The following is a 141,147-nucleotide window of genomic DNA, read 5'->3' on the forward strand; positions in this document are numbered from 1 at the left end:
CATTTGAATACCCCCCGCCTCTCACTTCCGTACACCAATCGGAAGCCAGCCTTCGCCGGTCTGGCCAATCAGAGCGCGCTTGCCCGCCCACGTGCCCCCTCTCCGCCCAGCAACAGGCTCGCCGGCGGGGCGGGGCTCAGCGAATCGCCTGGTGAATAATCCATGAGGGGGCGTGTCATAGGGCGGGAGGCCCCGCCCGCCCCAGCGCGGAGGGGGAGACGGTCCCAAGATGGCGGCGCTGCAGGCGGAGCGCGGGTACGGGTTGTCCTGCGGGCGGCTCGGCCGGGGCACCCGCGTCTCCGTCTTCCACGTCAAGCTGACGGACAGCGCGGTGCGAGCCTTCGAGGGCTACCAGGGCTGCAAGGTACCGCGGGGCCGGCCGGCCGGGGGGCGCAGCTGGGTATGGGGGGGGCCGCCTGGATATGAGGGGGGCCGCCTGGATATGAGGGGGGCGCCCGGGGGGGCTGTGGGGTGCAGCTGGATATGAGGGGGGCGCCCGGGGGGGCTGTGGGGTGCAGCTGGGTATGGGGGGGCCGGCCTGGGGTGGGGGGCAGGCTCCTGGGCGTAGAGGACAGTGGAGTGAGGCAGAGTCTCCCCCCTGGGGTCTCGGGGATCTGACCCCATTCTCCGCCCAGGCAGGGGAGGCAGTGGGAGGACAGGCGAGGGTAGACTGTGCCCCCCCCCCGCCCCGCAAGTCCCAGGGATTGTGGGACTGCTTCCCAGGTCCTGCGCTGGTGGTGTTGAGGTTCCTGGTCTAAGGGGAGCTGGATGGGGGGGATCCAGGAGGTGCCCATTCCTGCAAAGGTATCTTCTGTGGGGATGTGCCCCCCCCATCCCAGCCCATGGGGCTTCTGCCCCAGCTCCCCTCGCCTAGGGGCCTGGATCCCCCTTGTATGCTGTAAGGAGCGGCAGGGGGCACTGGGCTTGGCGTCAGGTCTGGCATAGGGCTTAGGTAGGGTCAAGTAGAGAGAAGATGTTATTGAGGCACCTTGCACACCGCTTTGGTGGTTGTTGGGGGGGTGTGTGTGTGCTGACTGGACAGGTAGGAATCTGGGGTGGTGGGGCTTGGGTCACCTCCATCCAGAAAGGGTTCAAATCCTGGGCTCCCTACCAAGAGCCAGTGATGGGATTTATACTGTGAACTTTCAGACACTGTCCTCCCTCTCTTGGGCTGGGGGCTGTACCCCTCAGGTTACATAGGTGAAGTTTCAATCTGAAAATACCCAGAATTTACACACACCCACCCACACAGCAGTGAGGCAGAGATCTGTGTTGTACTGAGGGGTTCAGCACCCCAACAATTCAGGGGGTTTTAATCCTTACATATCACAGGGTGATAAGGAAGGGGTGAATCAGAATGTCCTCAATTGGAAAGAGCCCAGATTCCACCCTGGAGGAGCATTCAAGAGAAACACTTCCCAGGAAGGAAGAGGCTACAGCTTTCACTCACTGTTGGATGTTTAACACTGTTGGGTAAAATGGGGAATTTCCTTCTCCTGTCCCTGTCATTGCTGCTGCTGTTCTCGCTAAAAGCTCTGATTTGTCAGCTTCCCCTTCCAGGCAGGCAGATGCCTTGCTCTGACCATAGACAAGGGTTCTGTGTGCTCTAGAGCAGACTGTTAATTGCTGGAGGTGAGAAGGGAGCTAGCTTTTCTCTTTCTCTTCATCATTGAGGCTGTATTTTGATATCTTTAAAATTTCCAGGAAGGCTATTGTCAAGATGTTTCCTCAAATTGCACTCAGCTAGCTTATTAGCTACTGTGTAAATAAATACAAATGGAAACACTGGGCATCGTTTACTAGGCTGTCTCTAGAATTAATTTAAAATATACTTTTTTTCTTTGTTCTTATGCAGTCCACATTTTTCTGTCTTCACCTTGCAGGTAGGTGGTAAAAGATGGGACTCTAACCTGTTTGTTAGAAACATCCTGCTTGCCAGTGTCTGTAGAATAAACCATATGTTGTCACAACACTATTTTTAATTTAGGGTGTTGGTTACACCACAGAAGTGAGTTGGGCAATCTCTGCATGAGGGTTAAAGGTAATTACAGTCCCAGGGTTTATCAACTTAACATTGGTAACAGCAATTTATATTTTAATGAGTGTTTATCAGCTTTGTGAAAGGTCAGCAGTGACGAGTGAAGGAAACATTAGGCCTCTAATAGTGCAGTAGCTTTTCTCCAAAATTAGTCTGTCAAGGAAAGTGGTTTTTTGGTGGGGAGGGGGTGGGAAGGAAGGATTTTAGGCAGCTGTGTTAAATATTTTGGGAAACTAGTTTGAGTGCTTGTCACACATGAATAGGGTTGCTTATTTTCTAAATGAAGTGTGGTTTCTATCATTGTTTGGTAGCCAAGGGCTACTAATGGACTTTGCTTTCTGCTCCCCATCTGAAAGAGAGAGACAGTTGGGCTTGTCTGCTACTAATGGTTAAATTGGTAGAAAAGGATGAGAGTTCACTAGTTTGTGTAATAAATAACCTGACAATTTGTGGGCTATTAAACACTTACGTTGTTTCTGTGTTTGTTCTATAAACAGTTTCTCTAGCTTGTTGAACTTGTCGTCTTCCTCTGAAATGTGCTGTGCCAAGAAGCCGTCGTACTGCTCTTTCAGTATATGTGAAGGCTAGTCTTTAATTTCATTTGGGCTTGTAGAAGGTAAATGGAAGGATCTTGCAAAGGGTTTGTCCTCGTCTTTTTGAGTTTAAATCTGGTGTAACTGACTGCAGTATTGCTCTAGCTCTTATCCAAGAAAATGTAAAAATCCAATTCTGTTTATTACCTGAAGTCAGATCTGTTTGGAGTCTGACCTGTCCATATCCCTGTATAGTATGTTAGTGTGAATCCTGTGGCCAGTCTCTGGAATTCTGCCAAAACAGTCAAGATAACAAAGTTATCTCCAGTTACTTTCTGAGTTTGCTCTTTGATTTTTGTAACGCATGTGTTGAGTGTATAGTCCATAAGTGAACAGCCAAAAGGAGTATTTGCCATCAGCTTTTGATTTTTCCCTTCCCCTTGCATGCTTGATAATAGCTTGCACCACTGGCAGATAACCTAGGCAAAGCTAATTTCTGTTCAGTGACTTGGCTTCTAGTTAGAAGCCTCTGAGCAGCTTATTGGACTTCTCCCTCCTAGTTGGGTCTTTGTTGATATATGGTAAGTCATTTTTGGCCCAAGCCACTCTTCCATGTGTTGTTGTACCATTTTCGTTGATTTAGGAGTAATTGAAATATTATTTATAGATAGAGGGTATAAAACTCCTTTTGGAGAAGGGCGAATTACATTTTTAAAATTGTCCATGACCCAAGTGCATAAAGTTAGGGTCATATACTCACCTTGATCCACAATGGATCTCCCATTGAGGTGGGCATGAAGATCAAGGATATGTTGTGACTCTTGTGTAGTAACAAAAATTGTAGCAATGCTATGTTCAGCATCATTGGGGGGAAGAGGAGAATGCACTTCTAGGACCACTATTATTTCTGCCGTTTGTCTGATCCTTTGCCCATGTAATTACCCTCATGATTGTGGACTTTTGAAAACTAGATGTACAGTTGCACAGCTTAAGTTTGACTCTCTGATTCTGTGTTGTCATTCTGTTTGAGCTAATAACCACGGAGATAAAATGGGGCAATATTTCACATCTTAGCCGGAAACAGCTCTGTCTGCAATCCAAGGAAGATGGCTGTGTGTCAGCTTTGCTTTACTCCATCTCCACTATTGGCATATGCATATGTTCTGCTTGGCAGTCACCTTGTGCATCAGGCAGGACACAGCTGCCAGCTTTCTCCTGCCTCCTGTTCCTTCTGGTCAGCCAACAATTCCCATGACTCTCCTGAGACGGTCAGTTCAAGACACCATTGATGCACTTCCTATTTTTCTGTTTGGTTAGCCTGGGTCCTGAACATTGTACAGTACTAGTGTTGACCCATTTCCTAATTCAGGACCAAAGATATGCTCTTAATCCATTCACCACCCTTTTCAAATGTGGCAGAGCCACCCTTTCCCCTTGTACATGACATAAGCCTGTTGTACAACTGAAAACCATAGTACAGGATACTCCCAGTTAGCTGAATAGCATGGGGGGCTGGGATTTTATTCAGATAAATTGAGAGGGCAGGAGCCATTCAGTATTGGAGTGGCCTGGAACAATGACTCCTCCTCTGAACCCTAGCCCAGAGTCTCTGCTGTGCCCCACTCACTCACTTCTGTCACAGCAGCCTGCAGAGGGCTCCCTGTGTTGCCACAGGACTGGTAACACCCCATCCCTGCAGGGGCAAGGTTTGGGACTGAGCAAAGACCTCCAGCCAGGACTCTGCTCTGCCCCATCAGGACTACAGCCTTCCCTGCACCTTGTGCTTACAGGGATCAGGTGTCACTGGCCCTGCTGCAGTGCAGGGAACTCTCTGCAACTTGGCTGTCACAGCCTCATGTCAGTGGGGCCACAGAGGGCTCCCTGCACTGCTGCAGGACCCTGCCCGGCAGGGGGCTTGGTCATCCTCCATGCAGTTCTAACCGGGGGGGGGGGGGGGTGTCTCAGCTCTATTATCTGAACCTCCACATTATTCAATCCCTTCGTTTTCCTGCAGTGTACGATACATGGGAGACAAGGAAGAGATTCAGATAATGCGGTGGTACAGATAATAGAGTTTTGGCTAAATGGGCATATACTGTACTAAAATGCTTATACATGACATGTCAGGCTTAAATGTCACGTAGCAACTGGCAAGGTTCTACATCCTGTGGTGGGGTGGGTGAGGGTATGTGGGTAGCATTAAGGCTGATGATGGAACCTCTAATTGTGACTCTCCTAAGGCTCTAGCCTGTAGTTCTTTAAAACTGCAGCTTCACGGTTTAAAGGGCAATATGCTGTGGATGTTTAGAATTAATGTATGTGCTTTCTGTATTACATCTGCTATCAGACTTTCTCCTTTATTTGTGAAGATTGTAGTGATTATGAAATTCAGGAGCTGTGAGTATGGCAAGTGGAGACGATGCAAGCTTCTGTCGCTGCTCCTCAGTCCTAGCCTGCAGGCACTCCTCCACCCCTACTTTTCCATTGTGCCTCTCTTGAGCTGAGGCCACCAGATGAGCCAGACTAGTGAATTTTGGGTTGTGGACTGCCGAAGGGTATCGCCCCTCCGCAGCACGCTCTAGTCTTTTGACTTTAATCCTGGAACTTTGGTCTGTTGATGACATGTGAATCTTCCAGCTTTGGGAGTGAGGTACTGCTCCTGTGCCAGTTGCACTCTTGTTTTTATTTTCAGTCAAATGCCCATTAATTTCTCAGTGGTAAAGTGAAAGCTACCAAAGCAGATGCTGAGTGTAAGAGATCTGGTTCATTTGCACATCAAGTTATTTTACAGCATGCATGGCCACACAGAGTTTTCTTTTTGTTGTCTTGTGGGAAATCAAAAATGAGGCCTTTAATTTTCAGCACGGACTGTTCAAAGGGATGCACATGTCTCGATGCTTGTTGAGAGCATATAGCTTTTTCATCAAAACCCATTACATTATCTTAAAGCTTTTTGCATAATTACTCCTTCTCTGTAATCTGTCTCTTCTCCTACCTCATTAGTTAACTGATGCCTTCAGTCCATCAAAATTGAAGCATTTATGACATCACTAACATGGGATTATGACGTTGCTAAGTGAATCAGTCAGGAGGAGGTTGGTTAGAAAAGGAAACTCGTCTGTTTGCACATACACCCCTTGATGATCAGCAGTGATGGGGCAGGATATACCAAACTTTACTGGTCTGTTAAAACTTCCATTAAAGATTTTTTTTTTTAATCTTGACCTGAATGTGCTGCCTTCCATTTCAAGAAAGGGGACAGACAGAGGTTTGAGGTATGTTTTGGCTGTTTCCTTTCAGTTATTTAGGGTAGCTTTTCTCCCAACCATATATCATTTAGATCTGCTCAAATTATAGATTTATTTCTCTACTCTTCAAATTGCATGGGAAGGAATTGTCTATAATTTACATCTAAAGTGACGTACAGTTGCTATGGGATTCAGTGGCAGATTATAAACCTATTATGTGCTTTTTTGTACTGCTGGTAGCTGACTGAAAACTAGGGCTACTTGGTGATATGCCAGTGAAAAGTAGAGAGAACGATATTTTGTCAGGCTATCACTGAAAATAGTAGCAAGAGGAAATCGTATTTGAAAAGTGCTATAGCAAGCTTATGCCTTAAAGAAGGCACACCATTAATTTGAAAATCACAATTCTGTCTTGAAATATTTTATCTATATATTGTAACAAGTAACTCCGAGAGCAAGTAACACTGAAAGATTAGTGCCCAGTTCTTCATCTGCAGATAGGTCTTAAATCCTGCAAGGTGCTGAGTATTGTGGCACAAATCCAGCAGCTGGATTAAGGCCACTGTGTTCAGCGTCTTGCAAGAAGAAACTCATGCTTATTTCCACCGTTTCCATTGCGTGATCAGTTAACTTCTATATTGCAAATCTCTTATAAACATCAGCAGGGGAACAGAAAAAACATTTTTAAATTCCTTACAAAATACTTTTAAACTTCAGACTATTTGAAGTATGTGTTATCAAACTCTGGCCGTTCAAAATTAGACTTAAGAAAACCCTGTTTGATAGCATCCTTTCAAGACGAGCACTGCGCGCTATTACAAGGTGTATATTCTACGTGGCTTGTATGCTTGCAGTATAAACTAACCTTCGAGCCCGGCCTATTAATGGGTGACCCTCAAACACATGTGTCTCAATCACTTTGAAATGTGTTTTCTTATTTTTTTTTACTTTATTGTAATGCTCCCTGGCAGAGAGACTGCTGCTGTTCTGTCGCAGTCACTCACTCACATAGTAAAGGCTTTTGTCCTGCTAGCAGAGCGATTCTTTGTTACCAACAGGGGAGGAGAGAGTCTTAAAGCCCCCAAAAAACAAAACCTAAAATTTGAGAGCTCAGTGTAGAAAAATGGAGGCTGGTCAGTTGTGTTTTATTTCCTCAATAATTTGCACAGTCCCCACTGTGTGCTCTGTGGCAGGGTGAGTTTGTAAAGTATCTCTAAATCTGTTTGTGCATGTTATAAAGTGAGAAGGGAGAGACAGTACATGCATTACCGTAATACCAACTTCTGCCAAATAATCCCTGAAAGAGGAATACATTTTGGTTGATTTAATGGTTTGCAAATAATGCATAAAAGGAGACACTGGGATGCATAGAGTTGCTTTGCAAGAGTAGGTAAAGTTTGGAGCTACACCAGCTATTTTAAGGCTCTATATAGAGTAGTCAGACTTGTACGTGCAATTGTAAGGATGTCAGGGATTGTTTTTTTGGTGTGAGGGAAGAGGGGTTCTCCTTAGTCTAGCATCAGCAGTAATTTCAAGAGCATTAACAACTTTCTGCTTACTCCAGAAATGTTAAGGATAATGACGCTTTTATGAACATCATCCTAACAAAAGGAACCAGATTGACATCCCCCAGACTAGCATCCTCTTGCGCACAGAGCAGGCACAGAATAGACAGCAGTAAAGCCAGTTTTCCCCAACCAGCATGCCTAAACCCTTACCTGGACACATCATGCAGAGAAGGGAGCTTAGATTTTGTAGGAGAAATAACTTTCTGTGGTAGCATTAATGTTGCTTAGAGTATCCCACGCATTAAGGCAGTCTTTGCACATTGTAGTAACTTAGTGTTGCGTGTTGACTGATCTTTAAGAATTTTGGTATAATAAACGGGATGACACCATTCTTCGCAGCTCTTGTCCTAACCTGATAGTTTGTTTTGAGTTCTAGTGCTGAAGTGAAAAGGGAAACGTTAAAAATCCAATGCATTTTGCATTGCCCTAGTGAATAGTCAGGGTTTAGAAAAAACACTGCTGTGTACACTTAGTCTCTCCTTTCTTTGTTTTGGACGGATGCCTTTTTAATTTAAAGAAACCAGATTTGTTTAACTTTGAAAATTGGTCACTGCATATGAATATGACTTTATTTGGCATCCCACCTCCACCCATTTTGAGGCTTCTCTGATCTAGCTACAGTCTGGTGGCTTCTGTTAACCTCAGACGTGCCGCCCCCCTTCCCCTCCACAATCTATACAGCAAAGCCACTTGGCCTTTGTTATCTAGGAGAGAATTTCATGCAGTTTGGACTGTAGCAACAAACTTCAAGTACTTGATGCTAAAGGGCAGCTCCTTGTCTGACAAGGTGATGTTCCAGCTTATCAGCAGCCATGTGTGGCCTCTTTTCATGTGCCCAGCCTACAGCCATCCCTGGGCCCTTTCGTACGGAGAAAAGATAAAACCGTTTCTGATGCATTCGCCTCTTGGACCAACTGGAGTAGAGAAAAGGGGTGGATCAAGTGACTTGAGAGATGTGGTCTGAGGATAGGACTGTGAACCAAGGATTCCTGAGTTCTACTTCTCCTTGAACCTTTGCTACAGATTATGCTATTTATTTAAAGGTAGAGACTGATGTCCCCTTTTTAGATCGATGCAGCTCCATGTGACAGATTAGCGGGTACTACAGAACACTCTAAAACATTTCAGTCATTTCCTATATCTGTTTACTGGTGAAGTCTGATTATTACCACATCCCTTTTAAAAAAAGTTATTCTTTGGAGTGCTGGTTAAGAGCTTTCAAACCCCAAATTCTAGTTCAGTAATGTTTGGATGACATGCCCCTCCTTTGATTAGAGAGAAATCATTTTCTGATACTTACAGCACAGTAAGAAGAGTTTAGTATGGACTAATTAATAGTGTGTAGCAAGAATAAGAATGTTGCACACAACCCTAGCAAAGGATACCAGTAGGGATGGAAGAAATACTGGCTTAATCTACATGGTGTAGATCCTTTGGGCATAAAATCTCCCAATACCCTAAGTGGAAGAAGCTTTCATCTTGATCTTTATATTCCTGCTAGCAGAGGGCCTGCCATTATATGATGGGCTGCATTCAGGAGCTTATGTGCCAGTTGTGGTTATTAGAATCATATTCCACATTTCAGTGCGTAGACTCTGTATGATTTTTGTTGCTGTACCTTTCCAGCTCCTCGGCACAGTTTTAAATTATTGTTGACTCATAGTCACTGTGAAAAAATCAAATAGTCTCTCTGATTTTTTCCACCCCCCCACCCCCAAAAAAGAGAGCAGGGGAACAAGGGAATTGACAAAACTTCACTTGTGTAACCTGTTAGCCACTGACTTTGGCTTTGCTGAGGAAAAACTCACTTGGGCAAGTTGTGTCAAGTAAACCTACTCTGAAAGCACTTTGAAATCTGCAATGGCCTGGAAGTCATACCACTTGGTCACAAGATGACAGGTGTGAGCAAAGATCACAAATTCTTGATTGGTTCAGTGGGACAAATATCTTTCAGTGAATGAGGTGGATATGAATTTTATTATAAGTGTTTAAAAAAAATACCCAAGGGAAATTAGAGACTCAAATTTAATCTTTCTAAAACTAAAAATAACACTGAGTCTGACTTAAATGCACAAAAGCAAGAAAAGTCCTACTTGAGAATCGTGTAAAGCAGCTTTTTAATTTGAGTCAGAACTGCGCTAGTCCATTTTCAACCAGGAACTTCCTTGCATTTGTGGGTTTGTAAGGTCTTTAATATTTCAGCAAACAAATTCTCAGTGGACTTCTTTCCATTGCCTTCAATGGGAGCAAGATTTGGTGCCATCCCTTGAATCTGTGAATTCGTCTTTAAAAGAGATGGACTGCTGTTATAACTTGAGTGATTTGTACCTAAATCATACTTGACTTACTACTGTGAATAGTCCTACTGAATATAAAGAATAGAAGTAAGATTTTTTTTATCATTAACTCTGACTGGCAAATGGAGCACTGTCTTGATTTGGACTGAAAACAAATTAATCCCATGTGTGAAGCTGTGGTTACCTGGCTTGATGAAAGCTGCATCCATTGAAGAACCTATCTACAGGGAAAGAATGAACCTGGAAAAATATCCACAAATATGGTTAAAGTTCAGAAACATCCTCAGTCTGATGAAATAACTATACTAGGACTTTCTGTGTAGAATGTAAATTAGATCTCACTACTGGAACTAATACAGACTAGTTGGACTTGATTTTGAAAAGAAAATAACCCATGATACCCACAGGGAGAAACTAAAAGGTTGCACATTTAAACTGGTAAAAGGAAATAGTATTGTTCATAACGCATTTTATGGCAGCGAGTTTCATAATTATAGCGGGATTCACAAAGGGTTATGCATATGTCTGGCTAATAAGAAAGTTCCATTACATGAGATAGGATAAGAATATAAGGATATAAACTTGTGATTCGAGACATGAGAGACATAAATTGACAGGAATTAGAAAGAAACTTTCTCCAGCACATCTGTCCAAATTTTTTTTTATTAAAATTTGGTAGACCTAACTGGTTTAAGTGCGTAATCAGAGAATTAACTCAATTTAATAAAATCACTACAAATGACATGTCATAAGCAGTGTAAAAATGCTTACTCTGTAAGATAGTAACATCCTTTTAAATAGAGAACTCCAGTAATATTACTGTATAATGTTTATCTAACCAAAAGCTCACTGCTGTAATGATTATTGTATTGTCTCTGATACTTACATGGCTAGGATTTATAAAGCTGTTAAAACTTCCCAAATAAAGACATAAGTGAAGGGGGAGAGGGGAGGAAAGAAAGAAAGAAAAGCTTCCTCTTTAGTCAGATTATTCCATAATCTTTTTCATTATGGGGTTTCTTGAACCTTCCTTATAAACATCTGGTTCTGGCCATTGTTAACCAGGAATGCTGGACCAAATGGACCATTCATTTGATCTCACATCACTGTTCCCATATTCCTAATATGTTTTAAGAAGAGATCCGAAAAACAAATTGTCAGTTGAACTTTCAAGGGGTTTTAATGGGGTACTTACAATCTTGGTAAATCCCAAATCCTGATTTATACTTTTTTATCCTTTAAAACAGAAATCTTATTAATCTAGTCTCCCACCTCCTCCACATTGAAAAGCCCCTGATAAGTGTTTCAGTACTTTATTTTAAAGGGACGTTACTCTCAATCTCATCTAGACTTTCGTGAGCTAGTCCTTGCCCTCTGCCTTCCCCACTCTACTCCTGCCCTGGGAGTTACATTATGTGGGATGGACTGTTAGCATCCTGTCCCCATTTCATGGGCAGCCATTCAGTAAGAAGGGGAATCCCTGCCTGTCTGTGGGAATGCAACCTTTCTCTGTTAGACCCCCAGTGTATGGTCTAAGTGGCGTCTGTTCTGCTTTCTGTCGCTCATTCAGGATTTGGGAGTGGGGGATGCTTCCTGTATTGCCACAGCAGTTGCCTGCAGCTGCAGTGATGGAGCCCTGTGGGCTGCCTTTTGTGATGCCATATCAGAAGTTGGGGCTTGTTTCTAGTTTTGAGGTTAAAAGTTTCTGGGTGACCCTTATTGTCGCAGAAAACAACAAAACCCTTAAGTTTTAGTTTGACTCCATAAGAAACAGTTACTAATCCTGACTTTCACTGTATTGAAAAGTGAGAGTGAGAGCAATGTCCTAAGTGGGAGTGAGTGGGAAATCAGTGCAGGCAAGTGACCCTACAATAACAAACCAGTATGTGCAGCTCAGAGTTTAGAAGCAGGTCTGCAATAACAAACCTGGTGTGCTGGAACAAAAATAAGTTTACTAAGGAAGTTGGCTTTTGTTTTCAAGTTTCCAAAGGATTATTGTTGTCAAAGGGTTAGTAGTGAGGATAGTTATATAACATTTATGAAAGTAAATGGGATATCCTTTTAAATCTGCTTGAAATCTGAATTTTAATTTGTGTAACAGTGGCGATTAGGAATTTGTTGCAACTTTTTTACTAGGGGCATGATTCGTAAGTCCTAGAAGAATAAAACAAGAACTTTGTTGTAACTGAGCACACACTACTGATGCCATTTTTAAATAGTGCACAACTGATCTCTACATCAAGATCAACGAAAATGTTTATTTTGTAATTCCTAAAGCTGAAAAGTCTTAACTCCCACTTACCAGGAAGAGTTACTGCTGATATTTTGCTGTGTATAGACTGGTGGTTAAGGTTTATTTGTACGGCCTTCCAATTGATACTCTGCAACCCTTTGCAATGTAGAGAAACCCACTGTGGTAGTACCTACCTGTCTAGAGATTAAACTGCATCTTTCACATATGCAATTGTGGAGCCAATGCATCCAGTCCAGTATTGAGAAGCTTTTTTTAAAATTTAATTTTAAAATAAAGCTTGGATGAACTGACAGCAAAGAAACTGTATCTAACCTCAAATGAGCTCAGATATCTCAGCCATTTGTTTTCTTAAAAGAATCCACTATCATTCCAATTACCATTTATTTTGAGGCTAAAAATTCTGATCACATAACTGAGTGAAGGTTCAATAGCCATACTATGGTTTTCGTATGTGCATTAAACGACTCACTCTGCTCAGTGAAAGAGATTCTGTGTCTGCTAGGCTGTAAAAGTCTCTCGAGGACATTTAAGCTTGTACCACTGCAAGGTTTGATGCAGGGATGTGGTTTTTTGCTGTTTAGTTAGCAGAGGTAGTATATTTTTACTGTTCTTATCTTAGACTTTTGATGCTCACTTTTGGAATCCCTTGTAACCATTAACGTCCACAGACTGCCTGGTGGGGAACAGAGCAACATCTGATTTTAAGGGCAGATTTCTTTAATTTAGAAGTTTTTCTTCTACTGTTTGTCAGTTTATTTTTGGAATGGATTATGTTACTAATCAACCCGGCAGTGCAAATAAAAATGTAGTTAGAACAGTGCTAGTTTTGTGTGTTCTCATCCAGAAGGTCTATTGAGGGGAAGGGAGAGCCTTACTTTACTCAACAGAGGCCTTTCCAGCCAATTAAGTGTTAGTAGGCAGGAAGGAGTCCAGCAGCACAGAGAGATGGTGGTTTTATCTTGTCAGCAGCACACAGTAATTGGAATGGGGAGGGAAAGATGGTTAGGCAGATGAAATCATTGTGAAGTTAATTTGTCTGCTTTGCATAACATAGTCAACTTTGATGGAAACAACCCAGTATCATTCCAGTGGAAGTGTTGAGTGTTTGCAATGACTCTATTTCTCGTTAATCTGCAAGGAAGAACTAGTGGTTTCCCTGAATTTCTGTGACTCAGAAGAGCCCTGATGGAGTATAACTGTGCTCTTCAGTTCATGTTGTGTTTGATGTTTACTAAGACTCAAAGCACCTTGACCTAGCTGGCGATGCTGTTTGAAAGCATGGTGGAAGCTAAGTTTAGACTCTTGGCTTCCTTTCTTATGGTTGGGATGGATTGTAGGGGGGTGGTGGGATTTCTTCAGGATTTCCTTGATTCTTGTTCCTCTACTGAGGGTCGTGTGCTTTGCATTGCAGCCTACTTTCATCTCCATGTTGCTTCAACTGTACAGCCTAATTATTTAAGAAAGATAAAAGTAGCAATAAGATCTAGATGCCCACAGCAGTAAAACCAAGAAAACCAGTTCTGGCTGTTTGTCCCAGGCTCAGCAGTGCATGTGGTGAGGCATGTGCCATGGTTGGACAGTTGGGAATGTTAAGGTCCATCTGAACTCTCAATTGCATTGCTGTAGTCCCCCCTGCAACAAAAGGAGTACAAATTATGAGCAGGTAAGGATCACAGTGACACTTCTGTCAGCCAGCTAAGATCATTCTGTGGGCAAGCAGTCATCTGAAAGAACCTTGTATTTTGGTTAGCGTATTCTAAAACAAATGAGGTGTTTTCTTTACCCTACTTGGAGGCTTGGAATTACCATATTTTCGTTAAAAGAATACAGAGGAAAAAACCCTCTTTAAAATTCCATCTTGGTGTGGTGTTTAATATCCATTAACTGACAGTCAATGGAATTACAATCACTAATGTTTACTTTGTGTAATAAGTATGATGTTGAGAATGGTGTACAGAACTGGTGTCATTGCTACCCTTCGGTTAGATTATCACTTGCTGTATATAGTATATACTTGCTGGTCTACTGGCTAAACTTTCTTTTGTAGAAACTAACTGCCAGAACTTCAGTGTAGTAGTTTCTGGAGCCTGGAAGAGAGCCTGGAACTTCGTTTTTAGTACAAAGGTCATTTTAAAGCCAGACAGATTTCAGGTCAGTGACCTACAACTTCATGGGGGTTACAAATGGCCACTAACTGCCTGTAGTTGGAGGGACTGTAATAGATTGCATTTCTGAGTGAGAGTACAAGGAGTCCTTGGACTTACAACGCCCAGCTTAAGTCGGACGCCACTAATGACACTTTCCAATTGACTGCTTGTTTTGCCCTTACGATGCTCGATCTGCATAAAGTTTGCTTGCAATCACTTCTTGGGTTATACTGGTATGGAGCTGGAAGGGGTTGCTTCTGATTGGTTTTGAGGCAGCAGCGTAGCTTGTTGCCAGGTAGGGTTGCTGCATGTTTTTGATTGGCTCCCAGTCCCGGGCTCAGCCAGTCAGAAAGCTTGAACAGTGATTGGCTGAGGCTCAGCATGTTTGCCATTCTCCCTGGCTTTCTGAGCCTGCGTTGCCAGCATTCGGAGCAGCACATGTGCCTCGATATGTTCGTTAGAATGCTGCTTACAAAATACAGTGCACAGTAAATACACGGATGTTGCAACGTGGGTCATCTATAATTTACTTAGTACAAAAATCTGGGTTATTGTGGTATCAAGCCTTGGTTCAGGAACCAACCCCCCCCATACCATTGATTCCTATGGGAAAAGCGGTTTCGACTTCCTCAGAATTGCATTGTAACAAACTTACAGGAGTTGCAAGTCAACAGCATGCATGTTACCAGATTGTGTCAATCTGTCTGTGGAAAAATACGTAAAATTCACTTGTATAAAAGGCTTTGTTACTACTTGGCTGTTTGTCGTGACTCTGTGTATAAATGAAGCACTGGTATTTGACAGTAAAAACTGTTGTTCACAATGGTCACTAACCCTTTTCTAAAAACAGATTATTTAAAAAGCTTTCTATCACATTTTAGACCTTGTGAGCTGTAGGGAGGATCCTTTTCACAGTAGTTCTTAATGCTTTATTAATGCTTAATCTTTAAAAAGGAATTCCTTACTTGTATTTCTGAAAATATCTTGTAATAAAAGTGAACATTTTAAAGTTAAAATAATCAAAGACAAAGTTAACTTTGGCAATTCACTCAGTTTAGATAATGAAGAGTTCTGGTTTTCACATACTACTGCAATACTGCAATTTTTGACTGCTCACTTTTCAGGGGATTATTTCAATCCAAACTATATATGCCTTTTTTTTTTTTTTTTGGAAGGTTTAAAACAATATAAACCACTTCCCAAAAACATTAGATCATCTCTGATATTTTTGATTTTTGTAAAACTGCTTTTCTACTAACTTAAATTTGATACCTAAACTGCCTGACTGTTTTCCTTTAACAAGATTAAAAACTGTGGATGTTCTAAATTATGAGTGTGTATTTATTTCAACCAATTCTGCCTGTTTAAAAGCAACCCCTCAAATGAATGATTTGATATTAGGTTAACAATAACCCAACTGGTACATGTATGCTGTGACGGGGGGTGACAGTGTTAGGTCAGTGTAGTGACTTCTCTTTTACACGTTCAGTTTATAGATTGTTTACATTTTGCTTCTCATTTTTCAAATGTTTAGCATTATGCTGTTTTCTTCAAGCTCTATAGAATAGACACGCTTAAGGGGAATATTACCAGCTGACACTTATTCTGGTGCAGTTGTCACATGTTAAACTTCAAGTAATAATGTGAATTTGAGTATAAAGCTAATACAAATATTTTAATAAAGGAATGGAACTTTTATAAGCAAAACATTTTGTCAAGTCTTCTGAAAATGACCTTACGCTCAATATCTGAACTGTCATTGGTATCATAGGTGTTGGGGCTCTGAACTGACTTCTTAACTTGTCTTGGGTGCAAGTGGAATTCAGCGAGGGTGGAATCTTGATGTCTGTAGTGTAATGGGTGAGGAGAACTCAAAACTGCAATTTTGAGAAACTCTTGCACTTTAAATGCCTTATTTCCCAGGGAATTTAGTCTGTATTTTGAACGTTTTTAGTGTTTTCTATTGAATCAGGCCTGAAAGTCCATTCTCGCTGGTTTCTGTGTGGAAAACTTACTTGCAACGGCCTGTTGTTGGGTTGTGTTTATGTAACTTTTGTATAGGACGTGCTACCTTATCGCCTATATTGGACTCCAAAATGGCAGGCTGAAATGGCTATGTTGGAGTATCTGTGCTGTGAACCCTCCCTCAGTTTTCTCCAATGTTTTTTCAACTTTTCAGTTTTTCTTTCTAGCTTTCCAAGGGCTCAGTGTTCTCTTCTCGAACTCCATTACAAGTGGATTTTTACCAGAGCAGTCTCAAATTTTTTACATTCTTCCATTGTTGTAGGGTTCTACCAGCCTTAGTTGGTTGTCTTCCCTTTATTAGTTTACAGCTGAAAATGTTTTGTAACTTGCCTGGTTTTTGCCTACTATGCAAAGCACTAGTAGGCTAGTACAACTGTTCAGCCTTTTAGAACTAGTTGATTAAAGGGCCATCGGTAACTAAATTTTCAGAGGTGAGGTTGACTACCTATTGTTACACTAATGGAAAGAAATGATTTTTCTCCATTTTTTGCTTTGTTTCCTTTGTACATTTGATAGGAGTTTGTGTATAGTCAATTCTTTCCCTTGTATAGTCAACCCTTGGTGAGCCTTTCACTTAAAAACAAATAGTTTAAAAATTAGTAAAATAACTGTAAATACTCAAATTGGAAAGGGAGCAAAAAGGGCAGATGTATTACTTGGGGTTATTTAAACTACTTTTTTAAATGACTAGACTTCAACTTGATGGGGTCCCTTCAAAATCTTTTTTTTTTTTTTTTTTTAAATAAACGCTGTTGGTGAAAAGGTGCTTGAGGGCTCAGTGAAACCCACTAGGTAGTGTTAAAAGGAAAGGACAATGATGCTCGTATGCACACATCCATTTTGGCAGTAATTGCCCGGCTAGCAACAAATGCTTAGTTGTGGAAAAATAATCAGCTTCTTTGACATGACAGTGATAACCAGAAATAACCATTTAGAACTGTCAAGAGCTCCAGAATGACAGTGGATTTTAGATTTTTCCCATTTCTGGTATTACTCTAAAGATACTGATTAACTTCCAGCTTTCCTTTGAGGATTTGAGTGCTTGGCAGATATTAATAAATTAAGCTTTACAGCACCCCTGTGTGTCACATAAGTTGTTAGCCATCTTTTACAGAAAGAAATGGGAGCACAGCGGTAAAGTGGCTTCACAAGGTCATGCAAGCCTGTGGCAGGAGGAGAAATGGAACCATGGTCCTGACTCCAAATCCTGTGCTCTGGCCACTTGATAAAACTTCCTCAGCATAAGTACTTTATTTTTTTGAAGATGTTTTATGATGGAATAACTTGGTTATTGTGCTAATTTATATATATATTCTCTCACTTTTTCTTGGAGTGGGCGAGAAGGGGAGTGGTGTAAAGTTGTGGAAGAAACAGACTTCCATAGGACAATTTTTTGCTACATGTGGGAAAGCATCTCTTTCTTTTCACAGTCCAGGATTTTGTACAGTACAAAGATTGAAGCCAAAATAAACAGGGAGCATAAATAAACAGTCTGTAATATTAAGCAGGGCCTGTATTTGATACGGTTCAGCATGGAAAAGATTTCTTTGAACTACTTTACTATTGAAATGGAGAGAAGCAGTGGTGACCTTTTTTTTAAACTAATGTCAAAGTTCATTAGTTTTGGCCGAAGCATTTCAAACAAAAGCCAATAGGGAAAGGATGGAAGGTTGACTGGGTCAGTCACCATTCTTGTTCAGTTTGTATGAGGAAATTTGCCATAAAACTCTCAGTAGCTCTTGATTTGGGGAAATGTGGTATAGAAGACAAAGGGCTTGTTTTTCTTTCGGCAGATGCACGTAACGTGTATTAACTGTAGTTGCACTTCCATACTGTATTTATATGGCACTATATACAGGAGACACTTCTGTCCCCTCTGGAGTGGAACATGGCAGCTGTTTAACCATGCATTACAACACTAAACAAAAGTTTGGAACAGGAACTCAGGAAGAATACCATAACAAGTTGAGGAAAGGGATTTTTAAGCAGGGTATAAATGATCAGAGCCATAAGTTAATACCCCTAGTGAAAAATGCTATGTAATTTCCATTGTCCACAAATGGCCAGGAGTTCTGATTACTTTCAGAAGACAAGTAAATGTGATTTTAAAAATAAACCAGGAATAATTAGTCTAAAATGTTTATTTTGGAAAGGTTAATTGGTGAAGAGTATTGTGAAAGATGCCTTGCTTTTCCAGTCTGTGTGGGAAATCCCTCACCACCTCTAAACTATCTAGGAACCTAGCTCACTAATGAATTATGTATAGTTTAAAATTTTCAGTGTACTTCAGACAGTTCTTAACTCTTCTCTCTTTTCTTCCTGGCCACATCTCGTTTGTTTCCCTCATGAGAGGTGATCGCATCTCAAGCGTCTAGTAAGTAGTTCAGGAAAGCTCTTCTCTCTTGGAGGGAGTACAGAAGCCTGATCTCAAACTGCCTCAGGGAAATGGCTTTTAAAATATTAATATAATGAAGTTTAACTGTATAGTTAACTGATAATACTGATTTTGGATCTCAAACTGCTTAAAATCTGTAGGGGAAAAATAGCAACTCTATTCACCTTTTAACGGGGTTGGGAATTTTGGAATATTCAGTTTCCTTCTACTGTATTTTTCATTCCTTTCCTAATTTAACAAGATCTGATAATGCCAATAAAATACTTCTGCAGAAAAGCCAGTGTTGCATCAAAGAGATTTTCTAGGGAGTTTTGAGTGTGAATGTCTTCATGGGAATCTTGCCAGAACTGAGATTTCTGTAAACTAACTTTCAATTCAAAGGAGACTTCCTGAACTTTTATATACAGTGAGCTGCATCATTTGAGCTTCTTGAGAGATAATGTTAGTAATTATAACCTTAACACCATTGAACAATTATAACATTTTTTTCTAAATTGCTAGGTACACTTTACTGGTGTGAAAGTTTTTCTGCCTTGTTGCTTAAGAACTCTACCCTTTGGTTTTAGAAGCAAAAATCACAAAAGGAAAGATCTGTTTTGTTGGTACACACTTTGAAAATGCAGTCATTTCACCTTTTGTCCCTATCCTATTTTTGAGCTGCAGAGCAATCTTGAAATCTGCTGGTGATTCTACCAACAGAACTATGCTAGAGGGTACATGGTTGTGCTTTGCGATATAGAGGTGCTGGCCTTTAGAGCTGGCCTAAATTCTGACTTAGTCTTTCTAAAACATTTTCCCCTTCATAAGCAAATCACTAGATTTCTGCTATTTTTGTAAGAAATGGGTTTAGGGAACTGTTGCATTAATGCAGAATGGATTTTTCCTAGAGTTGTATTATATCATCCTTTACAAGCAAATAAGTGTAGAACTTTTTTATTTCTATTTTCTACTTCTATTTCTTGACTGTGAATTTGCCAGCACAGCATAATACTCTCAAGCTCTCTGGGAAATAGTGTTTCAACTTGTTTTATACTCTCCTGGTATTGGCTTTTATTGCTGCTAGTCTGAGAGTTTTAAGAACTGTCTTGTCAATATAAACAGAGCGGGAGAAGAAGAACCCCCCTTGAATAGCCATGTTTAACAGGCGTTCCCATTGTGGATGGGAGTGGTTTCAAATGCTCTCACTAACAGTAACTTACATCAATGTAGCAGGCTGCTGGGCTGTTCCGAATGATCACACTATATCAAGAATTGTTGGGTGCGGCTTGATCCTCTGAGGTGCAAGGCCATTCAGCTCCATTGGATGGTGGTAAGACTCGTGAGCACTTGAGGTTTGGCCTACTATTTTCTGGCAAATAAAACATTAAGGAGCCTAACTTTGCTTCCATAGTCAGTGGGAGTTTTGTCAGTGAGTTCAGAGAAAGACTGTGGATAAGTATATTTTCCCCAGCTAGTCACCTCCAGACGACTTAATTCTTTTGTGGCACTCTGAATTTTAGCATGGCAAGGTGAGAGTTCTTGATTGCCATTTGTCACGGAGTCCCTGGGCGATGCTCTGGAACTGCTCCCCACAAAGCCAGTCAGGACTCTGGGGAAGTCTCCTTTCTGTGAGCAGACTGTCTGCAGGACACACAGCTTCCACCTTCCTGGGTCTGACCTCAGAGCATTCAGCATCCTCTCTGCCCCTCCATGCGCTTCCCACAGTGAGTCCGGCCAGGCGGGGTCCTGGGGAAGCCAGAGGGTCCTGCCCCCCAACTCCACAGTCAGTCGTAACTCTCAGCCAGCCAGTAAAACAGAGGTTTATTAGACGACAGGAACATGGTCTAAACCAGAGCTTGTAGGTGCAGAGAACAGGACCCCTCAGCTGGGTCCATTTTGGGGGGCAGTGAGCTAGACAGCCATGTCTGCCCTTCACTCCATGTCCCCAACCAGCCCCAACTGAAACTCTCTCCAGCCCCTCCTCCTCTGGGCTTTGTCCCTTTCCGGGCCAGGAGGTCACCTGATTCCTTTGTTCTCCAACCCTTTAGCTCTCACCTTGCAGGGGGGAAGGGCCAGGCCATCAGTTGCCGGAAAACAGGGTGTTGGCCATTCTGTGTCCAGACCCCTGCACGTACCTGCCCTCTAGGGCTCTGCAACGATCATACACCCTTATCCCACCACCTAGATAACTTAAGAACTGCATAGGGGAAACTGAGGCACCCCCACAATATTCAGAGGAAACATTAAGAACAGTCCCGCTTCGTCACGTTGATTGCCATTCCTCTGGGTGGATTTATTCAGGATGACCACCCAAAAAAACCAACCAAACAAAAACGGAGTTCCACAAACCTTATTGGAATGGTTTTAATTAGTAAATATTATCAGGAGCTCTCTTATGGTGAGGCTTATTTTTCATCCATGGTAAAGATGACAGAAATATTCAGAACGTGAGTGAACAAAACAATTAAATATAAATTAAACTGTAGCAATAAGGCCTTCCTGCATTAAATAAAAAGCAATTACATCGTGATAAAGTAGTAGTTGTCCAAAGGTAAAACAGTGACATGTTCCAGAGTTTTCTTTTTCTACAAGCTACTGAATCCTTTCAGTTCAGGTATTTTCTGCCTTCAGTAAAAACTGTATAGGTGAGTAGAAATTAAGTCTAGTCACTGTTTAGCCAAAATCACAACTGAGATGAAGATAATACTTAGATATGTTATTGTAAGGACAATGGCTCTAATTTTTGAACTCTTAACATAAGAACTTTGTTTCTGAAAGTATCAGAATGCAACTTGTAAGCATACTGGTGGGCTTCTTCTGCAATGCATGCAGCTTACCCTGGAAATTGTCATTCCTGTCTAATAAGATTACATTTAAAATGGCACAGTAAAGTTTTCCATTATTAACCTAGTTTCAAATTCCAGTGGGCTGAAATCCTGACACTCTCTGGGGGGAAAAACAAAGAAAAAACAATCTCTCAAACTCCTGCATATTTTTAGGGGGTTGTGTGTGACCAATTAGCTATTTTCTTATTGATGTTTAGGATGGTAACTTGAATTAATAGTAGGCAAATGGCCATTTTATTAAGCTGTCATATATTGTGTAGATATAGAATGCTAAACAGGTGTGAAATATTGTGGCCAAAGTTTCCAAACTTGGGAGCCTAACCACATACCCTGATTTTTCATCGGCACTGAGGACCGGTAGCTGTCATTGACTTCAATGGGAATGGTGGGTGTTTGGTGTTCGGGTTACGAGACTAATTGCACCTGGTGTTCTCTTGGAGTGCACCCCATAGGTTTCAGGCCTCTAGACCAGGGGTTCTTAACCCTTTTCTTTCTGAGTCTGTCCCCCCCCCACATGCTATAAAAACGCCACAGCTAGACCACCTGTGCCACAACTGTTTTTCTGCATATAAAAGCCAGGGCCAGTGTTAGGGAGTAGCAAGCAGGGCAATTGTCTGGGGCCCTATACCACAGAGGACCCCACAAAGTTAAGTTGCTCAGGCTTTGGCTTCAGCCTTAGGTGACGGGGCCCCAGGCTCCAGCCCTGCTTGGTGGAGCTTTGGCTTTCTGTCCTGGGCTGCAGTGGCCCTGCTTGGCGGCCCGCCTAAAACCTGCTCATGGCCCCCCCCAAAGGAGCCTCTGGTTGAGAACTACTGCTGTATACATCATGACTCAAGGTGGAATCATGATTCTCCCATTCTCAAATCACCCTTGAACTGCAGTCCCCTGGTATTAACCATGATTACTGCAGCAGGCCTGACTTGACTGCAGGCACTGAAGATCTGTTCCCTCCAGGAGCAATGACAATGGCATCCAGTGACCCAACAGTTGTCTTACAGCATTTATTTTGAACAAAAACATTTGACAGACTGCAAACAATAAACCAGTCTCTCTGCATGCCTGCCTTTTCCAAAGGCTTCCCATTCTCTGGATGTTTGGGAAGAGACAGCTCTTTCAGACTCCTCCACAGCTTCTCTGTCAACCTGTCCCCCTGATGGTTGACCTCTCCTCTCCCGAGAAGGACTTTTTAACTGTTAAGTGTTTGTGATCATTGGGTTTCTAGCTTGGCAAAAGAAGGCTTGCATCTTCATGGGAGACATGATGTAGAATCTTCAGAGCTAATAGTTTCCCATGTTGTCTTGTAATTGCCCTCAAGTTTCTGCTCAGAGGTTGCTTATCTGGATCCATTGTGTTGCTTCCCTGTTTGTTTTTCTCACAGCTCCCTAATAAGCTAGATAATACGTTTATCCAGAAAGTATTGTTGTATATTGGGTTATAATTTCTTGTCACTGACCAGGTCACACATAGCGTACATAAAATCTTAATCTCTGTATTAGATTACATAGCAATTCCACATCCATCACACTTGGCACTTGTGAAAATCCATTGGTTTAGTAAGTGTCTAATCTCGGGCACTATTTTAGTTTACTTGCTTAATCTTTAGCATGTGCTAAAGTCACATCCCATTTATTTTGAAAAATGTTTCTGTAAGGAATTGAACTTCTTTTGCATTTCTCCTTCTGAAAACACCCCTGAACTGTACTTACTGTGTGCAGCGTTTTTGTTGGAAGACTGTATCTTGTTTTTTCTTAATGTCTTAGCTTTTTGGTTGCAAGCAACGTTTACTCTAAGTCCCCGGATTTTAACTGGGTGTTCAGTGAGTTGATTTCATTACCAAAGGCGCCTTTCACAATATTTGTCGTCTGGTGCTAAAAAGAGGTTCAGAATATCACATCTCGTGTCTCAGAGGCATCTGTTCTCTTGGGTGTCTTATTTTTGTACATCCAGTGTAAGTAAAAACACAGTATGGCTCTGCAGCGAGGTGAAAATTCTCTCAAGAACAAGAGCCTTTAGTGAAGTGAAGTTACACCAGCACTGAAGTTGAAATTTAAAAGTTTTCACTGTGCTTAAAGGGAAGGTTTATGTAATTTAAAACCATTCTGTAAACAAATCATAGTAATGTTTCATTCAAATATTAATGACCAGTGTTAGAGCTCTTATTTAAAACCCTCTTATCAAACAGGAATACTAAGGAGCTTAAATGACTGAATTGTTAATTTGCCTCCAGTGGACCTCCTCCATATCAGACAGATGGGGGTTATGCAAACCTGCTGCCTCTGCCCTATAGTTTTGTCTCCCCAGCAGTCAGCTGTAGGGCTTTTCTGAGGGAAATTCCAAGTTTTATTTTAAATTTCTGATAGCAGTTGGGGCTCAGTGTCTGTCAATCTTAGTGGTGTTCCAGGACTGCATTTTCCTTTTGGGGAGATTGCCCTCTCAGCGTTGCTTCTCCTTCTGAGGCATTTGAAGCAGCTGCTGTCCCTACAAGCTTCAAGGAAAGAGGTAGGCCAAGAGCCAGAGGTGGTCTCTGGCTTCACCCCCTTATCAAGTCTTTCACTGGAGCTGTGCAGACACGAGGCAGGCAGGGTTGGAGAAACTGCCTCAAGGGGTAAGCAGCTTCATGAGAGGAGTGATAATGGAAGGGCAGCCTGCCAGATGGAAGATTGTGCCTAAGTCCCTAGAGCCCGCTTTAGCAGCCACACTTTGGACTGCAGAGCTCAGGTGCCTCCTTCCCTATGCATGATCTTGGAACCTCATTCTGTTCCTTACAGAACTATCCGGATGGAATCTCTCTAAGAGGTATCCTCATGCTATCAAAGTAGACTTCCTGATAGTGATCTCCAGTCAGACAAGTTTTGAAATTAGGAGCTTTCTGAAATGAGACGCCTAGTGTTGTACTTTTAATTAAGACAAGCCGATCTCCCAGATGTTTCAGCATTCATTCCCAAAGTAAATTCGAGAAATATTCTTCCTTCTGATAAGTGTCAAAGTCTGCACCTTTGGAGCACTGACAGTCTAAGGGAAGAGAAGTACATTCTCCTGTACTGAGACCTGCTAGGTGTCCGTCAGTACATAAATTTACCAAGAATCTGTCAGTCATCTAGTCTTCGGCCAAAGCCATACTTTTGGTAGAAGTCTTCTCCATGCCTTAGTACCCAGATGAAGATGGAGGATATATAAAATACCTTATTTAGATGCCTGTATTTAAGGATAAACCTGCTTCCCACCCTGGAGGCACAGGGTGTGAAGATCCATTTTTATTTTTATTGATCTGTGGACCACAGAATGATGAAGAATAGGAACACTTATCTATACTTACCTGAAAATGGCCTCTCCAAGTAATAAGGTTCTTGCCCAGGAGATACCGATCATCCCAAATAGAGATGAGAACTGATGTCCAGAGACTTGGGTTTGTTTCAGTAGTGGGAATTTCCCATGGTCTGCATTAGGAAAAATCATACTCTTTCCTCAAAGTGTATTGAATACAATCTGTAATTTAGGAGAATAGAATGGAATTATCTTGGCTATGGAATCTATCTCAACTGGTGGGGAGCTTCAGTGCCAGAGTGTTTCCCTGCTGCTGGTGAGTGACAGGTCTGGTTGTGCCCCAAGTTGCAAGCAGGCTGAAGTACCCATTGTACTGGATCTGTGGACTTTATTATGTGAAGAAAGGAAGCTTTCAAGTAAGCACAGATAATTTTTCCTATTCTGCAAACATTTACGCGTGTGAATAATTTAACTCATATGAGTAGTCCTGTTGACTCATGTGGTACTAGTGTAGTTTTTCTTGTTTAGTTGGTGATCTGTCTGGTGATAAGCTCTCACCTGTACATAAGTGCTTCACCAAAACTTGTAGATGTTTATTGCAGCATTCCAATATTGCAAAATTCAAGAGGACCATTTTAAAATCAGCCTTTGTCCTAACTCAGAACATAAGAATGGCCGTCCTGGGTCAGACCAAAGGTCCATCTAGCCCAGTAGCCTGTCTTCTGACACTGGCCAGTGCCAGGTGTCCAAGAGGGAATGAACAGAACAGGTAATCATCAAGTGATTCATCCCCTGTCGCTCATTCCCAGCTTCTGGCAAACTCCTGTGCATATGGCTAAATTAGTACTTGGGAATATGATGAGGCTAATAGCTACGTGGCTCTGGGAAGAAGGATAAAGGAGTTTGAGGTATAAGTGGTGGTCTTTTCCTTCCATGGGGAGGATGGACAAGGCCTGGGTAGAGACTGTCAAATTGTGGAAGTCAATGAATGGCTACACAGGTGGTGTCGGAGAGAAGGCTTTGGATTCTTTGACCATGGGATGGTGTTCCAAGATGGAGGAGTGCTAGGCAGAGATGGGCTCCACCTAACGAAGAGAGGGAAGAGCATCTTCGCAAGCAGGCTGGCTAACCTAGTGAGGAGGGCTTTAAATTAGGTTCACCGGGGAAAGGAGACCAAAGCCCTGAGGTAAGTGGGATACCTGGAGGAAGCAGGAGCGCGCGAGAGGGGAGGGCTCCTGCCTCATACTGAGAAAAAGGGACAATCAGCAGGTTTATCTCAAGTGCCTATATACAAATGCAAGAAGCCTGAGAAACAAGCAGGGAGAACTGGGAGTCCTGGCACAGTCAAGGAATTATGATGTGATTGGAATAACACTTGGTGGGAAAACTCACATGACTGGAGTACTGTCATGGATGGATATAAACTGTTCAGGAAGGACAAGCAGGGAAGAAAAGGTGGGGGAGTTGCACTGTATGTAAGGGAGCAGTATGACTGCTCAGAGCTCAAGTATGAAACTGCAGAAAAACCTGAGTCTCTGGATTAAGTTTAGAAGTGTGAGCAACAAGGGTGATGTCATGGTGGGAGTCTGCTATAGACCACCGGACCAGGGGGATGAGGTGGACGAGGCTTTCTTCTGGCAACTCACGGAAGTTACTAGATCGCAAGCCCTGGTTCTCATGGGAGACTTCAATCACTCTGATATCTGCTGGGAGAGCAATGCAGCGGTGCACAGACAATCCAGGAAGTTTTTGAAAAGTGTAGGGGACAATTTCCTGGTGCAAGTGCTGGAGGAACCAACTAGGGGCAGAGCTCTTCTTGACCTGCTGCTCACAAACCGGGAAGAATTAGTAGGGGAAGCAAAAGTGGAGGGAAACCTGGGAGGCAGTGACCATGAGATGGTCGAGTTCAGGATCCTGACACAGCGAAGAAAGGAGAGCAGCAGAATAGGGACCCTGGACTTCAGAAAAGCAGACTTTGACTCCCTCAGGGAACTGATGGGCAGGATCCCCTGGGAGAATTACATGAGGGGGAAAGGAGTCTAGGAGAGATGGCTGTATTTTAAAGAATCCTTATTGAGGTTACGGGGACAAACCATCCCAATGTGTAGAAAGAATAGTAAATATGGCAGGTGACCTGCTTGGCTTAACAGTGAAATCCTTGCTGATCTTCAGCACAAAAAAGCTTACAAGAAGTGGAAGATTGGACAAATGACAGGGAAGAGTATAAAAGTATTGCTCGGGCATGCAGGAGTGAAATCAGGAAGGCCAAGTCACATCTGGAGTTGCAGCTAGTAAGAGATGTTAAGAGTAACAAGAAGGGTTTCTTCAGGTATGTTAGCAGCAAGAAGAAAGTCAAGGAAAGCGTGGGCCCCTTACTGAATGAGGGAGGCAACCTAGTGACAGAGGATGTGGAAAAAGCAAATGTACTCAGTGCTTTATTTTGCCTCTGTCTTCACGAACAAGTTCAGCTCCCAGACTACTGCACTGGGCAGCACAGCATGGGGAGGAGGTGACCAGCCCTCTGTGGAGAAAGAAGTGGTTCGGGACTATTTAGAAAAGCTGGACGAGCACAAGTCCATGGGGCTGGATGCGCTGCATCCAAGAGTGCTAAAGGAGTTGGCAGATGAGATTGCAGAGCCATTGGCCATTATCTTTGAAAACTCATGGCTATCGGGGGAAGTCCCGGATGACTGGAAAAAGGCTAATGTAGTGCCCATCTTTAAAAAAAGGGAAGGAGGAGGATCCTGGGAACTACAGGCCAGTCAGCCTCATCTCAGTCCCTGGAAAAATCATGGAGCAGGTCCTCAAGGAATCAATTCTGAAACACTTAGAGGGGAGGAAAGCGATCAGGAACAGTCAGCATGGATTCACCAAGAGATTAGTCAGGCATGACTTGCCAATTGCCTTCTATGATGAGATAACTGGCTCTGTGGATGAGGGGAAAGCAGTGGACTTGTTGTTCCTTGACTTTAGCAAAGGTTTTAACACTGTCTCCCACAGTATTCTTGTCAGCAAGTTAAAGAAGTATGGGCTGGATGAATGCACTATAAGGTGGGTAGAAAGCTGGCTAGATTGTTGGGCTCAGCAGGTAGTGATCAGTGGCTCCAGGTCTACTTGGCAGCCGGTATCAAGTGGAGTGCCCCAAAGGTCGGTCTTCAGGCCGGTTTTGTTCAATATCTTCATTAATGATCTGGAGGATGGTGTGGGTTGCACCCTCAGCAAGTTTGCAGATGACACTAAACTGGGAGGAGAGGTAGATACACTGGAGGGTAGGGATAGGATACAGAGGGCCCTAGACAAATGAGGGGATTGGGCCAAAAGAAATCTGAGGTTCAACAAGGCCAAGTGCAGAGTCCTGCACTTAGGACGGAAGAATCCCATGCACTGCTACAGACTAGGGACCGAATGGCTCGGCAGCAGTTCTGCAGAAAAGGACCTAGGGGTTACAGTGGACGAGAAGCTGGATATGAGTCAACAGTGTGCCCTTGTTGCCAAGAAAGCCAATGGCATTTTGGGCTGTATAAGTAGGGGCATTGCCAGCAGATCGAGGGACGTGATCGTTCCCCTCTATTCGACATTGGTGAGGCCTCATCTGGAGTACTGTGTCCGGTTTTGGGCCCCACACTACAAGAAGGATGTGGAAAAATTGGAGAGAGTCCAGCGAAGGGCAACAAAAATGATTAGGGGACTGGAACACATGACTTATGAGGAGAGGCTGAGGGAACTGGAATTGTTTAGTCTACGGAAGAGAAGAATGAGGGGGGATTTGATAGCTGTTTTCAACTACCTGAAAGGGGGTTCCAAAGAGGATGGCTCTAGACTGTTCTCAATGGTAGCTGATGACAGAACGAGGAGTAATGGTCTCAAGTTGCAGTGGGGGAGGTTTAGGTTGGATATTAGGCAAAACTTTTTCACTAGGAGGGTGGTGAAACACTGGAATGCGTTACCTAGGGAGGTGGTGGAATCTCCTTCCTTAGAAGTTTTTAAGGTCAGGCTTGACAAAGCCCTGGCTGGGATGATTTAGTTGGGGATTGGTCCTGCTTTGAGCAGGGGGTTGGACTAGATGACCTCCTGAGGTCCCTTCCAACCCTGATATTCTATGATTCTATTCATAATTGCTTTGAAGAGGGTATGGTAGTGATGAAGCTTCCACCTTCCTGTAAAGCTACAAGAGTCTTGTTCTCCCAGTCTTTGTTTGTGATGTCACAAGCTTGTTGCGGATAAAGGACTGATGATAAAGTAACTTTTAGGGCTAGGAGGATGATGGTTCTTTCACTGTCCTCCTGACTTGAAAATCTGATTACTGTCAAATTCTGTATGCATGTAGAAGGTGACTATACATATTTAAGTACATGTTTATATTTCATCTGCTGTAACATGACAGATCCATGTCATGCATCGCATGCATACAACCTGCTTAACTTGAGCTGTATGTACCATATACAACTAGAAGGACCAGACTCTTGTCCTTTCTAGAAGTTTCGGGATTATCCAGTTATACTTCAAACTAGATTTAGAAGTGATTAGGGGAAAAGTCTTGAAATACATATGTGAATCATACTACGTAACTTACATGGTAAACTCGTATGCATTTTTTTAATACAGGCAGTGGACAAGTTCACTTTTAGTAAGGGAACTGTACTGCTGGTCCTGTTTAAACATTCCATACTTAAAATACATCACATTCCTTTTTATCCGTGGTGCTGCACATTGCTATATGCTTGGCTCATTTTAATACTTTGTTTACATTAGCTCAGTGTGTGCATTATCTGAAGCTTAGTTTTAGGTTTGACTCTTTGATTCTGAAATCTCTTCGTGCCAGTGCATTCCCAATACTGACTTTGCTCTGCTTGTTGGAGTGCATTCCATTTCCTTAGATTCTTGATTGTGACACAGCTCCTCCTTCCACACATCAGGTCTGACAAGCCTCTTGTTGAAAGACACAACTCCCTTCATTGCCTGTTCATGTTTTCTATTTTCTGTATAGCTTCTGAAATTTCTTGCAAGAGTCTTGAGGCATTTTGACTCACTGAGTAATGTGACTGCAGTGGTACTGCCCACATGTTTAGTTATGCACCTGCTTAAGTGTCTTACTGGATTGGAGTCATAATGAGTAGATCCACTGTAGTTTCTAAAACAAAATACCCCTAAAACAGAACACATTTAGATTTTTATAGTAAATGCTTGGAAAAAAGTATTGGCAGTTGCTATGAGATACTTTTGTTTATAGATAACTCTGCTACCCATTTGAAGCTCAATTTGAGAGGATAAAATTGCTTGTGCAGTAACCCTTGGCTGCTAATTTTTTTGTAGCATCTTTTAAAGTGATATTCTGAGAGTACTTCATAACAATTTGGGAAACTCCTTAATAGCTTGTCAGATTTTTTTTGTGAGAAACTGAGTTGCTGTTGTTCAAAGTAAACTACTTTCCTGAATAGAAAATGAGGAGAAACAGTAGTGGGATTTAGTGCAATAACTTCGTGCATTTAGATTCCTCCCAACCAATAGGTTCAATTCCTACCACATGCTGTTAATGTTGAATATATTTCTAATTAGCTGTATTTAAGATTCACTTCAAAATTCATTTTTACATTTTCATAAACGGATAAGTGTACAAAATGGAAGCTCTGAATTCAAATTGTATAAAATGTCAAAAGGATGATTAAGATGAATACTTGCATATGTTTACCTTTGACCATAGTAACCTCACTTATGACAACATTCACAAATAATTAATAACTTTTTATTGATATTGCAGTTGAAGTTTGATCTTAAAACTTCGATCTGTGGCTGGAGAGGCTTTTTTTTAAACTGTTCTTACAAGGTCTTATGGAAGGTTAAATTTTCAGAGCTGTCCTCCATACGTTCCTTTTTCCTCTGGACTCTTTAGTCCTATTACTAGGTCTATATCAGGATAGCGTTAGTAAGACTAATCTTAATTATGCTCTATTTGTGATGGGCTGAAGCTTAAAAGTATTGTTCCAGTTTGGCTGTTCAGCAAGATTCAGAGCAATGAAACAAATTCTGGAAACTGCTGCCCAGAAGTTCAGGAATCTGATTTACTGACCTACTTTTTGTTGTACACGTAGCATAGCTTAAGATGCTTCGTGATCATGTAGCTGTTTCATCAGGATTGTTCTAAATGATGCTTTTTAACCTTTTCATTTTTCTGTGGTATAACAGTACATTTAATGATCCTTTAATTACTATCAGACTTTCTGAGGGGAAAACAGTGATTTTTAGTTTGTCTTCACAGGTGATTTTTCATGGTTCGATTTGGCAGAAGCACATGCTTTATGGGTAGCAAGCCCAGTCCTGGAGTGCAGTATGAGGATCTTGGTAAAGCAAAAGTTTTATCTGTTCAGTGGCTGAGGATCTCTTGTTCTCATACATGTTAATTATTGCCACATCAGACTGTAAATATAATTGTTGTCTCTTATAGATTGGAGGTGTCTTACACTGAGCTCCTCTCAGGCTAATTTGAAGTTCTTATTAGTGTTGTCTCTTAACCAATTTCTAACAGAATTCTAACAAAATTATAACATCACAAGAGTCAAGAGACTGAAAGCTCAACAGCAGAAAGGAGGCATATTTAAATCTTTGTTACTGTTTTTTCTTAACATCTAAATTCTGCTGCCTAATGAACACTTGGGTGAAAAGACATCTTGAGCATCAAGCATTCTGTCCCTTCAAGTAAGGTGTGAGAGCTCCCACTGTGGTTATAGAAAAGGAGTACTTGTGGCACCTTAGAGATTGACAAATTTATTTGAGCATAAGCTTTCGTGAGCTACAGCTCACTTCATCAGATGCACAAGTACTCCTTTTCTTTTTGCTAATACAGACTAACACGGCTGCTACTCTGAAACCTGTCACTGTGCTGCTTTGTGAGATATCCCCCCCCCGGAATGTCTCCAGCAAATCCTGGGAAGGCCAGACTTCATGTTCCTGATATTTCTAAGATTAAAAAAAACCCAAACCTTTCAGGCTGCCTTTATACATAAGGGGGGGGAGGGCAGTTTAAAAAAAAAAAAGTCCTTTGACAAGTTGCATTTAAAACTTGAGGTCAATTACAAAACTGTCCATTTGCAGAAAGTAGTATTCCTCTCTTTCTTAAATCCTGCCTCCAGAGGCATAGTAGTGCAGCAGTCCTGAGTGCGTCTTGCAGGAAGTTCCTACATCTCTCAAACTATTGTGCAGTGGGGAAGTAAAGTGACAACAGGTTTCCTGTAATGCAGTTCACTGTTAAGGGAAACCCAGTTATTTTCAATTGAGAATCTAAACTAAAATGAATTATCCATCTAAAGATCATATAAGGAAATGCAGTGCTGGCTTTCCAGTACAGTCTGTTTTTAACCTGGATTAGAAGAGATTATTGTATCTGGGCATGCATGAGTGAATAAACTCAAGAGCTGATCTACCTCTGGAGTTCTTTGTGAAGTGATATCCTGGTGACAGGGAAGTCCGTTGCTTGGGGGCTTGATGCCCACTATTGTCTGTTTAGGCACTGTGTGTGTGTGCACGCGTGTGTGCACGCTCACAGTACAAAACCTTTCCATTATTCTACATCTTGAACTTGATCCACAGGAGTTGTAAGTCTTAGCCCCTAAACTAACAGTTGTGTAACCATATCATGTGACTCAAGTGGGCTGGTGTTGGTGGTGGCCTTTTTAAAATCACGGGGCTACAAAAGCTGGTATCTGTTTTTTTGTTTGTGTTTTCCCTTTTTTCCAAACCTGTTAGTGCTGAAATTCTCCAAGTCAGAGCCATAGTTCTGGAAGTTTAAAATCTTTAAGTGCCTTTTTAACTCAGTATTGACACTCCGACCAAAACTTCAGTTTGAACTTTTTAATAGGAACAGAAATGACATAGTGCATCTAATTTAAGATTCTACACTACTGAGGAGATGGAATCCTCACTATACCAATACAGTTTGAGTGTGTGGTTGAGAGGCAAGGAAAACAGTATAGGTTTCTAAACTATTAATTTATGGTGGGTTAACACTTTACAATCCAAGTGAACTTTTTGGGGTAGGTACTGTCTTTTTATTCTGTGTTCGTAAAGCACCTAGCAAAATAGAGTCTTGGTCATGTCAAGGGCTTGTAGGTGCTACTACCCCTGGCTTGCAAGAAGACAGCATTTTCATAATATAAGTAATGGGTGGTAAATTTCACTTTTAAAAGCATAGGTGAGTTGACAGTATTCCAGACAATATGCCCTTCTGGATGGATGGTGCGGTCAGATTTTGGAATGTCTTGAGATAGACATCTCTATTTAGCCTGTGACCTTTTGAGAATGATAGATGCGAACTTAATTGGTGACTAGTGAACTTGAATTTTCTTCACCCACTGTTTGATGTTCCTGGAGTACGTTCCTTATAGATATTACCAGTGGGATTTGTATGCTGTGCTACTAGAACTCTTAATGAACTTTGGGACTCTGAGATGTGGATCTCTTATGATTCCTTGGCAACTAGCCTTCGGATGTTTTTGCTTTCGGTTTTTGCTGCATGTAGTTTCACTCTGCAGAAAGACTGGGATGAAGTGTTTGAAACAAAACAATAAATAGTAGATAATCAAAACTACTTTGTTCAGGACTTCAGTGGGGCACAGGTCTGCTTGTGCTGAGTAAATCATAGGATTGGAGCATAAGTCATGAGAATTACACAAATAGAATTACTTGCCTTATGTTTTTTTGGGCCTTTAGGGTATGCTCGGGTCATGTTTTCCACTTTCTCTAACAGTAAGGGCTAGTTTGTTTCTTAGCTATGGCTGGGAAGGGTGGGAACTTTTGCCTTAGGAAGCACCTAATGGAAAAGGCCATGAGGCAACAATTAAACCCAAGCTCGGGCACCCCCTGTATATTTACCTGACTCAGCAAAGACAATGCCTCCTGCCACAAGGTCCAAATCAGGAGCAGAGTCTGCTCTTGGCCGAGTCTTGTTGGGAGAGCAGAGAGCATTCTCCTAAGCATGAGGCTAAGTCTTCCTCCAAATCCACTTTGAGCAGGTCTGATCCAGCCCTGCCTAAACCAAGCACTAGCTCAGCTCAAGAGAATTTAGGACATCCTAAGTCTGAGGCACAATAAGAGCCCACAGTCTAATGTTCCATTGACACTGGATCACAATCTGGTGGTGCCCATGCCTGTGGTACCTCCCAAGTACAAACATGGGATCCGCTGGTACCGACAAAGATTGATTGAGAACGTCGATCATCCATGGTTCTATTTTTGTTTTCATTAGCCGTTGCACAGAGAGTTCTTCCCAGCATGAGAAGAGTCCTGTCTGCCTGAACCGCAGGAGCTGCAACAGAAACAGAGACCTACAGTCCTCCTGAGGACATCTTCGCTCTCCCAGACCTGGAGTCTCCTGCTCCTTTGGGCCCCTCCCTTTTGAGAGAGGTTATGATTCCACCAGGAAGCTGTCCTTTGGAAGGAGTTTGTCTTCCATTCCTTCTTCAGGCTGTGATTTTCCTCCAGTGGTACCATCAGTAGCAGCATTGTAACTGGAGTTTCTTCGAGATGTGTTGTCTAATCAATCTGTATTCCACTGTCTGCCCTCCTTCCCCTCTGCTTCAAATCTTATCTGATTCATGGTAGAGAAGGAACTGGAGAGGCAGTTGGTCTGATCTGCCCTTTATCTCCTTGGTGAGAGGCCTGAGGTGAGCCAGGGCACCAAGTGTGGACCAATGGACACCACTTTCAAAATTCTCCAACTCTGGTCATGTGGAGCACATGTGTACCCACAGTAGCATACAGATAAGGACCACACATCTCAAAGAATATCTTTGAAAGGCTTTCTTTGCAACCATAATGCCTAGAAACATCTGAAAAAATGAATGCTTATGTTCTGCAGAAACTGAATCTGGCCTGCAGGCTAGCAGTTTGAAACCTCTAGTCTAGAGCTTTTGTATTTGAAAACTTACTACCGTACATCATTGGTAACTGAGGTGCTGAGCAGGAGCAGTGAGAGCAGCAGTTAACAAATTGGAAATGGAGAGACCGGCTGTGTCTCCTGGGGAACAAGTGAGTGATGGTGTGTAAAGTGGAAGGTTCACTATTTAAATAAGTGAAATTTGGGGATCATCAGAGTGGCAGGATTATCACTGATTTTGGAGGTTGTGAAATAGAACATGCATCAAATTTGAAGTTCAAGCTGTGGGTTATTCATAATTCTGAATAGCTTGATCAGGTCTTCAGCTCTTCCTTAAAATTATGTACACCTTCTCAGAGTATAGCCCTGCTTCATTTTGGTCTAATGTTGGCTGCTAACTTGTGTTAACTGTGAGGAACTGGGAGAGAGTTGACACCTGTGAGCCTTGGTGGGAAGGATCATATTTCCTGAGTGGAATGGATGAATTAAGAAAAATGTATCTTAGTTCTCATTCAAGGTAAATGGTTAGTAGGGCTTATTGGACATCTTTCAAAAATAAAATTATACTTGAGACCATCTGCTCCCAAGCTCAATCATATATGGTGTGATAAATCTGTGCTTATGTCTAAGTCTTTGGGGACTAAATCATCTACTAAACTTGTAAGATCTCCAATTAGAGAGAAAGTGGGTGAGATAATATCTTTTAGTGGACCCAACCTCCCCCACCTAGTCTCTCTAATATCCTGGGACTGACATGGTTACAACTACACTGCGTACAAGCTCTCCAGTGTCTGACTTCTTGGCCCTCACTCTTAAGAAAAGGTGTGTTACTATAGAAAGGACCATAGCCGTGATTTAGTACAGCTTTGGTCTAATGGTGATCTTACTAGAGAGAGCACAAAATAGCCACCTCACTTTTACCATAATACAGGATGTGGCTTGGAGACACCTGTCTTATGGATCCAGGTCTATTGCTGTGGGAAGTAGCTAATAGTGTTTGTGGAAAGAGTGAAACCTTGATAACCTTTCAATCCATTTATCATTGCCTGTAGTTCCTATTTTGAGGCATCTGAAACAGTAATGAAACAGAGCAGATAACACTATGTAGTGCGTTATGTCCACTGTTTGGCATTGCGATAGACTGGGTAATGAAGAAGGGTGTTAGCAATGTGAGTAGATAGCAAATGCCTAGAAGATCTAGACTTTCCCAGTGATGTTGCACTACAGAGCATCACTGCCTTAAAGCTTCCAAGACAGATAACATGGCAAAAACAGTAGGCCAAGCATGGTTCAAAATTAGCTACACCAAAACAAACATCCTCAAAACGTAGATGTCAAGCATCATCATCACAGTAGAAGGCAAAAACAAAAAGAACAGTTCCTGGGCAGCAGCATACTAGCCAATGGAGACCTTGAGAAGGAAGTAACATTTAGATAGAAATGCATCTGAAGAAGTGGTTTTTTACCCATGAAAGCTTATGCCCAAATAAATCTTAGTCTTTAAGGTGCCACCAGGCTCCTTGTTGTTTTTTTAGATAGGAAAGGTGTCCACAGCAGTTACTAAACTCAACATGGAAATCAGAGATACTAGAAAAAAACTGAGAAATCAAAGGTATATCAGACCAAAACTGAGCATTTTCAATTCAAACATAATCTCAATGCTAACATATGGCTGTGAGAGCTGGAGATCTATCAAAACACTGGACAAAAACTAGACTCCTTCAAAAATAAGTGCCTATGAAAGATCCTTGCCATTGGATGGAAAGAATTCATCACCAACGAAGAGATCAAAGAAATCTCCAACCTCTGGGTGTAGGATGGGAAGAACAGTAGATAAACTTTCGAGGGTAGGGAAAAGTACAGTGTACAATAAAGCTAAAGCTTGTCGCCTAATTCATGAGTCTCCTTGCCCCAGAATCTTTCATAAATTATCTTTACTTTTGCAGTGGTGCAAAAGTGATTGTTGCTTGTTGGATAGGTATATTTATAAAATAAATTCTGTGATTACAAATTTGTCATGATTTGCATACAATACTTCTGAACTTCATGTGATTGCTTTTTATTCCAGCTAAGTAATTTTCCAGATTTATTTGCAGATGCTTTTAAATCTATAATTAGATACAAAAATGCAATGCTCTTATGCAATGCAGTGTTCTTTAAAATGCCTTCAAATTCAGTGTCCCCTAAATTACATTCATATGAATTTATGGACATACACTGTACAGTACATGCTGACACCAGGAACAAGAGCTGGCCAGTCTGTCTATGAACAGTGTGCTGTGGTATGCAGTGTCGTGGTACTTAAAGAATTTAGTGAACCCTGTATGAAGTGCACAAAAGAAGTTTATCATTTCACTATAAAGTTATATCCTGTCTGCAGAGTATTCAGTACAATGCAGAAAGTGAGTGCTTACCAGACGTCAAGACCACTGTTTTTCTTTAGTCATAGTGGGTACCTGACTTGGTTACATTGCTGGAAGCTATGTTAATGACTTAAATCATAATGGATGTGCAGTGAAACACCCAGTGGGTTTCATCTTGCTCTAAGCTTGTTGTTTGTCTATCTATAGACTTTTTCTATTTCAGAGGTTTTCTTTGCTAAGCCACAATAATTTGATGTCAATTGGAAAGATCCCTTATGGAATTCAATAGGGAAACTCTGCTTAATAGACTCTGAAGCTATTAACTATTTAACTGCTAGGCACGCCCTCTTACGTATGCATATTTCTGGGGTGATTAATCATTGGAGTCTCTGAAATGTCAGGATTTCCTGGATACATGGAAATACCACAGAAAGTGTTCCCCTATTGCATGCACCCAATCACATCAGAAAAGTTAAAGCAGTTCAGAGAGAAATCCTAATGGAATTCATTCCTTTTAAATGGCCATAGTCAAGGTGTATGTAACTACTTACTTTTCATCACTTGGAAGGCTGATACTGAAATCCGTCTCCCTACCAAACTGTGTTAATTATACATGCTTGCTACCCTATCAGTAGAGCATGATTGCTGGGCTATTGGCAAGTATATATTGCATTAAAATGCACTGAAATGTTTTGGGGTTTAGGAAGTGAAAAGAACCTACACAGATTACAAGCTTTCCAAACCAATTGGTAGTTATGTACATTTATTTTTCATTCTTAGTATCTTTTAAGTAATGACTTGAAGCTGATTATTCTTTAGCCTCCAGTGCCATCAAACGTTAAGGTATCAGGGAATGCAACCCCCTTTTTTTTTTTGGATAACCGTGTATCCATAATTTAAATAACTTAATTATTGAATTCAATTGATATCTGTTATAAGGAACTTTTTATAGGGTCATGACTGAACAAAAAATAATGCAACTTCCTGAAATGAAAGCAAATTAGTGTCACAAGGAAAAACCTGTTTTTTTTGTTTTTAAGTGGGCAGTCGGAAAGTGTCACAACCTCGTTGTAAGATACTGTTAACAGGAACCTGACAGTTAAGTACCTTGAAGAGTTAAGTGGAACGATAATTTACCTAAAATTCTAGATTTGAGTGGTGTAACAGATTTCCCCCTTAATCCCCTGCTAAGAATGTAGGTTTACAAACTACTTAAGCATTGCAAATATACAACCAATGTATCTGTATGTGCCTCAAATATACTGTTTCATGGTGTAAGTTAATGATTACAGGGATCAAGAAGGAATTCAATATGTGGCATTTCAAAGGTGCCAGAAGCATTATAGGGTTTTTCTTATTCCTATTAAACGTTCAATTTAAAAGATCAGTAGCAATACTTTGTCATTAGTTCACTTCAATATATATATATATATTGTAGTGTCCTTGTTAATGCAAACTGAATTATTTGAATATTTTTGGTAGTGCATGTTATGACTGAGGCTGTTTGTTTTTTCCTTGTTTTGTAGGACTCTGTTGCATTGAGACCAACAATCCAGTTTCAAGGAAACCAAGGGGTAAGTTTGTGTATGGATCTGGCTGGAAGGCTGTCCCATGGGTGTAGATACTGACTGCTTTAAAGTTAACCTATGTGGGATCTGTCCTGGGTTAAAAATGAATTAGATAAGTTCATGGAGAATAAGTCCATCAATGACGGCCAAGATGGTCCGGGATGCAACTCCATGTTCTGGGTGTCCTTAAGCCTCCAACTGCCAGAAGCTGGGACTGGAAAATGGGATGGATCACTTGAAATTTCCCTGTTCTGTTCATTCTCTCTGAAGCATCTGGCACTGGTTGCTGGCAGAAGACCAGATACTGCACAAAATGGGCCACTGGTCTGACCCAGTATGGCTGTTCTTATGCATGTATCAAAGTCTTACCTTAATGGGTGGTGTGTGTTTGGGTTTTTTTTGTTTGTTGGTTTTTTAACAAGCATTGAGTTGTGCGCACAGTGTTGTCCGAGTAAGAGCATTGGGTGTTTCTACACAAACTGTTTTTCCTTACAATTTCTCACCATTGTTTATCACTGTTGATAGCCATAGTGGGGCACATTAAAAACACCTTGCTGCCAAGAAGAATGAGGAAACCAAAAATACAAATGATACTATGTGTGATAAGTGTAGCAATTCATGGAAGCCTTGCCTATGCCCTTGGGAAACACCTCACCCAACCTGGCAGTTCTGATGCTACATTTTGAGGTGTGAATCAGAATAATGTTGGTAGACTGCATTATTAGTGCACTGTGAAATTTGGCTTGACATCTAGTCAGTCCCAAGCAACTGGGTAGCTCCTGTGTTGAGCACACCCCAAAGTTCTTCTATTCAGGAATCTTGGTTCCTTATCATTTCTCTTCCTTTTTGCTGAATTCATCAGATGTTTATGGAAGCATGAAACTGTCTTTAGTTACTGACAATGGAGGTGCTTAATTTCCATGATCTCAACTAAAAGTAACTCAACGCTTTGATACATTTTAAAGCTGTCACTTATAGATCTTTAAATACAAAAGGAGTTATTTTTAACATTGGGACTCTCAACTAGAAAAAAGAATAATTCCTCATCAATTCTGGTGCTCAGTTCTTGATGCACTCTTTTTGTATTGAAGCATTGCATGAGTCTTAGAACTGAGTCATCTTAATTATCATGTGTTGACATGCTTAGGCACAGGAAGGAGAGTTAAGAATTGAGCTGCCTTAATACTATATACCCTTCATTTTGTTTAAATTATTTCTTTTAAAGGACAATTCTACTCTGAATGGCACTGTACGTTCCCTTACTGGGTATGTCTCTGCTGCAGTTAGACGCCAGCTGACTTGGGCTAAGGGGCTATTTAATTGCGGTGTAGACATTTGGGCTTGGGCTGCAGTCCAAGCTCTAGGACCCTCCCACCTCGCAGGATCCTAAAGCCTGGGCTCCAGCCCGAGCCAAAATGTCTACACTGCACTTAAACAGCCCTTAGCCCAAATCCTGGGAGCCCAAGTCAGCCGCTACAGGGTTTTTAATTGCCATGTAGATATTCCCACTATGTCTTAACTCCAGATCAAGTTTGGTCCACTTCCAGGATGACTTTTATTCCTAATCACTGGTAGCACCAATTTACCCAGGAGTATGAAACAAGTTGTGTTCTTTCTACAAACCAGATTCTGCTCTCATTTACATTGTGTGATCCCATTGTTTTTTTGTTTGCACAGCTGTAACTGAACACTGAATATGGTCCCTGTTTTAAAACTTAGGTTTGAAAATTTTGACCTGAGTACCTAAACTTGAGCTCCTAAATTCATATTTAGTAACCTAAATGAAAAATGACCTTAGAGTGCTGAATATCTGCAGCTTTCAATGTGATTTGAGTTGAAGTAAATTGTGTCATTCTGAGTTTATACCAATGTGTTAGAATTTGGCCCTAAATAAAGATAATGAACACATGGAGCCCAAGTTGTGGGCAAAAGCTGTTTAGAACAATTTCTTCTCTAAATAGAATTAATTACAGAAACAACAGTGGCTACAGAATCAACAGTGCCTATTTAATCTGTGATTACCAAGATGGTTCTAAATACTCTGGTTTGAACATTTTATTTTTGTGACCAAGTTATAAGAACTTCTGTCAAACTAGGTAGTTCAGGTAGAAATGCAGTCCCAGCATTTAATTGAACCAAAGTTGAGAGATAGCAGGCAAAATGTGCAATCTCTCCTCCCCCCCACCCGGCGCACATGTAACAGCTCAGTAGCATTGTGCTGAAACTATTTGGAAAAGGAAACAAATATGAGTATAATATGTAGCCCAAAGGAGAGCCTTGTGATTGGCACAGAATGGGACTGTAAATTTTAAGTCAGATTTTTAAATTGCTTACGTAAAGGCAATTTCTTATCCCTTTGTTTTAAAGGGCTCCCTTTATGCCCTCAGATATAATTTGCCTGTTAAAACTGCTTTCCCTTGTTAAGGTGAGAACTTTGTCAACAGTATATTTGGCTCCTTCCCAACCCTGTTTTAACCTTAACTTTCATGAGCCAGAAAAGTATACAGATTTCTTCCTGGATTTTGTAATTGGGTTTGTACCCATGTCCAAGGCATTTTCATTTTAAATAATTTCATGCTGAATTGTTGGCTGCAGGGTTGGCCAGCAGGTTCTGGAAGCCTTCCCTGCTGCTGCCAGCTCATCCCAATGGGATGCTGATCTCTAACCCGAGCGAGTCTTTGGGATGGTGGATTGCAATGGAAGTCTCTGGCTGTCATCTTGTGGTAGTCTTAAACCTCATGCTGTCGTGATGACATGATTTACCTCTGCAATGTCGCTGAATATACAGTGCCCAGTCTCTCATGACCACTCAGTGAACTGATAGGGATAGGCTGACAGGTCTTTTCATAAAAATTCAGATAAATTCAGTGTTGATAAATGTGAAATACATGCTGGAGAGCATAATTAGAACTCACACACCTTATAGATGTATTTAACTGGATGCACACAGGAAAAGTGGGGCATTATCGTGGTCAGCTCAGTAAAGGCCTTTGTTCAACATGCAGCAGAAGTCAAAGCAAACAAAATGTTAACATGCATAGGGAATGGGTGGGAGAAGAACACACAATGCTATAATGCATCCTAAAAATAGTTTGCCTCACCTGGAATGTTCAGTCCTGGTCACTCGATCTGAAAAAAAGATGTAGCTGATTTAGAGGGGGTAGGGAAATGGGCAACAGGAATGAATATGTGGCATGGAAAATTGCTGTCATATGCAAATTGAAAAACAAGGGACTACTTCCTCTAGAGGAGATAAGAGAACACGTTTTTAAAAATACACATAATAAATGGTGTAGAGACAGGAAATGAGGAACGCCATTCTCTGGTTTAAGTTGATGTGGATCCTGTTGTAAGTACGTATGTGCCACGTGCATGTGCGATTGGATTTTTTAAGTAACTCAGTCCAGGCCATGCATGCACCCGATGTCACCTCGTGCCCCTGTATGGGGGCATAAAGGGTGGGGCGGCCAAGACCTTCCCTCCATTCCCTTTTACTACTTGTGGCAGCGAGATGGAACCTGACGAGTGTCCAACTTGCTGGTTCTTAGCTTTGGCTACATTTCTTCAAACGCTTCATAATAACATCCAGAACTCTTCTGAGTCTCTGACATGCCACTGCTGTCAACACTATCATTCCATCTGGAGTGAATGTTCAGCCAGACCCCTATGCAGGCCTTCTCAACATGGTGGATTTGAAACCTGTGGGCTTCAAGCACTACCTATCTTGTGATGGGCTAATTCCACTGAAAGATGAACACAGCAGGTGCCTCTTCTGCTTAGGAGAGTCCCACGTACTGAGCAGTTGTGCTTGCCAGTCACCTACAGTGGAATCCACATGGACATGTACTTGAAGAAAGAATGGTTACTTACCCTACAATGACTGTGGTTCTTTGAGATGTTGTCTGTGTGGATCCCACAACTCGCCCTTTATCCCCACTTTTTGAAGTCCTCAACAACATTGGCTTTGAATTACAGGGGAAGTGAGGGAAGATCGTGGCTGTCCCCCTTATGCCTTTGTATAAGCACCTGCAGTGGAATCCATACTGACTACCACATCTTGAAGAGCCAGAGGTACTGTAAGGTACCCCTCTCTTAATACAAGAACAAGGGGACCTTCAGTGAAATTAAGTGTCAAATTCAAAACCAATAAATACTTCCACACAACATAACTAACCTGTGAGGCTCATTGCCACAGGATATCACAATCCAAGAGCTTATCAGGATTCAAAAAATGATTACTGGTAACAAGAATATCTAGAGCTGTTCTGGTAAATTTAAAAAAAAAAAAAAAGAAGGAAGGAAGGGATATAAACCCTCATGTTTCAGCCAAGCTTTAACTATTGGGGGTCAGCAGGAAACTTTCCCTGGGGCAGGCTATCCTGTAGCTGTCTGAAAAGTTTCTTACAGCTTCTTCTGAAGTATGTGGGACTGGCCTTTGTTGATGGAATACTCTACTATGTGGCCACTAGTCTGTTCCTGAATGGCAATTATTACATTCCTAGTAGAAGTGGAACAGATTTATACTCAAATTTGGGGATATCTGGGGCAGTTTCCAAGAGAGAGCTTAGCTTATAAGAAGGGATCTTGTGTCTCAGTTTCACTGTCTTGGAAAATTAAGTAGAGCAAAATTACATGGTCTATTTCTTGGAAGTAAAGTTTTACCTTCTGACTTGCCATCACACAGGATTGCAGCTGAAATGAGAATTGAATTCAAACGCTGTACTTAGCTCCCTGTCTCTTTTGTGATTCTGCGGCCATGGAATTTGCTGCAGAATCCACCCCTCACCAAAGAAGCGTGCAGCAGAATCTATGCTTTCATTTTGTAAATATTACACTTCTAGCCCTTATGTGGTTGTGAGGAAAATCTTCCAAATGTGAATTAAATAGGTGTTAACAAAATCTAGTAATCCCTTCCCTGTGCAGGTGCTCACATTTCAGTGCCTTGTAGTTTCGCAATCCCACTAACTCTCCAGGCCACTAGCAAAACAGGGAAGTAAGGTATAATAGCTTTTGTAAGGTTTCAAACAAAAATAACCCCAAGCCCCTTTTTGATTTTGGGTGCTGAAGGCATGCAGAGAAGGCACCTCTTTCAGGCTTTCTTTATAGATGGTGGAATTTTTTTGAAAAATTCCATGTGAGGCAGGCACTCAGCATGGAAAATTCATGCCCCAAAAGTTAAAGATCGGCAGCTGTAAGCAACTGAAAACAAGGTCTTATAATGGGATGTGTTGGGCAGCTTTAATTCAGCGGTGCTGTCAGCCCTGCCTGCAATGAAGAAGCCCACAAGGTGCACAAATGTCCCCCTTGACTGGTCACCTTTTAAGGATCTAAATATTATTTTCACTGTAAACTTTATAATAAGAGTTAGAAGAAGTTTCCCATTCTAGCTGTTTACATTATCTTCCTTCTCCAAGGATATAGTTTCAGTGGGAAAATTCATCTGAACAACTTCAAAGTACAACTGCTCCCCTATCCTGTCCCTTTATTTAGTGAGGTTGACACTGCAGTGTTATCAACAGAACTGGAGATCAGCATTCTTAAACCTAGTGCATTTTTGGCCTGCTTGAAATAAAACCTAATTATCAATGTTATTTTTAAAGTGTAACACATTAAGGAAAAAATTAGTGTACTTTATTGGATTTTTTTGGCCACTAATTTAAAGGTTCACAGAATAGTTTTTAATAGAAACTGCTGTCAGTCATCTGTAATTGTAGCATACCCTATACATATGTTGAATGAAAAGGGAATTATGCAGCATGATTACCTCTAACATGGCCATTTAATGAGTGAAACACTGAGACCTGCACAGTTTGAGCGGCACTGAGGCATTGTGGGTAGAAAGAGGCTGTTGGCAGCCCAGAGCTGACCTCTGATTGCCTTGTTGTCAACTGTGTAATTAATTGCACTGCCAAGTAAAGGCCAAAGGTAGAGCTTTGAAGGGAGCGAGAACCAGCTCAGATGGGGCAGATAGAAGGAGCTTTGTCTTTTTTTATTGTCTTTGCTGTGTAGGACAAGAAGCTGGCATTTATGTAACCAGCTGCTTTTAAATGTAGTATTCCTATATATCAGGATAGAGCCTTGCTTTAAGGAATTAGCAGGTTAGCTTTAAGGAATTTTTGGTAAATTCTCCAATTCAAGTGGAACAGATAAGAGCTAAGATCAGTAATAAGTCCTCACATCCAAATGATCACATTCATGCTTTTTTTTTTTGGTCTATTATTTTTGGAACAAACTTATTTCCTCCTCCCCCACCTCCATTCTTCCTTTATTTCCCTCCCTCTCCTCCCCCCCCTTTGCTGCCTTTGTATGTTACCTCAGAATGCCTGTTGCTATGGAGATGATTTTGATATAACTTTTAAGGGTCACAAGTTCTGTATCTGGGACATATTTCAAAGAAAGAATATAATTTAAAGACGCAGTTTCCAGCAACACACGTTTTTAAAGGCTGAAGCATTTTTTTCCCTGTATGCCTCCATCCTGCAGAGAAGAAAATCCTGCAAATTACTTAGAAATATTTTGGCGGGGATGGGAGGGAGCAGGGGGAATGAGAGGGTGAGAAACATTTTAAGACAAATGCATCTTCTCTTACATTGGCATTAATTCTCTAGAAATGCTCTCCATGCCATATGTCCACGTTCTTTCATTAGCATGTAATGTTTGCAATAAGTACCTCAGACCACTGTCTCCCAGCTGTCCATTCATCCCCTGGAAATGCCTTTCATCTTGATCATTATTCCATAATTAAAATATTAAGGTTGGGAGACAAATCACTAGGCACAAAAAGTTCAGGTTAATAGCGAGGCATGGCAGTGGTTCTTCATTGTCTAGGGAATGCAAAGCTGAAAAGGAGGCTGTCAGGGTTGTTGGCCCGAAATGTGGCTGACAGCTCTTTCAATTATTAGTTTGAGATCAGGAGGAAAGATCTTCCAAATATGACCGTTGTCCCAGGTAGATTACATTTGGGTCCTGAAAGCTTTGACAGGTCGTCTTAATCACAAATTAGAAATTATCCTTGCTTTTGTGAGATGTGTATCTTCAAACTAGCATTGTTTTGTTAACTACTTTCTCAGTGTGTTACCATGTAATTTTTTTTATAACTTTTGGCCTTTTCAGAATGTCTGCAATAATGAAAATAGGTCATCATTGCTGTAGTGTTACTCTGCCTTAAAGCAGGTATGCAAAGGTGCTGGATCCATCACTGAAATAAGCTGCTTTGTATGATCCTCATTAAGCTACTTCAAGAGGCATATCAGTTTGTTACATTTGTATAAATATTTTTCATTATCAACACGCTTTACTTTATTGTTAATATTTCATAAAATATTCACTTTTCACTCTTTCCGTGAGACAGTTCTAAATTAGAATTCAAAAGCTTCAGGATCATAGCGTTCTCAAGGGTGACAGTTCTTGCAGTGCAAATTCTTGTGAAATGTACAAGAGTTGCTGAGGATAGTTTCTATTTCAGTAAAAGGATGTACTGAGTGGGGGGTTAGTGCTGGGTCAGATTTGCAGGTGGTGAGTGGAAAGGGGGAGCAAGGAAGAAAAAAAGTTAAGAAACTAGTTTAAATTAATTTTAAAATCTGAAGTTTCTTATGATACTTTTGTGCAGCGTTATCTTAATATTTTCACAAGGTATTTTTAAAAACCCCAAATGTGTGAATAACACCTTAATTGGAAACGTGCCATTTTTTCCACTTCTTGGTATGGACTTGCATTGGCAGTAGTGTTCTAAGTGAAACTTACATTCATCTGTGTAGCATTTTGTTTCGAATGATTTCTTGTAATAGAGAACAAAAGTCACATCTGTAAATGGGCTATTTTTAAATACCAGTGGTTACATGGTATAGTGATTACTGAACACCAGCATCGGGGCTCTTTTGAAGACTTATTATGTGGATTAGATGGCTGGATGACCTGCTGCTTCAGCTAAAAATAATTCCTAGATAACTGTCAATTTGCATTAAATCTACTTTTCAGTACTGAAACAAGCAAATTTTAACGTAAATGTTAATTGCGGATCTTGGTCACCTCAGTCTCAATTGTGTCCCTGGAGGACGCTGGCTTCGTAACTTACAGAAATTCTACAGAAGTACTAGGTTTGGGACTTGAGTAGCAATCGTCTAGTTATAGCCAAGTGTCAAATTTGTAGTAGCTCATTAATTTCTGATTTGGTTACTTCTTAGTTAGTATTGGACAAAACACTTGAAAATGTACTGTAAGGAACGGTTCCACATTGATAGGGAGATAGAAAAGGCCCACTAGACCATCTTGTCTATGTTCTGTGTATGCTGGTGTATCTAGTAGTATAAAAGGGAACTTCAACTGTGTCAAAAAGAAATTAATAGAGGATGCTTAACATTAGCGTAAACTGGACCAGGGTAAAGCCTTTGAACTGACCAGCAAGTGGGACGCCAGCAACCACTTCCTCGCCGGGGGCAGCTTCACCCGTTTCGCCGACTGGCGATTCATCCACTGTGCCCGGCTCAACTGCGTCCCGCTCAACGGAGCCGTCCGCCACAGGAACCGAGACAAGCATTGCAGGAAGTGCGGCTACTCCGAGACCCTGCCGCACATCCTGTGCAGCTGCAAGCCCCACTCCAGAGCCTGGCAGCTGCTCCACAATGCCATCCAGAACCTCCTGGTGAAAGCCATCGCACCGTGCCTGAGGGAGGTTGCCGTGAACTGTGCCATCCCCGGTACTGACAGCCAGTTGCGACCTTACGTGGTAGTCACAGATGAGGCCCAGAAAAAGATCATCCTCATCGATGTCATGGTCTCCTTTGAGAACAGGACCCTGGCCTTCTGCGAAGCCCGAGCTCGTAAGCTGGAAAAATACACCCCCTTGGCCTCCTCCTTGGGGAGGTTTAGGTTGGATATTAGGAAAAACTTTTTCACTAGGAGGGTGGTGAAACACTGGAATGCGTTGCCTAGGGAGGTGGTGGAATCTCCTTCCTTAGAAGTTTTTAAGGTCAGGCTTGACAAAGCCCTGGCTGGGATGATTTAATTGGGGATTGGTCCTGCTTTTGAGCAGGGGGTTGGACTAGATGACCTCCTGAGGTCCCTTCCAACCCTGATATTCTATGATTCTATGATACCTTGGGAGCGAAGGGCTAAAAGGTGCAGATGGATGTCCTGATCATCGGAGCCCTTGGCGCTTGGGACCCCTGCAACGAGTGTGTGCTGCGGACCTGTGGGATCGGTCGACGCTACGCATGGCTCATGTGGCACCTTATGGTCTCGGACACCATCTGATGGTCCAGGGACATCTACATCGAACACATCACCGGCCACCAACAGTATCAGGAGGTGTGAGCCAGTACGACATCGTGCATCAACTATGGGTGAGCTATAGCTCACGAAAGCTCATGCTCAAATAAATTGGTTAGTCTCTAAGGTGCCACAAGTACTCCTTTTCTTTTAACTATGGGAAAGTGTTGGGGGCTTATTCCTTCACCCACTTACTTCCCTGGTCCTTCTCGCATGAACAGAGAGCAACAATACCTGAAGTCCAAAGGTGCAAACAATTCGATGTTTATTGGGTGAACTTCCAGCAAGCATGATTCCAGTTTCCTTCCTTAGTATCCTCATTCTCAGTTCTGACACCACAGAGCCTTACACCTGTGTCTCTGTTCCCATTCCTGCCCTTAGCCAAACATGATTCCAGTTTCCTTACTCCCATTCCCTGCTCCCATTTCCCCCTTTAGCAAAACATGATTCCAATTTTCTTACCCCCATTCCCTGTTCCCATCTCACACACCCACATGCCCACCCCCAGTCACTTCCTCACTGACTACAGATTATATAGTAAAACTTGAGTTCTGCTTAACTATACCTTAACCAATCATTTTCCTGAAATTTAACTAACCAATCCTAACATATTGTAACATGATTATGTAACCAATTATATCCCACCACCTTAATTAGTTTACACCCAGCAAAATTAATTATACAGTAGACAGGAACAATCACAGAACCAGACAGAGATTATACAGACAAACAATAGCAAAGTGGGAACTATAATGACAAAACAATACAGAAGTGAGGATTTCACATCCCAGCTATTGATAAGTGAGTTCTTGCCAGACAGGATGCTATCAAACTAAGTTTCCTTTTACATTTTCTAGGCACTTCCCTTTCTCTGGAGGTGATAAGAATACAGGACAGGATTGTATTCCTAACAGCCAAATAGCACCTTATTTCAGTGTGACTAGTTTGGAATGTGAGGATGTGACTGTTTGCTTCCCAGCTTATGGCTGCCTCTGCTGCTTAGCCAAAGGCCTGAGCCTAAGCACAGGGCCACAAACTGTCACAGTAAGAGAAGGCCCTTACACTGGCAGACAGTGGTTTTGATTCTTTCTTTTATACCTCTAGAACTAGCCAAGCGATAAGAATACACCTAAATTCTTAGAATATAGGCCTTTACAGACAGGCCTGAATATCTATATCCTAACAGAAAGGGACTGAGAGACTTTTTTTCCATTGGACCATATGAACTGGAACCATAAAGTCACTGAACATTAAATCTCACCAAATGAGGGTAAATCCATCCTCATCATCGTATCCACTCATTATACTCCACACCCGAACATAGCCATTATATGGACAGCATACCCCCATATCTCAATGTCTGTACTTTGACCCATTAACCTTTTACCCCCATCAGGGAGATTGCAGATTATGTATTCCTTAAACCACCCGTTCCTAAACCAAATTTCACACCCCTTGATGATCTGTACCTTAATCCCTGATAACCAGAAACTTCTGTGCTTAAACTCTGTACCATTTTCTTTTTACTTCAACATCATCTTAATAAAATTATTAAAAGGGAACATTAACTGTGTCAAAAAGAAATTAATAGAGGACACTTAACATTTTAAATCTTCAAACATCGTCAGAGGCCAGAATTATACCCATTTTACAGATGAGGAAAGTGACAGGTTGAAACTCCTAGTCACCCATCATGTGTCTGATGGCTGAGAAGTTTCCAGCACTCAGTCCACTGCACTTTACTTTAGGGAAAGAGTTGGTGTTATATCTTGTTTCAGAGTAGCAGCTGTGTTAGCCTGTATTTGCAAAAAGAAAAGGAGGACTTGTGGCACCTTAGAGACTAACCAATTTATTTGAGCATAAGCTTTCATGAGCTACAGCTCACTTCATCAGATGCATCTATAACCAAGATGTGTTATCTTGGTACAGCACTGGTAGCTGGAATTCTACCCAATCAAGTCCAGTGAATTTACATTAAAGTATTGAATTCCTGGATTGAATAACTTGCTCACTTTTCACATTTGCAAACTGTGTGAAGTGACATCTGATGTTTACCTGCTCTTTTGGAAATGAGGAAAACCACTTCTAGTAACTAGGGGCAGGCAAGGTTTGCCAGTGTAGAAATTATACTTGTGTGGGGAGGAGCACTAGGGGCACTCATTTTGCCAAGCACTGCTCCCTGAAGCATTTCTTGCCAGACCAATTGTAAGACATAATAAGCATTGCGTTCCTAGGCTGTTAGAGCACTCTGCTATTACAGTACTTGGAGGCCAAAGCTAAGTGACTAAGCACCCAGAAAGCCGTATAGATAGATCCTACTAAATGGAGTTTATATTATTCAGCAAATGGCTACCAGTTGGACCCATGGCTGTGCTGGACATGGTAGACATGGATGTGAAATATATGCATGTATAGTGATACAAGATACAACTAGTAATTCACTTAGGGCTTGTCTGCAAGGTCAGTTAGTGCACAGGAAGCCAGGGTGTACATGCATATCGTACCAGCTTGCCATGGACTAACTCACCATATGAACACTACTCCAGCAAGTCCCCCAGTGTTCACATGGCAAGTTAGTAGTGTGGCAAATTGGTGTGCTGTTGCTTCACACTCTGGCTAGCCTTTGTACTAATTCTCTGTGTAGACCAGCCCTTATAGGCAGTCAAACTTTAAATAGTGTATGGTACAACTGAAAAATAGATTACAACGGGCATTCATTTTGCACCCTCCACTGGCAACCATCTTAATTATCAACCATTTACATTGTGGAAAGCCCTAATCCATGCTGAGCCCAGAACATACATGGAAAAGAGACAAGTAGCTCTTTCAGTTTAAAAACTAGTGCGGTAGGACTCAGGGAATTCGTTGTCCATGAGAAAATGGTACAAGTTAGGCTGATGCCAGTGTCATCTGTAGGGTTCTTTGCAGAGCACACTTAATGTTTGATTCATATAATAGCAGGGTCACTCTCCAATGTGAGCCTGAAATCCTGATTTGGAAATTATAATCTCTGAAGATAATAATCATAATTTCTAGTGGATTGTGTCGCACTGTTTAGTGCCAGATCACTAATTTTAAAAAAGCCAGCCCACACTGGTTTGAATTAAGTACTGACAACAGCAACCATGATTTGAGCATGAGTGAATGAGGGTGGACCAACTTCCTAGAGTGGGGTTTGTCAGTGTCTTCTGGTGGAGACTCCCACCCTCCCCTTGTGATTGATTGGCAGATAGTTTTCACTCCCCACCCATATCTTCATGTAGATTCAGCTCTTTTTTTTGTTTTCTTTCTTTTTTTTTTTTTTTTTTTTTTTTTGGCCCATTTCTTCTTTGCTCATTTTCTGCCTCTGTCCTGAAAGAAAATTTCATCAAGGCTACGTTTGTGGCAACTTTTCTTCTACTCTGTGGCTCCCACCTCCCTATCTTCCACTTTTATGAGCACTACATGCTACTGGGCGTGAGGAGGTCATCCTTGGGAGATCTTTGGGACCAGGTCCTGTGTTCTTGCAGCTGTACTGAGTGTTGCAAAAACTGCCTATGCTGGCTCTTGCCATTTTATTTCGAGTATCACAATACCTGGTATCTGATTAAATCCCTAGCTCCTGGAATCAAGTGATTGTGCGAGAATCTCAGCTTTCATTTAGTTTAAAAAAAAAAAAAAAACCTTCTAGTTCTTACGGTTCTGTACCAACCTGAAAATATAACCCTCGCGCACTCTGAACTCCAAAACCAGAAAGCAAATAAAAAGAATCCTGTGTTTTGGTCATGATTTTTTTTAAGCCAGTCTTCGTTTTTTGCATGTGTGTGTGTGGGGGGGGGGTCTGACTCATGATCTTTGAATGCCTGCAGTTGGCAGAGCACAAGACCAGAGAAGAAAAGCGTGTGCTAGTGAATCTTGAGCCTGCAGCCAGATACGTTAGAGCTTGGGGTGGATAAGTGGATTTCAAGGACCTGCCTGTTGCTTTACGTGCAGGAGCACGTTTGAGCCTTGTCTACACTAGCATGCTCCTTTTAAAAATCCCTAAAAGTGCCCACCTGTGGTGTAGTACCAGTGCAGCTCCCGCAGTGGTAGCAACATCAGTGGCACGGGTTTAGACCAAGCACAGGTGTTCACCAGCGTTCCTGCCACCTTATCGTCTAGACCTGCCCTGAGAAATCTCAATGGCATGGTGTCAAAACCAGCTTTGTCCACAGCAGGGCTCCCCACGCTGCCAGCTCAAGTGCTGATAAATGTAGGAAATTTTGCGGGGACAAGAGGAGCACCTTCACTCACTACTAGGAGCTCTGAAACCATTTTCCAGCTTGTCTTTCTGGAATCTGACAGAAATATTTCAAATGGCTTTGTCTAGCCTTTGATCTAGATTTAACTGGTGCATTACTTTTTGATGAGCTGCTAAGCCATGCTACCTCCAGAAAATATCTCTCATTAAAATCTAAGCTATGCTAGGAGGTTTTTGCTGGTTTAACATTACCAGTTTACTAAACTGGCAAAACTTTCCTAGTGTAGATGCAGTTACACTGATATCAAAATGTCTACAGCAGTATAACTTACTGCTGGCACCGTGACCGACGTAAGCTTATACTGCCATAAGCACTTCTGTACCCATATAACTGCCCTTACACTGCAGGCAAGTCTAGAATCTACAGCCCTAGGGTGAACCTGCTGGCCGGATAAAATCCACAGGAAGCATACCTCTTCAGAAACCTTCCCCAGATGGTTTGGAGTCCCTCTTGCTGTGGTAAACCTGAATTTAAAAAGCCAATTACTGCCTGAGATTGAATTTGCTGGTAAAAATTCATAATGCTCTTCTCCCTCATTCCGTCACTATTTCTAAATCTCACACACATCTTACCCTTCTGTGACCAAGACCAGACTGCCATTTTCTGGTACTGTATAATTGGAGAAAATAAATAAAACTAGAGAATGACTTGGGGTTGGGCTGGAGAAGGGAAGACAGAAGCAACTGTTACTGCTCATTAACTATATGAAACTGCCTTACTACTGCTCCTTTTGCTTGACTTCATTCCTGTGTTCTGTGCCGTAATTCACAAATGTTACCTGTGTTAAATGCTGAAAATGACTTTTGAGAAATACAGCACTAAGTGACCTTCTGAATGTCTTGTGTTTGTGGTAGAGCAGACTTCCCAATGATCCACTTTTTTTTTCTTTCCAAACAGCACATCACTATTCCCAGGCCCGACTGCCAAACGGAAGTGCGAACTTTCATGTTTTATCTTTCAAATATTGGCAGGGACAGCCCCCAGGGGAGTTTTGACTGTATACAGCAGTATGTATCCAGGTGAGTGGTACATCAAAAAGGAAAAGAAATCCTGTTGCTCAGAATGAGGGTTTTTTACTTACATTGTGAAGAGAAGTGAAATGTAAATGTGCCTTTAAAGTAAGTTTTTATTTTTTCAAGGAGGCTTTCCCTTTGTGGGACCTCGTGTGTGCCAAGAGTCATGCACAGAAAAATGACTACCTGTCCCAGCCACTTCCTGGATTTTTTGCAGATAGGTTCAAAGAATGCCCCTGTCCTCTTCACATTCCACATTCTTTTGTTGTTTTACAGGCTTCTTCTGTGTCTGTTAAACTTCTTTTTCTTAAAATGTCAGCTCTAGCAATGGTAGAGGTGCTAATGTTAGACTGGCCACTAATAATGCAACCCGCACACTGACTAGCCCCTCTTACAGCAGCAGATCTAGAAAACTTGGTGACTAAAATGCTGGTGGCCACTAGTGGCCTGTGCACACTAAGTATCCTGCTTCACTATAATTAATGGAGCTAAATGGTGGCAGGGAGATTTTTAGGCAAGGCCAGGGATTCCTGTTCATGTCTGACATCAGTCAGTAGCTTTGGAGACAGTTTTGCTCCAGGGGTAGATGGTGCTTGTTTGTGTTTAAAGTGTTCCTCTAAAGCTTTCAAGTGGGATTTCAAAAGTGCACAAGTTAATGGAAAAAACCCGTTGACCTCAGTGGCAGCAGAGCTAGTGAAGTACTGAGTGCTTTTTGAAAATCCCAGCCTCCACAGCCAAGTATGTATTGCTACTTTAGTTTGAAAAAACTTCTGACCAAATTCAGCCTCACTTGGGGCAGACACAGGCTAGTTGCACTGTGTGGTGATCAACAAGCATGTGCTGCCTCCCACCCCCACTCCCCCTTCCTCTCTCTCCCCGTGCCCTGTAGTGTGGATCAGGGAGAGCTCTGCCTTTAGTGAGAATTGGGCTGGGGAGGATGCACTGTGAAGGAGAACACCTTTCCATTATAGTGCACAGAGCCTTTGAAAAACATGGTTGGGAACTAAGTGACCAGTTAATGGGGCTATCAGTGAGATCCTTGGAAATTCTCTTAGGTTAATGCTTTGCAGGAGGGCTTAAGTATCTGGGCTACAATCCTTTTCTATGCCTGTAATTTCCTACCTTTCTTATCCTTAGAAAGCTGTAGTGACTTTACTGATGCTTTCCCAGTGATGAACACAGGAAAAAGTTCCTAATTCTCCAGTGGCTTGGAAAGCTCAAGCATCTACTAGTCCTGAGGTGCTTGCATCAGAGACCATTGCATTGAATTTTCCATTCTTACTATTCTCAGCTCTGTCAGTAAGAGCTTGCTGCTCAGTGGCTGCTGGAGCGTATCAAGTTTTTCTCTTGAACCCATTTTGCAGAAATCTCCTGTGGAGGAAGGATAGCCTTGTGGTTAAGGGATAGGAGTGGGAGCTGGGAGATCTGGATTCTATTCCTGGCTCTCCCACAGATTTCCTGTGTGATTTTTTCCCAGGTCATTTTAACCACATGGCAAATGAAGATGTCATCTTACAGGGATATTAGGCTTTATTCATATTTGTACGAGAATATGAGCTGCTTAGATGAAGCGTGGCCATGTGAGTGTAATTATTTCTGTAATAATTTGCTGGCAGGAGTCTGAAATAATAAACTGATTAGCTTGCTAGCCGTAGATTTTTTTTTTTTTCCCCCCCCTGCATATACAGAAAAATGTTGGTATGGTTTGTTCTATGAGGAACTGGCACTTAGCAAAAGACCATGATGTGAACAGCTGCTTTCAGGTAACTTCAGGTCTCTCTGTGGCTCACTTACTAGCCAACAGCGAAATGTATGTTAATCCTAGGAATATCTGATTATATCATTTATTTTTTACAGCAATGGTAATATCCATCTGGACTGTCTTGGAAGCATACAGGATAAAATCACTGTGTGCGCTACTGATGACTCCTACCAGAAGGCAAGGCAGAGCATGGCACAAGCTGAGGAGGAAACTCGCAGCCGAAGCGCAATAGTTATTAAACCCGGCGGGAGATATGTAGGTAAGAAGCAACTTGATTGTTGGAGCAATACCTGGTTCCCACCTAGGATGCATCTGTTAGTGTTTGTCTGGGCTATGCAAGGCTTGACTGCAAGTGGTTTGCGGGCCAAACCTGACATCACAAATCTTTCTTTTAAACAGTATCTGGTAGTGTCTGATGAGGTTCTGGTAACTTCTCTAGAGTAAAGATGCTGAATATAGCAGAGCTAGTGGTCAGATATTCAGTGACCGTTCTGTTCCTAGATGGCAGCTGAGGATTGGCCTTACAGTTTGCTTTTTGAGAGTCTTTCTTTATTTCTGTTACCGGGGACCAAATCGTACTGCTTCACAAAGTGTTTCTGTACTGGCCGAAGAAGGAAGAGATACAGGACAAATATTAGTGGGTTCCAAACTGGAGTGGGGAGGTGCTTTCCCTGGGCTCAGATCCCTATCCACTGCCATACATGAACAATTAGTGCAACCCAGAAGGCCCAGCCTCCGTTTTTCTGAGTCAGTTGGTTTTTCTTCTCCCAGCTCATGTGATCTGATGACTTGTTTCCTCACAGAGGATCCCTGTGTACAGAATGGTGAGTTGCAGAATGTAGGATTGATCTTCACTCGTAGTTTTATCAGCCAAGTGCTCAAAGCTGAGAATTAAGATAGTAATCAGGACGGAAATTCATTGATTTCCTGTACTCTAGAAAATAATTTTGTTTAACTCTTCATATTTGAAAAACCACAAGAGTAAAGGGATAGTCATCAGGCTCATGAGCAAACAGCTTCCCAGAAGAAAGGATAATAAAACTGAAGTTCTAGTAAGAATTAAAATTTTCCCTCTATAAAATGAAAATACAGCCAGCAAGTGTTGGGGTGGGGCTGGGGTTTACTGTGTAAACTAAGACTTTGGTGTCAAAATGTTTGGGGCAGGGGAGGGGGGACTGGGAGCACAGTAGTCAGGCTTGTATTCGAGGAAAGGGAAGGAAAAGGGGTCTGGGGTCCTGCTCTCCAACCTAGGGGAAAAGATGCATATTCAGAGTAGCCTCATCATATAAGATGCACGTTGCATCTGACTTGCAGGATCCTCAAGCATGTATGTGACTTGTTGACTTTATATGATCTAAGAGAGGAAGGAAAGCTGATTTTTTTAAAATTAATGTTTACAGGAGATTATAGGGGGTCAGCACTTAGGCATGTATATGTAGTGATTTCAGGCAGCTCAACCTGATTGCTATGAAGAAGTTAAATAATTTCTCATTAAGTGTGAAAATTAGAGCAGTCTGGATAAGCCTGACCCTTGAACAGAACACTTGCTGAGGTTAAAAAGGGTTTGGTTTAACATCAGGTATATTTTGTGTGTATCTCTCCACCTCTTGGTCCTAGCTGTAAATGGAAATGCCACAAACATATTTCTGGTGTTTGATTCCTGGCAAAAAACAAGCAAGCTCTAAAAACCTGACAAGTCTGTTAATGACATTTCTTATCCTATTTCTAGAAATTAGATCCTGTTAGACCTCTGACCTTCCGGTTGCTTAACAACATGTGTGGACTTTTTGGTTCTCTCCCTTTTTGTCTTCACTAACCCCACTAGTGGAACAGCCTTTATTGACTTGCATCAATTTGTGTGTAATCAGAACCCAGGAAATGATGGCTTAAAAAAATGTATGCAACCTACATTTGAGTAGACTAGACAAACATTGCACATAATCAGCAGCATCTTCCGATGACTCAGTTGAAAACATCGTTTCCTAAGCAGAGAGAACTGCTATGCTGAAATAAGATCTCCAAAAACTGTTGGAATAAATAGCTGGATTTCATTTATGTCAGATCAGTTCACTCTGTTTGCTTGAACTAAAATGGCTGTTAATTTTTTAAATGGCTTCTATAAAACTTTGCAAGATATGAAGACTTTTGCCTCTTGTTTTGGCTATCTTGTTTTCTTTTCTGTTGACTGTATTCTCTGTCATGGGGGCACATTTATGATTAGTAATAGAATCTGGCTTTTCATTAAGAAAGCTCTTGTTTTCCATATGGAAACAACCCAGGTTTTTTTAGGAGGAGGGGCAGCTGATCTTCCAGCCAACGATGCAGTTTGCCTCTGCGTCACATCCAAGGGGGGGTTTCCAGTTTAAAAAAAAAATAAATTCAGGCTTGACGTGGTAGCTGGAAAACCTGAGGCCCAGAGGGTATAATCAAAAGGAAATAGATAAAAACAAAACTCCCAAAATGGAATGGAGGAAGCTTTTCCTGGGGGATTTGAACTGAATGTTAAAATCTGTTTTACAGTTCTCAGGTGTACACAAATGCTCATTAAGAGGCTGAAAGTTATTACTTAAATGGAAATGTCACATTAAATAGTCAGTATGATAGACAACTAGACTAGCATGCACGGGTTAGAGCCCATTCATGTCCTTGTATTTGCTCTCAGGGGGAAGGCTTGTGGAACCAGACCCATAAAGTTCCTCTTGTTCTAAAAACAGAAACATCTGCTGGAGAACAGTTCAGCTGAGATCAGCAGCGGGGGAGCCTCCCATTGACCAGTTCTGCTCTTATCACTGTGTATGACAGTGCTGCTCTACATTGCAATTATGGGACTTTCCTTTTCACAGGGAAAGTCTGGCTGGACTCAGTAGGGGATGTAGAACATTGTGAAGACGATAGGACTGGTGAGCAGAGAATTGAAGTTCTACAAGTTTGTAGCTAATAATAACCATGTTCCCCATGTGTGATGACGCTGCTTTGGACTTCCAGTTACTTTTTACACGCTTGGATTAAATCTTAGGTTTCGCAGAATGTTTGTCCTGGACTTCCATTGGCCCAGGAGTATGTGTATTTGAGTCTTCCATTGTTGTCTATCAGGGCTTCGTATTGGAGTTTATTATGTACATATGCACATTGGCAAAACACTGGACTTTGCAAGGTGACTCCTGCAGTTCACTAAATTTTCATTTCCTTTTAGGCAAAAAGGTTCAGTTGCGTAAGCCTGCACCAGGAGCTTCCGATGCTGTTCCCTCTAGGAAACGGCCAACACCAGTCAACCTCGCCAGTGCAATAAAGAGAGGCAATAGTGCAATTTCTCAGAGACCCTTCAAAGATAGGGTTGTGCACTTACTGGCACTAAAGCCTTATAAGAAACCTGAACTTATTCTCAGATTGCAAAAGGATGGACTTTCTCAGCAGGACAAGGATTTGCTGGACAGCCTCCTGCAACAGGTTAGTGTCCTACCTAGATGTTTGCCTAAATCATTAAGACAAATGTGGTGTCATAATGTTGACAGATTTTGTCTTAGGCAATACTTAAACTGCAGCTTTGATGTGATCCATAGATTAATTTTCTTCAGTGGCTGTGCCTAGTAAGAATCGACTAAGGGATAGGTTGCGGTATTATACTGGCTTTGTTAGAGACACATTAGCAGCCTCTCAACATTTTCACTTTCAGGGGTTTATAATCAATTTGTATAAACTATCTACCAAATTAGGACCGCTTTAAGAGCAGACATTTTGGTCACTTCCACACTTTCAAATTGCATTGCAGTATATTGTGTATTTAATATCGAACTGTGACCTCTCCTTGCTTTTATGGCTTTATGGCAAACATTTAACACTTGAGTATGAATTGATATGAACTATGGTAGATAGGGTTCAGAGGTGTTCATAATACATGCAAAACAATAACATGTCAGTAAATTAGCGTATGCAATATTTTCTATCCAAAAGAGAATGTTCCCTGCTCACTTTGTCCCTCAGCGTCTCTCAAATCACGCCTTTACTGCTAAAGAAATGTATTAAATTGTTTAACACTGAAGATCAAGCAGCTTCTTGCTAGTCATGTTTTCATGTATACCAGATGTTAACGTCTTCAAGTTGTACCAATTCAGTAATACCAGCCTGAATACTCCAATTTTATTTGTGCTAGCTGAATGTGCTATTTGTAATAATTATCTTTATTGCTTTTATAGTATTTACCTTTTCAGAGCACATTACCAACAATTAATTAAACCTCACAACATCCCTGTCTTTTAGGTATTGGAATTGTTAACCACCATCTGTAGCTGGTGAGATTGAGACAGGTGAAATCGCTTGCCCAAGGGCATACGAGTTACTAGTCAAATTCGGATTGTAACTCTGGCATTACTGGTTCTCAATCTGGATTTTAATCCACTAGAACTACTGCCTCAATGTTCAGTACCGTTCCGAGTTTTTTAACCTCCTGAATGTCTTAATGTTGCGTAACTTCAGTGAACAGTCTCTGCTGTAATCTTTTACTAATATAGTCACAAACCTCTAGCAGGTTGCTGCTATGTCTAGTAGTCACAACACTATCAACATGATTAGGGATAACTCTGGGTTGGCTGGAAATGTATCCCTTGTAAATGTATTACCTCTCAGCAGCGGTGGTGCTCCCATCCTCAAGCAAACAGATAAGTACAGAACACAGGCTGTGTTAACTTCTTCCCCAAACGTGTCTGGGAGTCCATTCATTATGCTGTTTTAACTACACAGGACTGTGGTAGTATTAAGTGTACAGTGTAATTTCTCAAAAGGTACTACTGGGGGAATGGAGCGTGCAGGTCTCAGGAGCTGTGGTGTTCCCAGGACTTGCTGATGTGGAAAGCAATTTAAAAAAATCCTGAGAACTTTTTCTGAGTAGATTGTAAGACCTTCTGAGCAGGGCCTGTCTGTACAGTACCTGGCACACTGTTGGTGCGGCAGGGGGAAATGATCTGGGTATTGGTAGAAGATATTTTTGGGGAGTTTCTGAAGCAGAAACTGGCTTTTTGTTTCCCTTTTTTTTCTCCATATCGGACATTACCATGGGATTTTAAATGTAACATACATTGTAATTCATCTTTTGGTTGGCTCAGGATTTTGGAACATTGATAAAACTGAAAAGAAAAACGAAGTATTTGTCATATAAACTGACGATTGTATGTTTATCTCTCATCTGCAAAACATGCAGTGTTTGGTCCTTGACTAGAACTTTGTACATGAGATTGTCACATAGTGTTTCTTGTTAGCTGTCATGTTTTCTGCTCCTTCACTTTGTTTTTTATGGGGATAATTTATCGTTTTGTGAGGATAATCTAATAGCGCATTTCATTCAGTGTGCTGTCAAGATTTACAATCCATAAAGACAAACTAAAATGTAACTGCTTCTACAGAACTAGGTAAACCCTAGAAAACATGTTTTATCTCAAACTGATAGTTTTGAACATATCCAAATTTAAAGTGCAGCCTATTTTAGAGCAGGGAACTAAGAACCTATGGAATTCGAAACTTCCTTCCTCTCTTTGCCTATTTGTAAACATGACATTGCACAAGTACTTAACATCTGTACCTCAGTTTCTCTTTCTGTAAAAGTAAGCTTAGTACTTCATCCCATAAGTGAACTGTGATCCTTGACTGTTGCTTCGGAAGGTGCTTTGCAGGCCTTTGACAGGCTGTAGAGACATTTAGAGTATTTACAAAGGCATGATCCCTGGATGTGTAAGAGTCACTAATAAATGTGTATGAACCTTGCATTTTTCAGATGAGAAGGTAATTGCAGCTGAGAGTTAAAATTTCCATCTAACTGTTGAAAGATGAATTACAGTGGGGAAACCTAAGTTGTTTCCATGCTGACATGTTTCTGTTGGCTCCAACAGAGTTCCCCATTAGGCCTTGAATGGTCTCTGTGTATAGGAAATCTCTGTGGTAGGTTCTGTCAAAATGCAAAAAGCTTCCCAAGGTCATGTGCTATATTAATTACAGAATATGATTATTGGGTGAGGTGATTATTTTGTTGAGCTCTGGAGTACAAGTTATTAATGGTAGGTTTTGCTTTCTCTCCTCGTAGTAGCTGTCAACATAACCACTTCTTCTTTTCCCATGAAACTAAGCAGGTCACTTTAACTAGAAGTGTATGCCATAAAACCACATTGTGCGGACCCTGAAGTATCTAGGGAAGCATTCTTTCTCCTGCCCTTCCAGACTATTACATCTTTTCTATTTTTGATTACTCCTCTCTACAGTGGGAAACTTTGTCTACAGGCAGCTGTGAACAAAGCTGTCACCATAACAGTTTGTATATCCGTTGATATGCAGCTTCATCTTAGGTGTTGGACAGCCTTGATAAATTGTCTGCCTATTTCCAGATGTTTCCCTTAACTCATGTTGGAGCAGCCCCAGATTATTTTGTGTCCGTATTGAATGGCCATTTGTAGTCTCCTTAATTTTTGATACTTGCATCTCAGTATAATTTGATATGTACGTAATAAATTAACATTTGCTGGGGCTCCTAGGTGCTAGTAATATTGTGCTGCCACTGTACACAAAAGAGAAGACACAGTTGGATAAATAAATTGGAAGCAAATATTAATCCTGGTGCTTATTGACACCTGTGACTATAACCGGTTCACTAAATCTGTTGCAGCTTTTCATCCAGATTTTTTGAATTTTTTTATAAAAATTTGTGAAAGCCAGACTCTAATGGCTTTTCACAAATTACTTTTCTATTTCAGGTGGCAAATCTGAGTGCCAAGGACAGCACTTTTACATTGAAAGATGGTATGTACAAAGATGTACAGAAAGATTGGCCTGGCTACTCGGAAGGAGATCAGCAGTTACTGAAGAGGATACTTGTTCGGTAATTGTTCCACACTTTTTTGTGATGTCATCTGCTAGCTGGATCTCTTACTAATCTACTAACCTGGGCCTATAAATAGCGAGCCAGATCAGCTGGTGTAAATCAGGGTAGCTCAGTGAAGTCAATAGAACTACATCAGGCAGAAGATCTGGTCCATAGAGTCGTATTTGATTCTAACATGCAGCCTATTTAGTCTGCTGCTAAATTTGGCTGGTGAATGTGCTCAGGAATGTGCATCAAAACTGTATGCAGTGTGATAGACCCAGGCCAGTTGGGTACAGCAGAGTAGTAGAAGGTAGACATACTGGCTGCTGGAGAAGCAGTTTTCTGTTCCCTGACTGACCAGAGCAGGGGCTGCTCCAGGCTAGAGTGGACACCTGACTCCAGTTAGCCTGCAAAGAGTCAGTTGAAGCTGTTAGGCTAATGAGAACACCTGACTCTAAGACATCTCTGATACTGTAAAAGGGCTCACTCTGGTCAGGCTGAGGGGAGCCAGAGGAGAGGAAGTGTGGCTGAAGGGCTGGATAATGAAGACACTCTCAAGCCACTGGAAAGGGAGCCCTAAGGTAAGGGTGAAGAAGGTGTTGAGAGAGAGAAGCGGGAGAGCTGTGGGGAAGTGGCCCAGGGAACTGTAGCAACTCTGGCAGTGAAAGGTTGGCTGCCAACAGCTGCTGCCGTTAGGGTCCCTGGGCTGGAATCTGGTGAGTAGAGGGTGGGTCCGGGTTCCCCCCCACCCGGTACTACAGAAACACCTCCTGGGAGGGGAATATAAGCCCCTGTCAGGACAGGAGGCTAAACTGTTCTTGAATAAGCCCATAGGAGCAACAGAGACTGTGGGAGTTCTCTCACCAACCTCCTTGCTGGCTTATGATGAAAAGGGCTCAGTAGACTGTATCCTGGCCCTAGAGAGAGAAGGGTTCCATGGAGGGTCGCAGTGAGCCTCTGAGGCAAGCATAATCTTCCTGGAAGTGCGGCACCTATGGGACACAGTTGGAGCTCTGCCACAGCAGTCCCTCTATTAAACTTAGGAATTTCACAAGGTGCATGTCACTGTGTTCTTAACCAATGGAGACACAAGCCACGGAAAAATATGGGAGGAAAGAAAAGGCCATTCCTTAGATGGGAAGTTAATGATTGTTTAGAACTCTAACAGAATTTAGTTAGTGAGGGCAGGTGGTTCTCCATCAAATCTGGCTCTTCATTTAATCTCCCCTCTCCTTCTCTGCCTCTCCCCTTACATGTCACTTTGTTGCCTTGTTGTCCTCTGTGCACAGACTTCTGTTAGTCCCTTCTCCTGAGGACAGGTTATCCAATGATGTGACTTCCCCCTTCTGCCCTTGGCATGCTTCTTGGCTACTGCTTTCCCTGCTCTTCTGGATGTTCCCCTGCCGTTAGTGGCTCTGTCTTTTTATGGCAACTTCTATTTTAATTCTCTTGAGCTGTATCTGTGTGAGCAGGTTTTGGTCATGTTTAACATAGATTGTTCCATCTAGCACAATTTAACACACTTTATGTCCAAACACAAGTCTCTCAATTGTGTGTCTGCTCTGCTACAAGTTTGTGCCAGGTAACCTAGGGTCACCCCAGGGTTAACTGTGACTTAGGATCAATCATGTTAAACCTCATGTGGATGGAGATTAAAGCAAACAAGGCAATGTAGCTCTGCGTATGGCAGCCATCACCCCTCTGCCCATTTACCTAGCCTTCACTGCCCAGGAGTCCATCTGGACAGAAGCCTCTTACCTTGTACATATCCCTATTTACTAGCAGCCCCTCATAGAGGCAGCTAGGATGGCTTCTCTGTTTCTAGCTGTTTTTTCAAGCCTTTGAGTTTTGCCTCATCAAAGCCTGTGGGATTAGAACCTCTCTTTGGCAGGCAGAAAGAGTGAAAACTTGTTTATTGCTGCAGGAGGGCAGTAAGCAGACTGTTAGAATCTGTCCACTTCATCAGGTACTTGTCCCTAGGATTGAAAGTCTCCCTCCATCTGGGAGTACACAGAGAGATTCTCATCCTACCTGTACTTTGCAGCTATACTCCTTAAATTACAGCAAGCCCTGCAGATCTCTCTTCTACAGGTTTATAGTCCCACTTCTGGTTTCTGCACGTTTTCCCCAGTCTGTACTGTTTGTTGTGCAGGTAGAGGCTTGATTTGGACTTGTTTTGAGGCTTATTTCTGTTGTGATTTTTGGTTAATATAAAATACAGCTTTTTGGTTTGAACCGTTTCCATGGTTTGAAAGCACAGTTGGCCTGAAGATGGGACTTTTTAAACCAACAAAATCTGTAACACTGAATGCTCTTTGGCATACTTAGGAATACTCAAACTGGTGTGTTGTAACCAATTTAAACATCCTTCATGCTGAATTATAGTTAAATGGAAAATTACAATTATCCTTAGAGTCTGTATGGCTTTAAAAAAAAAAAAGGTTGATTCTTCCTAGCAGAGAAGTGTTTACTGCTTTTCTCGAATTGTGGCAGTCAGTTATGCAGAGAGCTAAAAATAGACCCTGGAAAGGATGTATTCAACTGTACAAACAAAGACCCGCTCAGCCAATGCAGGTAATGAGACTACAAAATGGAAAAACCATGTAGAGTTGAAGCTGGTAGAAAAACACTCTCAGAGAGCCCAGACACCAGATGCAGGGCTTTACATGGTAGCCTCAGTTGCTGCTTAGTTCTGTCCAATTGTTAAATATCCTTTGACGGCACTCTAGTGAGCATAAAAACAAGGAGCTAAACGCTTGGGATGGATTAGGAGTTGCTTTAATAACCCAGCTTTAGACATTTTTAAACTGTTTTTAACCAGATTAATGTTGGATTCATTCGCCTTTTCCAGTGTTGCTTCCTTTTTCCAGCCTTCCCACTGTGTTGTAGCTTAGTCTTTGGAGACCATGTCTCCGCTCTGGGCACTAGCGCGGCATAGCAATGGCAGGACCGCTGTGCTGCAGTAAGCAGTAGTCTAGATGCAGGCTACAGCAATGGAAGGGGTCCGTCTGTCACTATAGGAACGCCACATCCCCAAGCAATGGTAGCTAGGTCAATTGGAAGCGTTCTTCTGCCCACCTAACTGTGCCTACACCGGGTTAGGCTGGCACAGCTACGGTGCGAATTCATCACACCCCTGGCCCCGAGCGTGTAACTATTTCAGCCTAAGTTTTACCCGTAGACCAGGCCTGGGTGTTAGCAACTTAAACTTCATTGGATTCAGTGGCTTTATCCCTTTTGGACACCTTTCACTTCAGTAAAGAGAGGTGGCCTGTAAAGAGAGGTGGCCTGGGATTGCTTTTGTTGACTAGTTTAGGAGGCCCAGTTGTCGTACTTCATAGAGTCCTAGAATCTCAGGGTGGGAAGGGACCTCAGCGGGTATCTAGTCCAACCCCCTGCTCAAAGCAGGACCAATCCCCAGTTTTTGCCCCAGATCCCTAAATGGCCCCCTCAAGGATTGAACTCTCAACCCTGGGTTTAGCAAGCCAATGTGCAAACTCCTGAGCTATCTCTCCCCCCACTTGAGGCTAGTCAATGAGAAACTGACTTAAAGTTAGTTAATTGTAATCTCTGTGCATTGCCACTAGTTCCCTTCATAGGCATACAAATAAATAACTATCCACTCAAACATGTTTCTTGAGGTGACCGTTACCACTGAGGTATTTTTTCCACTGAATGCATCCGATGAAGTGAGCTGTAGCTCACAAAAGCTTCTGCTCCAATAAATTGGTTAGTCTCTAAGGTGCCACAAGTCCTCCTGTTCTTTTTGCGAATACAGATTAACACGGCTGCTACTCTAAAACCTGTCATTGAGGCATGGTGGTTTGGTTTATTTTGTCACTTCATTTAGTTTAAATCTCTTAATTAAGAGAATGTGGATTTAAACATGGAAATTAGCTGCTGAAGTATAATCAGAGCTTCAGGTTAGAGAAAGAAACAAGTTCCTCTGGTAGAATTTACCCATGTTAAGTAACCAAGATCTATGTGGGTTGTAGAACTGCTACAGTGAAACCTTTTTATTTTTCTAAATCCTCTTCAGAGTTAACTTCTTTACGGATGCAACCTGATTCAGTAGAAGGCATTTATTTCCTGAGTGATTTAAGACATGGGTTCTCTGGATCATGCTGGAAAAGTCTCAGGGCAAAGTTAATGTTCTCTGAAACTTGCTCTGGGCGCTATGGAACTGCATAGAAAAATTAGATTGATACTTAAAAGAAGGTGGATGGATTTAGCAATGAAAATGAACTGTATCTTGTTTTGATGGAAGAGGTTATCATTTTATCTGAGACAATACTGTAAGTGCAGCACTTGGAGCAATCATCTGGGAGGTGCAAGTTTAAAGAGTATTTATTATGGAGCCTTAAATTTGCCTAATGCATAACAGACCAATGAGGCTCTTGTCACAGATTCCACTTCTCCCCTTTAAACACCCCAGTGGCTCACTTTTAAGGGATAATTGTCCCACCCTCTGTGGACTAAAATGTTCTCCTAATGGAGAGAGATTTACTCCATTTAACATTTGAACTTACCTTCAAAGCAGGGACCCGGTAAGAATGTCTCTGCATTGATTTATTTTTTTTGTAAGACCATAACCCTACGAGACTGAAAAGTCAGTGAGAATCTAAATGAATTCTGATTACTAAAGGGCATCCGTCAGGCATGGGCTAGAACACACTGAAGCCATCCAGTACAGTCACTTGGCTTTTTAGTTTTAATATAAATGTTTTATCTGACATGCCTCAAGAATAATTTTGTTAGAGTAGAATGAATTTCTACAGTAGCAATATTTAGGGTTAGGTATCAGGGAAAACAGGCCGAAGGGTAAGGGTGTAAAAAAAATAAGCTACCTCCCCATCAGACAATGCTGACCCCAGCCTCTCAGGCAGGGGTTCTCACTGCTCTGTTGACTCAACCCTTGGAAGCACTGCATGGGCCTGTTCTACTCGTGATGAATGCGCAGATGGTGGGGAAAGAGGGAGATTCTGTCAATATTTTGATGCCCTCAGTGTTTTACTGGGCAAAGTTTTGTACGTCTCGAACTTTGTTTCCTTTCGAAGAGGTTTGACTCTTCTGGGAATCACCCTTGCCCCTTTCTGGGGGCAGTGTAGTCGCTGTGCCTGAGGTAAGGAGGGCTTTCTCCCACACCACCTATTGCTGCTTATGAAATTTGTCGGCGTTGGAATGTTAAAGTCCCCACTGGCCCTTAGAGCTTGCAACTACTTTTGCCGCTAGACCTCCAGGCCAATTGCATGGGAATATCAAACATTAGCTTTACTATGGGTGCAGATTTACTGAATAACTTCCAGATGATCCTCTCATGCTAAAGGAAAGTCTTCAATGCCACCTGATGGGTTTTTGGGTCCCTCAGGTACAGGGTCTGAACCACCATACATTCTGTTTTTCAGGAAGCTCTGTCAGCCCCAGAATACTAGCAGTTTTGTGGGAGACGCTCCTTCCTTGAGTCCGCCAAAAGACAATGTGAACTCCGCTTCCCCTCCTCAGGTAGGTGGGTGAACTGCTGGGGCTAGTATGTGGGGTAGCTTGGTGTCCGGTGGTTAGCACAGGGCTCAGAGTCTGGAGCCACCACAGTCTAAACCCAACGACTGGCTCAGTGTCAGGCCTTGGGGAGGTGGTTTAACCTCTGCTTGCCCATCTGTAAAACTGGACATAGTTACTGCACAAGGGTGGTGAAGATGAACCGATTATAAAACTTTGCACAAAGGTAGAGCATTATTGTGAGTGCCACATGAATCCATTTCCCCTCCCAAGATGCGATGCCGTGCTGTCTGTGTGGGGTTTAGCAGTCTAAGTTTGCTTAACCTCACCTCTTAAATGCTTTGGAAAATTTTACTCTTTAAACTATTGAAATCCTGTGGCACTTCTGCTCCTCTGGAACTTAAACACTTTTTTGAAAATTTGACCCATTACCAATAATTTAGAGCCAGCCAGTAACAACCAGCTCCCAAGCATAACTAAGAGCTTGTCTACATGCAGGGTACTACGTGGCAAGTCAAGGTGTGACTCTATAGTGCACCAGCTTGCTGCTCAGTAACATCCCATGTGGAGACTGCTGCAGCGCACTCTGGGACTTTCACTGTGCTTGCTGTACACCTCATTCTCAAGCAGAACTTTTTCTAAAATCTGAGTATTTATCTAGTATGTTTCATCCAAGAAAATCAAGGTGGTGGTGTTAGCAATAATACTGGCCTTAGTTTAAGGTGAGTAAAAATTGGCCATTCTTTATTTGGTTTGTTTTCATCTGTCAGGATCTGCAGGCACCAGAATGCGTGGGGCACACTTATTGGGGGTTGCTTGTAGTCTTCTGCATCGCTCCCTCTATCTGCACAGCCCTGCACCTTGTAGCAAAGAGGAAGTAACAGTATTGAAAAGCCACCAGGAGGCATTGAGGAAGTGATGTGGTTGCCCCATAAACCCTTGGCAGAGTGCATTTCCTCTCCACATCCCTCCTGATTGTAACTAGTCTGGAAAGCAGGACTTCCTGTCACCAAGCATTCTTGGGCCTTCTTGAGTTGGCAAACGCAGGGAATTAACTGGAAGAAGAAAGCTAATCGGATGATTTCCATCAAAGGAGCTGAGATTCCAAATGCGCTTTGAGGGAACAAAAATTCCCCTTGCAAACACAACAATCCTGTCTGAGTGAGTAAGGACAATCATTAAATATCCAAAAGAAACACAGTCAAAACTATCCTCAGTATTCCAGTGGGTGCTAAATAATCCTGCCTCAGACTCTGTGCAGCCTTTTTCAGCAAGGCAAATGTATGCTGTGGTACTGAAGGCTATCCAAGATAATTTGGCTGCCTCTGAAACTGGATTAGGGCTGGCAGCCATAGCTTCTGGCTCCAAGCTAAGCTTTTTGTACATTGACTGAAGAAAGGTTCTTTCACAGTGTAACTCCTCCTCAGCTAACCTGTAACCCCCAAGAACCATCTGATTTAAGATGCAGATGTGGTTAGTTACCCTCATCCATCAGCAGTGGATTTATCACTGAAAAGTATTTTCTCAAAGCATTATCTTCAGAACTCTATCCCCATAGGTCTGAAAAGGCAAGTGGAAAATTCCTGCCTTCTCTTCACTTCCAGCCTGCCAGGAGTTTTCCATATGTCAGTAGTGGTTAAGATCATCCCTCTCTACATATGGTGAGTTTCAGCATTTCTCTAGCATCTTTTGTGCTGTGAACTCACAGCTCTTTACAAACATTCAGCCTTGAATCCCTGTGAGGTGGGAAAGGACATTATTCCTATTTTATAGGGGAAGAGACTGAGGCACAAAGTTCAAGTAACTAACCAAAGGCCACAGAGTAAGTCAGTATCAGTCTGGAGTAGTGTCAAGAAATCCTGACTCTTGGAGCTCTGACCATTGAATATGCTTCCTCCTTTGCCATTATCCTGTGTAGGTGTTTTGCAAAAGCAGCATCTTTGGCAAATACTTATTCAAAAAGCTCTCCAGACAAAAGAGATTGCAGCCCTCTGCTTTGTCAGTGTTCTTCCATTACCCCTTGCATAGGGGTAGCTTTGCTTCCACTGCGTGAAATTTGAAACAAAAAAGTTAGAAAGAGACTGACAGGGATTGGGTTTTGGGCTTCTACAGGAGACGAAGAGAGCAGAGTAGTACCAGTAATTACTTTTTAGAACCTGACCTCTTACAGCTTTCTCTGTCCACTTACCCATACAGCCTCTCCGCACAAGGGCCTTCTAGTCCTGTTTGGCACTTGCGCTCCTTTTTGTCTGGCTGTGCAGTTACTGTTAGGGTCTCTGAGAGAATTAGCTGCTTGGGTAGCAGAATTAGGTTTCTCCTGTATTGGATTGAGGCCTGGCAGTTTATACTTGCGTCCTATCTGGGGTCTCCGGTGAGACAACTTGGTGGATTTGCATTGGATTCATAGGTTCTAAGGCTAGAAGGTTCCATTGTGATCATCTTGTCTGACCTCCTGGATAACACAGGCCAGAGACCTGCTCCAAAATAATTCCAAGAGCAGATCTTTTAAAGAAACCTCCAATCTTGATTTAAACATTGCCAGTGATGGAGCATCCCCTGGGTAAATTGTTCCAGTGGTTAATTACTCTCACTGTTAAAAAAATAAAATAAAATAAAAAAAAATGTGTGCCTTATTTCCAGTCTGAATTTCTCTCGCTTCAACTTCCAGCCACTGGATCATGTCAGACCTGTCTTTGCTAGATTGAGGAGCCCAATATTAAATATTTGTTCTGCATGCAGTGACTTGTAGACTGTAATCAAGTCATCCCTTAACTTTTGTGTTAAGTTAAATAGATTGAGCTCCTTATGTCTATCACAAGGTGTGTTTTCTAATCCTGTAATCATTCTCGTGACTGTTCTCTGAGCTCTCTCCAATTCATCTACATCCTTCTTGGATTGTGGCCACCAGAACTGGACACAGGATTCCAGCAGTGTCGGTTCCTACTCAAGATTCCCCTATTTATGCATCCAAGGATAGCATTAGCCCTTTTGGCCACAGCACCTCACCGGGAGCTCATGTTCAGCCAATTATCCACAATGACCCCTAACTCTTTTTCAGTCATTGCTTCCCAGGATAGAGTTCCCCCATTGTGTAACTATGGCCTATATTCTTTGTTCCTAGATGCATACATTTACATTTAGCTGTGTTAAAAAGCATATTGTTTGCTTGCACCCAGGTTACCGAGCAATCCATATCACTTTGTTTCAGTGACCATCCCCACCACCCCGTTTTTTGTCATCTGTAAACTTTCAGTGATCTTATGTTTTCTTCCAGGTCATTAATAAAAATGTTAAATAGCATCAAGCCAAGAACTGATCCTTGTGGTAACCCACTAAGACACAGCTGCTAGAAGATTCCTGGTTTACAGTTACATTTTGAGACCCATCTGTTAGCCATCTTTTAATCCACTTAATGTGTGTTGCATTAATTTTATATTGTTGTGGTTATTAATCAAAATGTCATGCAGTTCCAATTCAAACACCTTACAGAAGTCTCATCAACACTATCACCTTTATCAACCAAATTTGTAATTTCATCAGAAAGATATTGCATTACATAGGAACTATTTTCCATTAACCCATATTGACTGCGTTAATTACCCTCCTTTTATTCTTTAATTGAGTCCTATATGTTACCGACAGGCCTAAGATTACCTGGGTCATCCTCTTTACCCTTTTTAAATATTGCCACAACATTAGCTTTCTTCTAGGTTTCTGGAACTTCTCCAGGGTTCCAGTGCTTATTGAAAATCAACTTTAATGGTGTAGCCAGCTCTTTGAAAACTCTTGGATGCAAGTTATCTGGACCTGCTGATATTAGAAATGTCTAACTTTAGTAGCTACTGTTTAGTATCCTCCTGAGATACTAATGGAATGGAAAGTTATAATATGACTGCATCTGTTTCCCTCCCCCCACCATATACAGAACAAGAAAGTTTGTTGAACAAAACCTTTTCTGCATTGGGCCGCTGGTCAAAGTACTTTATTTTATTGCATTTATTTTTTAGTGACTTTTGTTTGCTTATTGATACAGCAGTGCCACCTACTGGTGAAGCAGAGTATTTAAAGCAAATGACTCGTTTGAAATCACTGTCTTATTAGTCTTTTAAAAGAATGTTTTTCTTTGTCCTCAGAAACGATCCCAGCCTCTGGAATTCATTGATCCACTAGCCAACAAAAAGCCTAGGATATCTCACTTGGCCCATAGAACTCAGCCCACTTTCAATGGGAAACTGAACTCCTCGAACGGAAAAGATGCACCTGCTCCTGTGGTGCAGTCGGCTGTGGCCGATTCTGTCAGCTCCGGCTCTCACTTACCAGTTCTGGAGCTTCCAAGGCCTCATGACCCCCTTTCCGATGTCAGCAGTGACCTAAGTCACAATGGCAGAGACTGTGAGAACCCAGAGGCAACTGACAAATTGACTAATCCTTTGTCAACAGACTGTCCCCAAACAAGCAAACACAACTGTAGCTCACTGTATGTGAAAACAAAGAAAAAATCCAAAAAGCACAAAGAAAAAGAGAGAAAAGAGAAAAGTGAAGAAAAATGCAAAGAGGAGAAGCAGGACTGTGAACTAATCAAGAAAGGTGGCTTAAAAATTAATACCCCCAAGGGTGTCACAGGTATGTAAATTCTGAAACACTTCGCCTGCCTGTATGAACAAATGGCTGCATGGAAAATATTGGTATAGATTGTTTCTGTTCTAAACCCATCATACCAAAGTATCCTGCCTATAGATCCAAGGCCAGAGACGCTCTGCTAGCGAAACACTCATTAGCTCTACCTAGATCAACGTATGGTCTTTCTGTGCAGAGTATATCAAGTTTTTCCTGTTTAACTTTTTATTTTATACTGTTTTGGAATCTACTTCTGATTGTGTCAAGTTTCTCCTCATTAAATTAAAAGCCTTGTATTAGTACATGGATAGTCATTCTGGTCTGAATACCAGTTTGTCACTGATTACTTATAGCTGCCACTCTGTTTCCCAGCGGATCTGCATTTTCATATTGTTGGTCACTGTGTTGATTTTAACTCCATAATAGAAAATCTAGTCACATCAAAGGCTTTTAATGTTGGATACAACAGAAGCTGTAGATAAACTTAACGTGATACCTGTTGTTCTTCGGACTCAGACAGTATAAGCTTTCAAGCTAATAAGGTTCATTATTGTATTTTGTTTACTTGATTTAATTTTCTCAAGGATCAACAAAGCTACCAACATCTCAAGTGTTAAAAAGGACGAATGGCAAAAACAACCCCAATACAGTGTTTCAGAGATGACTTACTGCGTAGATTCACAGAAATTACATGGGAAAAGCTCTGTTGGCTAATCTAGTCCATTCACCTGCTTGTGCAGTCATGTTTCCTGTTTGCTACTGCTTGGCAAGTCTAATTTATAATGTCTCAAGCAATATTGCTCCTGCTGCAGCCTTTGGGAATAGCAGTTCAAGGCTCATAGATCTGTCACTAAATTGTACTTTACATCCAGCCTTTTTCCTTAATTTTACCCCATTACTTTTAACTAATCTCCATTTTTAACCACACTAAATCCGTCTCCACCTTTGATGCATGAGAATGCATATACATTCCTTTCTTTTGAGTAGAGTTTATCTTTTATAGGAGATACATTCTGTTAAAGCCCAAATACAAGTAAAAAATAGAATGAATTGTTTTTGATAAAGGTACACACTTGTTTTAAAGAATGAACGTCCAGGTCAATATAGGGTGAGCTCAATAGAGAAGATATTGACCCTTGTGATTTTCCATACCAGCCAAAGCAGTTCATGTACACAGGATCTGATTGCTGACCAGTGATTTTAACTGCTCTTGTGTAGGCTGTTTTGACCATTATAAATGGGGTAGGTTTTGGTACTTTGGGATGCTTTCCATTAATACATCAAACCTCATTTTACTATTTTGATCTTATTTACTATGTGCCAAATACTCACTTTTCTGTGAATTTCTTCTCTTCCTGTTGCTCTTGTCTGTGTGACTGTCATCTTGATTTTGGCGTAAGTCAGGCAGAATATACATGCTATTTCCCTGACACACTTCTTGTTCAGTAGCAAAATATTACAATTCTTTTTCTTTTTCTTTTCTTAGTGAGCTACTGACACTTTAAAAATCCCAGATTAGAAAGTAAGGCAGAAAAGTGGTAAAACAGCAGTTTTGCAGTTCTGACTTGTTGCTGTATTAATGGGAACTGAGCTTGGGTGTTTCTTCACTTGTCCCACACGTATCACATCTATACATTTATAAAGTAACTTATTTTCCGCAATTCCTAGCAGTGCTCCAAATGATTGGAGATTAGAAGTAACTATAAACAAAATGTAGCAGGTGATGCTGGGATTCAGCATTGTAACTGGTTGGGTAAATCCAGCTAGGTTCACCTCCACATCTCCCAGGTGCCTCGTATAGAAGTTGAGTTTGTCCTTGCAGACTATTACTAGTTCTGTTTTAGCTGGAGATGACCACATCGGGGTCTCTTGAATTAGACAGTAGGTGGCACTCAAGGGCAAAATGAACCTTTGTTGATTTATTTTTCTCTCCTCTCGGCTTTCCTTCTTACCCTTGTCCCAAATAGTCCTTCACTTCCCTAACTCGTACTCAGGTAGGTAAGTAATTTGGTGGGGAGGACTGTCTCCGCTCACCATCAGAAATCAAGATTGCTGTACTCATGCTGATAGTCCTTATGCCCACTTCTTGTTCCTCGTAGGCTTTCCTTCTTCTTAGGGAAGTCTTGGTACAACCTCCAATAGGAATGTATGGGGCAGCTCATCCTAGGACGGGATTTATTACTTCAGAGGTAGCTTTGGGGTAACTACTCCAGAGGAATTTTAGGGAGGATGAAAACACCAAAGTAGTTCTAGCTGATGCTATAAATGTGGGGCTTGGGCAATATGCTACCATTCCTATGTAACTCATTTCTGTATTACAAGACCAATATATAGTCAAGATTCTACTTGCTTTGCTGACTCATTTGCTTTGAAGGAAGATTTTGAAGCACATCGTACTTCTCCAAAATAGGATGAGTACACCCTCAGTTCTATGGCTTTGAAGCCACCCCCATTTGCCTCTGCAACTTGCTTCTTCCTCTGACTACAACTGACTTCCTAGTAGGGCCTATCAGGGCATTGCGCACTACTCACCTTTCAAATTAATTTCCCACTGCTTATGAGGTATCCTCCCCGGAAATGGTCATAAGAACGTAGCCATACTGCATGCCAGTGGCTGGCCAGATGCTTCAGAAGGAATGAATAGAAGAGGGCAGTTTTGAGTGACCAGTTACTGATCCATGAGAGGATAACTTATCCCATGACTGCTTGGTTTGCTTAAGAGCCTTTGCTGAGGAACCTTGTCAAAGGCATTGTGAAAGTCCAAGTACATTGTTTCAACTGGATTGCCCTTGTCCACATGCTTGTTGACTCCCTCAGAGAATTCTAATAGATTGGTGAGGCCTGATTTCCCTTTACAAAAGCTGTGCTTACTCTTCCACAACAAGTTGTGTTTGTCTATATGTCTGATCGTTCTGTTCTTTACTATAGTTTCAACCAATTTGCCTGGTACTGAAATTAAGCATATTGGCAGCCTGTAAGCCTGGAGCCTTCTTTACAAATAGGTGTTATATTGGCTACCCTACACTTACCTGATACAGAGACGGATTTAAGTGGTAGGTTACGTACCATAGCTAATAGTTCTGCAATTTCACTTTTGAGTTCCTTCACAACTCTTGGGTGAATATTATCTGGTCCTGGTGACTTATTACTGTTTAATTTATTAATTTGTTCCAAAACCACCTCTGACACCTCACTGTCGGACAGTTCCTCGGATTTGTCAGCTAAAAGGAATAGTTAGTTATGTATTCAGCTCAGATTGAAGTCAAATCTACCTTGGACCTATTTATAAAAACTTACGCTTGCCAAGTTCTGATGCCATCCTCTTCACCTAAAAATCCCATAAGTTTTTCTTAGGGTATGTCTACACTGGCAATTGAACAACAAAACTTTTGTCTTTCAGAGGTGTTAACCCCCCCACACCTGAAAGACAGAAGTTTTGCTGTGATAAGTGCCAATGTGAACAGCGCATTGTCGGCAGCCGTGCTCTCCTGCCAACAACGCAAACGCTGCTCACGGGGGGTGGAAGTTTTGTTGGCTGGAAAGCTGACAACCAGCGGCTACACCGCACGACTTTTAGCGACACCACTGTAGCGTCACAGCCATGTTGCTAAAAGCTGTGTAGTGTAGACCTAGCCTGAGTCCTTTGCCAGTTCACTTCCACCTGTCCCCAACTCCCAGTTTTCCTAGCTTTCTGGAATAGAGAGTGCTTTCTGGTGTGCTCTGTGTGTGGATGGCCTAGTCTATAGACATGCGTGAATAACAGCAGGAGTTTGCTTTATGAAATCGTAAATCTCTCTAAATGCAGAGTTGAACATCTCTCTTCATCCCATTCTGACATGTAAAACTTCCTCCAGGAATCTATAGTGTGAATAGCAGTAAAGCATGTAGTATAGAATAGAAGGGAAGATAATTTATACTCTGCTCAACTTTCTGATCTGCCCATCTGGATTGCATTAATTTGTTTTGAAGTTCACCAGTGCTGGGATTAGTACGTTATCCCTGCTGAGAGACATGCAGCAATATGTATAAACTAGTTAAATTAAGGGATGTTTTTGCTGCTCAACACATTTGCAAATAGATCAATATTTGCTAAATCTGGCAGTTCCAGTCATCTCATCATATTGATACTCTGCCTTTGGTCAGTTTAAACTAGAAACACAAATCTTCTTGTATCAAGGAAAATGCATTTTATAAATGAGGTATGAAGTTGGACTTTAACTTAACATACCTTTTGTAAGATGTAGGGTTGATGGAAATGTGGGTTTTTATTTTTTGCAGGTTTAAATGGAACATGCAATAATTCTAGTGTACCAACGTCAACTTCAGAAATGCCAGATTATTTATTGTAAGTATCTTCATTTTATCGTTACCTTGGTCCAATTCCAAAGTATCCATCAAAACTAACTAGTGACTAAGACATAACTAACCATCACTGTTATTTTCTCATTTCTATGTTAGAACTCTGATTTCTGTTAGAACTCTGTAAAAATTATTTAAAAAAACCCAGAAACCCAGGTATTGAATCCAAATTCACAAATGTATGGCCTTAAACTCCAACTAGGTTTTACAGCAGGTTCTCTTCCCCCCTCACCTCTCCCTCACCCCAGAGTTCAAGGGTGTTTTCACTGCAGTGGTTGGCTACACCTACCCCATAAATAACAATATCTAATTGTCAAAGCCCTTGAAACACATTAATCCTCACAACCCGTTTGGAGGTTGGTAAACAATATCCTATTTTATAGATGGAGACATTGAGAGGAAATAACTTGCTCAGTATTAGACAGAAGTCCATCACTTTCCAATAGTACTCTGGATTCTTAGGGTGTATCTGAAAGATCATCTTGTTGCAAGGGGAAACCCTGTACTCTGGGTTTGATGGGGAAGTGAGAAACTGCTTTTTAAAATGTTTTCTGTTAAGTGTATTTATCTGTAATGTTTTAGTCTTCACAAAATTTTGCTAATGATTGTAGTATCAGTCAGTTCACTTTTAAGCCAGGAACCTGTTTGTTCAATCAGTGTTAAATATGGCTCTCTAGATCCTTTGTCCAGTCATTGACTGAATATATGAAATTTTATTTTTGCTGGTATCCTGGGTGGGGGGGGTGAGGATAATGAGTTTCTATCTCCCTTTGTTTTAGTGACATTTGACCGTTGTGTGATGGCTCCAGAAGGGAAGTTAATGGATTTTTGAATTAGGTGGGGAAAAGCAGCACACTAGCAGGCTCAAAATACCAGAGTTACTCCTCATAGGAAGGGTAATCCTTGGCTTATGGTGCCAGATTTTTCACCTTAAACTTTTTTTTAATCATATCCTCCTGACTCCCATTAAGCAGTACTTGTTGCTATGGGTAACTCACATCCTTTCTACTTGAGGTTTTTGGCAGCTTAAAGCCAGATCTGTTTGTAAATAAAACTCCACACTTTCCGCTGTTGTGAAATGTCACTCAGATCTGGTACATACCCCTGAATCGGACTAGGTAATGCTGCCAGCCCTCTTCTAGCCCCATTGGATCCATTTTGGGGTACCCAGGGATCATGCAGCCTTGTGCTTCATGAGGAGGTGGAGAGGGCATCCTTTTATTCTGCTTGCAGTGCAAAAATGGCCAGTCACAGATTGGTGGGTATGACTGTTTCCCATGCTCTAATCAAAATGGTGGTTTTACTGGTATATAGACAACTGGACTGTATAGGGCAGTTCACAGCTGAGTTCTTTGAGCTGCTGTTGCAGGAATTGAGGACTGTTTGAGTGCAGCAAACAAAAGTGCTAGTGAGGACACAGCCTGTGTCCAGCAAAGTTATGAAGTTAAGCTCCCAGGCTCAGGGTTTGAAAATCTTTGAGGATGAGGACTGATAGCTCAGGCATGGAGTGATCACTTTGTGTCATCTCTCCTGTGCAGTGTGGTGGTCAGTAGCCCAGTAAAACCACAACTTTGCAGCGCAGGGAACAGTCATATCCTCTAATAAGCTAGTACGTAGCTGTGACACTCGGAGTACCTTTCCCAGACCCGAGGAGGAGCTCTGTGTAGCTTGAAATCTTGTCTCACTGACAGAAGTTGATTCATACACAATATTGCCTCGCTCACCTTGTGTGTGTCTCATTCTGGGACCAATGTGGCGACCACAACACCCCATACAATATACGTGTCAATTCAGTCACTTTAGCGGTGCATTTTAATAAATTAGGCTCCCTTTAGTACAGAGGGTTAGTTCAGAGTCCTTCACTCTGTTCTCCTTCAGTCGCTTAAGACCTGTGTTAGCCTGGCAGCACTCCCGCCCCCACTGTCGCTGCTGCAAAGAGTAAGGTGTGATACTGGTGGTGTCACCTATAGTAAACCAGGTGCGAGAGAGAGCAGTCCCTTAGATCGGACTAGTTAGGAGGTGCCCTGCTGCAAGTCACGTTAATTGCATTTGATTAAACTGAGTGGCTTTTAAATGACCTACTAGATGGGCCTTTGGATATACATGGGCACTCTCAGTATGTTCAGTTCATGCAAGGTATTTTCAGAAGGTGAAGAGGGGATAGGTCCCCTTTTTTAATATGGGAAGTGCTGTCTTCTGTTTTCGTGCAGTCCCCACACCAGTGGGGGCCCAATGCTGACTGAGGGCTCCAGGTGCTGTTGCAATGCAAATAACACTGTTTGTCCTGGAAGGCAGGCACCTGCCAGACCTGCTTCTTTGAACTGCAGTAACCTTGCTGCTTGGAAAGAGACATTTGTTCTAAACTGCCATTTAAACTCTGTTCCCTTCAGAAAATATGCATCCATTTCCTCTTTGGAGCAGCGTCAGAGTTATAAGAATGACTTCAATGCGGAGTACAATGAGTACAGAGACTTGCATGCCCGGATAGAGAGAATAACTCGACGCTTCACCCAGTTAGATTCCCAGCTGAAGCAGCTTTCGCAGGGCTCTGAAGAATATAAGGTATAAGCAGGAATATCTGTTTGAAAACCTAATGGTGCCGCTCGTAAGAGCTGTGTTTGGTTTGTAGTTCACATGGTCTTTTTGTTGGGTGTCTTGGGAGGACTTATATCAGGCACTGTTACACTGTATTAAATGTACTGTACACAGCCCAGAACTGATGGATGCAGAGCGTACGAACAGCTGACAGCTTTTCAGGCTGTTTGAACAGCCCTGTGTTCTTTCAGTTGAAACACATATTGTGGTACTTGTTGACAATGAGCAGCCTCACTGAGACCATTGGTGTCCCCAGCCAAATCCTGCTGGCAGCGATTAGTGTATCATCCTAGCCAGAAACATGATATTTCACCAGTATGGAAGCTTATTAAAGATGGAAAGTGAGCTAATGTGGGGTTGTCTGTTTCTCTTGATGCTTTGATCTTCAACCTGTCAGACTGACTTTAAGAGCTTTAACTATTCATTAGCTTGAGAAAATAAGTTTCACTGAGGATAATAAACTGCTGTTTACAGAGCACTGACTGTACTGTTCGAATGTCCTTCCCTTCCTTTGAAATACCCTTTGTTTTGCTGTTGCTTTTCTGGGGACAGCAGAATAATTCAACACTTCTCAGTGAAGTTAGGCTACTTGCAGAGTAGCCTTGGTAGCTCCCCTCCTCCCCGATCCCTCCAGCACTCGCTATCAGCATAACCATTGCCATGGCAAGTCATTGAAGCCAATGAAACCACTCAGTAAACCATACAGTAACTGTTGAAGGGGTCAGGCCCTTGTTTTGGATCAACAAATTGTTGGACGGCTGTACATATTTCAGGCTCTGTAGCTGCCACATCTCCACTAAACTGTGGCTGCTTTTTCCCTCCTGATATTGAACATCCAGCTCTTTTATGTGAACACAAATATACATTTTTGAAAAAAAAAATTTGCCATTAAGTTAGCATGTCTCCTGTATGCTGTTTTGGAAATTCTGAACTGGCCACTTTTCAATTTGGAAAGGGCCAACATGACCTAAAACACATCAAAATAATTCCAGGTGCAAGAAAATGGGGGAGGAAGAGCGGAATATACAGTAATTCTTTCCATGTGATTGTTTGATAAACAGTGCCCTCTGGGAAAGAGGTCAGTGTCTCACTTGACTCAACTTTGAATAATCAAAGTGTGATATTCGCTAAAGTAGGTTCCAGTTGTATTGTTTTTATGGAAACAAAGAACTTGATTTCCTTTCTTTTTCAGACTATCCACGATCAAATTTTACAGGAATATCGTAAAATTAAAAAGGTGAGTGAAAACTCTCCGCTACAAACTAAAATAATCCCTTTCTCCACGTACCAGGGACAGGGTTGAGTTTGTGTGATGACTGGCTGCAATTTGTCAGGAAGGAAAGGGCTCCCTCTGCTGGTTAGATCGGGCTCAGTGGCTGAGGCAGGGCCCTTCAGGGAGACATGTTAGTCAACACTTCGTCTGTGTTGAATGAAGTGCTGGCAAAAGAACGAATGAGTTACATTGCTGCATTAGTGCCTCAGATCGTGAAAGGGTACCTCTGAGGCTTTGAGGTGCACTGCCTGAGTGACAGTTATTGGGTTCCCCCTGGTTTTGTGGTGTCCCTGGCATTTCTCAATGCGTGAGGATAGAACTATGTTTACAGCGGCTACTAACACAGATGCACTGGCTATTAAAATCATCCGCTGAGGATACTGGCCTGTTTGTTCTTTGTGTAGCACCTGCAGTATGTTATGTGCCTCAGACATGGTTAAAGACATGGTCCCAGCCCCGAGGTGCTGTAGTCTGGATACAGAGCAGCAGCCGGGTTAGTCTGTATTCGCAAAAAGAGCAGGAGGACGTGTGGCACCTTAGAGACTCACCAATTTATTTGAGCATGAGCTTTCGTGAGCTGCAGCTCACTTCATCGGATGCATGCCGTGGAAACTGCAGAAGACAGTCTGCATCCGATGAAGTGAGCTGTAGCTCACGAAAGCTTATGCTCAAATAAATTGGTTAGTCTCTAAGGTGCCACAAGTCCTCCTTTTCTTTTTAGTCTGGATACGTGAGGTTGAAATGCAGGAAGGCAGCGAGCCTGGCAGTGAGCAGCGACATGGGGCGCACCTGGAAGCACTGTGGTTTTTCTTCTATCAGATTGTCAGTTTGTGAAAGCCCTCCCTTTGCTGAGGAGTTTGTAGGCTTGTGAAGTGAGTTTCTGGGGCACTTTTCCCTGTGCTCCACTTCCCTTTTTAGAAGGATCCCGTGGTTCAGCTCCAAGGCAGGGAGGGAGGGCAGGGCTGAGCGTGCTGCAGATAAAGCTGTTGTGCCTTTGCTTGATAGCCTGTCTACACGTCCCCTCGCATCCCCCTTTGTTAGCTACTGCATAAGTGTGGGGCCCTGCACACCACATTGTACCCAGCATGGGGACAGGTATGGTAACTGAATGCGGTGTGCTCGTCCACAGTGTGGTTCACTTCTGCTCACTCATGTCGAGGTGTATTCAATACCCTGCACAGCACAACTCAGCACTTGGCATTGGCGGATCTGGAACATGTCAGACACCAGACACGTGAATGTCCTGCCCTCGGCGTGGGAGGTGTCTTCCCAGCCCCTAGCACTTGGACTGTGGTGTCCAGTGAAGGAGATAAGGGAAGGTGCAGAACAAGTTAATGAACGGATGGGTTGGATCTTAGTGACACACACAGTGCTTTTAACTTGTACACAGCCCTACTAAAAAACGTGACGAATATGAATGCATACGTCTGTCGATACCTTCTGTGTAAGGTGAACTGCAGGCTGCAAAACACAGGTTTCTGGAGGCTTTGTTTTGTGCTGCTTTGCCTTAGACAATAAGTTGGCAGAGCTTGGTTATTTGGTCTCTTGCAGTTTCATATTAGAACTTTTCAAGTGTAGTCAAAATCTGGCTATCCTTCTAGCAATACCCTACTTAGCAGCCCTGATTCAGGGGCTGGGGTCCCCAGTTACAGAACAGACGCTGTGGCCTATGTTCTTACACTGTTGGGAGGGACATCATCTTAATCTAAACAAAGTCTGGTTGCATTTATAAGGTTCTGTTGATAGTTTTGTAAGGGCTTAATGTTATAAGCACGTATCATTTATGACGTGTGTTGTAGATGGTAATATAACAACCTATTATAATATGTAACAATTAACCATTTCTTGCAATATCTCCTAATCAAACTTTTTATAAGTAGAGCCTTAATAATAAAGTGACTCAAAAGTAATGGGCACCTCTTTCCCTTTCCATCCCGCAGTGGTGGGGAAGTTCACTCCAGAGCATCTCTCATGAGAAATGTAGAAGTTGCTGGCCTGTACCCTCCCAGATCTACAACACACAACCTGCTAGAATACACATTGCAGTACCTGCTCTTGCCTAACCCTAGCCTCATGAAGGAAGGGAGACTTATAGCTGTCTCCCACTTAAAGGGGATGTTTTGGTTTTTTTTACTGGAGTTATCCTGCTCAGCACAGCTTTCCAATTTTAGGTTGAGGGTGGGTTGAGGAATAGAACTGGTCCACACTATCCAGGACCAGAACACTTTGCTGTAACCTGGCAACAACAAATCCAAGTGCCTTTTTAAGGGAGGAGGAAAGATCTTCCTGATGAAGAAACTTAATTGGATGCTAAAAGTATTGGGCTCTTTAGTGACTCAGGGAATAGTGACTGTCCATCGAGCAAAGGAACCAAACTTCAGTGCCTACTGTTAACAAGCATCAATGTGGTTTGCATTTTGGGGCTGTCTGACCCACTCTGTATCTGTGGTCTGTGTTATGATAGAACTGGAGAACTATTAACTTTGGTAATTGTATCTTCCTTTCCTTGCAGACAAACCCTAATTACAGCCAAGAAAAGAATCGCTGCGAATACCTCCACAACAAACTGGCTCATATAAAAAAACTGATAGCAGAGTATGACCAACAGCAGTTTTAGTCTTGGCACTAATATCTGGACTGGGCAGTGCAAAAAAAATTCACTTGGGTGTTACCATTTCCTTTATACAACTGAAAAATAAATTCCTTTCTGAGCCAAGCACGACGTCCTTGTGGTTGGAAGAACGTGGGGATGATTATGATGCAGCGTCTGTCACGCCAGCATCTAAGCCAAGTAGCAAAACCAGTGCCTGGCATAGTCCTCTCAAGTTTTACCCTCTCTGAATGTTGGAAGGTAAAAAAAGGAAAATCTGCTTTATTTGAAGCCAGCTTTTGACACGTAAGGGAAGACTTGCCTAAAGTGAATAAAACTCCCAAAGGTAAAGAATCAGCCGTTTTCATGGATGAACGTTTGGAATGAAGTTTAGTTATCGCTGGCCCAGTTCTTGCTGTGCTGCATATTCTGCTCTGCAGATGGCGAGGAACTGGAATGCTGCTAAGTTACCTCCTTCTCTGGCACCTGCAATGTTCATATGCGAGCTGTCTGCGCTACATGGCATCATGTGAAATACTCAACTTCCCAGTGCTCTCGTCCTTTGTTCCTGTTGGTCGTCCTCTCCTGTTTGTGCTCTCCTTGAGGTGGCTGTGTCAGCAGGAGGGAACTGCCCAGGAACCTGCACCGAACGCTTTGTCCGATGCAGACTTTTGGATTGTTCGTATATGAAATCTCGTATCCAGCTCGTGCATTTGGAAACAATCGGCGTAAACTTTGCCATGGCTTCTCCAGTATGCACAATTCCGTCAGCCTGCTTTATACTTCACATACCAATGGCAGGAAGGCCGAGACCTGTCTGTCTCTGACTTTTATAGTTTTATACCAAGACAGCCAGTTTTATTAATTGCTAATGAGACTCTGGTATATTTTTCTATATATATAAAAAGAAGCAACTTTTCTAAAACTGTGCCTCCCTTTCCCTTTTAGGCCACGTGTTTCAGAACCTTCCCTGCCTTATAACTGCAGTATTACTAATGCTCCTTGGACAATTACCCAGAGGAGTCATTTTGCTATTTGTAATGACCCTTAGAATGGGATAAATCAGGATTTGGTGGGGCGGGAGAGGGGGATGCGTTCTTTTTCTGCACATTTCCAAAGAAGCAGCAGCAGAGAGTCAGACACTCGGAACAGGAACCGGAACTTGCTGGAGAGAAGCAAGGTAGCATGTCCAGGGCGGGTCACTTACACTGTTGTGCTTTGTCCAGCCCTTCCCTCTGGATGTTTGGACTTGAAGGGAACACTTTAGAACATGGCCAAGGCATGAAGAACTCTGCAAAAAGCACAAAGGTGCCCTTTAGGTCTGTGGCTTTTACCTTTAATCCTGCCAGCTGGTGTGATTTGACTCGCTTCCACTTTATCTTCCAAACAGCGGAGGTTTTCTTTCATCCCCAGTAGTGCCTCCTTGCATCAGAAGAATGTGATCCTCTTTGAGAGCGTGAGAGGGCCAGGTCATCAGGAATAAGGAGGGGGACTAGGTCTTCTCTGACTAGTGTCGGGTTTGTGTTTTCCTGCCCAAGGAAATGTGGGTCCATCTGAAGTAATTCCATTCTAGCTGGACTCTGCTGCTGCTAGGCTTGTACTCCAAACCCTCCCACCATTTGTCGTCTTAAAAGGCCCTTGCTCAAGGTGTAGATAGTTTTAAAGTGTCAGTTTCTCTTTCCTGCCTTGTCCTCCAACCCCAGTGCCATCGCTGATGCTGCCATAGTGAGCTCCCATGGGGATCTGACTTAGTGCTAATGGGAGCCGTTTGCATATACTGCTATGCGTGTTCTGGTATGGTGGTTCTGAAGCTGTGATCCATGACTAGCCAGTGGCCAATTACGTTCTGCAGATCAGCAGGAGGGCCTCATGTGGTTTCCAAACCAGTCAGTAAAGGGTTAGTAAGGAGTTGGGAGGGCAAGGGGGACATCGACCAAGGGCTCGGGCTCACAGAGGTCTGCAGAATTACTTGGCGGAAGAACCCAGTGTTTGTGGGAGTGAAGTCCAGAAGCAGCTGAAGTTTTAAGGAAAATGTTGGTGTCTTCGCTTCCCCTACCTACAAAGCAGACTCAAGTTCCAAGGGGTAGGAGAGCAGGGGAAGGTTATTCTTGTTTCATGGACATAAGTAGCTGTCTTCAGAACATCTCATGCCCCATTGGGGCTCCCAGTGGATAGGGAAAGCTGAAAAATATGGATGATTTAAAGTGAAAAGCTTTTGTCAAATGAGTGTTCTCTTGAGGTTACACACATGAGTTCCCTCCCTCCCCCAACAGCAAGTGGTGGTTTCATGGGAATATCAGAAACAAAGGGTGTCCATTTTCCCTTGTATTAGCTCAAATCCTGCTAAAAACATAGAAGATCTGAAACAGCTTTGATCTAACAGACTTTCTGTAGTTGTGAGTTGCATCAAGATCTATTTTATTAGAGCATCAGTGATCTGATTTGTTCCAGCTGTGTTTAATGTGAGGGGTTAAGTTGCCCTGCTACTGGGCTCCCTTTTCAGTTTGTGTACTACTTACTGTTATCAGCAGAGGTCTCTGGGCATGTTGTGAGGATTCACAATGCATAGACGAAAAGCAGCGGAGTATTGCTGAAGGCAGCTTTGCTAGCCAGCAGTTGTGGGAATCCAGCACTAAATCTGTGTCAAGCTTCTGCCAGAAGGCAGCGTCTCCCCGGTACATCGTGGCTTCAGGATGCAAACAGCAACATTCTACCAGACGATACAAGCGGTTGGGCTTGAAAGAGTTTTTTTTCGTCCGTGGCTTTCAGATTGCTGGTCTAATCTGTAGCCCAAACTACATTATCAGCCAACATGTTTTTAAGCAACAGAAACACGAAGTATGCTTCCTCTTGAAAACGCAAGGAACCGTGAAACTCCAAACGGGCAGTAAAGGGCATCAGTTATGACTCAAGATAAATAAATTCTTCCATGGAAACACTTCTCATTCTCATCCTTAATATTTTGAAAGGGTTTTTTGGATTTTTTTTGAGGGAAGTAGAGATGGCTCTCAGTCTTTATACATCTGCTATAAAATATTTTTGCAAACAGAGTTGTATACAAAGATGTATTATGTACATTTACATGTATATTCTGGAACTTCTAGAATCAGAATATAAAGCTGAAAAAATATTTAATGACTATCCAAACTGTGAGACCCAATTAGCTTAATGACTTTCTGCTTCACTTTTCTTTTGGTCTGTGTTACGTAGTCAACTCTGCCTTTTTTCTTTTTTTTTTTTTTGCCTTTTTTTTTTTGCCTTTTTAGAGAGTATGAAGCTAGGCAAATCTTGTGCTTTTTGGGTTAATAGAAACCAGTTCTAGATGATTAAGTATGATCTAACTTATTGATACTGTGTTTTACTTTGTAATATTGTACTGTGGATAAAACTATATTGAGCCATGGAGTTGGAGTTTACAAAGAGCTTTTCACTTTGCCAAAACGTTACAATTTAAAGGCAGCATACTCTTCAGCTTTCCTAATCTTTTCTTAAGGAGCTAGTGTCTTTTTGTACACTATAAAGCTGAATGCTGATTTTGCAACATATAATAAATTCACTGTATTGGAAAACAAGCATAACAAGGTTGTATATTTATTTTCAGAGTTTATTTCTGCGGGTAAATGGCTGGCATGGGGTTTAACCCCCCCAAAAAAGAATGAACTAGAATGTTTGAAATATTGTGCTACAATTCTGTATTACAAAACATAAGGCATTATCACTGCAGTAGGAAAGAGAAACAGTGGCAGAGGGTCTGGTCTGACACTTACCAGGATGCGAGAGAGGGACATCCCAGGGCTCGCGTTCGGCCTGTCACCCTCAAAGGACTTGGTAACTTTCACCCAGGAAGCTTCATTGCAGATGCAGAACAATGGAGCTCTCAGTTTTCCTCTCTCTGTTCCGGAGTGACGGAGGCTCAGGATGCGGGGAAAACTCCCTCAAGATTTCAGTGGCTCAGTTGAGATTTGAATTCAGGATCAACTGCTTTGTTTTCTTGGAGCTCTAGGATCTGTTTGCTCTAATTGGCTCTGATTTATCCCCTTTCTCTCCCATGGTGGTTCTTAATCCAAAGCCCTGTCTATCTGCAGTGTTGAGGTACTTACCTGTGCTCCATTGCCAGAGTGGTGGCTCTCAACCCTCTTCTGGGTAAAGTGTGGGCAAGGTGCTCTCTGAAGTGGACTAATCCTAATCTCAATGTTCTTGCTGGGGGATTAATAGTTATTTTTGTTAGCCCTGCCCTACTTGCCTGCATCTGTTCAGGGGATGGAAGGGCAGCAAAAAGACCTATGACCCTGTGGAAAATTTCACAAACTGCTGACTTCCACTGCAAGAGGGACCAGGATGTCCCTGTTCCAGTGCTGCTCATGCAGCTGCTTCACAGATAGGAATTAACATGCATTCTACTTGGCTGATCGCAGTGTGTACAGCACATTTGGATCCAAATTGGCTTAATGAGGTGTATGACAATGTTCAGCCACCATGGGGCAGTGCAGTGGTTCTCAAACTTTTGTACTGGTGACCCCTTTCACACAGCAAGCCTCTGAGTGCAACCCCCCCCTTATAAATTAAAAACACCTTTTTAATATAGTTAACACCATTATAAATGCTGGAGGCGAAGCAGGGTTTGGGGTGGACGCTGACACCTCGCGACCCCCCAGGTAATAACCTTGCGACCCCTTGAGGGTCATGACCCCCAGTTTGAGAACCACTAAGGCAGTGGGACTGTGCTCTCCATGGCCTCTGTATGGCCTGGCTTGCTTAGTTTAGGGCACATTCTTGTCAGGTCTAAACTTTACTTTGTGTTTAATTTCCCACTGATTCAGGGAAAATCCTCTTTGGCAGCAGCAACCCCAAGCACCTTCCTGTCCTCAAGCCCAGTGGTGTGTGGAGCGTAGAGGATCAGGGAGCCCTCTAGTGGCTGCGGCCCTTGAGGGGAAGGTGGAAGGGGATACCTTGGTCTATGGCCGATTCCCTGGGTTTGAGGCTGGCCTTTGTGGAAGAACAGCAGAATTCTAACTGAAAACACAGCAGGTCCTGGCACCAATAGGCATCCCCTCCCAGGTGTAATTAGGAACAGCCTGTACCCCACACAGTGCTGGGGGAGGGAGAATCGGCAGGTAGCTCAGCTGTCACATGGGAATCCATTGTGTTCCACCAACCAGTGAGCAGAGCACCTGATCCAGGCTGCCTTTGCGGCCCTTGTGAAAGCACCAGCAATCCAGGACCGTTTGCTCAGCTGGTGGGTGGGAGCCGGTGTTGATGCACCCTTAGCCGGTACTGATTCACGGCATGGGGTAGGGCACGCTGTGCAGCTGGAGACCCCTCTCCACACAGTGCTTGGTGCCCCTGCTTGCTTTGGGGCACTTTCAGGAGACTGGGTTGTGGGTTAGCTCTGTCTATATTCCCTCCTGCGCTCTTTCCGGGTGCTGCTCATTCCTCTGCCTTGGGCATGTGCTGCAGTCAGGGACACGATCCCTGGAGATAGGGTAGCAGAGCCCTCAGATGGAGGTGGGAGATGACAGCTGAGAAAGGTAAAAATTTAAAACTTGGCTAGTGGAAATTTTCAGCAGGCTCCCTAGTACCCTGTCCAGGCTGCTTAAGCTGAAATCGTCATTTGCATCTTATTGTCTAGAAACCTGACTCTGGCAGGCTGAAAGTTTAATGTACAGGTCTCTTTTGCATTCTGCATATTTAAACATGGCAAATGCCTTAAAGGCGCTGTTACAAAGCTCTCGTGGGAAACTCTAGCCTGTGGCATTACTTCAAAAGGTGGATTTTTGTCCCCTTAAGACTTCTGCTCTTTGCCTCAGTATCTGACTTCTTGCTTGGTATGGCATTGTTCATGCGTGAACCTCACAGGGCCACCAGTTCAGCATGACTTGCAATACCTGCTGGGGAGAGCAGGGATGCTCAGGATGAAATGCGTTGGCGGATGTGAAGGGGCTCAGGACTCGGATGTTGCCAAGCTGCAGGGGCACAGGGGTGGAAGAACGGACCCAACAAAGCAATCCAGCTCGTGGAGTCCTAGTTTCTAACTTAAGACACCAAAAGTGCCTGTCCGTTTATTTCAGATACTTTAAAAGAGAGTAAATGAGGGATACTAGGAATCCTCCAGCGCTGAGCGTGCAGGCTGGGTGAGGAAATCCTGTCTAACACAAGAATGAATTGAGAACAATTAGTGACTGGTCAGTATCCAAACACATTCCTAAAACAGCCTCTGTTCTTCCCTTAACTGCTGTCTGTTCTGTGACCACCACCTTTATTGGAGGGGGAGAGGAACACAAGCTCTTGATCTCATGTGGCGGGGAGTTCCATAGTTTAATTACATGTTCTGTTCAAAATATTTTCATTTTTTAATTTTTCAATCTCACTGAATTTCCTTTAACCTTTTTATCAGAGCAGGAGTGCCAGATCTCCCTTCTCTATTCCATTCCTTATTTTGTGTATCTCTACCATGTTCTCTTCGTTGTCTGCGTCCTGTTTTCCAAACTCCCAACACATGGAAGTCTCACGAAGCCACTGTGTGGACCAGCTGATCCAAAAGTCCTGTTTTATCTCCTCCCCTTGTTCCCAGAACCTGGGCAGGGGGCAGCCTGAGGCTCTAACAAGCACTGAACTTCGGGAAGAAAACAGAGCTTGCACTTTGGACAGAGGCTACTTCTCGACTGCCAAAATGGAATGTGTGTGTAAATAGCACTAAATTGCTTCTTTCCTGTCACTTCCAGGCAATTCCCAGTCCATAAACTGCTGTCAGGTTGTGTTCCAGGCAGGATCAAGAAGTGAACCAATTAGCAGAATGCTTGGAGCGTTAGCAGGGCTTCACGAGAGAAACCTGCAAGTGGAAATTTACTGGCTGCTTCCTCTCTGCCACGCCCAGCATTGCCACAGAAGCTTCCGTCTTATCTGAACCTAATTGTCTGGAAACTTGACTCTCCTGTCCATTAGCTGAAAGTTTAATGTGTGATCGCTAATCAGCTCTCAGCCTGCGTGATCCCCAAACCCAGCTCGCTGTTGGGGTGCCCAGAAGCCAGGGCTGGGCCAGTTTGCTCAGCATGTCAATGTACCCTGGGTAGCTTCTTCTGTGAGGTTAGGCAGCGTGTTCTGGTGCAGGATTCACTTCTGGCCAACTTCTCCCAGGGAATTCTGGGCTGTACAGTAAAGCTGGTCCCTCGGGGTAAACGTGGGTCAACTTACAGTCCATCAAGCACAAGCTCCTGTTTCCCTTGCTCTGAAGTGAGTGTGATATTGCCAGCTAGGAGGCAACGAGTGACAAGGTTCAGCTGTGGGATTTAACAAAGGTGGTTCCCCCGGGGTAGCCTTAAAGTGGAAGAATTCAAAACTTACCCTCGCAAAAGCCCAAGGCAGGAGCTGACTGGTGGCCAGGGATATGGAAGTTCGACTGTCTACCTACCCTGGTCCCTAGAGGTCCTGGCAGCAGCCTCCTGCCCTGTACATTTGTATGATGCAAAGGAGTCACTGCATAAGACGGATGCTGCTCTGTCCTACCTCCCCTGGGGGTGGGAGGATAAATATGGTAAAGGGAGAGGTGCACAGGCAGGGCGCAGGAGTCTTCCCTAAGGTTCCAGGCCCCAGCTGGCTCCACCTGCCAAATTCTACCCATTAGTGAATGCACAGGGGTGGTTTGGGGGATGCCTTTCTCAGGGCTTTTCTAGCTGCATGGTCAGGTGACCAGAAAAGCTTCCAGCCTGGAGTAATTACTCAGGACTAAAATCATTTTGATTGTGGAATAGCATATACAGGGGGAGCTAGTTCAGAGTAGTTTATTCCCCTATCTATTCTAGTCCATTTCCCTGGCCAGACCTGCTTTCTAGCCATGCAGGCTCTCCCTCCCCTCCCTGCCCCGAGTGGCAAGGGCTCTTAAGGCAAGATAACAGTTGGACTTTCCCCAGATCCATTTTAATAAACATGCCAAGGATGCTCTTGAGCCTGGTCTCTGTGGATTTTCCTGGGAGTTCTCCCTTCTGCCCGCTGCAGGCTGTGGTTCTGGAATCTGCATTACCCTTAGCCGTGGGTCAGAGGCCTGCTGCTAAGGGGTGCAGTAGTATCAGACCTTTTGTGCAGCTAGTCAGGGTGTGAATCCTGTTGTGACACGCATGAACATCCCAGAATGGCCAACCCTAAGCAACACCCAGCTGCTCCTTGTGTCTGTTCACTTAAAAATGCTTCTGGCCTCCCTGGGTTCTGCCCTTGGGTACCTCCCCTCACATGGTGCAGGGCACTTGTCTCCGTAAGCGGCTTCTGTCCATGTGTCAAGATGATCCAAGGGTCCCCATCGCCGCCTGGCTCTGCCTGGGTTACAGCCTGTGAAACACCCGGATGTTTACAGGGCTGCAGCAGGGCTGGGGTTAGGCCCGTTAATGGGACCAGGCACCTTTGCTCCATCTAGGTCTTCGCTGCCTCCCTTGGCTCATGGAGCAGGAACAGCCTGGGGCCGAGTGATCAGGGCTCCTTGCAGAAGCCTGGGTCAGCTTTCACTTTTCACGGGGGCGCTTTTCATAGTGGTTTCTAAGAGCTGCTGTTGTTGAGGTCAGGTCGGTCTCCATGGACACCAGCCGAGGGTGACACTTTGCCAGAAGACAGCGGGCGCTGGTGGTCAGCAGAGAGCTGGGGACGCGGGCGATGCTGCTGGCCTTGCCGTAATGCTGGAAAAGCAGAAGCCAGGGAGCCCCTGCTCATGTGCTGTTCCGGCAGCGGGGGTGGGAGCCGGAGCAGTGGGACAGGAACAATGGGGGAAGTTATGGGAGGGGGTAAAAAGGGGAAGCAGTGGAAAAGTACCAGCTCCAGGCCCCCTGGCCAGGACTTTCAGAGCCAAGATCCTGGTACAAAGCCATGTTTTTGTTTCAATCCTTTGCTGAGGCTCTGGAATTCCAGTGCTTGGCCGTTCTCTCCTTCATCTGCCTACCAATGCCAGCATTGTTCAGCTGGGGCCAGCACACCCAGGCTTCCTTTGGGGGGATGTAGTTTTTCCAGGCCCCTTCCCCTCCATTTACTGCTAATGCATGGGATGCTTTCCTCCCAGGGGTACGAAGCCGAATAGAGAGCAGCAGGATCTCTCCCAGGAGAGCTCGGCTTCCAAGTTTTCTCTGTGAGCTGCTTGGGATGCTAGAGAAGCAAAAAGGGGGGTAGCAAAAGGCAGAAGACCAGAGGCTGTTGAGGTGAAAGCTTTGCACTGAGCTCCTGATAAATATCTGTCCATGCTTTCTACACCCTGGCCTCCCCCTGCTACTGTGGGAGGTGTTTGGCCCCGGGCTGCACAAGGTGTCACTGTTGTTGGGGGACAGCCCCTTTTCCAGCGTCCCCACCTCTCCCTCAGAACAAGCTCGGAGAGCTGCAGAGGCTGCTGGGTGGGAGGGTTTTGCCGAGTGCAACATGGCCACCAGCCTTGTGTTCTCCCTGCACAAGCCAAGCCCCTGTGAGTCAGTGTTTGCAAAGCACTTTGGGACACCAAAGGCAGGCTGAAAGGTGCTTGGGGGAGGACAAATGGCCAAATTCCGCTCCACTGACTGTGAGGCCCGTTCCTATCAGGGCAGAACTTGGCCCCTTTTCTCCTGTCCCGCTGCTTGTTCTCTTGTTCATTGTGCTCGCTGGCAGCTGAGCTCCCTGCTCCTGTGCTCTGGCCTCCCTATGTTTGTTAACCCCTGGCTGCTGCCAGGTGCCACCGTCACCCCATCAGCCCCCCATGATGACGCTGGGCTCCTGCAGGTGCTGGATGCTGGGCCAGCTGTGAGCTTCCAGCTAGGCTGGTTGGGCAGCCCCTCCCTCCATTCCCAGCTCTCGCAACAGGTTAAGGAAGTTTCTTTCTGAGGAGCCAGGCTGGTCTGAGCACATCTGGCAGGGAGAGTGAGGGATGCCCCCCAGGGCGTGGAGTATGAGTGATAATTAACACTGCGGGGGTTGGCCTCTCTCCTAACATGGCAGCCGGGTGTGGCGCAAGGAAGGACACACACTTCATCCCCTGCCTTGCTCTGGGAGGGCTTGGCCCAGGGCGAGTGGCCAGGAGCAGCTGGTGAGGTCAGGCAGTGCCTAGCACCCTCTGGACCAGAATGGATCTGAGAGCGGGAACCATCAGAGAATCACAGGGGCGGGGGGCACTGGGAGGAAAACAGCAGCCCCCCTGCCTGCTCCCCAGGTCCAGCTGCCCATGGCCTCAGGAACCACTGCTGTGAAGTGTAGATCACACACCGATGGGTCCATGGCTGTGTGGACAGTCCATCAGCACAGCTGCCTCTGTTCCCAGCTTCAGAAAGCCTGGGTTCTGTTCATTTCAGACATGCTGTGTGATTGCAAATGCCTTGGCCTTCCTCTGCTTCAGCATGGCCTTCTGACCAGGGGGCTGCCGTGGGAGCTAGAGGAGGGGAAGGGGGCCCAGAGCCTCTGAGCTGTTAACAGGGCCTGGGCTTGAGAAGGGCAAAGCATCCCATGCCAGGGAGACCGGTGCTAGGCAGAGTCTGGGGCCTGCTGCTGTTCCAGGTGAGGGTAGAAAGGGGTGACAGGTATTTCTTTGAGGCAGTTTTGCTTATTTACAAAGAATGTGCAAAGTCCCATATCTCACCAGGATCAAGCACCAAGAGCAGCCAGCCTGCACCTGACCACAAAACCCACACACACTCAGCAAATGCTCTCAGCTTCTGCCCACTCCCGCCAAGCTCTGGGGGAGGTCCTCAGCCCCTTTTGGGATGTGTCTCCCTTGCCTTTCCTGAAGTGTGTGTGTGGGGCGGGGTGTTTCTGCCCCCCAGCGGGTGGGGTCTGGGAGTGGAGGAGGGATCTGGCATCTCCTCAGCTTTCCAGAGTGGCTGGGGGTTAGTTGCTCCGTGGAGTGAGTGCTGCCCGGCCTGTTCCCAGGGGGCCTCGCTCTGCGGTTTCAATTCATGAAAATAGTCAAAAAAGGAAGGGCCGTGGGCCCTCTCCCCTTGAGGAGGGGGCAGCGTGGAGCCCAGGCCTGGGCCGCTGGCTGGCGCAGGGAATGGGCCGCCGGCTGGCGTGGGGCCTGGGCTGCAGGGAATGAGGTGCAGGGCTGGGCCAGCGGCTGGCTGGGGGACTGGGCCGCAGGGCTGGGCTGGTGGCTGGTTCGGGGAATGGGCACAGGGCCAGCTGTGGGGGGTGATCGCCCTCTCCAAACAGTGACTCCCTCCAGGGGAAGGAGCAGCAGGACAGTGGGTCCCAGGGGGTGCTGGGAGCAGGGGCTCCTGGGCACTGATGCTACCTGGGGGGTGCCAGGCTCACACCCCCCGGGGGCGGGGGGGGGGCCCGCGGGCACGTGTCCGGTCCAGGCGAGTGGGGGAATCCGCAGCTGATGGAAATTTACGGCGGGGGGCGGAGCCGCGGGGAGGGGGGCGGGCCCTGGGAGCCGATTAAGCCGCCGCGTGCCCCAGGGGTTCGCAGCAGAACCGAGCCGAGCCGAGCCAGGCCAGGTGAGCCCGGGCTGCCGGCGGGTCCCGGTGCCCGCGGCTGGGAGCGCTCGGGACTGGGGGGAGCCCCCAGCTCGGGGCGGGTCCGGTTTCCATGGCGGTTTCTGGGGGGGGGCGTGTATTTCCCGCGGGCTGCACCCCCTCGCCAGCCCCTGACGCTCCCGGGGAGCCAGGACCTCCCCCCGCCCCGGCCGTGCGCTGGGGGCGCTCAGCCCCGCGGGTTTGGGGGGCACCGGGGAGCTGGGGTCTGCGCGGGCTGGGCCCCTGTTCGAGGTGGGGCGGAGCCTCCCGCTCCGGACCCGCCCCGCCCCGTTGAGCTGCTGCCCCATGGCAGGGCTGGCTGTGGGGGCAGGGACCCGCGGTAGAGCCCCATAACCGAGCTCTCTCCGTGGGCACAGATTAGCATCGCGGCCCGATCGTGCTTCCCGTGATTCAAATGGGGGAAACTGAGGCACGAGGCGATACCGCCGCGGTCCAGTGGTGAGTCTGCGACCGCGGGGCAACGGAGATCTCGGGGCGTCGTGCCCCCGCCGGCCCTTGTCAGAGCAGCTGGGGGAGGCCCCGGAGAGCAGGGAAGGGGCTCCCTTAAGAACTGCCCCCCCCGCCAGGCCCCCCCAAGCCCCCGGCCTGCTCTGCCTATGGTGTGCTGTAGGTAATGGCACTAACTGCCCGGGTGGGGGGCGGTGCGTGGAGAAGGGGGTCTTGGTAGGCTGAGCTGGAGGGCGGGGGGCTGGGCTGGGCTGGGCTGGAGGGGGGCGTGGTGGGAAGGAGAAGATGCCTCGATGGGGGGGGGGTGGATATGGGCTGCACCCAGGCTGCACTGGGCTTGCGCTCCTGTCCCTGGGTTATTTTGGCTGGTGTAGCTCCGCTGGGGGCCTGGGCCGGGGGCTGGGGGAGCTGCCCGTGCCCCCCCTCGCTCCACTGGGCACCAGCAAAACAGCCCGATTCCTCCCTGCCCTTGTGAGCCCACAGCGCCTGTTGGAAGAAGCCAGACTTCCCGGCCTGTTTTGTTGCTGTCTGGCGTGTCCCCGCGCTGAATGAGCCTGGCCCGGCCCCAGCTGCCCCGCCCCACATCCCGCAGGCTCACAGAAACCCCGCCACTTCTGGGCACCTCTTTGTGGAGCGTCTGGGGCACCGGCGGCGACTCCTGCCCTGCTGGCACGAGGGGGCTGCGGCACGGCACACTGGAAGCTAGGATGCCTCAGTTCTATCTCGACCATCCCGGTGGTGGTAGGGGGGCAAGCCTCTTCACAGCTATGTGCCTCAGTTTCCCTGTCTATTACAGTGGGGATTATGCCCCATCTCAGAAAAGGGCTCTGGGAGAGGAAGAGCCAGTCTGGGGTGGGGGGACGCTGGCCCAGGGGACAGCTGGGAGTATCCCGGTCGCAGGGGCAGCGGGTGGTGAATGATTTGCACCCTTGTTCCTGCCGGTGCCTGGGCGTGAGGCCTGGTGGGTCTGTAATAGCCTCCTTCCTCCACGTCTCAGCTCCAGCAACCATGGCAGAGACTTTCCTCGTTGAGAGCCCCGATGTGACCTACAGCAAGGACTACATTGAGGCCAAGTACATGTACAGCACCGTGCATGTGAGCAGGGAGGACGGCGTCACCAAGGTACCTGCTGTGGGTGGGTCCAGCGTACCGTGGCCCTGTGCCCACTGGAAGGGGAACTGCATTTGTTTTTCTCGATGCACCTGCCCCATTGGTGGGAGTGGCCCAGAGCCCTGCTTGGCCTGGGCTGGACTCCGGCTGAGCGTGAGCCGCAACACGGCATCTGCAGCCATGAGGCGGGTTCCTCCGCCCAGGCGAGGGGAGCGATGGAGCCAAGGGGGCACTTGGGGACACATTCTGCCTGTAGCCCTGCTGCACTCGGTCTGCTTCCCCACTGTGCCCGCAGCAGCCTGGGGGTGTCTGGGCCGTGGGGCCGGGGCTCTAAGTGCCCTGGTCTCCCTGGGCTCTGAGGGAGCAGCTGCCCCACTGCAGAGGGGCCCAGCCTTAGGGTGGGCTGGGCAAGCTGCCCTGGTGCATCGGTTGGGTGCTGCTGTCCCGTCCCCATGCAGAGCCCTGCGGTGCCCCACGTGCGTCTCGTCCCGCTCCCCCGCCCCCTCCTCCCCTTGGGCTGTGTGCGAAGGCTGCGCCCCGGTTCTCACCGCCTGTCTCCGGGGCTCCCAGGTGAAGCCGCACTTGACCGAGTTCACCTTCCGCACGGAGAGGCAGGTCCCCCGCCTGGGGGTGATGCTGGTGGGCTGGGGTGGTAACAATGGCACCACGGTGACGGCGGCCGTGCTGGCCAACAGGTTGGGCCTCTCCTGGATGACCAAGACCGGACGGAAGGTGAGTGAGTCTCGCGCCCCCCTCCCCCGGCGTCTGGCGGCATTTGCCAGGGCGCCGGTGCTCTCTGCCCAGCCCCCGCAGGCTGCAGGGCCTGTGACCAGCTGGCTCATCTCGAACACCCAGATGCGGCCCCAGCCGGTTGCCCACGAGATGGAGCCTGGGCCCAGGCGAGTGGGTGGAAGAGCCAAAGCCCTGCCCCGCCTGGTTGTGAGGCCCCAGGACTCCAGGCTGGCGCCTGATTCTCCCGGCCTGTGGGGTGCGGAGTCGGGCTGCGTGTGTCCTGGCCATGGCCTGGGAAGTGCTCGCGGGGCCTGCGGTGACAGGAACGTGGCGCTCGGACCCTGCACGGGGGGGCTGTCCCAAGCCACGCGGCGTGGTCCGGCTGGGAGCCGAGCTGCACGGGCCGTGCCGGGGGCTGTGCACTCAGACCTTGGGGACTCCCCCACCCCCACTCCCATGTTCTGTGCCCTCCTGGAAGGTCCCGGGGGCGGGGGAGCTCCTCTGCCTGGGTGCCCCTGGGGCTCAGTGTGCCTTTGATGCTCTCCCTCCTCCCAGCACGCCAACTACTATGGCTCCTTGCTGCAAGCGTCCACCATCTGCCTGGGAACCGGCCCCACGGGCGACGTCTATGTGCCCTTCCGGGACCTGCTGCCCATGGTGCACCCTAACGACCTCATCTTTGATGGTGAGTGTGAATGGCCTGGGGGCTGTTAGCGGGGGCTGGGCAGGGGAGGGGGGCTGTGTGGGTGGGGTGGGATAGTCCAAGGGGGCGGGGGCTCTGTGGGCAGGGGCTGGCCTGAGCGGGGGCTGTGATGGCAGGAGGGGAGGCTGTATGAGCGTGAAGGTGGCCCTGGGGGGGGGCTGTGTGGCTGGGGGGTGGGATGGTCCGGGGGGGGGCGGCTGTGTGTATGGGGGTCTGCGGGGAGGGGGCTGTGTGGGCGGGGGCCCAGAGCTCTGACTGGCATCTCCTCCTGCGTCTCAGGCTGGGACATCTCCTCCCTGAACTTGGCTGAGGCCATGAGACGGGCCAAGGTCCTCGACTGGCAGCTGCAGGAGCAGCTCTGGCCCCACATGGTGAAGATGAAGCCCCGCCCCTCCATCTACATCCCAGGATTCATTGCAGCCAATCAGGAGGAGCGAGCCGACAATGTCCTCCATGGGACGAAGGCTGAGCAGGTGTGTGGGGGGATCCCCAGCCACTATGTTCCCATTGCTGCAGGGCCGAGCCCCAGGGTCCCGTGGCCGCAGTGGGGGAGCGGGTGGCCCCAATGCAGCAGGCTCCCTGGGGCTCCTGCGCCGGCTCTGACCCTGCAGCCCGGGCTCGGGGAGCTGGGCTGGGATTTTGGAGCGGCCTCTGCCTGCATGACCCGGGACATCGCTGCTCCCAAGGGCAGCCCTGGGCCGCATGCCAGCGGTGGGGAGACTGGGCCCTGCAGGAGGGTGCTGGGGGCACAGTCCTGGCACCTAAGCCCAAGCACCGTCCCTGCTGCCCACCGGAGCTGACCCACGCTGGGCAGGACGGACAACCTCAAATCGCAGCTTCCCCGCGGGTCCCCTGTATGTGGCGCGTGCTGCCGGGTGCTGACGAGTCTCCTCGCACAGGTGGTGCAGATCCGCAGGGACATCCAGGAGTTCAAGGTCACCAGCGGAGTGGACAAGGTCGTGGTCCTGTGGACGGCTAACACTGAGCGCTTCTGCGATGTGCTGCCGGGGGTCAACGACACAGCTGCCAACCTGCTGCAGGCCATCGAGGTGAGAGCCTGTGGGAGGCGTGCAGGGCCTCCCCCCCCCCCCCCGCCTGCTGGGGGATGGGCACACTGCACCGGCTGTTCTGGACGCAACCAGCCTGGGGGGCTGGTTCTGGCTCCTGCTGGGGATGGGGGGACCCACTGAAGCCCCGTGCTAGAGCTGGGGGGGATGGGACTGGAGGAGCTGGGTTTGGGGGCAGCAGCCCCACTGCGTGGGGGGGTGGGGTTGACTGGTGTCCTGGTGCAGGGGAGGGGTGCCCTGTGATATATTCTCTCCGAGGGCCTGGTGCTCCCGCTGGCTGGGGGTTGTGGGAGGGCCCTGCCCGTGTGCTGGGGTGGGGTTTCCCAGGGGCTCCATCCACCCCTGGGGCTGCACTGAGCTCTCCCCATCTACGCAGCGAGGCCTCGAGGTGTCTCCCTCCACGCTCTTTGCCGTGGCCAGCATCCTGGAGGGCTGCGCCTACATCAACGGCTCCCCCCAGAACACCTTTGTGCCAGGCGCTGTGGAGCTCGCCCTGCAGCGCCGTGTCTTCATCTGCGGAGACGACTTCAAGTCCGGCCAGACCAAGCTCAAGTCGGTGCTGGTGGATTTCCTGGTCAGCGCCGGCCTCAAGGTGAGCGGGTGCTGGGGGCGCCCACCGTGGGGCATGCCGGGCTGGTGATGCCGCTGGGCCAGGTCAGCGGCTGCTGGGGGGGGTCTGGGCGGGTTTCCCTTCCTGGAGCCCAGGGCCGAGTCCTGGCACAGTCAGCAGGGAGAGGGAATCTGGCCTCAGCAGGGCCCTTGGGTGGGGTGGGAGGGATTGTAACCCCTCCTGCAGCGGGGTGCAGGCCAGCTCCTTGGGGGCCAGAGGCCTGGCACCGCAAGGGTGGAGGGGCTGCGGGTTGGGATTAAGGTGTGTTGGGGATGGGGGGGCTGTGGGTCGGGACTGAGGCGCATCTGAACGATGACGCTTGCATAACCCCCAAGGGCTCTGGAGGCCCAGGGGGGTTGGAGCATCCCGGGGGTGGGGCCAGAGGTGCTTCAGTTTGGCCCCTCCCCTTGGAATCCAGACAAACCTGTCCCATGGCGGGTGGGTTTGGAGGTGCGCAGGGAGACCAGGGCTCCCCCAGCTGCGGCTGTGGTCTGTGTGTGTGTGGGGCGGTGGGGAGGGAGGCCTCAGGCTGCTGTGACCCATCCCCTCCTCCCCCAACTCTCCGCCCCAGACCGTGTCCATCGTCAGCTACAACCACCTGGGTAACAATGATGGGAAGAACCTGTCGGCCCCGCAGCAGTTCCGCTCCAAGGAGGCCTCCAAGAGCAACGTGGTGGACGACATGGTGCAGTCGAACCCCCTGCTCTATGGGCCCCAGGAGAAGCCCGATCACTGTGTGAGTGCTGGGGGAGGGGCAGTATCGGGGGAGGGAGGGAGCCCCCCTAGAGTTCTACCCGGCTCTGTTGTGGGGGGCAGAAGCTGCCCTAAACCCCTGCCCGGCGGTGGCTCTGGGGCCCGCACTGAGATGGCTCTCGGTTGCAGGTGGTGATTAAGTACGTGCCCTACGTGGGCGACAGCAAGCGGGCGCTGGACGAGTACACCTCAGAGATCATGATGGGTGGCACCAACACCATCGCCATACACAACACCTGCGAGGTAGGGCCGGGAATTCCTGCCCCTGGGCCCGGGGTCAATTCCCACCCCCACCCCCCGATGGTGCCACAGGGAGAAGCGGTGGCTGGGGAGAGCACTGGCCCTGGGTGGCATCTCCCTTGGGGAGGGGGAGCTTGGCCCTGGCCCCCCTACTGACTCTGCCCCACCCCCAGGACTCCCTGCTGGCCAGCCCCATCATCCTAGACCTGGCCATCCTGACCGAGCTTTGCCAACGCATCAGCTTCTGCACAGAGAGCGACCCAGACTTCCAGGGTTTCCACAGCGTCCTGTCCATCCTGGGCTTCCTGTGCAAGGCACCCCTGGTGCCTGAGGGCTCCCCCGTCGTCAACGCCCTCTTCCGGCAGAGGAGCTGCATTGAGAACATCCTGAGGTACCCCTGGCTCTGCCCTCCAACCCTCTGCCCCCGTCCTCTCCTCCAGCTCAGCGCTGACTGCCGCTCCCCCAGGGCTGGTTCCCCGCTCTCTCCTCCACACTTCCAGTGCCAGGTCCCTTTGCCAACCCCAGGGCCCTCCAGGAGCAGCCCGGGTCCTCGGCTGAGCATGGTGGGGATGGGGCAAGTTGCATTAGCCCCCGTGGGACCTGGTGCTGAGGTCCCCTCAGAGACCTGGTGGTGCCCAGCCCATGGGCTGTCTGGTTGGCTGTGAAGGCTTCTGCCACCCTCCCCCCTGACATGCTGCTCTCTCTCATCCTGCCCCCAGGGCCTGTGTGGGGCTGCCCCCCCAGAACCACATGCTGCTGGAGCACAAGATGCAGCGGCCATGTCCGAGTCTGAAGCGAGCGCGTCTGGCCGAGTGCCCCGTCTCCCACAAGAGGGCAGCTGCCCCGGTGAATGGCTACCTGTGTCCAGCCAGTAATGGGCACGGCACCTCGCCAGCCCAGCTGCACGTTGACAACTAGAGCCCTGCCCCATGGCCACGACGACCCCCAGCTCCCAGGGGAGTATGGGCTGAGAACTGCCACAGCTCGAGAGGGGCTGTGGTCAGCCTGAAGGGGGACAGGAGCAGTGCTTCCCCCATGGCCCATCGGGGGGGCTGTATTTTGTATGGCGATTCTTAGTTTGAATTAATTTGGGGGCATGAGGAGCCCCGTCCACCCCCCCCCACCACCCAGGCTCCACTGACAGTAACTAGAAGCTGTGAATGTTTTTCTGGAATAAAGTGGGAGCATGCAAGTCACTATATCTCTGCTGGTCCCTCTGCGTGCCCCCCCCCCCCCCCCGCCATGCTCTGCACCTGCCTGGCATCCTGTGGCCCTCCCTGGGAAGGGTGTGCCTGGAACCAGCAGTGTCCCTGTGAAAGGGGTCCCCCTGGGGTGTGCCCCACAAGCCCTGCCCTGGAATGTGGGCCCTGGGGCTTTCCCAGCTGCAGCTGGTGTGGGTCTTTGCCTGGGTTCCCCCAGGTGTCCCAAGTCTCTGCCCCTAGCACCATTCCTGTTGTGGGAGCCCAGTGAAAGGGGGGTCCTGGCTCAGTGAGTGCTGGGCAGGCAAAGGGCAGCAGGATTCGTGGCTCTGGCAGGAGGACGCTTGTCGGGGCGCCAGGCTGAATGCACAGTGGAGCATCATTCCCTTGGGAGCGGGGTGCCGTGGAAGGGGTCCCGGTCGGGCAAAGGGGGAGACAAAGGAGGCAGAGCTATGAAAAAAAAATCAAATTACATTTATTGATGCAGGTTTTTTGGGTGGTTTTTTTTTTTGTTTTTTTGTTTTTTTGGGTTTTTTTTTTTTGTTTTTGTTTTTGATAAGCAACTTTCAGTCTAAAGCCTTCAGAGTAGAAAGAACAGACGAAATCCCTACACAGACGCACTAACCTAGCAGGGGAGGCGCTGCCCGGCGGCCGTAATGTGCCAGCTGGCTGCGTCCCCTCCCAGCTGGCGGTGGGCACAGCACACCAGTGAGGCAGGCGGAGGCTCACCCCCAACAGCAACAGAAAACCCAGCGAAGGCCCCCTTGCCCGGGCCGGGGCGGGGGCGGGGTGGGGCGGGGCTGTACAAAGCGGCTTCGGGCTGAGAGCGAGAGGAAGCACCGCCGGGCTGCTGAGGTCCTTCATGTTTATAAAAGGGGAAAAATCCTTCATATGAAAGTTTAAAAGTGGTCCTGATGGTGGCTGGGGCGGACGCCCGGGGCAAAGGGGGCTGCTGCAGGGGCCTATGTACACTTGCCTCCCTTTGCTGCAGGGCAGGGGCCGAGCCCAGTCTGTCAGTGGGGGCCTGGGGGGGGTAGTGGTGGGGGAATCACAGTGGCTGAGCAAACTGCTGGGGCTGGGGGGGGCCCTATTCCCTAGAATCTCCATAGGGGGTTTCCTGCTGTGGAAGGGCCAGGGGGGCAGCTGGACTCCAGGGTGAGCTAAGAGCAATCATCCCGCGGGGGGAGGGTGCTCCCCGCTGCCCTAGGGGTGCTCACAGGAAGGGAGGGGTGGGTTACTGGGCAGTACGAGGGGGCTGAGGCAGCTTTGCTTAGCTGGCAGCCAGGGAGGGGGAGGGCTCTGCGGGGCGGCTTAGGCTGAGGTGCTGTGGCTTGCAGGGGCTGCGGGCATGGCCATTAGGGCAGCAGGGGCAAGAAGGGAGGGGTAGAGGGGCGGGGTCCCCCTGCCCTAGGGTATTTGCCAATGAGCAGATGACAGAAGTGGCATAACTCCGCTGAGGGGGTAGCCCAGAGCTCCTGCTGATGGCCCAGGGGGGCAGATTGCTGGGTGGGGTGGGGTGCTCAAGGCCCCCCAGCTGCTTCGACCTCCAGGGTTTGCCCCATGGCTCCACAGCAGGCTCTGGTGCAGCTGGGCCCCCTGGAGGGGGTGGGGGTGGGGGTGAGGGGGAAGCCCATGATAAATTAAACCCTGTACAGCAAAACAAACCCTTAAATAAATACCCCCCCTCCCCCCACCCTGCTGTGTGGGGCTGGGCAGAGCTGGGGGCCGGGCTGCCAGCCGTGGCCGGTAACCCCCGAGGGCCACAGCAAGCAGCATGGTGCTGTTGCTGGGTGGGGGTGGCGCAGCAAACCCAGCTGGACTTGTCCCCTGGCACCCCGGTGGGGACTTGTCCCCAGCCTCACTCTGCCCCATTTCTGCTGCCCGGCTGGGAAGGAGGCTGCCTGTGGCTGGACCCCCGCATGGCCCCCCTCCCCGCTCCGCCATGCTGGGAAGCCCCCAGCACTGCTCTGGCCTAGTGCAGCCACAGCTCTGGCCTACCCCCTCCTGCCCCCCCGTACAGTCAGCACGTTCCAACCTCCAAGCCCAGCCCCCCACGTGCCCGAGAACAGCATCTTGCCTGGCACAAGCAGCCCTCCCCGCCACAGTGTACCCCACAGCACCAGTCCAACAGGGCCCCAGTTCTGGCAGCTCGCTCCTCTGCCTGGCGCAGTGGGAGGGCCGTGCCAGGGGGAGGGGGGGCTGTGTGCCAATGGAGGCAGGGTGGGCCTGTGCCCCAGGTGGAGGGGGAAATGGGGGGTGCTGGCAGGAGGGCAGGCGGCCAGTTCCTGCGGGTGTGTTTTAAATAGTTTAGAACCGCAGGGGCGTCTGGCTCTCTGCGCCGGGACGTCCGAGCCGATCACACGCTCATTGTCATGCTGGGCGAGTACTAGAGAGACGGGAGACACCAGAGCGTTAGCAGGCGGGGGGAGGCCGCCGGGGCCAGCCCCACGCGCTTGGGGGGGGCAGGGCCGAGGGAGCCCGCTGGCCTCAGAGCTGGGGGCTCAGCTGACCCCGTTCCTCTGGCGGGGCAGCTCACACCTCGGGGAGGCTCCTCCAGCGCAGGGCCCCCGCCACAGGTCCGACCGTGCCAGGCTTGTTCTTCCAGGGGGTGGCCGATGCCTTGCAGCTGCCCCGCCCGCCCCGGGAGCCCCGCCCGCCCCGCCCTCTCCGCCTGCCCGGCGGGCCTGCCCAGTCCCTTACACTGTCGCTTTGGAAGGGGTTTAAGAAGGTGCCGCCCATCTCGCCGTCGTCCCGCGGAGTCCCGGGCGGGTTGCTCAGCCCTGCCATGTTACTCGGCGAGCTCTGCAGGGGCACAGAAAAGCCCAGGTTAGAGGGGGGCCTGCTGCTCCCCCGGCCCCAGGGGTGAAAGGCCGCCAGCTTCCAGCAGCGCTGCTGGCATCCGCCTCCTGGGAAGGGGACCTGGCATTGCTGTAGCCCAGCCCTGGCCGGGACCCGCCTTTCCAGGGGCCCCTGGGGTGGGGGCCTGGCATTGCTGTAGCCCAGCCCTGGCCGGGACCCCCCTTTCCAGGGGCCCCTGGGGCGGGGGCCTGGCAGCCTGCTGCCCTCAGTGCTGGGGGTGGGGGGGGGGCTGTGTGCAGTCACCCCCACTGTGCCCAGAGGAGAAGGCAGGGCTGCACCCCCAGCAGCTGGCAATACCCTGGCCCTTTGAAGGGAGAGGCACAGGCAGTCCACCCTGGGAGGGGGCAGGGGGTGCCCAGGGGAACACCCCCCACATAGGGAGCAGATAGAACAGGGGTGCTGTGCTCTCACCTTTGGCAGCCCGTCCATGTCGCCAGAGCCTGGAAGGACAAGCAGGTCCTGTTAGCACTGCCCCATACCAGGTAAAGGGGCCCTGTCCCCCCATGCACTAGACACGGACCCACCTCCCAGGGAGCCCAGGCCGTGCTGCAATGTGTCAGCCCTACTCAGCGGCAGGGCTCCTGCCCTCGCTCCCAACATAGGTAAGGCACTTGTGGCCTCTCTGCCTCAGTTTCCCCCTGCGCCATCGGGGGAGGTGATGCTAATGTGCTGTGCGGGGAGGCACTGGCGGCCTCCCGGGTGTGTACTGGCCCATAGGCTGCCTTCGGCTGGCAGCGCTAGGGGCTGAGTCCCCTGGGGAGGCTGGGGCAGGTCTGAACACATGGGCCAGAACCGCAGGGCTCCCGGCCTGGACAGCCCCGCCCTGGCACGCCAGGGGTAGCGCCAAGGGAGAGGAAAGGACCTGCCCATGGTCACAATCAGGGCAGAGCTAGGCCCAGAATCCAGGCTGGGGTGGTCCTCGGGCATCCGGATGTCCCTCCACACGTGTGGGTGAAACACGCCCCAGCGGGCGAGAGGCTGGGGCTACCCACCTAAGGATCCGTTCATATGATGGGGCTCCATGGCGCTCATGCCTCCCATGGGCCCATCGGGGCCAGGCCCCATCGGGAACTGCAAGGGAAAGGGAGTGCATCAGTGCTGGGCATGGGCTGCCCGGGCATAGTGGGGCTGCGGCTCTATGCACGAGCTGATGGGAGTGGAGGGGAAATGGGTGCAGGGCCTCAGGGACACTCCCAGCATTGCTCTGCCCCCAGTACCCCATGGGGCACCCCAGCGCTGCACGGAGGCCTCTGGCACTGCAGACCCCGGCCCGTCGCAGTGCAGACAGCCAGCCATGCCAATGGCCACCAACCGCCCAGCAGAGCCTGCTCTGTCCCCGCTTGCTCCCACACAACACCCCGCACGCCCAAGGGCAGCAGGGACGGAGAGCGGGGCCTCGGCAGAGGTGAGGGAAGGGGAAGCCCAGGGCTGGGCTGGGCTGGTAGGGGTCGGGGCTGAGGGGCACTGGCAGAGTTGTGGGAAGGGGCTGGGCTGGCAGGGGGTTGAGGCTGAGGGGCACTGGCAGAGTTGTGGGAAGGGGGAGCCCAGGGTTGGGGCTGAGGGGCACCGGCAGAGTTGTGGGAAGGGGCTGGGCTGGCAGGGGGGTCGGGGCTGTGGGGCATCAGCAGAGTTGCGGGCAGGGGGTTGGGGCTGAGGGGCACCGGCAGAGTTGTGGGAAGGGGCTGGGCTGGCAGGGGGGTCGGGGCTGTGGGGCATCAGCAGAGTTGCGGGCAGGGGGTTGGGGCTGAGGGGCACCGGCAGAGTTGTGGGAAGGGGCTGGGCTGGCAGGGGGTCGGGCCTGAGGGACACTGGCAGAGTTGTGGGAAGGGGGAGCCCAGGGTTGGGGCTGAGGGGCACCAGCAGAGTTGTGGGAAGGGGCTGGGCTGGCAGGGGGGTCGGGGCTGTGGGGCATCAGCAGAGTTGCGGGCAGGGGGTTGAGGCTGAGGGGCACTGGCAGAGTTGTGGGAAGGGGGAGCCCAGGGTTGGGGCTGAGGGGCACCGGCAGAGTTGTGGGAAGGGGCTGGGCTGGCAGGGGGTCGGGGCTGAGGGACACCGGCAGAGTTGTGGGAAGGGGGAGCCCAGGGTTGGGGCTGAGGGGCACCAGCAGAGTTGTGGGAAGGGGCTGGGCTGGCAGGGGGGTCGGGGCTGTGGGGCATCAGCAGAGTTGCGGGCAGGGGGTTGAGGCTGAGGGGCACTGGCAGAGTTGTGGGAAGGGGGAGCCCAGGGTTGGGGCTGAGGGGCACCGGCAGAGTTGTGGGAAGGGGCTGGGCTGGCAGGGGGTCGGGGCTGAGGGACACCGGCAGAGTTGTGGGAAGGGGGAGCCCAGGGTTGGGGCTGAGGGGCACCAGCAGAGTTGTGGGAAGGGGCTGGGCTGGCAGGGGGGTCGGGGCTGTGGGGCATCAGCAGAGTTGCGGGCAGGGGGTTGAGGCTGAGGGGCACTGGCAGAGTTGTGGGAAGGGGGAGCCCAGGGTTGGGGCTGAGGGGCACCGGCAGAGTTGTGGGAAGGGGCTGGGCTGGCAGGGGGTCGGGGCTGAGGGACACCGGCAGAGTTGTGGGAAGGGGAGCCCAGGGTTGGGGCTGAGGGGCACCAGCAGAGTTGTGGGAAGGGGCTGGGCTGGCAGGGGGGTCGGGGCTGAGGGGCACCGGCAGAGCAGCTCTCTGTGCCTGTGGCCAGCTCCCCATCAGCACCCCTTGGCTGTGGGGTGGGGCAGGGCCCGGGCTGCCCAGGGCTCTCCGTGGGGGGCGGGCACTCACGTTCGGCCGGTTCCCAGCGGGCCCGATGGGGTTCATCATGGTGTACATGTTCTCACTGGAGTTCGTGGAGTCTGTGGGGAGCAGAGTGGGGTCAGTGCTGCCAGCCCCACAGACCACGAGAGGGGGCGGGCACTGTGCAGCCGTGCACGAGCTCACTGGGGTTCACTGGCCCTGCAGCCCCCCCGTGCCCCCCAGAGAGAGGCACAGATGTGTCAGCTGCTTTTCCCCTCCGGGCTGGGCAATGTCACTCCCGCAGCTCACCTCCTGGGCTGGGCATGATGGGGGTTCCTGGGGGGCCGCCGCCTCCGGGAGGGCCCTGCGGGAGAAGAGCAAAAGGCACAGGAGCTGTTAGCGCCTCAGCCCTTCGCAGAGTGCCAGCCCCGTGCCCTGGGGAGAATCCCCCCAACCCACCCGGCGCCCGGCCAGCGCAATATGCCCCCAAGGTGCAGGCTCAGCACCTCCCAGCGCCCCCGGGGGGGCTGCGGAACTCACCACGTAGCTCCCTGGTGACGACGAGGAGTACGCGATCTGTGGGGACGCAAGAGGGGCCGAGTCAGCACTGAGAGCGTCCCTTGCCACGTGCCACCCCCCCCCCGCGTCGTGCCCGGCCCGCATCGCCCCCCCCCGTGCGTCGTGCCCGGCCCCCATCGCCCCCCTCATGCACAGGACTCACGGAGTTGGTGTTGGGGTTTGGCCACGGCGCTCGCCCTCCTGGGCCCCTGAAATACAAACAGGCGTGAGGTTGGCGCTTCCCCAGGGGCCCTCCACACCCGCCCACCACTGCGTGCACTCTGCCCTGCGGGGGGGCGCCCCTGTGCTGGGATCCGAGGTCGCTGGGGGTGGGACAGGGTGGCACGGGGCAGCTGGGACACGGACGGTCCCACTCTGCCCTCACGGACGGTCTGGAGGGCTGGGCCCCTGGGGCTGGGATTTCCTCTCAGTTTCCCCACCAGCCATGGACTCCCCGAGCCCTGCCCAGCCAGCCACTCTCCCTCCCCCCGAAACCTGCCCACCCGCCCCCAGATCTGTGTGTCTGCCCAGGGTGTCTGATGGCACTGGGACAGCCTGGACTCCTGCCAATCGCTCTGGCTCTGCTAGGGGGGACGTGCTGGGTGCTGGGCCTGCTGCCACTGCCAGGAGAGCGGCTGCAGGCCCCAGACCATGGCCAGGAGCCCCGTCTGCAGCACCTGGCGCAGGGCACAGCCCTCAGTGGCCCAGGAGTCCCCAGCCAATCCTGCAGGCGCTGGGCTGGCTCTGGGCCCCTCCCAGTGGGTCGTGGGGGGCAGGGAGGTGTGGCTGGGGCACAGGGGGAGGAGAGGTGCCTTACATGTTCATGGTGGGCATGGCAGGGCCGCCCAGCGAGTTGGGCGGGGGTCGCATCCCGCTGCCGTAGTTCTGCAAGAGAGGAGCAGGAGCGAGGTGAGCGTGTGGCGGGGGTAGACGGGCCCAACCTCTGAGGGGCTGCAATAGCCCAGTCATACAGAACCCAGGCGTCCTGGCTCCAGCCCCTCCCCCCAACAACCCACTCCCCTCCCAGAGCCAACAATAGAACCCAGGGGTCCTGGCTCCCAGACCTGTGCCCATGCTGCCCCCATCCCATCGCTCCAGGGTCACAGCGCTGCACAGCAGGGCCGGGCCAGGACCCAGCGGGGGTGCCAGATACAAGGCACCCCAGGGAGACACTCACCTGGGGCGCCATCCCCGCCATGCCTCGTGGGGGGTTCATCCGCTGCATCGGGCCCCCCATGTTCGGATGCCCTGTGTAAAGGGAGAGGGAAAGGTGAACAAGGCAGCAGAGTACCAGCTCCCCTGAACCCCAACTTCTGCGGCATGTCTCCTTGAACCGCCCCCAACCTCCCACTCCCAGAGCTCTGCTCCCCCGACCTCCCTCAACCCCCTACTTCCGGGGTGTGGCTCCCGGAGCCCCCCCCAGTCCCAGAGCTCTGCTTCCCCAAGCTCCCTTAACCCCCCCACTCCTGGGGTACAGCTCCCCGACCCCCCCTCACCACTCCCAGAGCTCTGCTCCCCTCCCCCAACGTCCCCATGGGGCGCTGGCCCCCACCATGGAGCCCCCAGCACTGAGAGGAGGACTCCCAGTGAGGAGTCGTAATTCCAAGGTGCTCTTCCAGCACAAGGCCTCATCCTTCCCCACAGAGACGGGGGTGCGGGGTGCTGTGAGGGGCTTCCCCTCTGGTCCTGGGGGCTCCTGCCCTTCACAGTGAAGGGTCCCCCCCTTGGGGGATGGGCTGCTCCCAGCCAGGACCCTTGTCTCCTCCCTGGCGGCTGCATCACTTGCATGCTGCTGGTGCCCCAGAGCTGGGGGCTGGCAAGGCCTGACCTGGCTGGGGGGGGGAGCAGACCGGCCCTGCGGTGAGGAGGGGGCCACGCGGGTGGCATGACTCACCCTGCGATCTTGTGCTGGGGTCCATGGTGTTGGGCAGCAGCGGCTGGGACCCCGGGACCCCCACAGGCGGCTGCAGGAACAGAAGGGCCATGAGCCTGGAGCTGCAGCCGTCAGGAGGGAAGGGCATGGACTGGGCTCCCCCTGGGGAAGGAGCACCCCCCCCCCCCCCCGGGAAATGACACAGCCCCCCTCCAGAGAAGGAGCACTGAGTGAGCCTCAACACCCCCCCCACCCCCCCAACACCTAGGGCTGCACTCCCTGACCCACAGACTGGCCAGAGAGCTGTCCCAGACATGGGGCAGGGGGCTTAGCCCTGGGGCAACCCGCCCTGGGACGTCCCCAGCTCTCAGGGCCCGGTGGCCTCACCTGGTTTGGCATGCGGAGCGAGGGCCGGGGGCCGCCGGGGTAGCGAGGGGACATGAAAGGCTGCAAGAGAGAGCAGGGGGGGCAGGTGAGAGCACATCCCCTGAGCCCAGCCAGGGCGGGGCATGAGCACAGAGGCCCCGTGGCTGGCGCTGGGCTTGCAGGGCAGAGGCCTGAGCTGGGAGCTTGCCCATTGCTCAGAGGGGTCTAACCACAAGCAGTGATGCGTGGCCCGGCTAGAGGCTGCAAGGCAGGAACCCAGGCGTCCAGGCCTCATCAGGCCGCGTGCACCCAGCATTCCTCATCCCAGGGCCCTGGGTGAGAGGCTTGGTGCCCGCAGGGGACGGGGCAGAGGTAGGGTCCTACTGTACCTCTCAGCTCCTCCCCTGCGAGGGGGCTCTTAGGGCTTTGCCGTGGGGCCCCGTATCACTAGCATTGTCCCCATTTGGCAATGGGGAAAGTGAGGCAGTGACTTGCCCAAGGTCACCCAGCCCCCCAGTGGCAGGTTTCCCGGCCTGCGCCTCCCGCCCTGAGCCATCTAGGCTAGTTGTAGGGCTGCTGTTCATGGCATCACCGCATTTGACACAATGGGCACAAGGTGTTTTGCCCTGACGCTGGTGTTACGGCTGCTGCCCTCCTGCCCAGCGGGGCTGCCATCGCAGCCGGTCCCTCTGCTTCCGCCTGCCTGGGGTTTGACAGTTCAGCTGCGCTCTCGGCTTTGCCCTGCGATGTCTCCCAGCAACAGGCCCTCTTGGGTGCTGGGCAGAACCGCCGTGCTAGGGCTGGGAGCTGCCCGCGCTGCCATGGCCTCGCAGAGTCCCATGCACCCTGCCAGCCAGCCCCACAGGGACTGTCCCTTCACCCCCCCACAGGCAGGATTCTCCTTAGTCCCCTTGAAGCAGAGACCAGGGGGGCTGGAGGGTCCCAGCACCTCCTAGGCCCCAGCCTTGCTCCCTGCACAGGAGTGGATGGCTCCTAACGGCTGAGGCTTCCAGTTCCCTGAGCGAGAACTGGGCTCCCCCAAGTGGTGCCCAGGCAAGCCCCTGCCCTGCTGCCCCCAATTTACCCCATTGGTCCCTCCCAGCTGCAAGGGTCTCCCCACATCACTCGCCCCCAGACCCTTCCTCACAGCGACGGACGCCCGGCTCATGGAGGGGCCAGGGTCCTCGTGTGGCACACAGATGCCGGCGCTGGCTTTGGTGGGGCCCGGGGGCTGCATGGCCCAGCTCTTTGTCACGGCTGCGCCCCCCCTCCCAGGCCCCAGCCTCGCTCCCTGCACTCAGGCCTGGCTGGGGCAGGTATCAGCGTATGAAGGGGCTGGCGGGAGGCCTGGAGGGCTGAGGGTCCCTGGAGGCCCCTTATCTCCCAGCTGGTGAACGGAGGGTGCCAGGGCAAAGCAGATGCTCTGGGGTCTGCTCTGACCCACTGTGCAGTTCCCACCGGGAGGAGGGGGCTGGGCCAGGCAGCTGCCCGGGGCAGGGCACGTGGGAAGAGGAGCTCAGTGCCTGTCCGTCCCGGGCCATGCTGAGCCCGCGCTCGGGAACGGGGTGGGGGAGCCTGAAAATCGGAGTCTGCCGGGCACTGGGCTGTGTGCGGCTGATCAGGACGTGGTGGCTGTGTGGAGCGGGGTGCAATCGGGGGGGCTGGGGTACACCTGGGGATCTCCAAGGGTCTGAGGCAATCCTCCAGGCTGCAGGAGCCCACAGAGACTCAGGTGAGTGACCCCACGCAGAGTGGGTGAGTGTGCGGGAAGCAGGGGGCAGAGTGGCATGTGGGGGGAAGCAGGGGGGGCAGAATGGCTTGTGCGGGGAATGCACACACAGGGTTCGGCAGGCTTCCTCCCCAGGCCCAGCCTGTTAGGGGGTGGTGGGTCAGCTCCCCCCAGACGGCCTTACCTGGCTGTGGGGCCCCAGCATGGGGCCGGCGGGGTTGTGGGGCGGAGGCTGTGCATGTGGTGATGGCTGAGAGCCCGGAGGTCCCTTCAAGAGAAACAAACCACAGGGGGTTACAGGAGGGAGGGGCTGGGTCGAGCCCCCGTCACCCACTGCCCTTGGCCCCTCGCCTGCTCCTAGGCCCTGCTGGTGGGTCCCTCTCCCTGGGGACTGCCAACCAGAGACACCCCCGCAATGTACCTGAGCTCCCCGCTCGCCTCTGCCTGGCTGCTGCCCTGGGCCAGGTCACGGGGCCACTGCCCTCCCATGCTGAGCCACGGCCGACTGGGCCCCAGCCATCGCCCGGGGTGGGGGACACATGCTGGGGGAGGTGGAGTCTGCAACATTTGGGGGCAGCCCGGGTCCTGGGCACTGGGAGTGGGTGTCTCCAGTGGCCGATGCCCCGTGCTGCCGAGCAGGCCAGAGGTGAGGGGATGCCCCGGGCACACGTCAGCCTGAGGCCGGCCTCATGCCGGTCCCCACGTCCACCTGCAGGTGGCAGCAAACCCCGTCTCACCAGCGAGCCTGCATTGCCCCCGCTGCCCCCTGGCACTCCCCCACACATGGGGGCTCGCCGGGCGGGGCTGGGCAAGGGGGGGCCGCTCGTCCCCTGGCACGAGGGGCAGGAGAAAGGCTCCAGCTGGCAGAGCTGAATGTTGGCAGCACCAGGTGACTCCTGGGGCCGTGGGTGCCCGTCTGAGTGCCCAGGAGACGGTCCCTGCGGGGGAAGGTGCGGTGAGCCCAGGGTCCTGAGAACGCTGCCCGCCCGGCTCCCACCCCATGGGGAGGGGAGGAGCTGCAGGCTGCCCTTGGATGCTGCCTGGCACAGACTCAAAGCGGAGCCAATGTCCAGCCGGAGCAGGCCAGGGGCTCTTGTACTGGCGGTGTGGAATAGGCTGCACCGCGGCTCCGTGTGGGGCGGGGGAAGTGTCTCCAGCCACAAAAGCCCCCCGCCCTCCCGGCCATCACCGCTACCCTGGCCCTTAGAGCCTGTCGCCGCCCGCCTACCCCAGGCCCCCAGCACACCACCGACAGCCAGCGCATCGGTGCTGTGAGTCCGTGGCCTCGGAGATGCAGAGGGGCCCGTGTCCCACCCCCGGGCGCGGTGACCCATCTGCCCAACCCGGCTCTGAGCACAGGGCAGGTGCGTGAGGGATCCAGCTCCCAGCTCCTCCCCGGGGCGGCGGGGCCGGGACAGGCATGAGGACGCAGCGGTGCCCGTGAGCCCATCCCCGCACGGCAGTGCCGCTGGCCCCCATTCACCACTCAGCCTCCCAGGGCTCCCGGCCTAATGGGGAACAGACGGCGTCGGCAGGGCTGCAGTATTGAGCCAGCTCCCGCCGGGCAGGCTCCGGCAACCCAGGTGCGGGCGCCGCGTGGGGCGAAAAGATGCCATTAATAAAATCATTTTCTATCCAGCTAAGGAGATAACGACTTGGCACAGCCCTGCCTCCGTTCAGCACCCGCAGCGCCCCGGCTGGCCGGCAGGGGACGGCCAAGGAGGCACGTGGCTGGCTCGACACTAGGGGGCAGCGTCTCCCCACACATCCCTTCCTGTCCTGCCCCCCCCCGCAGCAGCAAGAAGTTTGGCTCTCGGCTGCTGAAGCTGCACGGCGAAGCTGCCAAGGCTGACGCCCGTAGCAACGCCCACACACCACCACCTGGCTGCACCTACACCGCTCCTGTGCGCCCCCCTCGGGCACACGCCCCCCAGCACCCTCCCCGCACGCACACCCGACCCTGTGCACCCCCCTCGGGCACACGCCCCCCAGCACCCTCCCCGCACGCACACCCGACCCTGTGCGCCCCCCTCGGGCACACGCCCCCCAGCACCCTCCCCGCACGCACACCCGACCCTGTGCGCCCCCCTCGGGCACACGCCCCCCAGCACCCTCCCCGCACGCACACCGACCCTGTGCACCCCCCTCGGGCACACGCCCCCCAGCACCCTCCCCGCACGCACACCCGACCCTGTGCACCCCCCTCGGGCACACGCCCCCCAGCACCCTCCCCGCACGCACACCCGACCCTGTGCACCCCCCTCGGGCACACGCCCTCCTGCACACGCCCCCCAGCACCCTCCCCGCACGCACACCCGACCCCGTGCACCCCTCTCGTGCACACGCGCTCCTGAACGACGCCCCCCAGCACCCTCCCTGCACGCACACCCGACCCCGTGCACCCCCCTCGGGCACACGCCCCCCCAGCACCCTCCCTGCACGCACACCCGACCCCGTGCACCCCCCTCGGGCACACGCCCCCCAGCACCCTCCCCGCACGCACACCCGACCCCGTGCACCCCCCTCGGGCACACGCCCCCCAGCACCCTCCCCGCACGCACACCCGACCCCGTGCACCCCCCTCGGGCACACGCCCCCCAGCACCCTCCCCGCACGCACACCCGACCCCGTGCACCCCCCTCGGGCACACGCCCCCCAGCACCCTCCCCGCACGCACACCCGACCCTGTGCACCCCCCTCGGGCACACGCCCCCCCAGCACCCTCCCCGCACGCACACCCAACCCTGTGCACCCCTCTCGTGCACACGCGCTCCTGAACGACGCCCCCCAGCACGCTCCCCGCACGCACACCCGACCCTGTGCACCCCCCTCGGGCACACGCCCCCCCAGCACCCTCTCCGCACGCACACCCGACCCTGTGCACCCCCCTCGGGCACACGCCCCCCAGCACCCTCCCCGCACGCACACCCGAATCTGTGCACCCCCCTCGGGCACACGCCCCCCAGCACCCTCCCCGCACGCACACCCGACCCTGTGCACCCCCCTCGGGCACACGCCCCCAGCACCCTCCCCGCACGCACACCCGACCCTGTGCACCCCCCTCGGGCACACGCCCCCCCAGCACCCTCCCCGCACGCACACCCGACCCTGTGCACCCCCCTCGGGCACACGCCCCCCAGCACCCTCCCCGCACGCACACCCGACCCTGTGCACCCCCCTCGGGCACACGCCCCCCCAGCACCCTCCCCGCACGCACACCCGACCCTGTGCACCCCCCTCGGGCACACGCCCCCCAGCACCCTCCCCGCACGCACACCCGACCCTGTGCACCCCTCTCGTGCACACGCGCTCCTGAACGACGCCCCCCAGCACCCTCCCCGCACGCACACCCGACCCTGTGCACCCCCCTCGGGCACACGCCCCCCAGCACCCTCCCCGCACGCACACCCGAATCTGTGCACCCCCCTCGGGCACACGCCCCCCAGCACCCTCCCCGCACGCACACCGACCCTGTGCACCCCCCTCGGGCACACGCCCCCCAGCACCCTCCCCGCACGCACACCCGACCCTGTGCACCCCCCTCGGGCACACGCCCCCCAGCACCCTCCCCGCACGCACACCCGACCCTGTGCACCCCCCTCGGGCACACGCCCCCCCAGCACCCTCCCCGCACGCACACCCGACCCTGTGCACCCCCCTCGGGCACACGCCCCCCAGCACCCTCCCCGCACGCACACCCGACCCTGTGCACCCCTCTCGTGCACACGCGCTCCTGAACGACGCCCCCCAGCACCCTCCCCGCACGCACACCCGACCCTGTGCACCCCCCTCGGGCACACGCCCCCCAGCACCCTCCCCGCACGCACACCCGAATCTGTGCACCCCCCTCGGGCACACGCCCCCCAGCACCCTCCCCGCACGCACACCGACCCTGTGCACCCCCCTCGGGCACACGCCCCCCAGCACCCTCCCCGCACGCACACCCGACCCTGTGCACCCCCCTCGGGCACACGCCCCCCAGCACCCTCCCCGCACGCACACCCGACCCTGTGCACCCCCCTCGGGCACACGCCCCCCAGCACCCTCCCCGCACGCACACCCGACCCTGTGCACCCCCCTCGGGCACACGCCCTCCTGCACACGCCCCCCAGCACCCTCCCCGCACGCACACCCGACCCCGTGCACCCCTCTCGTGCACACGCGCTCCTGAACGACGCCCCCCAGCACCCTCCCCGCACGCACACCCGACCCCGTGCACCCCCCTCGGGCACACGCCCCCCCAGCACCCTCCTCGCACGCACACCCGACCCCGTGCACCCCCCTCGGGCACACGCCCCCCAGCACCCTCCCCGCACGCACACCCGACCCCGTGCACCCCCCTCGGGCACACGCCCCCCCAGCACCCTCCCCGCACGCACACCCGACCCTGTGCACCCCCCTCGGGCACACGCCCCCCCAGCACCCTCCCCGCACGCACACCCGACCCTGTGCACCCCCCTCGGGCACACGCCCCCCAGCACCCTCCCCGCACGCACACCCGAATCTGTGCACCCCCCTCGGGCACACGCCCCCCAGCACCCTCCCCGCACGCACACCCAACCCTGTGCACCCCCCTCGGGCACACGCCCCCCCAGCACCCTCCCCGCACGCACACCCGACCCTGTGCACCCCCCTCGGGCACACGCCCCCCCAGCACCCTCCCCGCACGCACACCCGACCCTGTGCACCCCCCTCGGGCACACGCCCCCCCAGCACCCTCCCCGCACGCACACCCGACCCTGTGCACCCCCCTCGGGCACACGCCCCCCCAGCACCCTCCCCGCACGCACACCCGACCCTGTGCACCCCCCTCGGGCACACGCCCCCCAGCACCCTCCCCGCACGCACACCCGACCCTGTGCACCCCCCTCGGGCACACGCGCTCCTGAACACATCCCAGGCACCTTCCCTGCACACAGGCTGACCCTGTGCACCCCGGGGCTGCACCTTCCTCCATGCCCACAGCATCAGCTCCCCTCCCCTCCACCTCCTCTGCCCCCCATGTCTCTGGCAGCTCCACCAGCCTGGCCAGAACCCACCCGGCCTCCATTCCCAGGGCGTGGGTGAGCCTGCAGCCGGCCGTGTGTCCTGACAGTGCCCATAGCACGTGCCAGCCCCACACGCAGCACCTTGGGCTGGGCCCCCTTGGAGCTGCCGCTGGGCCCACAGCTCTGAGTGCCAGACGCACGGGCCAGCCTCCACTCCGCCGCAGGGCAGCCTGTTCCTACGCATGGCGGGGGCGCTGGCCACAGAGCAGCAGGACCCTCGCCCCTCAGCGCTAGTTCACACCCCCCTGGGCGGCCAGGCAGCTCCCGACTGGGGGCCCAGCGGCCAGGCTTAGGACATGGGGGGGCTGCCCCCCCTCCGCAGCATGGTGGCTGCTCCTGAAGTGCAGCAGGGGAGAGGGAGAGAGGCTGCCACTTTTGGCTCTCTCCTCTCCCCCACAACTCCCTGCAACGCAGCAGGGCCCCCGTGGGCACAGACAGCCCTCGGGAGCAGCAGGCTCTGACGGTGACTCTGACACCTACTTTGGGCACGGGGACAGCCCTTGGCACTGCTGGAGGTTCCCGGCAGAGGGCACTGGGCAGAGCTGGCAAGGAGGCCCACGGGGTCCCCCTTGGCAGGGCAGAGCTGTGGAGGACTGGCTGGGTCTCAGAGGGCAGCGCGCTGGCTCCCAGAGGTTACCCCAAGGGAAAGGACTGGGGCTGCCCTCTTCCTCCACGGGAAATCCCTGTGGGGTCCGCCCACCCCCGGGCACCTTGTCCCCTGGGCGTTCGCCTGCTCCCCACGGTGCGCCACGCCAGTGGGGCCCCAGTCGGCCATGCAGTGGGGCAGGGTACCTGAAAGAAACCAGGTGGCATGGGTCCTCCTGGCATGCCGTCGTTCGGGGGCATGTTCCCCATCACGGGGCTGGGGGCCGCCGCGGCACTCTGCGGAGAAAGAGCAAAGGTCATCCTGAGGGGTCACATGCTGTCCAAGGCTAGGGAGGGGAGTCTGGAATGGTGGGAGTCAGCCTGCCCCCCCCGCACCCCTCTGGGAACATGCTGTGCCCACATTGCCCGGCCCCGCTCCCAGCGCAGGAAGGGGGCAGCCCCCAGGTAGCTGCAGTGAGGGGTCAGAAGCCCTGGCAGGGAGAGGCCTCTCCAGATGGGACAGCCTGTATTGAGTACTGGGGGGTCCTCCAATATCCCATGCATGCCTCTCCCTCAGCGCCCCACACGTGCCCCCCATGCCCCATGGCGGTGCTGAGCCCCTCCCCCCTCTATGACGCTGCTTCGGGCTGGTTCTCATAGGAGAGTGGTTGAATTTGGGGTTTGGGGGGAAGCCTCCTCACACATGCTCCCTCAGTTACCCCCTAGAGGCTGTGCTGCTGAACATGCCCTGCACCCCCCAGCCCCCCGCTGCCCACCCAGACCCCACAGCTGGCTGGCCAGTGACAGAACACCTCCCTCAGGGCTGAGGTGGCAACCTGGCCTAGTAGGTATGGCCCAGTCCAGGGAGCCAGGACTCCTGGGTTCTATTCTTGCCGCTCAGCCTGGATAAGTCACTGCCCCTCTTGGTACCTCCGGTGAGCTCTGGGGTCGATGCCCACAGATGCTGCTGAGAGCCCTGTTCTCTGCCCTGGCTTGGGGCCCTCCGTGGGGAGCCTGAGGCCAATCTCAGCCCTGTGACGGGTCCGTCCCTCACCCCAGAGGGGTTCTGCTCCAGGTGGGGAGGGAATTCACCCTTCTGGGGGCGAGAGGCTGTCAGGCCAGACAGGAGGCAGATGTGCTTGGCAGTCAGTGGGGTGCCATGGGCCTGGCACCTCGGCGGGATAGCCTGTTTTGGAACAGCTGGGATGGCAACCAGGTAAATGAATGACCCAGCATGCCAGGGAAGGGCTGGGAGCTGTCAGAGTGCAGGCTAGGCATGGGGGTGGCACAGAGTGCCAGGGTGGCCAGGACCTTGGAGCCAATGCCCCCCTTCTAGGGCACAGAAGCTCTCGGCACCTGGCAGTGCTGCCTGCCTTGGCCAAAGACGCTAACCCCTGAGGGATACAGCAGGTGCCCGCCTACTGGGGACAAGGGGGGACGTCGGCTTCCTTGGGGCGACAACGCTCAGGCCAGGCCCCGGCGGCCCCACAAACCAGGGAGGAGCTGGATGCTTGGCCTCAGCCCCTGCCCCCAGCGGCTCAGAGGCGGTGGGCCCTTGCTCCCTGGGCACTCCGCTGGGGTCTCAGCAGAGCTGCCAGTGCTGAGTCCCACTGGGAACGGAGGACTGGGGACGTGCCCCTGCCCAGCCCAGGAGCCTGCCCCACCCAGTCGAGATGCCAGCCCCTCGGGAAACATCTCTCCCCCCAGCCCGCTGCCCCCGGGCACTGGGCGAGGCTCAGGGCTGCCACCAGCAAACTCAGTGAGGCTCAGCCCAGAGCCTGCTCATTATCGTGCCTGCAGATTACCCCTCGGCTCCGGTCACCATGGTCCCCGTGCGCTAATTACGGCCCCTGCCCAAGGTCAGCTCCCCTTGACTGCCCTCATTATAGGTGGCACCAGGGGCACATCTGACAGTCAAGGCAGCTGGGGCCATGCTCATGCCAACGTGCAGCTAACTGGATGAAATTAACAGCACTGATTAACGAGGCATCAGGACAGGGGAACGAACCATCCCTCGGGGATGTGCAGCGGGCTGGGTGGAGCTGGCCCAGGGGGTCCCCACCCAGCACAAATCCAGAGCAGGGGGGATGTGCCCAGGCCTCAGCTCCCTGCCAATGCCCCTCAACCCCGACCTGCAGCTGTTCTGCTCTGCCAGTGCAGCTCACGCCCCAGCTGGAGGGCGGGTGCAACTCTCCATGACTGCCAGGGAGCTGGGGGGTGGGGCTGTGGGAGCAGGTGGGGGGCTCCCTGCAGATCCCCCCACCTGCCCCCAGTATGCACCAGGAGTGGACGCCCTTAGGAGAGACAAAGGGAGCTCCAGACTAAGCATCCCCCTCCCAGGCCACACCTGGCCCGCAGCCTCCCTTGTCTACAATGGGGCGGCGCAGTCCAAGGACACTATGGGGCCCAGCAGGTCGTGCCCTGCCAGAGCATGGCATGCTGAGACCCGCTGGCCAGGGCACAGCCACTGAGGAGCCACTGAGCGAGTGCCTGGCCCTGGGTTGGTGTCTCCTTGCCCCAAGAGCGTCCAGCCAGGACACATCTCAGTACGAGCGAGATGGAAATATATGGAGAATCCAGCCAGAGCACTCCACCCCCCAGTGCAGCCCCCCTCGGCAGAGCCCCCACCCCAGCCTGGGGAGTCAGAGCCAGGCCACCTGTGGGGCAGGGCACAGCAGGCTGGGCTGGGCTGTCGGGGCAGGCCCGCGTGGGTGTGCTGTGTGCAGGGGGGCACACTGGGCCCCACCAGCCACGTCCGTCTGAGGGGAGCTATTAAAGCGAAGGAATGCGCTGGCTTTCCGGCTCGGCCCCTTGCTGCTCTGCCACAAATGGTTTCAATTTGAAAGGGAGGCGGCTGCTTTCTGCACCTCCATGGCCATGCTGGGGAAGGGGCCTGCGAAAGGGCTGGGGGGTCCAGAGGCTCTGCTCCACGGGGCTGGCTGAGACACTGCCAAATCCAGGGCCCCGTGCAATCCCTCCCCCACCCCACTGCTCCTGTTTTCTCCTTCTGCCCCCTGCGCTGGGACCACCCCCCTCCATCACCCCGGGGATTTTCCCTTCCGTAAGGCCCCCCTGCCACCGAGCCTACATCCAATCTCTTGCATGGACGGGGCCTGCCCGACTGGAGCGCGAGGGGTGTGCCCCCAGCTGGCCCTACCACAACCTGGCAGACCTGGGCCCCCCTTCCCCTCCCTTTGCTCCTGGGGACGCAGCCCAGGCGGGGCGGGATAGCGGAGAACAGGAGGGACGGGTCAGACGGCGCGGGGGACACCTGGGCACGGCACACAGAGGCAGCGTCTCTGCCCACAGAGACGGTGGGAAGGAGCTGGGCAGCCTCACTCTCCTGCCTGACACCTGGGGCCCAGCGTCCCCCTGCAGAGCAGGTGTGAACGTCCCGGAATCCCAACAGCACCATCTGTGCCCGCTTGGCCCCGGGGCAGACGGCAAACGCGGTGCAGGGCGGGGCCAGGACGCCCGGGAACTGGTCCTCCGGACAGGACAGACAGACAGGCCAGCAGCGAGGGATGCACACAGGCTGCCCTGGTCTGGAACGAAGAGTGTCCAGCTGGGGTGAAAGGAGCCGGGGCTGGCCCAGTCACGAGTGCGATGGGCACACTCATTACCAGCACCAGAAATAGCCAGGCCCCGGAGGCCAGATGCCCCGGCCTCTCCCAGGGCCCTGTGAGAGCCAGCCTAGCCATCCCCAGAGCACACCAACTGTCTCCCCCGCAGCCCCTGGCGTGTGACTCACCCAAGGCCAGGGTCCCTCCCCTACCTGGCAAGCCCTGGGGGAGGCTGCAGCCGTGGACCAGGGGCCTCAGCCTCTGGCCCTCACCCTTGCATCAGGCCTGTTTCCCTCCCTCCCCATCCATGTTCCGGTCACAGCTCAGAGCAGTGACGCCCTGCGGGGCACCCGGGGGTGGGGGCTGGCGCAGGGTGTTAGCACCTCCCTGTCTTGCTGCTGAACCTGGCAGGACCCTGCACCCCACATACATTACAGCCCTCCACACCAGACCCATCACGTACTGGTTCGGGAATGACCAGCCCTGGAGACCTCCAGCTGGCGCCCCAGTGGGGAATCTCAGCCACCTCCTGCCGCCCACTGAGCCCGCTGCAGATAGAGGGCTGGGGACATCAAGGCCCACAGCCCAGCTGGGCTCCAGGGCTCAGCAAGTGACCAGACCAGCTGCATGGCAAGCCAAGGGTTAATACTCCCCCCCTCCCCCCCCCATGACCAATCAGGGGCCTCACCACCCTACAGGAAAGATTTGGTTCTAACCTAGACCAGCTGGGGGTGGTGAGGGAGATTCAATGGGACACGAGGCCTTTCCCCTCTAGGGGTCCCAGCTCTAGGCCAGCCCCACAGCAGGGGACTGGCTGGCTCGGGGGTGCGGGGGGTGGGGAATGGGGCCTCTCCCCTCTAGGCATTGCCGGTTTGGATCCAGAACGGATCAACAGCCCCCCAAACCCATTCCCTTCTGAATGCGGAGGGACTCACTGGAGCTAGTACCCACTGGTGCCTCGTGGTGGGGCCCTTCCAGACTAGGGGGTGGCTCCATGAGGCCTTCATGCTGCTGCCCCTGGTACCCGCTATGGGGAAGACACATCTCCAGGGCTGTCCATGCCAGCCCAGGCCTCGCAGTGCCAGGCCACCCACCCGCCTGTGCCGGCTGCATTTATCGTGGGAAGCCCTTGCTGAGCGTATGGGGGGAGGGGGCCTGTTAGCTGCCCCCTTGCTCCCCCGGGCTGCCCCCTCCCGCTGGGCGCAGACAGTGATCTCCGCCCCGCGCCCACCAGCTGCTCGACAGACAGCGTCTCCGGCTCTTTCCACAGGCACCACGTGCCAATGCCTGCCCAAGGGGCCAGACCCTCCGTGGCCAGCACGTTCAACCCTGGGTGCCCCAAAGGGACCCACCCTGAGTGCTGTATACGGGACCAGGACACACCACCCCATGGAGCATGGGCCTCTCCTTGTTGGCCTGTGCCCCCATCCCCAACCCCCCAGGCTCCTGGCTTGCCCAGCCCCTGCCAGAACATGCTGGCCAGAGACACTGTGACATCACAGGCCAGCGTGACATCAGAAGGCCCCTCCCAGTGATGTCACAACGGCCCAGCTGGCGGACTCTGCCCAGCTTCCTAGAGCAGCCGGGTATTTTCACCCCTCTGCCCGTGAGCATCTCCCTGCCGTCCACAGCATCCTGTGCAGGGAGGCGCTCCGGGATGACTAGCGATGGGCGGCTCTGCGCGTACACCCTCCAGCCCCTCGCACGGCGTGTGCTCTGCTAGCCCGCACGGCCGCCCCCACCTGACCGAGCCCAGTGACTCATTTACATGAAATATGACTAATCCCTTCCGTGACAGATGTTACCAACTGAGCAAGCGGGCGCTGCACACAGCCAGGCTTGCCTGGAAACACTCCCTCCATCACGCTTAAATGGAGAGGCGACGCCGGCCACCCGCCTGGGCACAGACCCACAGCTCAGCAGCCCTGGGGCTGGCCAGCTGCAGGCTCTGCAGAGCAGGGCTCCTGGCAGGGGAGGTGCAGGGAGGGGTGGGGTGGGGGCACTGTGCCCACGTGTTCCTCTCGGGCAGCCCCCTCCCCGCTGGGTCTACAGGGATCTGGGCTGCGCAGCGCCTCCCGGTGAGCGCTGGCATGGACGGCAGAGATAAGGAGGCCGTGTGGGCGGGTGGGTTTCTCACTCACTAATTCCCTGCCAAGCGACGACATGCGACAGTCACAACTGGGGCAGGAATAGACTGACAGCTGCACCCCCCACGCAGAGCCAGCGCCCTCTCTGGCTGAACCCCCACCCGTGCCCCTGCTGTGTGTCATCACAGGGAGGGCGCAGGCCAGGGGGCAGAGGAGCACCAAGACTCAGGACAAACCAAACACAGGGTTTCACTTTCCATGCTGTTTGCAGTGGGGGTGGAAGTGTCTGGGAGCCGCCATGATGCCCGGGTGGTGCCAGACGCTTTCTCGGATGTAGAGAGAGCCCCTCCTGGGGAGCTGGACAGGATCCTCAGGGGGCTCCTGGGGCCCTTCGGGGGCCAAGCCCCCCATGGCTAGCCCACTCCTGTTGGCATGCAGTGATGTTGCTTGGGCTGGCCAGGCAGAGGGAGCGGAGAGGCAAGTGGACATACAGTGGGGCCACTTTGCTCCTAGTGACCGTGCTGAGCCAGCAGCCGCAGAAAAGCTTCAGTGGCACTAAGGCGCAGTGCACGGGCAGCCCCCCCAGGAAGGCCAAGCCAGCAAGAAGAGGGGGCACCAGCAGCCCACCAGCAGCCCCTGGACTGTGGGGCCTGAGCAGAGGAACCTGGTCATGCCGCACCTCCCACCCACAGGATTCAGCGCACTCTGCAACACAAGCTCCCCACCACCCAGGAGGGAAATATCACCCCCGTGATGTGCATGGGGAAACTGAGGCACAGACTCACTCCCACTACACAGAGCTAGGGATGGAACCCAGGAGTCCTGACCTGTGATTCCCGGCACTCATTGCCAGACTGTTCAACATGCCCTCCCCACAGGGGGCCACCCTGGGCATGTTGAGGGCACTTGGCTCCCACCACCATCATCATCCCCTCCACTGGCTGGCTCGCCTGTGAACTGGCCCAAGGAGGTGAGTGCTGGGGTTTAGCGGAACCATGTGCAGCATCTGCTGCCAACCTGCAGCCTGGGGAGATGAGGCCCCTGCCTTCCTGGTGCTCCAGCCCCAGAGCCGGGCTGCGTGGGACTCCCATCCAGCCAGTCCCACCCATGGAGCCCCATGCCACCCGCTCCCACCAGATGCTTTGGGGCACGACAAGCTTCTAGGAGGAGGCAGCAGCCCCAGCAGAGGACAGGCCTTTCTGCCGGGAACAGGGCAGGGCCAGGGCTGCTGCACTGGACAGTGCTGCCTCCCAGAGTCAGCATCATGGGTTGTGCCCACCCTCTTCCCCGTGAAGTCACACAGGTCATAGACAGCAGGAAGCCCGCTCCTGCCAGGACCTGGGGCCCTGATGCCCTGTCCCCGTGGGTCAAGGGCTTGGCCCAGGCAGCCTCTCTGCTCCAGGGGGAGCGAGCGAGTGCGCGCTAGGGCCCTGCAGCAGACAAAGTTATGGCCCCCTGCCTCATTTATCAGCAGCAGGATCAGAGCAGGCTGGGCCCAGCTGAACTCACTTTACAGCCATGCACAAATCATTTGCAAGACAATGGAGAGTCTGTGCAGGCAGCCAAAACCAACAGCGCCGGAGGCGAGGCAGCCGAGCGGCACCCCATGAAACCGGCCTCCCCAACGCCAGCCGCACAAATCTCTCCCCCCCACATTCCACCCGCGCTCGTTAACCCCCTCGCCGCCTGGCCACCTGCACCCGCTGCATGCGGCCCTTTGTCTGGGGCTCGCCACAGCCTGGCCCCGTTTTGCCCCAACAGGCCCCCACACTGCCACAGGGCTGGCTCCCGGCCCCTCCCAGACCTGGCAGACCGGCTCAGCGCTGCATGGTAAAAACCCCTTGACATGCACCCCAATTCCAGGCCTCCCCAAGGGCCCCCCATCACCAGCCAGCTGCTGTCTCCCCTCAGGGCTCCCCGCATCGCTGCAGCTGCTCTCCTCACCACAGCTCAGGGCACGCACACATGTGTTATGGCAGGGGCGCTGGTAAGCACAGGGTTGGCAGGGCCAGGGCACTGGACTGGGCAGTGGGCACCCCGGCACGGCAGGGCTGCTGGCAAACGTCTCCTTGAGAGCACTGGGGCAACTCAAGAATCAAGAGAGTCCGCGCAAGGATTCAAAGAGGGAGCTGGCACCCCTGCCCCCAGCCTGGGCAGAGCTCTGGTGCCCTCAGGGACCATGCTGCTGCAGGCCAGGCCTAGAGCCCCAGCAGTGCCAGGGCAGTGCCGTCAAGGGAGGGGGGAGCTAGCCGTGGCCAGCAGAATGGCCAGGAGTGCTGCGGGAGCTGGGGCTCGCTCCCAGCCGTGGTCTTGAGTCCGTCCTACAGATGGTACCAACTGGGACCCAGCCTTCCAATCCCACCGGCGTCCCACTGTCCGCCGACAGCCAGCTGCTGCCCGCAGCCCTGCCGAGAAGCCAACTCAGGCAGCAGGGTGAGGGGGGCCAGCTGGACAGACCCCAGCTGGCATCTGTCAGGGCCCAGGGTAGGCGGGACATAAGGGCGCACGGTGGGCAGCGGGAAAGCCCATGTGGGGGCAGGGGATGATGCCCATCAGGACGGTGAGGCCCGAGGACGCCTGGCGTCAGCACCGACAGGGCAGCCCAGAGAGGGTTAAAGCCGGAGGTGCCAACGCTGGGGAGCAGCAGGCTCCCAGGAGATTCCTGGCCCTGGCCCATGGTTCCAAGGCAGGACTGGGGCGCTCGGGGTAGGAACGAGGAAGGAGTTGGAGGGGCAGCGTGGGCTGCTTGGCAAGGCCCGGGGGGGGTGTCACACGGCAGGGCAAGAGCCCAGCGCCCCAACAGAGGAGGCACCCGGGGGAGCCTGGCACCACAGGTTAGAAGCCCCCTTGAGCCCCCTGAGCTGGCGCCAGGCCCCATGTGCCCCCGGTCAGCACTGAAGAAGGGGATCAGGCCAGCTTCCCCCAATCTGAGCTCCTGGGGACGTCATGGAGCCCAGCTCCATGGGGCAGCTGGGTATGGGCTCTGAGGCCAATCCCACACCAGCCGGCCAGGTGCTGCCACAGAGGCAGTGATGAGAAAGGAGGGTGAGGGGCTGCCCGGGGCTGGGGGAGCAGGGCTGGGGACACCCCCAGAGCTGTCAATCACAGCCCCGCTCCAGGCCTGGAGATGCAAAGCAGGTGTTGCCATGGCAACAGGTTGGGGAGTCTCTGCATCAAGGTCACGAAAACCAGCGAAAGAAAACGAGAGGGGAGGGGGTGTGCGGGGGAGGGGAGAGGGCGTGCGGGGGAGGGGAAGGAGGGGTGCTGGGAGAGGCAAGAGAAGGGCAGGACGGGAGGCGATGTGTGGGGGAGGGGAGAGCATCCGTGGCAGTGGGGCACACAAAAGTTGTAGGGGGAGAAGCTGCCCGGTGCGGGGGCCCAGGGGTGCGAGCGACGGCAGCTGGGGGTTCCCAAGGACCCATCAAGCACCTGCCCCCTGCATCGGCTCTCCCAGCAACACCTCCTCCTGCCCTTACACCTGCCCTGCCCCCAGCCTGCCCCCCAACCGGCTCTTTCACTTGTCCGCCCCCCGCCCTGCGCTGGTGCCAGGCTCCCTCACGGGATAGCCAGGGGCTGGGGGTACCACACTCAGGGCTGCTGGGCAGCACGCAGAGGGGCGCGCAGGGTAGCAGGGCCCAGATCCCCAGGCTGTTCCCAGGAAGAGCTGTGGCCGGGGGGTACAGGAACAGGTTTGGTGCCCTGCACCAGCCCACTGCGACCAGCTGCGCCAGGAGGCTGCGGTGACAGGCACTACGGAGACACACAGGCATTAACCGAGAATAAAGGGGGGGGGAAGGACTGCCTGAGCCTGCAGGCAGCCAGTGAGCTCCCCAGGGGGCCAGGATCCCCACACCCTCTGCCCTGCTCTGACACCACCTGCTGTGGGGCAGAGAGGGGCAGAGACTTGCTTTCTCCATCTCCCCCCGGGCAGAAGCACAAATACCTTAAGTAGCCACTGAGGCCTGTAACCCTGCACAGGAAGGGGGGGGGCATTGCCATGTGGGGTGGGGGGGACATGTTTGTGTGTACACATGTGTGTGTGTGTGTGTGTGTGTGGCCTTAGCATGAGAATCCTACCCCACCTCCCTGACACCCACCCCCTCCCTGGCACAGCATCACCCGCTAGTCACAGCACACAGCCCAGCAGTGGGCTCCTCTCTCTGCCAGCCGCCGTAGGGTTAACGGGGAGGGGAGCCCAGCACTGCAGCTCGCAGGGAGGGGGGCTGGCAGGCACTGGGGGTGAGGTGCAAGGGCTGGGCCGGCCTCCTGTGGAGAGGGGCCCCAGGGCCCCATCCAGATGTGCTCGTTGGCTAGGAGGCTGCTCTAGCCAGGCGGCCCCTGCTGCCCCAGATGCTGCTTGGTGACAGATCATGCCCTCCTCTAACAGGATATCCTCCCGCCTTCCTGCCTGCAGCCCGGGGAACTAGAGGGGCACCAGCCCCTGGTGCAGCCTCAGCACCCCACGAGCCCTGGCACCAGAACGATGCTCCTTCCCATGGGGTCACGCTGAGGCGACCGACCCCGGCCCTCACTGCTAGCGCCTGCGGGCTCACCTGCAGAAAGGTGGCACATGGCCGGGGGGGGCCTTGGTAATGGATCACGAAAGCAGAGGGGCCGGGAGGCATGAGCACGAGGCCCCCACCGTGCATGCAGCACCCCCATGTCCTCCCCAGGCTCCAGGGGACAGGCTGCCCGCACAGCTCTCTCCACTCCCGACCCTGCTGTGTCTGTCAGGGTCCTGGATTGCCCCTCGCTGGACTAGCTCAGCCCCTGCCAGTGTCCTGTGTCCTCACCCCCAGGGCACCGCCCCCCCGCCTCCACTGCCCAGCAGACCATGGCACACCGTCGGTGCCCCATTGGTGCCCGGCCAGCCGAGGTGGGGCAGCGGGGAGAGCGTGGCGAGCACTACGGGCAGTCGTCATGCACACCACGAATCCCAGTCCAGTGGGGAGGGGGGCAGAGAACACAGCGCCTCCCCTCACTACCCCTCAGACCATCCCGCCCCGGCCAGGGCCCTGTCCCCACACCCACACTCACACTCAGCCACCCCACCCTCACTCTGCCCCCCACGGTCCAGACACTCTCAAGTCCAGCAGAGCGGCTGCTGCCCGCTCCCCTGGGTGGGGCTGCCCGGCTTCACCCCCGCTGTCACAGGGCAGTTTCTCCGCCGTCTGCGCAGCACCAGCAGGGGGCAGCGCGATGCACAGAACAATCAGCCATGACGGCTGGATGGGCAGCCCCAGGGTTTGGCTGGTGGCCAAGATGGGCAGCTGGTCCCCATGCCCCCCCAGCTCAGACAGCAGGGTGTTGCCCAGGGTGTGTGAGTCCTGCCCATGGTACGTGGGGGGCTGTCAGCGCACATCCCCTGTGGTACAACTCCAAATCTCACCAGCAGGACTCAACTCTGCTCCTCCCAGCCCCAGGGCTGGGCGTCGAGGACCCCACCACAGCCAGCCCCAGGAGGGTCTTCCCCTTGCACTCCCAGGCAGGGCACCTCTGCCAAGGCTTGGTGGGAGCTTGGGAAGCAAGTTCTGGGGGCCCTGCTCCCCCAGCCCCACAAGTTGGGGGCTCTCAGCCCTGCTGCTCCAACACAAGACAGGCTAGAACCAGGACAGGGGCCAAGGGAGCCTGTCCAGAGTCAGACCTGGGTCCTGCAGCCAGGTGAGCTCAGCCGCTCTGCTGCTGGCCCGAGAGCCACCCCTATGATCCCTGGGGCCTCCCCTGGTGCCCACGTGGGTTCTGGTCGCTGTGGGCGGTGCTAATGTCCGAATTGCTGGGCTCCACAGACCATCAATTCTCTCCGCTGCCTAAATACCAGCAGCCAAGGTGTGGAATGAGCCAGCCTTGCCACTTAGCCGGCGATCGATCAGGGGCCAGGCGCTGGGGGTGCAGCAGGTGAGCTGGGCTGGTGCCAGTCCCGACTCACCCCCGCACCGGGGCAGGGGGTTGGCACTGGGGCAGCGACCTGTGGGGCTGTGCCCTGACCCCCCATGGAGGCTCCCCTCTGCTGGGGCTCCCAGCCCCCCCAGCGGCCTCCCCGCTCCCAAAGCCCTTTCGCTTTACATATGCAAGGCAGCGTTGCCATGGCAACGGGGCCTGCCCGTGCCGTCTGACCCGAGCTGCGTCGCTGCGCCAGATTCTCATTAACTCCAGCGTGGCAATCAGTTCTGCACCGAGCACACGGCCGGGCACCACAGAGCTGGCTCCCAGCCCACCCTGCTCCCCGGGGCTGGAGGGTGGGGGGAGAGAGCTCATTAACCCCTCCAGCACATACCCCTGCTGCACCCTCGCCTGATAAAACGCCCAGCACTTGGCAAAGCTGCAGCCAGAGGGGAAAGGCAGGGACCCCGGGGGGCTGAGCCTAGACACCATCCTAGAGAGAGGGCAGCCTGGGAACGGCCAGAGAAAGACAGACAGAGCCAGCCCTGCCCAAGGCCACGCAGCGAGTCAGGGGCTGAGCTGAGAAGAGACCCCAGGAGGTCTGACTCCCCATCCCCGTCTGTAACCACTAGAACCTACTGCCAGCGACCGACTGCTGCGACAGCCTAGCTGCAGGGCACCAACTGCAGGGCAGGCTGCTGCAGCCCCACACGGCCCCCAGCGTCTAGGCCTGACCTTTCCCTCCCCTCGCCAGCTACTGACCGAGCCGTGTGGGCCATCCTGGGGAGGGGGACGTGGGGGTGGGAAAGCCAGGTGGAGGGGGGCATGGGAGATCTGGGGGAGGAGTGGGGGCTGGGAGATCCAGGGGGAGGGGGGGCATGGGGGTGGGAGATCTGCCCATGTCTTCCCAGAGCTGGTTAACTGCGGGACCGGCAGCCAGGCTGGGGCACTCCAGGGGCACGTGCTGGGCAGAACAGCACAGCCCCCAATCCCTCTGGGACAACGTTCCCGGGAAGCCAGGCAGAACCAGCCTCCTCCAGCTCTGGGTAGTGCCCAGTCCAGGGGTCTTGGAGCGTGGAGGCAGCCCCTCCCCCAGGCGGGGGGGACCTGGGGGTGTCCTGTTACTGGTGGGGGACATGGGCTCCAAGAGCTGTCACTCTGGCAAGTTGCTGCATGGCTGCCAGGACCCCCGTAGGGCCTGGGGGATGGGAGGCTGTCATGGACAATGGGACCAGCCCAGCCCGGCTCCCGCCTCCACGTGGAGGAGACAAAGGGGCCAGTGCTGAGGGGGCAGAGCCAGGAGGTGGAGCGGCAGCACTAGGAGAGGGAGGGGAAATGTGTGTGTGTGGGGGGGGGGACCAGCATTTTCTAGCCAACCTAGATTGGGAGGAGGAAGGGGGGAATGGGATGGAGGGAGCCTGCATCCCCTCCCCCTGCAGTTTGCTCAGGCAGGGTGGGAGGTAGGAGGCCCCTTGGCTCAGTCAGCCCCTAACTGGAGCCCATCTCCCCCCCCACATACACACCCCTGCGTAGGTTGGTTAGAAAAGGCGGATTCCCCCAACACGCACGCACCCACCCTCCCATGGTGCTGAGCACAGGGCTGGGATCACACTAGCCTCCCCAGGGGTCGCCTTCCAATAGCCACCACTCAGGACTTTACCCAAAGGAGGCTGGGGGGGCCGGTGCCACCCTCGGGCTGCGAGAGGGGCAGAGTCCAATAGCACCCCCAGCCGGGGTCAAAGCGTTCCTGAGCTGCCAGACCACTCCATGGCACCAGAGGCCCTGAGTAAAGCCAGTCCCTGTAGCAGGATCCAGTGCAGGGCCTGAGCTGGCAAACCCCACAGCTGCCCCCACACCAGCGCCCTTTGCCCAGAGCTGGCCTATGGCAGACCCCGGCCCTGAGGCAGCATCATGGAGCTGGGATGGCTCCCGCCCCAGAGGGCATGGGGCCGCGGCCTGGAGGGCATGTGCCCACAGTGCTGGGGCTGCATGGCACAGGGATTATGTACAGGGCAATTAGTGTCCTTCGCATCAGCCTGACTGCAGCATCAGTAAATAGACCAGAGTAATTAAAGAGCCAGCAAAACAAACAGATGGCTCCGTGCCGGAGGGCAGCTAGGAGGGGGGCACGGAGGGCAGCTAGGAGGGGGGCACGATGCTGGAGCACTGTGGGGGAGCACTGCACAGAGGGCCGGGTCAGGAGGGAGCACCATGCTGGGGACAGAGCTGGGAAGGGTAGGACCATGCCAGGGAGGAGGTGAAGGGGTGGCATCGCCCTAAGGGGGCCATGCCAGGAGCACTATGCCATGCCAAGCCCCCTGGGGTTATCTCCATCAGTAGTCTCTCTGCCCTCCATCCAGCCGCAGCACCACCCTCCTCCCCACCTAGCCTCAGCCACCAGGCTCCCAGCATGGGGGCCCGAGGATACCATGGGCATGTTCCACCCCTGCCCATTCCAGCACCACAGCTCCCTGCTGCAGCCCGGGGCTGGACTCAGAGCCAGTCAGAGCCCCCTAGCACCAGCGCCCCACAGCCCCTGCCCACTTCACCAGCTGGCTCCCTGGTGCCCCACACAGTCCAGTTCCTCAGTGCCGCAGCAGAGCTTCCCTCCCACTCTGCACAGTGGGTGTCCCTTGCAGGGCCACTGCTGTCTTGCTGGGCCCGTAGCCCTGGGCAATGCAGGGCCAGGAGCCCCACCCTGCCCTGGGCAGCCCATCCAGTGTAGAGCGTGAGCTGTCCCGTCCCACCAGGCCCCTGCCCTGCCAGAAGTGCCGCCCGGCCTGCACATGGCCAAGGTGCAGCGTGGCACATGGATTTGCCAACTCCGCCAGCCACCAGGCAGTTCAGTGCTTGGCAGCAGAGCAGCAATCCCAGCGCCAGGACAAACAGCCAGGGCCTGCCCCACACTAGTCAAACACAGGCAGCCAGGGGCAGCCGCGCTGTTGACTCTGTGGCCACTGATTAACTCCCCAGGAGCCCCACGCAGATAAGAGCCCGAGCTGCTGCAGAGCCCTGACCCCTGGCCCCCAGCGCTGCCTGAGCAAGGGCGGGGGGGCACAGGGGAACAGCCAGGCTCTGCTGTGACTCCTAGGGGCAGGTGGCAGCATCTGGGCGATGGGAACTGGGTCCCTGCAGGGCTGGCACGGGAGGGGAAGCCAGGGTGGTCTCTGGCTGGTGGGATGGCACCTGTCCTGGCCCCGGCCTTGGAGCAGGGCCTTTCTCTGTGGCTGCCCGACACCTGGGGTGTTCCAGGGCTTGGGAGGGGGGGTGCATAGAGCAGCCTCCAGCCTGTCCAGCTGTGTGCAGAGAAGGGGGCCGCAGAGGCTAACCTGTTCCCACTCTAGCCCTAAGCCTGGCAGGGTGCCCCAGAGCCAGGTGCAGCTGAGAAGCGACAACACATTTGCCGGCCCCCGGCTCCTGCTGCCGGGGCTAATTCTCTCCAGATGTCCGAGCCGCCTGGCCCCCCCACAGCCAAGCCAAGCAAGCCCAGTGCTCCGTTTCCCCAGGCAAGCTCCAAAGACATCCAGCGCCCCACTGCCAGGGGTGTCTGCCTGAGGCCCCCGAGCACTCCCCAGACCTGCCCCACATCTGTCCCCCCGCCCCCCAACACATACACACACGCCCCACAGCCAGGCTGGGCCACAGGGCAATCTGACTGGCTGCCCCACTGCAGCTCACCCTGCCAAGCTGGGTGGGCATCTAATGGGGGGGCATCCCTCTGGGTCAGATCCCTGCACAGTGTCAGGGAGTGGTGCTGGAGGCACAATGGGGCCCAAAGCTGAGGCCTGCCCCCCTGCGCTCATTAGAGGCAGCGGAGCACTTCTGCATACATGGGGCACCGGGAGGTCCGTGGAACTGACCCCTCCCCATCAAGGTGGCAGAGGAAAGTGAAGAAGGGGCCAAGGCAGTCCCAGTTCTCTGGGAGAGGAGAGAAGGCTCCGACGTCTCCCCTCCCCTAGCACTGCCCCCCAGCACGGAGCCGCCCCCCAGCACTGCTCTAGGGCAGCAGGGTCAACACTGGTGGGGAGATCACCCCCACGCTCACCAGCCCAGCAATTTCCACATAGGTCTGCCATCCATGCCCTGCCCAGGCCAGGCCTTGCTTAACACCAGGGGACCCACACCCAGGCCAGGAGCCCGGTTTGCAACCCTCCTGGTTACAAATTAAACCTTGAAAATGTGATTTAAGTGAACCCTGAAGACTTGGCTGGCAGAGAAGGGGGCATCGGGGAGTAACCAGGGGCCTGGGATCATGATGGAGCATGTGCACATGGCTCTGTCTGTCACGGTGGGTGTGCACACATGTGTGAGGGGTGTATCTGCGTGACTGTGTGTGGTGTGCGTGTGTGTTCACAGGGGCTGTGCGCACACGCAAGGCCCATGCATGCTCACGTGTATGGAGTGCGTCTCTCTCTCTGGGAGCACGACATGCATGTGTGAGCACAGTGTGCCAGGCCCAGCCCTGGAAATTTCTGGGGGCAGCAGCACCTGTGGCTGGGGGCAGTCGGCAGACACCCTGTGGGGCTGCAGGACTGTGATGGGAGGGAGCGGCTGGGAATGAGCCACTGCCCTTTTAAGCACACCCCCCACGGCTGAGGGCTGGCGCGCCCCACGCTCTCCGGAGCGTGCTGGCGGATTCCCACGGGGCCCGGCCCGGCGCTCTGCTCCCCTCCCAGAAAGTTATTCATGTGCACAGAGCGCCAGCAGGACCCGCGCCGCTCCCTGCAGCACAGGCCTGAAATATTAATGCCCCGCACGCTGCAGCCTGCCAGCCAAGGGCAGCCGGGGCGAGAGCGCGGCCAGCCCCACGCACACCCTGGGGCGCTAGAGGGGCGCTGCCATCTGCTCTCTCTGCACAGCCCGAGGCAGCAGGCGTGGGCTCGGCCAGGCACCCCACAGCTGGCGCTGATGCTTCTGCACAAAGAGGAGGGTAGCAGGAGGCCCTGGACCACCCCCCACGGCCTCGGACTGGTTAGGAAGGGGCTTGGCTGAGGGGCTGCTTACAGGCTCCAGGCCCAGCCGAAGGGAGACCCTCACCGTGCCCTTGGGCATCCCAGCTACTCACAAAGCCCCTCAGCCAGCCCCAAGGGGAGACCACCAGCTCCCCCCATCACTCTACCCCCAGCCCGGTCTCTGCCTCCTGCCCCCAGCCAGCCAGGGCCCTGCCAGCACCCAGCGATCAGGAACGAAGGGCACTGCTCTGGCCTCCTGCGCTGCTGCCAGCCAGGCACCAAGCACGGGGCCTGCGTTACTGCAGGCTGAGAACAGGACTGGGGCACCAGCTGGGATAGCAAAAAGGGGGCTCCAGGTCAGGACAGAGAAACACCAGCAGGGCTGCAGGGAAGTGCAGGCTGGGATAGCAGGGGGCTGCAGGTGGGGGTTGAGGGGCAGCGGCCAGGCTGTGTGCGGGGAGGGGCACTGGATCGTGCACAGACCCATAAGTTGCTGCCGGGTGCAGTGTTGCCAAGCAAACTCGCCCCCTTTCCAGCGTTTCACCCTGCAAATACCCACAGAGATTGGCAAGAGCCCCCCTGGCTGGCCCCATGCAGCCCCCTCCTCCTCCCTTCAGGGTCTGCACCTAAACACACCCAGCTGTGCCCCCTGCTCCCTGTTACTGACACCTCACAGGCTCTGGGCTGCAGCTGGTAACGGGCGGCCTGGCCTGGCTCCAGATGCACCAGGCTCCCCCTCCCTGGTGTAACTAGAGCTGCCTGGAGGGGAGCAGAGGCCCGTCAGCGTGCTGGGTCCTAGCGAACCTCAATTCCCTGCTCCTTGCCCCAGGACAGCAGTGAGCTGGGAGTTGGGTGCAGCCCCTCCCTACCACGACTTCCCACAGGGTGTGCGTCCCAGGCTTAGTGCAGGGGGCAGGGAGCCAGGAACCCTGGGTCCCATCCAGTCCTGACATCAACTCCCTCTGGCCAACATGGCCCAGCGCCCAAATCCTAGCTAGGAGCTGGGGCTGGAGTGGGAGGTGGGGAATGGGAGATGGGACCCTTCCCTTCCAGGGGGCACCGGCTCTGATCCAGCCCCAGGGTGGGGCTTTCCCCTTGTGGTCACTGGGTCCAATCTCACCCCACCCTTCAGTGACAGAACCATCACCACCTGAAGAACAGTCAATGGCTTGTGTGACATGAGTCTGCAGGTTCTCAGTTGGGTCCCTGATGGATGGGTGCCCGTGCCATGCAGCTTCCCTCACAGCTGGCTCCCTGGGGGTCAGCCCTGCAGTGGGGAGAAGGGCCTGGTCTGGCCATGAAGCTGGCGGCCTCCCCAGCAGAGGGAGGCGGGCTGAGAAGTGAGCCTCCCGCAACAGCCTGTTAACATTTCTCACCCGGGCATGTGGTCAAATCACTGCCCCTGTCCTGCACCAGAGCTGGCCGCAGCACACGGGGGCTGGTGCCAGGAAAGAGGCTCCAGCCCTTGCTGTGCAGAAGTTGTCACACACACACACACACACACCCACAAGCCACCAGCCACGAGTGCAGTCAAAACACATGAGCCACCTGTCCAAACGTTCCCATCACACACCCCGTCTCCGCAGCTGGCAAATCGGGTATTTAGCAGGGAGACAATACAGCTGAAAACACAAACTGAATGACAGGAGAAAGGAAGCTATCGGCACAAAGATGCAGCGTCGTTAACAGCAAACCTGTTCCAATGCCTGCATCATGGCTGCTTCCCCCCTTTCCAGCCCCACGCCCAGCTCCTGCAGACAACTCGCTGCTTAGATCCAGAGCAAGCACTTCATGCCCTCCAGTTATGTCAGGAGCACCGGGCATGGGGAAGCGGGTGCCCTGGGGGCTCTCCACCCCAGGCTGCTCCTGCAGATGCACAGAGATGGGCAGCGCAGAGCCCTGCCGGTTAGACCAGCTCAGTGCAGTGGGCTGGGTGCTTGCAGAAAGTTCCTGCCCTGGGGGCAGCCACTCTCCAGCCCAGGATGCTTGCCCGAGGGCACCCTCGCTCTCCGCCTGCCCACAAGAGGTGCTCACACACTCCAGATCTTAGCCTTGACCTCCTGTCATGGAGTCCAGGGCGTCCCACCGCTACCACCAGTTGTCACGGAGTCCCTGGGCGATGCTCTGGAACTGCTCCCCATGAAGCCAGGCAGGACTCTGGGGAAGTCTCCTCTCTGGGAGCAGCCTGTCTGCAGGACACACAGCTCACACAGCTTCCACCTTCCTGGGTCTGACCTCAGAGCATTCAGCATCCACTGCCCCTCGTGCACTTCCCACAGCGAGTCCGCTCAGGCGGGGTCCTGGGGAAGCCAGAGGGTTCTACCCCCCAACTCCGCAGTCAGACGTGACTCTCAGCCAGCCAGTAAAACAGAGATTTATTAGATGACAGGAACATGGTCTAAAACAGAGCTTGTAGGTACAGAGAATGGGATCCCTCAGCTGGGTCCATTTTGGGGGCAGTGAGCCAGACAACCACATCTGCACTTCACTCCATGTCCCCAGCCAGCCCCAAACTGAAACTCCCTCCAGCCCCTCCTCCTCTGGGCTTTCCCCTTTCCCGGGCCAGGAGGTCACCTGATTCCTTTGTTCTCCAACCCTTTAGCTCTCACCTTGCAGGGGGGAAGGGCCCAGGCCATCAGTGGCCAGGAAACAGGGTGTCGGCCATTCTCTGTGTCCAGACCCCTGCACACACCTGCCCTCTAGGGCTCTGCAATGATCATACACCCTTACCCCACTCCCTAGATACTTAAGAACTGCATAGGGAAAACTGAGGCACCCCCACAATATTCAGAAGAAACATTAAGAACAGTCCCGCTTCATCACATCTCCGCCTCGGCACCCCCCAGCCAGTGGGTGCTGAACCACCTATGCCCTGCTGCGCCTGGATGAACGGGCGAGTGTGCAAAGAGAGCACGCATGCCTGCCATTTGTGGGAGGGATCTGGGCAGTGGGTCATGGCAGCTCACGCCCCAGGTGGAGATGGCGCCTGCCCTGGCCCGGGGTCTAGGATCACCCACAGGGGGTCAGAGATCACAGTGGGTGTGTGAGGAACTACCCAGCAGGGTGCCATGGTGACCCTGGCAGAGCCACCGCTGCATGACACCTCCCCACCCCACCAGGTCACAGTCCTCCCCCTAGTCTCAGACTGGGAATAAGGGGTGGATTTGAGGGTAATTAACAACTGGAACAAATTTCCCCAAGGCCTGGAGAGGAGTCTCCATCCCTGGGCTGTTTCCCTGACAGCTCCGCTCTAGGAATGGTGGGGGCAGGTCTCTGCCCGTGTTACGCAGGGGGTCAGACTAGATGGTCACAATGGGCCTCCTGGCCCGAAAATACAGGGTCCAACTCCCCCCCCCCCCAATCTCAAACAGGAGTGGTCACCCCTAGAGTGGCTGCCCGGGGGGGGCCTGTCCCCACCACCCATTTCCTAGCACCCCTTGGCCTCTGGAGAGCTTTCCTGGATAAACCCAGACGTTCCCAGTCTGCAGCCCAATGCTCAGCGCCTTGCTCCAGAGCCCTGCCGGGAGACGCAGGAAGTGCCAGGCAGGACCTTGCCCGGGCCCCACACAGCTTCCAGCCGGGGTCAGGGCAGAGAACACGAGGCCCGGAGCTAAGGGCTCAGCAACGACACCTAGCCCCGAGTGTGGCAGGGAAAGGAGGAGGCTCCTCACAAGCACCCACCCAGCCAGCAGACACGGCCGTGCTAGGGCAGACAGCCCCCCCAGACTTCAGCAACCCCCCCCCACTACAGCCGCCACCACCCCCCCGACCCTGTCACAGCACACTGCCCCCCCAGCCACAGCCGCCACCACCACCCCCCCGACCCTGTCACAGCATGCTGCCCTCCCCCCCCCGGCTACAGCCACACACACCCCGACCCTGTCACAGCATGCTGCCGGCTCCCCCCCACCCCGGCTACAGCCGCCACCACCACCCCCGACCCTGTCACAGCATGCTGCCCCCACCCCCCGCTACAGCCACACACACCCCGACCCTGTCACAGCATGCTGCCGGCTCCCCCCCACCCCGGCTACAGCCGCCACCGCCCCCTCCCCCCACTACAGCCGCCACCACCCCCCCCGACCCTGTCACAGCACCCCCCCCCCACTACAGCCGCCACCACCATCCCCGACCCTGTCACAGCACACCGCCCCCCCCCGCTACTACCACCGCCCCGACCCTGTCACAGCACACTGCCGGCTCCCCCCCCTCCCGGCTACAGCCACACCCCCCCCAACCCTGTCACAGCACACCGCCCCCCCCCGCTACAGCCGCCACCACACACACCCCTGACCCTGTCACAGCATGCTGCCCTCCCCGCCCCCCCGGCTACAGCCACCACCGCCCCCTCCCCCCACTACAGCCGCCACCCCCCCCCCCGACCCTGTCACAGCATGCTGCCCCCCCCCGGCTACAGCCACACACACCCCGACCCTGTCACAGCACACACCCCCCAGGCTACACGACACCCCCCAGCACAGGGGAGTAACAGCAGCAGCCCCACAACTCCTCCAGCACAGCTGAGTCCCCTGGGGCTACTCAGCACAGGCTGCCCCCCCCCACAGCCCAGCCAAGAGCACGGTGGGACTGGCCTGCCCCAAGCCCTCCGCCCTGGAGCCTCCAGCACAGCCCTGGCCGCTGGCGGGGACGCGGTTACTCACATAGTCATGAAAGGCCTTGGCTTCGCTGGAGTGCTCACATGTCTCCCGGCGGTCCGGCGCCGCACAGTACAGGTCCCAGAACACACTGTGGGGAGAGAGCGCGTCAGTCAGGCCCTGTGCGCCCCCCAGCCGGCAACCCCCAGCTCCGCCGGTGCCCCTCGATCCTAGCCCACAGCCCCGTTCCCCCAGCCCTGGGCTCCCCCAGCTCTGCCGGTGCCCCTCGATCCCGACCCGCAGCCCCCTGCTCCGGGCTCTCCCTAAGCAGCAGCTCCCAGTTGTGCTGAGCTGCAGGGTAGACAATGAGGCCCGTGTCTGAGCTAGAGGGAGGGGCCCTGTGCCAGCCAGCTCACCCTGCCCACATGAGGGGTTGCACTCGTGCCACAAAAATCATGGCTGAAGCCCCTCAGCCACGACCCACCAAACTCACTCCACCACCAGCCTGACGGCCCCGATCTGAACCCGTTACCAGCAGCACAAGAGGCTGCTGGACTGGAACCACGGAGGCCCATCCTGTGCTGGTGCCAGCCACGGCCATGGGGTCAGGCCAGACCCACGGGGTCAGGGCTGCCCATGGCTGATCACCCGCAGCAGGCAGTGGAGAACAGCCATGCCCTTGGGGGAGCAAGGGCACATCCGCACCTGGCCCAGCATGCTGGGAGCATCCCATTCCAGATGCAGTGGCTGCTCCAGGCCCTGGGGCTGGCCCGGCTCCCCCTTGGCCCACAGGCTCCACCGCAGAGTGTTTTCCCAGGTTACGGTTGCTAAGATCATCAGCTGGAGCTGAAATTGAAATCCCAGGAACTTTCCATCAGGCTGCAGCATCCCGGAGAAGGGGAGGCCAGGGCCTGGCCAGAACCACCCTGCCTCTGGCACCCAGCCTGGCCCAAACAGGCTTGTTCATGCACTGGGCTGACAAGCACCTAGGAGGGGCCTACGGGGTGGAATAGGTGCGGGTGTCCACGTTTCTGGGTAGCCCAGAGGTTGGGAAGAGGCTCAGCGCTCTCTGAGTCCCCAAGGGAGCCCGCAGCCCCCTCGCCCATGGCTGCTCCCACTCTGCAGGCAGCCCGGTGTGGCCCCAGGGAGCCACCCGGCCATGCAGATCGCGCAGCCACCAGCCTCACGTCTTGCTCCACTGCTCGGCCATGGCATAACGCACCAGCAAGGCCTTCCGGGGAGCTACTCCAGCAGCCCAAGGGTTAATCCCAATCTCTCTCCCCCACCCATGCCTGCAAAAACCAAACCATCACCTAATAGTTTATTGGAAACAGCTAAATACGCAGACATCAGGTCCCGACGGGCAAGCACCCCACTGGCTCCCAGCGCCCCAGGAGAAGGTGGGGCAGAGGCACTCATGGGCACACTCTGCTGCTAAGCGCTGTAGCTAGATCGGCAGGATGGGTCTGGGCTCTACGAGCACAGGGCAGAGCGATCTATCCTGCTTACTGTACAGACGGGGAGGCGATGCCCAGAGAGGCTGATGGTCTTGCCCAAGGTCACACTGGAAGTCTGGGGCCGAGCCGGGACTGAACCTGGCTATCATGACCCCCAGAGTGACCCCTTCCCCTGTGGGCCAGGGCGTCAGCCCTGGCACTTCCTGCCACTGTGCCTAAGATCGGGGAGCCCCAGTTACACACGCCGGCTGCAGCTGGCCCTTTGGAGACTCCTCCACCCTGCTGCTGGCTGCACCCTGTGTTGGCTGGCGGCGATTCTCCCCAGTCGAGCCTGGTTTTATTTACTGACCCCTGAGCCTGGTGCTATGCAGGGGCTGCGCTGGGGTCGTCAAAGCCGCTGGGCCAAGCTGAGGGCTGATCCAGCAGCGCTCAACCAGCCCTGAATATTTCTAGCACTGCCCCTTTAAAAACGGATCGCTGTCAACCACGACTGGCATTTCCAGCCAATAGGATGATGGTATGCAAATATACTATGGGTAGCCAGGTGGTGAGTGGCTGAGTGCTCTGATGTCACCATCTCATCTCACACCCCCACCCACCCCCAGGACCTGCCCTGAAATTCAGCTCACTCCAGGGGCGCCCATAGGGCCAGGCTGGGCTCAGGGGAGAGGGGGCAGCGGGGCTGGGCCCCGGGCACTGAACCGATGGAGCACCTGTCTGGCCAGCGTCAGCGACCCCTGCAGGAGGCCGGGCACCAGCAATGCTGCTCCGTCCAGCCATAAACCCCCAACCTCAGGGGCCCAACCCCCACGGCCCTGGGCAGCAGAATGGACCACGGCCTCATCCCTTCTCCCCCCCACCACAACCCCAGCCGCTAGGGGATCCCCCCTGCTGCTTCTGGGACACCCTGCCCTGGGGATCACGGCCCCCCAACAGCCCTGAACCCCTTCCTCCTCCGCGGCAGGAGCAGGGGCTCCGGCCCAGTGCAGGGACCGCCCCCACACACAGGTAGGCACATGCTACAGCTGAGGAGTCCAGAGTTCAGCAGGCTCACCCACCCACCCAGGATGGAGGCACAGCACCGTGGGGTGGACTGACACCCTGAACACAAAGGCAGCAGTGGGTCAGGCAGCCTCACTGCACCCCAGCTTTCCCCTCAGCTCTGGGGCCCATTCACCAGTCTGTCCCATGGGCTGGGAGCAGGTCTGCTGCATTCACCCTCCCAGGGACAGGAGCAGAGATTACAGCACCTTGCATACACGCAGGGGGACACTCAGATTCCTGGGGCCCAGCTGGCAGGCGAGGCCCCCCGCCCCCCAGGCATCTCCCGTGGGTACCCAACACAAGCAGTCCCATTCCAGGAGCTGGGCCCTATTCCCCTGCGGCTCTGGGAGCAAAGGGCATGGAGCTAGGAACAGAACCCAGCCCCCTGCGCTCCAGCCATTGCCCGGCCCTTCACCCTCTCTTTGTGACATCACGGCTGGTTGCCAAGGCGACTATTGTGATGTCACAAGCAGAGGATGGGGTGGGGGCAAAGCTCTGAAGCAAGAGACCGCTTGGCTAGGCTGCACAGAGGGGACCCGGAATAACCCCATCCAGCTAGGGCACGAGGGGGGAAGCAGGAGCCCCTCCCCCCCACAGACCTCGACAAGCACCCCCTGCCAGGCATGCCCTGGGGCAGCAGTCCCCACAGACCCAGGAGTCCATGCCAGCCCCATGCAGTTGGGCGGTCCCAGCCCAGAGCGGTGGGGCTGGAGAGCTCTCTGCAGCTGGGGGCCAGGCGAGGGTCACGCCCCCGGCAGCTGGGCTGCACCAGGTGGAGCCAGGCACGGGGCATCTGGCAGCCAGGGGTGGCAGGTTTGTAGAAATTGTGGTGGTGCCCAGAACCCGCCTGCAAACTCTGCCCCCTACTTGCCTAAGGCTCTGGGAGGGAGTCTGGGGTGGAGGAAGGGGGTCTGGGGTGGAGGCTCCGGGCTGGGGCGCAGGCTCTGGAAGGGAGTCTGGGGGCAGAAGAAGGGGGTAGGGGTGCAGGCTCTGGGACAGAGTTTGGGTGCAGGCTCCAGGCTGGGGC

General features: G+C 51.0%; 3 protein-coding genes across 7 annotated transcripts in view; 2 read left to right on the top strand and 1 right to left on the bottom strand.

Moving 5' to 3' along the window:
- Positions 1 to 220: 220 nt before the first annotated feature.
- Positions 221 to 86,033, top strand: ELL (elongation factor for RNA polymerase II). Of its 2 annotated transcripts, none has more exons than XM_084614668.1 (12): positions 221 to 364; positions 38,352 to 38,399; positions 52,838 to 52,959; positions 54,811 to 54,974; positions 57,909 to 58,162; positions 61,450 to 61,574; positions 66,965 to 67,061; positions 71,189 to 71,678; positions 75,951 to 76,017; positions 78,422 to 78,593; positions 79,819 to 79,863; positions 82,412 to 86,033. In XM_084614668.1, exons 1-12 carry the CDS (start codon positions 230 to 232, stop codon positions 82,514 to 82,516), a joined length of 1,824 nt encoding a protein of 607 aa, XP_084470794.1. In that variant the 5' UTR covers positions 221 to 229; the 3' UTR covers positions 82,517 to 86,033. The 2 variants fall into 2 exon arrangements, with proteins under 2 accessions (XP_084470794.1, XP_084470795.1); XM_084614669.1 differs by lacking the exon at positions 221 to 364 and adding an exon at positions 2,634 to 2,654.
- Positions 86,034 to 93,834: 7,801 nt separating this feature from the next.
- On the top strand, positions 93,835 to 100,815 carry ISYNA1 (inositol-3-phosphate synthase 1). 4 transcript variants are annotated; one of them, XM_084614815.1, is made up of 12 exons: positions 93,835 to 93,918; positions 94,314 to 94,395; positions 95,402 to 95,526; positions 96,085 to 96,246; positions 96,802 to 96,931; positions 97,229 to 97,422; positions 97,849 to 97,998; positions 98,393 to 98,608; positions 99,198 to 99,362; positions 99,509 to 99,622; positions 99,793 to 100,010; positions 100,339 to 100,815. In XM_084614815.1, the coding sequence occupies exons 3-12, from the start codon at positions 95,413 to 95,415 to the stop codon at positions 100,535 to 100,537; spliced, it is 1,662 nt and encodes a 553-aa protein (XP_084470941.1). In that variant the 5' UTR covers positions 93,835 to 93,918; positions 94,314 to 94,395; positions 95,402 to 95,412; the 3' UTR covers positions 100,538 to 100,815. The 4 variants fall into 4 exon arrangements, with proteins under 4 accessions (XP_084470941.1, XP_084470942.1, XP_084470940.1 ...); XM_084614816.1 differs by lacking the exon at positions 94,314 to 94,395; XM_084614814.1 differs by lacking the exon at positions 93,835 to 93,918 and having other exon boundaries at positions 94,232 to 94,395.
- Positions 100,816 to 101,296: 481 nt separating this feature from the next.
- Positions 101,297 to 141,147, bottom strand: part of SSBP4 (single stranded DNA binding protein 4) — a 53,592-nt gene continuing 13,741 nt past the window's right edge. The window contains exons 4-18 of the mRNA XM_084614780.1: positions 137,686 to 137,770; positions 116,750 to 116,839; positions 111,094 to 111,177; positions 109,202 to 109,261; positions 108,836 to 108,905; positions 108,119 to 108,189; positions 107,759 to 107,826; positions 107,105 to 107,150; positions 106,924 to 106,959; positions 106,693 to 106,747; positions 106,432 to 106,502; positions 104,670 to 104,748; positions 104,089 to 104,117; positions 103,519 to 103,620; positions 101,297 to 103,204 (exon numbers count right to left, since the gene is read on the bottom strand). Of these exons, the coding sequence (XP_084470906.1) occupies positions 103,175 to 103,204; positions 103,519 to 103,620; positions 104,089 to 104,117; positions 104,670 to 104,748; positions 106,432 to 106,502; positions 106,693 to 106,747; positions 106,924 to 106,959; positions 107,105 to 107,150; positions 107,759 to 107,826; positions 108,119 to 108,189; positions 108,836 to 108,905; positions 109,202 to 109,261; positions 111,094 to 111,177; positions 116,750 to 116,839; positions 137,686 to 137,770 (976 nt within the window). The 3' untranslated portion in view covers positions 101,297 to 103,174. The remainder of the gene's footprint in view (positions 103,205 to 103,518; positions 103,621 to 104,088; positions 104,118 to 104,669; positions 104,749 to 106,431; positions 106,503 to 106,692; positions 106,748 to 106,923; positions 106,960 to 107,104; positions 107,151 to 107,758; positions 107,827 to 108,118; positions 108,190 to 108,835; positions 108,906 to 109,201; positions 109,262 to 111,093; positions 111,178 to 116,749; positions 116,840 to 137,685; positions 137,771 to 141,147) is intronic.

The sequence above is a fragment of the Lepidochelys olivacea genome (genome assembly GCF_965140295.1).
Source record: "Lepidochelys olivacea isolate rLepOli2 genome assembly, chromosome: 25".
Lineage (NCBI taxonomy): Eukaryota > Metazoa > Chordata > Testudines > Cheloniidae > Lepidochelys > Lepidochelys olivacea.

Bases quoted from the DNA above. Each gene is read 5' to 3' on its own strand.
- ISYNA1 (XM_084614815.1), top strand. From the start codon at position 95,413: ATGGCAGAGACTTTCCTCGTTGAGAGCCCCGATGTGACCTACAGCAAG. The intron at 96,247-96,801 runs GTGAGTGAGTCT...CCCTCCTCCCAG, and splicing joins TGACCAAGACCGGACGGAAG to CACGCCAACTACTATGGCTC. The intron at 97,999-98,392 runs GTGAGAGCCTGT...CCATCTACGCAG, and splicing joins ACCTGCTGCAGGCCATCGAG to CGAGGCCTCGAGGTGTCTCC.
- ELL (XM_084614668.1), top strand. From the start codon at position 230: ATGGCGGCGCTGCAGGCGGAGCGCGGGTACGGGTTGTCCTGCGGGCGG. The intron at 52,960-54,810 runs GTGAGTGGTACA...TATTTTTTACAG, and splicing joins ATACAGCAGTATGTATCCAG to CAATGGTAATATCCATCTGG. The intron at 71,679-75,950 runs GTATGTAAATTC...TATTTTTTGCAG, and splicing joins TACCCCCAAGGGTGTCACAG to GTTTAAATGGAACATGCAAT.